A 144,179-nucleotide genomic window follows, 5' to 3' on the forward strand; every position below is an offset into this window, starting at 1 on the left:
GCAATGTTTCTGTAGCACTCAAGTGATTGCAGAGTTTGCAAAACAAATGGCCACTTGATGGAAATAATCATGACGCAGTATGATTCTGCCAGGTAGGCACAGGCTAATTTGTAGTTAACATTTAATTGAGAAGGTTTTTTGGAACCTACATTAGCATTATCGCTAACAGCTACTTAAAGTGGTAGACAAACACGCACACAAAGATGGGCATTCCTGTGTTGTTGCCTCCAGATGCGTCATGCCCATAGGGGGCACAGGGCCATTTGCCCCCCTCAGATTTGTCCTGTAAGTTATAATTTTTTTAAGTTCTTGTTTCTCTATAATACTACTTACTAGACACATAGTAATTTTATGAAGTAGACTTTAGATAGCCAAGATAGGTAGTCGATCTCCCATCCTCATAACTAGCTACCAAGAAGCCATTTCAGGCTATTAATCAAGTTAGTGTAGTTAGCTCGTCTAACCATTTTAGCTGGCATGCCTGCTTGCTAGGTTGGTAGACTTTAAAAAGCAAGCCATTACTAAATGTACTGAAGAAGACTCACATTCCTTTCAGTTGTTTACCCAGATTAGCAGAGATGCAGAGAAGCATATTTAGTTTAAACATAATGATTATGGCTCTAGATGGCAGGAAAAAGCCTTTTCAGGTGTTTGAAAAATGTTAAATTCTCCAACTTCTGGACAGAGAGCCTAGCCCACCTCCAGACCACCACCAAACATCCTCACGTACTTTTTGTCCCGTTAGATTTTTGGGTGTTTGAGTGTCTCTTCCGAATGTTTAAGGACAATACGATTCACTGATGCATTTTGTCTTTTGATAATCTTGGGCAAATTAATGCATTTTCTAGTAAATTCAATATATTTAGTTGATTTCCTGTTCAATACATTTTTGAATATTGTTGAATTCTAGCTGGATTCTGTGATTCTGTCCACTTTTTCCACAACACAGATTTTCTAGAGCCCTAGAAATAGGGGCAGAGAGAGAGCGTGATATAGCGAATCAAGTAAATTCAGGAGATCTTAATGTAAAGATCTGGAGAACATTGAATTTAATATTTTGTTTTGCAAGCCTATTAGCTAGTCTGCCGCCAATAACAGTGTAACATATTCCCCAATGGTTGTTTGTTTACATCTGGCTGTGATAATTGTATTGTTTCAACAGTGATTTGTAGCTCTGGATTGACAGATCGAAATTAATTAATGGACCTCTGTTATTCTAGTAGTAACAACAAGATATATTTTTTCCTTTTAATTGTTAGATTTTTTTTACCCCTTTTTAGGGGGGTGGATCAGCTTTAATATTGCAGATAGATAGTAGCTTCCATCAATGTAACTGTCTGCATCACTTCCAATCCCCCATATATTTTTTTTGCATATAAACTCAGCAAAAAAAGAAACGTCCTCTCACTGTCAACTGTGTTTATTTTCAGAAAACTTAACATGTGTAAATATTTGTATGAACATAACAAGATTCAACAACTGAGACATAAACTGAACAAGTTCCACAGACATGTGACTAACAGAAATTGAATAATATGTCCCTGAACAAAGGGGGGGTGTGTCAAAATCAAAAGTAACAGTCAGTATCTGGTGTGGCCACCAGCTGCATTAAGTACTGCAGTGCATCTCCTCCTCATGGACTGTACCAGATTTGCCAGGTCTTGGTGTGAGATGTTACCCCACTCTTCCACCAAGGCACCTGCAAGTTCCCGGACATTTCTGGGGGGAATGGCCCTAGCCTTCACCCTCCGATCCAACAGGTCCCAGACGTGCTCAATGGGTTTGAGATCCGGGCTCTTCGCTGGCCATGGCAGAACACTGACATTCCTGTCTTGCAGGAAATCACGCACAGAACGAGCAGTATGGCTGGAGGCATTGTCATGCTGCAGGGTCATGTCAGGATGAGCCTGCAGCAAGGGTACCACATGAGGGAGGAGGATGTCCTCCTTGTAACGTACAGCGTTGAGATTGCCTGCAACAGTCCGATGATGCTGTGACACACTGCCCCAGACCATCAGCTTATTGTCAACTACTGTACCGAGGCACTTATACTCCTCCACCTGTTCTATGCTCTGGTCACCGATGGGGATTTCTTTCTGAGCTGATGATTGCTTCCTATAGTCTCTGATAAGGTCTTTGGTGACATTCAGATCCAGGATGTTATCCTTGCACCATAGGTCAAACTTGTTGAATCATGTCATCAGAATTGGATGTCAAGAACAACAGTACAAATTTGATATATGTTATCTCAGGGCAGGTGCTCCTACAGTCATCTGTATGGAGTGTAAATAAGACAGGAGAGATGACTGAGCCCTGTGGTCAGAGAAGATTGTCATGAAGCACAGTCCTAAAGGGGACAATGCTGTACACTCTCAGAAAAAAGGGTTTCCAAAAGGGTTCTGGGGCTGTCCCCATAGTAGTAACCTTTTTGGTTCCAGGTAGGACTATTGGGTGTCATGTAGAACCCTCTGGGGAAAGGGTTCTACATGGAACCCAATAGGGTTCTACCTGGAACCAAAATGGGTTCTTCAAAGGGTTATCCTATGGGGTCAGCCAAAGAACCCTTTTAGGTTCTACATAGCACCTTTTTTTTCTAAGTGTATACGCATCATGCCCACCTTCAAGGTTGAGAGGGGTACAACATTCACATGGCCAATGGCCTTACCTAAAGTTGCACCGAAGTATCACTGACAGATTGTTTTTTTCGTTGGGCTCAGAGGAGAGAAAGTGAGAGAGAGAGAGAGTGGGTGTTGGGCATGCCTCTAGGGGTGTGTCGTGTCTTTGGCTATGCCGGATTAAGTGATATGACAAGCTATTCTATAAAATTATTTCTCTGTAATTAATTTTACCTGATTAAGCTTAATCAGGTAAATAGTTAACTAGAAAGTCAGAGCACCATGAAATAATGTTTATAGAGCTGTTATCTTCCGAATAAACTCTTAAAGACCTGATAATCTTTTACCTCAATAGCAGTCAATATTTAATTGTCACCTTATTTAGTCTCATCTGAAAGTTGTAAATTCTTGGTCTTCACGAACCCTGGCTAACAAGTTGAATCAGCAATACAAAATGTTGTTTAATTATTTATTTAATAAATACCTAAGTAATTACACAGAATTACATATACACAGAATGTATCATACATTGATTACAAATGATGTCATAAAGGAAAACGTTCTTAGCGGACGGAACAGATATGACAGCTGGTTACATAAAGAAAGAGGGTGGGGTTTTGAATGAAAGAGCGGGAAGATTGAGGAACAAAGTGAGAAGCTATGTCTCTATCAGGCCGAAGGCAGCTATGCTATCGTAAATAAAGTATCTTATGCATTCTAAATTACCGCCCATTTGAAAAAGGAAAATTCAATATATATTTACTCTGAGCTGCGCTACGATCGGTTGGTCGTAGATGGGAGAACAAATACTCTGTCCGTCCTCTCCTAGCACACGTCTACAGTTGCTGCGGTAACACGACGGCTAGGAGGTATCACTTCTTTAGTGAATAAGAGTTCAAAGTTCATACCAAGTTGCCATGCTATATGCTCATGCTATATTCTGGCTGGTATAGTTGAAATTCATCCTTCCGGCGTTGGTCGTCACCTTCACATTGAAATTCGATGCTAATTTCGTTAGGTTCTCTAAGGTTGGCTTAGTTCTGTAGGTGGTCTTTGTCCTTTCAACATGGGGACCTCCAGTCCAGGTTATTAGAACAGGTTATTATCTGAGCCCTTTTAACGTAGGACCGTCGCCCTAACGTCCTCGGAACAGAAAGTTACATTTTCGTCAAGGGGCTAATATAGGATTGGGAGAGAGGGCCGTGTTTCATAGTTTACAACCACTATCTGTTCACATGGGCGGGGCCACTGAGTTGGCAGAGTTTACTCTATGACAAACCGTTCTCTCGTTAAGAAGCTAAATTACATTTAATCTTTTCACAAATAGTTTCATATTTAGTGATGGGGACTGGAGTGGGATAATCAGGAGTGGTGGAGTGGAGGGGGACTGGAGTGGGATAATCAGGAGTGGTGGAGTGGAGGGGGACTGGAGTGGGATAATCAGGAGTGGTGGAGTGGAGGGGGACTGGTGTGGCATAATCAGGAGTGGTGGAGTGGAGGGGGACTGGTGTGGGATAATCAGGAGTGGTGGAGTGGAGGGGGACTGGTGTGGGATAATCAGGAGCAGATGTTTGTTCTGGCCACTATCCTGAAAGGACCTATTTCTTCAGTGCGTGTATTGCGTGCGTGCGTGCATGTTTTTTTTGCCATGCAGCAGTCCTCCGCAACATCATACTCTCCCTGTCATTTTCCCCTGGCTGAGGAAATGTTGCCCTTGGCTAGCCCCGAGCAGCTTAGGTTAACATTTGGCACGGGTTCCCTGACCCGCTGGTCAATTCCTGGGTCATGATCAGTAGGCCAAAAAAATGAAGAAACGTTTTAAAGCAGAGTGGAACGGAAGAGGTATAATCAGATCATGTCCAATAAGAATGATTGTTTGTGTTGTGCATTTTTTTAAATTCTCCATGTTATGTCCTAGCCTAGTGAACATTACCCATGTAGCCTACTATATGAAGGGTCAGGGCACCAGTGTGACATGTGGGTCAATGACCTCACTGGGACAGAGGTACTGTCCTTGTCTGTCATGGTTTCACATCTCATGTAATATCATATTTATTGCACTTGCATTTTACAGTCATTTCATTTCACGCTGTTACCTGTCTTGTTGTTGTATGAAGTATTGTATGAAGTGTATGTTATATGAATGTGGTGCACTAACTGAGATCAACATTGTTGTACTGTGTTATAATAACCCAGTCAGCACCACCTCTCAATTTCCTCGTACATGCCCTCACTTAATTCTATCACACTTGCCTCTCCCATTCTCTTTTTTGATGTAAAGTCTCTTTCAAGTCCTCTAAGTGTTATACAGTTGTCTACTCTGCTCATGTTGTCAATGTTGCTCTAACTGAAATCAAATTATGTGCCAACTCCTTTATGGTTAGGGATTCAACTGGAGTTAGCGTTTCAACTGGAGTTAGGGTTAGGGTTTCAACTGGAGTTAGGGTTTCAACTGGAGTCAGGGTTAGGGTTTCAACTGGAGTTAGGGTTTCTACTGGAGTTAGGGTTAGGGTTTCAACTGGAGTTAGGGTTTCTACTGGAGTTAGGGTTTCTACTGGAGTTAGGGTTTCAACTGGAGTTAGGGTTTCAACTGGAGTTAGGGTTAGGGTTTCAACTGGAGTTAGGGTTTCAACTGGAGTTAGGGTTTCAACTGGAGTTAGGGTTTCAACTGGAGTTAGGGTTAGGGTTTCAACTGGAGTTAGGGTTTCAACTGGAGTTAGGGTTTCTACTGGAGTTAGGGTTTCTACTGGAGTTAGGGTTTCTACTGGAGTTAGGGTTTCAACTGGAGTTAGGGTTTCAACTGGAGTTAGGGTTTCAACTGGAGTTAGGGTTTCTACTGGAGTTAGGGTTTCTACTGGAGTTAGGGTTTCTACTGGAGTTAGGGTTTCAACTGGAGTTAGGGTTTCAACTGGAGTTAGGGTTAGGGTTTCAACTGGAGTTAGGGTTAGAGTTTCAACTGGAGTTAGGGTTTCAACTGGAGTTAGGGTTAGGGTTTCAACTGGAGTTAGGGTTTCAACTGGAGTCAGGGTTAGGGTTTCAACTGGAGTTAGGGTTTCTACTGGAGTTAGGGTTTCTACTGGAGTTAGGGTTTCAACTGGAGTTAGGGTTAGGGTTTCAACTGGAGTTAGGGTTAGAGTTTCAACTGGAGTTAGGGTTTCAACTGGAGTTAGGGTTAGGGTTTCAACTGGAGTTAGGGTTTCAACTGGAGTTAGGGTTAGGGTTTCAACTGGAGTTAGGGTTTCAACTGGAGTTAGGGTTAGGGTTTCAACTGGAGTTAGGGTTTCAACTGGAGTTAGGGTTTCAACTGGAGTTAGGGTTAGGGTTTCAACTGGAGTTAGGGTTTCAACTGGAGTTAGGGTTTCTACTGGAGTTAGGGTTTCAACTGGAGTTACGGTTTCAACTGGAGTTAGGGTTAGGGTTTCAACTGGAGTTAGGGTTAGGGTTTCAACTGGAGTTAGGGTTTCAACTGGAGTTACGGTTTCAACTGGAGTTAGGGTTAGGGTTTCAACTGGAGTTAGGGTTTCAACTGGAGTTACGGTTTCAACTGGAGTTAGGGTTAGGGTTTCAACTGGAGTTAGGGTTTCAACTGGAGTTAGGGTTTCTACTGGAGTTAGGGTTTCAACTGGAGTTAGGGTTAGGGTTTCAACTGGAGTTAGGGTTAGAGTTTCAACTGGAGTTAGGGTTTCAACTGGAGTTAGGGTTAGGGTTTCAACTGGAGTTAGGGTTTCAACTGGAGTTAGGGTTAGGGTTTCAACTGGAGTTAGGGTTTCAACTGGAGTTAGGGTTAGAGTTTCAACGAGTTAGGGTTTCAACTGGAGTTAGGGTTAGGGTTTCAACTGGAGTTAGGGTTTCAACTGGAGTTAGGGTTAGGGTTTCAACTAGAGTTAGGGTTTCAACTGGAGTTAGGCTTAGGGTTTCAACTGGAGTTAGGGTTAGGGTTTCAACTGGAGTTAGGGTTTCAACTGGAGTTAGGGTTTCAACTGGAGTTAGGGTTAGGGTTTCAACTGGAGTTAGGGTTAGGGTTTCAACTGGAGTTAGGGTTAGGGTTTCAACTGGAGTTAGGGTTTCAACTGGAGTTACGGTTTCAACTGGAGTTAGGGTTAGGGTTTCAACTGGAGTTAGGGTTAGGGTTTCAACTGGAGTTAGGGTTTCAACTGGAGTTACGGTTTCAACTGGAGTTAGGGTTAGGGTTTCAACTGGAGTTAGGGTTTCAACTGGAGTTACGGTTTCAACTGGAGTTAGGGTTAGGGTTAGGGTTTCAACTGGAGTTAGGGTTTCAACTGGAGTTAGGGTTTCAACTGGAGTTAAGGTTTCAACAGGAGTTAGGGTTAGGGTTTCAACTGGAGTTAGGGTTTCAACTGGAGTTACGGTTTCAACTGGAGTTAGGGTTTCAACTGGAGTTAGGGTTTCAACCGGAGTTAGGGTTTCAACCGGAGTTAGGGTTTCAACTGGAGTTAGGGTTTCAACCGGAGTTAGGGTTAAGTAAGGGGACTGAGGTCTCTTACCCACAAGTGGGACAGGGTGCACGGGCACATAGGTTTGATAAACTTCTAGTTAAGAAATAACACTTCTACAGGCTGTTAAGACTGTATGTGCGGGGTCCCACAGCAAAGTCCAAACTACCGGAATCAACAAAAAGTGCTCTGTAGTGTTTGTAAAGGGTCACAGGTGGGTCCAAATGTTCAGGAGCTGTGGCTATAAAGGCAAATATAAGGCCTTGTTATTGGGAGAAGAGACCACCACAGGATCGAAACCTCTAAATATGTATACCCTTAAATAAATATAAAATGATACTAAGTCAATATTGTAAATCACTAAGTTATAATTGCTTACATTGGCAAATCAAGAGTTATGGTTAGGGTTGCAGCTGGAGTTATGGTTGGGTTGTGTGTGTGTGTGTGTCTGTGTGTCTGTGTGTCTGTGTGTGTGTTTCAGTTGACCTATTACCAAGCTAAACAAGGTTCCCTCACCACCTACCTCTCACTTCTCTCTCTTGCCTACACAGGTTATGCCACCCCACAGGCTTCCTGGAACCCCCACTGTGAAAGAGAAGGGCTGATCCCCAGTCCCCAAGCTCCAGCTACTGTCGCCCCCCCCCCCCCCCCCCAACCACACCTAGCCCCCCCACTCCCAGACCCCAGCCCCATGGCTGCAGGAGGCCATGGCCCTGCCAAGGATGTGTTGATCAACCTGCATCAGGTAAGATTGATTTGATTATGTTGATTTTCCTTCAAGAGGAAATTCCTTCCGCAGCTCTCAATAGAAGGAGTAAACATCCCTAATACGTGAAATATAGATACGAGTCAACTGGGAACTCAACAGGGAAACAGGCAGATGAGCTCACAGGTCAGATTTCCAACACAAACATAGCACATACACCAAGCAGGGATGCAAACTAGTTGCTTTTTTGGCAACATGACATATCCCTCTAAACACAGCACTAGTTTGTGTACTGAACAAGTTCTTACTTATCAGTCACGATTTCAATTGTTGCTTTTTTGTCTGAAGTCCAGCTTACCATTAAAAAAAAGGCAACAGAATTCAGGTTGTGAAGTAGAATGACTTGAATATTCCTGATTAGACTGGGTTGCTACGGCGTCTCCTAAGCAACCACCAGTAGCGCAGTTTCATGCCAAGCCATGTGAGATGCACTATGACATTTGCGACTACTCACTGAGGAGAAAGTGTGTGTGTGTGTGTAAGGATAGATATACTGTAGGTATGCTGGCACTGCTGAATGTCTCTGTGGGATTTTGTCCTGAAAGGCCAGTGGTAAATAGACATCAATGCCATGCATACAGTGAGCTACTGTATCAAGGATTTCCTTTAGCTTGCAAGTTCTTTCATCTCCCAACGTTTGTGACATTTCTACATGAAAGGAAAGCAGAACAAAATGACCTGTCAATGATTGACCTGATGTTTCCATTTCCTTTGAATGGAATGTAAACAAGATAATGAAGGCTGTATTTCGGCTTTGAGTATGAGGAACATTCAGTAGAATATAGGCTAGTCAGTCAACTGTAGTTGCTCCCAAGCTATTTCTAAATTAATCTTTTGTGACTGCAGCAAAATGTCAAAGTGAAGAAAAAAAACTGGCTAATGACTGGTTTGTAATACGTAGCGGGGGTTTACAACTATGTCATACTGCTGAGAGAGAGAGAGAGAGACAGACACACAGGACAGAGAGAGAGAGAGGACAGAGAGGCTGAGAGAGAGTGATAGAGAGAGAGAGAGAGAGAGTGATTGTCACGGCTGACGAAAGGATCGGACCAAAGTGCAGCGTGGTTGTAGTTCCACATTTTTTTAAATCCGTGAAACTTTGCAAAACATAAATAACTGAATTTACAAAACAACAAACCGTGACGCTGAGAGAAACAAACACTACTCAAAATATAATCACCCACAAAACCCAGGAAGAAAAAACCCTACTTAAATATGATCTCCAATCAGAGGTAATGAGGACCAGCTGCCTCCAATTGGAGATCAACTCCAAAAAACCCAACATAGAAATAGAAAAACTAGAACTTAAACATAGAAATAGAAAAAATAGAAAAACACAAAACACCCCCTGTCACGCCCTGACCTACTCTACCATAGAAAATCACATCTTACTATGGTCAGGACGTGACAGTGATAGATAGAGAGAGTGATAGATATAGAGAGTGATAGAGAGAGGGCAGGACAGTGATCCAGCTTTTAAAGAAAGGGTAAAGAGGGAAAAAAACTTTCAACTTCTCTGCCTGAAGTTTCCCCCTCTTTATCTCCCAACACTCCAGCACCCTGGTAGGGTCCTTAGCTTCGTGATGAGCTTTGAGGGAACTATGGTGTTGAACGCTGAGCTGTAACCAATGAATAGTGTTCTCACATAGGTGTTCCTTTTGTCCAGGTGTGAAAGGGCAGTGTGGAGTGCAATAGAGATTGCATCATCTGTGAATCTGTTGGTGAGGTATGCAAATTGGAGTGGGTCTAGGGTTTCTGGGATAATGATGTTGATGTGAGCCATGACCAGCCTTTCAAAGGTTTTTATGGCCACAGATGTGAGTGCTACAGGTCAGTAGTCATTTAGGCAGGTTACCTTAGTGTTCTTGGGCACAGGGACTATGGTGGTCTGCTTGAAACATGTTGGTATTACAGACTCAGACTGGGAGAGGTTGGAAATGACAGTGAAGACACTTGCCAGTTGGTCAGCGCATGTTCGGAGTACACATCCTGGTAATCCATCTGGCCCTGCTGCCTTGTGAATGTTGACCTGTTTAAAGGTCTTACTCATATTGGCTACGTGATCACACAGTCGTCCGGAACTATTTAGCTCATCTGGTAGGCTCGTGTCATTGGGCAGCTCTCGGCTGTGCTTTCCTTTGTAGTCTGTAGTAGTTTGCAGGCCCTGCTACATCCAACGAGCATCGGAGCCGGCGTAGTACGATTCGGTCTTAGTTCTGTATTGACGCTTTGCCTGTTTGATGGTTCATCGGAGGGCATAGCAGGATTTCTTATAAGCTTCCAGGTTAGAGTCCCGCTCCTTGAACGCGTCAGCTCTACCCTTTAGCTCAGTGCGAATGTTGCTTGTAATCCATGGCTTCTGGTTGGGGTATGTACGTACAGTCACTGTGGGGACGACGTCCTCGATGCACTTATTGATAAAGCCCGTGACTGATGTGGTGTACTCCTCAATGCCATTGGGAGAATCCCAGAACATGTTCCAGTCTGTGCTAGCAAAACAGTCCTGTAGTTTAGCATCTGCTTTATCTGACCACTTTTTTATAGACCGAGTCACTGGTGCTTCCTGGTTACATTTTTGCGTGTAAGCAGGAATCAGGAGGATAGAATTATGGTCAGATTTGCCAAATGGAGGGCGAGGGAGAGCTTTGTAGACGTCTCAGTGTGTGGAGTAAAGGTGGTCTAGAGTTTTTTTTACTCTGGTTGCACATATGACATGCTGATCGGAATTAGGTCAAACTGATTTAAGTTTCCCTGCATTAAAGTCCCCAGCCACTAGGAGCGCTGCCTCTGGATGAGCATTTCCCTGTTTGCTTATGGTTGTATACAGCTCATTGAGTGCAGTTTTAATGCCAGCATCGGTCTGTGGTGGTATGTAGACAGCTACGAAAAATACAGATAAAAACTCTCTAGGTAGATAGTGTGGAACACAGCTTATCATGAGATACTCTACCTCAGGCGAGCAACACCTTGAGACTTCCTTAGATATTGTGCACCAGCTGTTGTGCACATAAATGCATAGGCCCCCGCCCTGTGTCTTACCAGAGGCTGCTGTTATGTCCTGCCGATAGTGTATAACCCGCCAGCTGTGTGTTCTTAATGTCGTCGTTCAGCCATGATTCTGTGGAACATAAGATATTACAGTTTTAAATGTCCTGTTGGTAGGATAAACGTGCTTTCAGTTCCTCCCATTTATTTTCCAGCGATTGAACGTTAGCTAGCAGGACGGAAAGCAAGGGCAGATTAGCCACTCTTGGCCTGATCCTCACAAGGCACCCTGATCTCTTTCTGCGAAATCTCAGTTTTCTTCTCCAGCGAACAACGTGGATCTGGGCCTGTCTGTATTATATCCCTCCCGTCCAACTCATTGAAGAAGAACTCTTTGTTCAGTTTGAGGTGAGCAATCGCGGTTCTGATTGCCAGAAGCTCTTTTCGGTCACAAGTGATGGTAGCAGCAACATTATGTAGAAAACAAGTTACGAACAATGCGAAAACATTTTTTGCGTGGTTGTTTAAGAGCCAATAAGATGTCTGCCTTCCCCTCCGGCGCCATCACTTGTGGTACCCCAATGGAGCGTGTGACAATTGTGACGTTGAGCATCGCAGAACATCATTGTCACAGATAAAATACAATCTTAAAGGTGCTGCATGGTCAATCCGACGTCTCCATTTGCAGTGCAGCATTTACGGTGATACGGCCTCTGCAGATGTCAGGGTTGCATTCATAGTTGCATTCAGAGTTGTTGAACTGAGTTGTTTGTCAAGGAAGTGAGTTTGTGTTTATACAGGACCTCCCGCCATCAAACAATCATGTCAATGCGGAGCTGTACGGAGCCCTCCACATTGTTACCATATTTCGGAGGTGCACGATGATCAGGTACGGAGTTCAATTTGGCCTCCGCGTGCCTCCAGAGGCTCCGCAATTGCGCCACAGAGCCTCTGACAACATTTCCGGATCAAATATGAATTGGCTTTTAAACAGTACATAATTGTACGCAAAGAAACATGATTCAAACATGTAAAAACATTTATAATTTATGCATTAAATTGTCCACCAGCACTCATTTTCAATGTCTCCAATTGCTCTCTCTCAAGTCTTGGCACCTTTGGGTTTTCAGGCTGATGGGGGGCAGGCTTAAAGCTTTTCTAAGCCTAACAGAATAAATGTATTTTTTCACTCTTTATGTGATGCGCAATGCAGAGACCGCCAGAAGAAGAATTAGAATTTAATTACCACAGTGAATTATTGTAATGATTGTTTGTGTCAGTTAATCCCCATAAGGGATGGATTGCCTATTGGCAATTAGACACGAAAATAAAATGTCATTCATTTCTCATTCATTCATTCATCGTATCAACATAAGTTTCCACCTAAAACAATGACATCAGCTCTGTCCCAATTAATCTCTGCTCAACTCTTCACTTCCCCTAAACCCATCCTCCTTAAAATCCATTGGAGGAGGTCTGAGGCGAGGAATCTTGTGTCGTCTCCTCCAATGGGGTTTTAGAAGGAGGCACGATGGTCAGTCCTTCCATCCATAGCTCTGTCTATGAATTTGAAAGTGGTTACATTTCTCCAGCACATCACTTATCTTTTTACCGAAACGGGCGGGGATGTCTTGACCACCCTCTGTCTATTCTCCAGACAGTGGTAGAGTGAATATCTCCAGATTCTTGCAGTGGGGCATCAGCATGGTCTATAGAGAGGGCAGAACAATACAAGAGATGGAATTAGATTTAGTATGGCGACAAAGTCCCAATTTAAAATCCTTGTACAATCCATAGACATTGGTAAAAAGGTAAACAAAAGTAGAGCACTGGCGTTTGAGGAAGGTGGAGCGATACACGTGCTGAGTTGTGTAAGGCAGTGGTTCCCAAACTTTTTATAGTCCCGTACCCCTTCAAACATTTCACCTCCAGTTGCGTACCCCCTCTAGCACCAGGGTCAGCGCACTTTCAAATGTTGTTTTTTCCCAACATTGTTGGCACACTACACAATACATTTATTAAACATAAGAATGAGTGTGAGTTTTTGTCACAACCCGGCTCGTGGGAAGTGACAAAGAGCTCTTATAGAACCAGTGCACAAATAATAATATAATAATAATCAATCATTTTGCTCTTTATTTAGCCATCTTACATATGAAACCTTATTTGTTAATCAAAAATTGTGAATAACTCACCACAGGTTAATGAGAAGGGTGTGCTTGAAAGGATGCACATATCTGCAATGCTGGGTTGTATTCTAGAGAGTCTCAGTCTTAAATCATTTTCCACACACAGTCTGTGCCTGTATTTAGTTTTCATGCTCGTGAGGGCAGAGAATCCACTCTCATATAGGTACGTGGTTGCAAAGGGCATCAGTGTTTTAACAGCGTGAAATGCCAAGACAGGAAATCTGGCAGTGGCTTCTGATTAAATTACATTTTCACAGAACCACTTGTTGCAATTTCGATGAGGCTCTCTTGTTCAGATATCGGTAAGTGGACTGGAGGCAGGGCATGAAAGGGATAACGAATCCAGTTGTTTGTGTCGTCCGTGTTGGGAAAACCTGCGTAATTGTGCACCCTGCTCACTCAGGTGTTTCACTATATCACATTTGACATTGTCCATAAACTTGAGTTCATTTGCACAAAAAATCATACAATGATGGAAAGACCTATGTGTCATCCTTGTTGATGCAGACAGAGAAGAGCTCCAACTTCTTAATCATAGCCTAATTTTGTCCCGCACATTGGATATAGTTGCAGAGGGTCTCTGTAATCCTAGATTCAGATCATTCAGGCGAGAAAAAACATCACCCAGATAGGCCAGTCGTGTGAGAAACTCGTCATCATGCAAGCGGTCAGACAAGTGAAAATTATGGTCAGTAAAGAAAGCTTGTCTCTCAATTAAAAAAATAAGTGTCAACACTTTTCCCCTTGATAACCAGCGCACTTCTGTATGTTGTAAAAGCTTTACATGGTCGCTGCCCATATCATTGCATAATGCAGAAAATACACGAGAGTTCAGGGCCCTTGCTTCAACAAAGTTAACCATTTTCACTGTAGTGTCCAAATGTCTTTCAAGCTGTCAGGCATTCCCTTGGCAGTAAGAGCCTCTCGGTGGATGCTGCAGGGTACCCAATTGGCGTCGGGAGCAACTGCTTGCACTCGCGTTACCACTCCACTATGTCTCCCTGTCATGGCTTTTGCTTGTTATTTTGCTGAACACTACATGGTTTAATTTTATTTTTGGCAGTGAAACGAGGCTACTCAGGCGAGAAAAAAACTTCATCCAAATGTATAGCCCCGTTGGAAAATCAAAATGGACTGTTTGAAAATGTGAATCACATTTTTATTTGGTGTACCCTGACGGCATTGCGCGTACCCCTGGTTGAGTATAGCCAGTGTTAGGCATAAGATTGCTGACTCACTAAACCTGCCGTCCTCTGCCTCGTTGGTGTAGTGGTCCAGGGCGATGAAGTAGAAGCCTGACTCCACCTGGTCAAACTGGTTCTCTACACACACTGACCTGCCTTCTGAGAACAACTGGAGTGAGAGAGGGAGGAAAACAAGATGTCACAGACAGAGTTCAATTGGAGTTGAAATGTTTTAACATCTTAACGTTGCATTCAATTTATCAGTCAATTTTAAGACTGCTGTGGCTGTATCTAAAGAGGAACCAATTGAGATAATAATTTAGCCAAATAATCAATAACATGCAATGTGGGACTGGACTGAGCCCAGCTGTACAATTCAACGGTACAGAATGACGCTGATGCTCAGATTTTTCACTTTAAAATGTACTGTATGTCAAACAAAAACCAATGATTTCCAAGTGGAAAAACCATACAACTCTATGCACAAGGACTACTTTCAACAATTTGCAATCATTGGTTTGTTTGACATACATACAGTCTCAAGATCACTCACTCTGTTATCGTGGAATTACCCGGAATTACCAATCCACACAATTTGTCAGTCAGCATGGCTCAGTATTGTTTTTTTTTTGTTGGTCTGCTGTCATTTCATGTCCAACCCACCCGGGGAGAGCTATCCTCCTATAGGTTCACTTCATCCCTTGTCTACACTACTCATATTGTTTAGCAATGACAATCACATACGTTCAGTATAGAACCATCCTCTGAATAGAATCATATTTTCTAACCAAGCAGCTGGTCATCATCCTCTCTACGTGACAAATGTCCTATGGCACAATGCCTTCATACAGCGTCCAAGAAATTAGAGGAACTCTTGGTACCACTAATGATTAAGTTAGGGGGATGATTGGTGGATGTCATGGTTACATGCAGGAAGTCCCCAGAGTGCTGTGCATAGAGAAGAGCCAAGGTAACCTACTTGGACTGTATCTCCTGTCTCTGTCAGCTGAGCAGAGAACAACTACACTACCACATATTAGTGCCTGTGGACCTGCATGGAAAGAGGGATGGAGAGAGAGAAATGGTTTGAAGTCATTCTTATTTATTGGAACTATACAAAAACTATGTAAAAGTTATCAAACGTTAGCTAGTTAGCTTCCTAGATAGCTGATGTTAACTTAGCTTGCCTCATCAATAGCCTTCTTTAATAACAGAATACCAAACAACTACTTGAATTTTAATATTGCAATCATAGTTGATTAGCTTGCTAGTTTGTTCGTTTTTCAGTAGAGAAACTAGCTAACCATCGAACTTACCTCTTCATTGTCAGCCATCTTTCACACTCTCCTTTCACCTCTATGGTTAAAAGTCTGGTTAGAGAGCAGTCAAGCCGGGATTGGTCCAAAAACCTGATCAATTGCGTTTCAGTAGTCTGCTACAGGCTATGTTCATTGGCTAGAATTTGCCCCTATTATAAAATTATAGTAAGCATTTGTGAGAGGAAAATTGATTTTTGAAAATTGGTGTGAGAGGGAGAGGAAACATCCATGTGGCGATGCGGCGTATTTGTGAGAGTGCAGTCATTTCTGAGTCAGGCGAACAAAAATGTCTGTTCTCAAAATAATTTACTGTGTGCGGAAATGCAGTTGTGCTTGCTCAAAGTCACTCTGGCAAGCTCTGAAGTTTAATTTGTGCCCACCACTCAGCTAGGTTTCCATCCAATGTATATATATGTATATATATGTATATGTGTATATATATATATATATATATATATATATATATATATATATATGTATATGTGTATATATATATATATATATGTATATATATATGTATATATATATATATATATATATATATATATATAATATATATATATATATATATATATATATATACTGCTCAAAAAAATAAAGGGAACACTTAAACAACACAATGTAACTCCATGTCAACAGTCCACTTAGGAAGCAACACTGATTGACAATAAATTTCACATGCTGTTGTGCAAATGGAATAGACAACAGGTGGAAATTATAGGCAATTAGCAAGACACCCCCAATAAAGGAGTGGTTCTGCAGGTGGGGACCACTTCTCAGTTCCTATGCTTCCTGGCTGATGTTTTGGTCACTTTTGAATGCTGGCGGTGCTTTCACTCTAGTGGTAGCATGAGACGGAGTCTACAACCCACACAAGTGGCTCAGGTAGTGCAGCTCATCCAGGATGGCACATCAATGCGAGCTGTGGCAAGAAGGTTTGCTGTGTCTGTCAGCGTAGTGTCCAGAGCATGGAGGCGCTACCAGGAGACAGGCCAGTACATCAGGAGACGTGGAGGAGGCCGTAGGAGGGCAACAACCCAGCAGCAGGACCGCTACCTCCGCCTTTGTGCAAGGAGGAGCACTGCCAGAGCCCTGCAAAATGACCTCCAGCAGGCCACAAATGTGCATGTGTCTGCTCAAACGGTCAGAAACAGACTCCATGAGGGTGGTATGAGGGCCCGACGTACACAGGTGGGGGTTGTGCTTACAGCCCAACACCGTACAGGACGTTTGGCATTTGCCAGAGAACACCAAGATTGGCAAATTCGCCACTGACGCCCTGTGCTCTTCACAGATGAAAGCAGGTTCACACTGAGCACGTGACAGACGTGACAGAGTCTGGAGACACCGTGGAGAACGTTCTGCTGCCTGCAACATCCTCCAGCATGACCGGTTTGGCGGTGGGTCAGTCATGGTGTGGGGTGGCATTTCTTTGGGGGGCCGCACAGCCCTCCATGTGCTCGCCAGAGGTAGCCTGACTGCCATTAGGTACCGAGATGAGATCCTCAGACCCCTTGTGAGATGATATGCTGGTGCGGTTGGCCCTGGGTTCCTCAAAATGCAAGACAATGCTAGACCTCATGTGGCTGGAGTGTGTCAGCAGTTCCTGCAAGAGGAAGGCATTGATGCTATGGACTGGCCCGCCCGTTCCCCAGACCTGAATCCAATTGAGCACATCTGGTACATCATGTCTCGCTCCATCCACCAACGTCACGTTGCACCACAGACTGTCCAGGAGTTGGCGGATGCTTTAGTCCAGGTCTGGGAGGAGATCCCTCAGGAGACCATCTGCCACCTCATCAGGAGCATGCCCAGGCGTTGTAGGGAGGTCATACAGGCACGTGGAGGCCACACACACTACTGAGCCTCATTTTGACTTGTTTTAATGACATTACATCAAAGTTGGATCAGCCTGTAGTGTGTTTTTCCACTTTAATTTTGAGTGTGACTCCAAATCCAGACCTCCATGGGTTGATAAATTGGATTTCCATTGATTATTTTTGTGTGATTTTGTTGTCAGCACATTCAACTATGTAAAGAAAAAAGTGTTTAATAAGATTATTTCTTTCATTCAGATCTAGGATGTGTTGTTTAAGTGTTCCCTTTATTTTTTTGAGCAGTATATATATGGGGTCTCTGCAGTCTCAGATAATTCCTCAATATGTTTAGAACTGTAACTACTGAACCTCTCAGCTGCAAACTTCTGAGCAGTCCACACATGATCTATCTCTCTCCAGCACGCGCGTGCGAGCCACACACACACACACACACACACACACACACACACACACACACACACACACACACACACACACACACACACACACACTGCAGTGTCTTTGTTAACAGAGACACACCCATCACAATTCAGTGGAGCCCATATGCTGAAAGAGCTGTTGGACAGTATGTATGGAGGATTGTTCCCTTTCTGTTTCCTTTCCTTTCTGTCCCCACCTGTTTTAAGGAGACCACCATCATCCCAGTGCCCATGATAAACAAGGTGACATGCCCAAATGACTATCGTCCTGTCGTGATCACGGGTCCTCTCCAAATACTACTGCAGCACCATCGAGAGCATCTTGACCGATTCCATCACGGCCTGTTATGGTAATTGCTCCGTCCATGCCCGCAAGACAGCCCACTACATCACTGCTACCGTGCTCCCACCTATCCAGGACATTTACTCGAAACGGTGCCTGAGGAAGGCATGCTGCATCATCATCAAGAACGCCATACACACCAGTCATGAGCTGTTCTCTCCCTTACAGTCGAGCAGATGCTATCGGAGCATGAGGTCTGATACCAACAGGCTCAGAGACTGGCTTCTATCTACAAGCCATCAGAGGGCTGAACGCTTGAACTGGACTGACCACCTGCTCTGATTCTCCACACCTTAGCACACATGCATTCACTCATGCACACACCCACATCCACACAAACACACACACATACTGTACATTAATGCTACACACACATCACAACTGTTGCTACCAGACTTTTTGTAGTGCACAATTGAATCACTTAATCATCTGCTGAGCGCAAACTTGAATGTTGTGAAAATGATGTGCAACTTCCTGGATGGCTCGGTATCGTCTGCCACGAAGCGAGCATAGAATGTGTTAAGTTCGTCTGGGAGGGAGGCTTCGGTGGGCACCGCACAGCTGGATTTGCATTTGTAGTCTGTGATTGTCTGTAGTCCTTGGCACATGCGACGCAAGTCTGAGTTGTGGAACATCAATTCAAGTTTGAGTCTTTGATCACTTTGAGTCAAAATGCAAGGTGAGATCTACCACTCAGATTTTTTTAATACATTACTTAAAAAACGTAAGCCTATGCAACATTAACCAATTAAAAACAGTACTGTAGCAATGAGGTTTGTGCAGTAAGATTCAATATAGGCCCAATGCATTATCACCGCATATTGTCTTTGCTTGAATTGCTCTGGCAATGAATTGTTCAGGAAATGTTTTACATTTATATTTCAAATGATGAGGTAGGCTATATGATCACACTGGTAGATCCATTGTTGTATTACTTGCGAAGCACATCTGAGTGAGCTTACATTTTAAGTAATTTGCTATTTACTTGTATTTTATTGGGCTAATGGTGCCTGCATCTGATGGTCAGTCTCAGCAGAGGGAGAGAGCAGCAGACTGAGGGTCCACCTCTTAACGCCCCTCCGCTCTCCCTTTCCTCCACTGACACTGACCAATAAGGGACACAGTCTTCCAGACGATGGCGAGTCGCATCGCATTATTTCTGCCTCAACCACAAATTCATGTTGTTACTCCTATGAACAGCGAAAGTGAAATATTCCTCGATATTAAAAAAGAGCCACTAATAATAACAACAACAATGCATGCCTATATACACACTTTCCTATTCATTCATTACTGCTGCAGTGCTAGTTGTAGCGCTGAGTGGAAATAGGAAGAATGCGCATTTTATGTCTTATAAAAGTGTTGAATGCAAAGTGTTGACAGTGCTGACTTAAACATGAACTCACTCATAAAAACACCATCTCTTTGCTGTATTCGTTGACAGTCTCTCTATAGTCATGGTTTTAAACGTTTTGAAATCTCACAGTATCTCTTTGCTGTATTCGTTGACAGTCTCTCTCTAGTCATGGTTTTAAACGTTTTGAAATTTCACAGTATCAACTTTGCTGTAGCTTTTCTTTTATGCTTGCTATGTTACTGAAGACAGGGTCATCTCAGCCATCCGATTGGCCAGTGGTAGGCCTATAGTGCACTTGATTTGCTCTCTGGGCCCACTGGTTTGTACCTTCAGACACATGAAATGAAACAGTTTGCCTACCCGGCACGCAGGGCAGCTGAATTGTGTGTAATTACTGCCAACGGCCTGAAATATAAATTAAAATTAAAAATAGGAACTTTATTTTTGTTGTTTTTACAGAACTGTTTGGCGATCGACTAGGAATGCCTTGGAGGTCTAAGACCGATTTGGTAACCACTGCTCTAGAAAGTTGAGTGAAGTTCAATCTCATGCTTCTCTCTGTGGGCTGATATTTCTGCGTGGCTGCAGTCTCGGGCTACTGCACACCGTGGGCATGTGCACAGCTTAGAGGGAACACTTCCTGCTAGTAAATATTTTGTTGGACGATGTATGCCATGCGTATCCCATACATACGACTAATTCAACTTGAAACTATTGAAAAATGGGTGCCCCGAATTGTGGGCCGCAATCACACTATTGTTTCCACCATGTTTGGAAGCAATGGGCCCATGACAACAAAAACATCAACAACACAGTAGGCTAATATGTCCTTCATTTTTTTGTTTTGTTCCGGTACAATTTTTTTGTAATCTAGTTTTCCATATTTCCAAGTCATATTTTTTAAGATCAAGGGGAAATTAATTAATTGTAATGACTGGCAATCTTACTTAGTTTTTTAATGTAAAGATATAGCCTTGTATTATTATCTGTAATTCATGTCGTTCAGTTGGTGATATTTTTTGTCTACGCATCTTAAGGGGGAAAGTAATCTAAAAGTAAGTAGTTAATCCAAAAGCAGTGTTGGGGAAGATACTCTGAACAGATAGTTTACCAAGCTACCATTTACTTCACACTAAAAGAAGTTAGTGGTTTCTCCTTTAAAAGTTGCGAGCTTACACCGCGGGACTTCGAGGTACCCAGCGTCACAGCTTCATTGCTCCAGACCACCAAAAGGGGGAGTTAGAGCACTCATTATGCATTTGGGTCCCAAGGTTTTTATATGACCAATCATATCGAGTGGTTCCAATGAAGAATTTGACGTGAGCCACCCGTCCCTGGGTGAAGATGACTGACAAAATATTACGGTGGAACCAAATGTAAGTAGTTATGTCATAACGAGTCAAGCAAAAAAATATATATTCTGAGGAATATGTTAGTTAATGTAGAGACAAACGATTGTGTGTATTTTTTTGTCATAAATTTAATTTACCAAAATCCCTATTTAGCAAATTAGCTGACCAGCTAACATTAGCCAGCTAGCTAGCTAGTGTTTTGACATGAGAATGAATTTTGTAATTCGTGTTGTTTAATGTTTTAAGTACTCCTGATTAAACCAGGCTGTCGTCTTGTGAAACAGTGGATGGAAAGAATCTAGCTAGCTAAAGCATTTACTGCAAATTGAATGTACAATTGTGTAAGCTTGCCTTGCAATGCAGCTGAAGTAACATAGCTAGCTAACTATTTACTTGCTTATTGTGTAGTGGAGGATAAAAATACCTGTATGCCTATGGATGTGTAGCTAGCCACGGTATGTAGCCGATCTGTGTATGGACCCTAAAACGGTAGGTTCTGTACTGATATTCATACCAATCTATGAACCTCAGCTATCATAGTTGTTGTATCAACTTCAAGTCTGAATGGCATTAATGAAGCCTATGCACAGAGTAGAATATAATGACTTTGTGCCAAGGATGCAAGTCCTATATACATGAAGTTATTACCACGCATGAGATTCCCGCATTGTAGCCTGTACATTGAATATATTCGCTGATCATTTACTCTTCCTTGGCAAATAAAGTTGTGGTTCAGGTATGAATCTCTGAGACCTTCTTTTTCAGTCATGTCAAACTCCATTCTTTGAATGATGCTGTGTCTGCATGTATGTATTACAATTATACACTTCAACAGTGTTTACCACTCCTGCTCCTGGGACATCAATGATTACACATTGTAACTTTACATTAGACTAGAAACATGATTTAAGTAAAGGCTGATTTGTAATTCATATATACAGAAAAAAATATGCATATCTAACTCCCTTCATCTGCATTAATCTGAGGACACAGGATAGTATTTCAATGAGATACTTAATTTCAACCAGTGGAGAATGTAAAACACTTTATTGAAGGAAGTTCTTTATCCAGGTGTAATAAATACATAATACATGCATTATAATTAGGATAATTGTAATATTATATTATAATTACAAGTTCAATCTGTACTTCAATGCACATATGGTGTGCATTATAAAACGAGGAAGAAAGATGAGGTGGGGAGAGAGGTGTAGAAGACAGAAAGGGAAAGAGGTAAGAACAGAGGCAGACAGCATATGATTAATGAATTTCAGTGCTACCCTAATATTCTCTCAGTTCATCACAATTACATAGTGTCTCTAGCGGTGTCTCCTAACCAGCCTTGGGCTCCCAGTCGGCCCGAAGGTTATTTTAAGAGCTGGTGAAGTGGCGATAACGGGACTGGCTTCCTCTCTCACATCAAAACATACTTGCAGACGAGAGACAGATGGATAGAGAGTATGATTAAGCCTTGTTATTTTATTCTAACACAGTCAGTCATCATAATCATCAGGAGGTGAAATGCAAAACTGACCTTGGATCATTAACTCTGGGACTACTACATCACTATCTGTATTTCAATGTAAAGCATCTCTTTAATAATACTTACTGTTGACCTGACCAAGTGACCTCTCACCTATGATCATGCTGTGCCCTCTGTGTCAGCCAGTTCAGATGCGGGAGGGGTTCACCAACACAGCTGATATAACCTAGAGGATTTAGGGAGAAGGGGGAGGAAGTGAAGGAGAGAGACTGTTATTGTGTGTGTGTGTGTGTGTGTGTGTGTGTGTGTGTGTGTGGTCTCAGCAGGTGTCCACACTAATTGGCTATAGAGTACTTTATGCTGAAAAACAGACACGAGGACAAACAATAGAAGATCATGTCAATAGAAGATACTGTATGTGACGCAGACACCTATCGGAGTGTACCTGAAATATGTAAATATAGAGGGCTATGTGTCTCACCACTTGATTATTGCAAGGCTAACCAACAGGGAGATCATGACTTGGCAGCAACAGATAGTCCAGTGAAAATGGCTGTGTTTATGTGGTATAAATCTGAAAATTAGCAGCTGACATCTTAAGGGTTTTTTAATTACTGCATGCGAGACAGGTTCCATGTACAACAAGACGGGCAGAGAGGAAGAGAGAAAAATAACACGGAACAGTTTAATTACCTCTGGTTATGGACACTTTTACAAGCAATAAAGCTTCCACGGCCTGTTCCTCAGACAGTGAACATCTGGCAATATCTACATTTTCGACCCCTTGATCAGCTCACTTTCTGAAAGTAAAGAAAATAGCTTCTTTTTTGTAGATATGAAAACAATAACTGAGAAGATGACCGTTCAATCTAAAGCAACAGATGTCATTTTCAGGATACGTCAATACAGCACAAAAAGTTTAACACCAGACTGGTAGTGTGGTTGTTCATTAGGTGTCATTAAATATGATTATATATTGACTATGAAACAAATAGGACATGGCCTGCTTATGAGTTGCCATGAAAGAAAGTTAGATTAAGTCAACTGAAAATGGCGAGAACAGGCGTTCATAGATAAATGCTTTTGGTTAGCTTGAGAATAATAATTGCATGATTTATCATTCTATGGTATGTATGTAATATAGTATAATGTTATGAACTGACACTGTTTTGAACTGCCACTGAATCGTAGGAGCTAAATACTAGATATGTAAAAGTTGGACGGAAGAATGCCCAGTGCTGCTTACCTGAGATGCCATCATCACACAGTCCTTCTTTGTAGGTGTCCGCTATGACTTCCTTTGTGTCGGAAAAAGGTTGCTTTCAGAACAATTCATTTTGATTGAAAATAACAAGTTTTGCTCTCGACAAAAATACACAAATGTACCTCCATAACATAACAATTTGCCTGTGAATAACCACACCTTCATACAAACTTTCTACTGTATGCAGAATTCTTGATGCACAACCGAAAATGCTACCATATCCTGTCAGCATGACCACAAGCGAGCCATTCAGGCGCAGAATGATGACGCGTGGAAGAGGGAAAGGAACGAGATGGGAACAACAACAATTTGTTGCAAGTTGGGGAGGGGGGCTAATAGCTGAACAATAGACTATTCAACCTTTACTAAAGAATAGTCTAATAGCCGAGGTAGGAGTGAAAAAAAATAAAACTTTCACAGACCAGATTTGCCCTAACGACCAAGGGGTAGCTTGCTACTCAATGTAATAAAGTAATGACTTTTCAAATAAGTTACCTACATTATGTTGGCTGACAATTTGTTAGCTACGCTGTCCATACGAACCACATAGCATATCATTACAGCAGTATGTACCGGTATGTTAGCTAACTTACCAGCTCTGCTAGGGCGAGTAAAATGGTCAGAGTGGTCTCATTTGTGTCTGGTAGTTGCTAGCAAGCTAGCCAACGTTAGCTTGGGTGCTAGACTGCCATTGTAAGGCCAGAACGCTCAAATCAACCTGACTCCTCGTCCCGAACGTCCAGTGTGCGCTCCGAGCGCGAAACGGTCTGAATTTACAAACTGACAACGCTCTGAATTTTTCTGTTCCATCTTGGACACACCTATTCGTTGCAGGATTTGTCTTTATTTTTACTATTTTCTACATTGTAGAATAATAGTAAAGACATCACAACTATGAAATAACACCGGGCTCCCGCATTCTGTAGTACAGACATGGCCTGCTCCTGTTTATGTAAGGAATTAGGCACGTTCCCATGTTTACTACAGTATGTATTGTAGACTGCACAGTAGCCTAATAAACAAATAAAGACATTTTTGTTAATGAAATATTTTCTTTTTAACCTTTAATTTAACAAAGCAAGTCAGTTAAGAACAAATTCTTATTTACAATAACGGCCTAGGTACAGTGGGTTAACTGCCTTGTTCAGGGGCAGAACTACAGATTTTTACCTTGTCAGCTCGGGGATTCGATCTAGCAACCTTTCGGTTACTGGCCCAACACGCTAACCACAAGGCTACCTGCCGCCCCTTCACCCATATTTTATTTTTGCAAAAAAAGTAGTTTGGAGTTCCAGTAGTTAGCTACACCGCTACATGGTAAAACAGTGTGTAGTTCCAGTAGTTAGCTACACCGCTACATGGTAAAACAGTGTCTAGTTCCAGTAGTTAGCTACACCGCTACATGGTAAAACAGTGTGTAGTTCCAGTAGTTAGCTACACCGCTACATGGTAAAACAGTGTGTAGTGCCAGTAGTTAGCTACACCGCTACATGGTAAAACAGTGTGTAGTTCGAGTAGTTAGCTACATCGCTACATGGTAAAACAGTGTGTAGTTCCAGTTGTTAGCTACACCGCTGATATTTTGTGTGGACCCCAGGAAGAGTATCTGCTGCTTTTGCAACAGCTAATGGGGAGCCTAATAAAATACCACCTCAACTCATTCACCCCTGCTCACCCTATCCGACCTTTTAATAAAACAAATTTAGGTAACGATTTGCATCAGCCTTTTAAGTAAATCCAACAAGGAGGATCTTTTAAGTATAATATACTTCGCTTTTAGTGCATTACAAACTCAAATATATTAAGTGCAAACAACTAACAGGTTCTCAAATTCCTTTCATTCAACTTCATTTTATCTGGTTCAGAACAGTTTTTTTTTATTGACCTGCTTAAATCCTTCAAATCCCAGAACTAATGTTATAAGTTTGATATAAATCAAAGTTTTTTTGTTACCTGCGCCCGAATACAACAGGTGTAGACCTTACAGTGAAATGCTTACTGTAGTCAGTTACAGAACTAATATTGTAAGTTTAATTTGATGAATTTACTCAGTATCGTAATTGATATTCTATGGTTAATCTACAAATGTTTTTGCTCAGTTACCTATGGTACTCAGGTTAGTAAAATGTATTTAAATTGGGTTCCTACTAATTAAATATATACTCACAACTATACTTAAAAAACTGATGCAAATAGTTACCCCAGTATACTTGGGATAATTTACAAAAAAGTATTATTTTTATACAAGGGAATATTCAAAAATAAACAGTGTTCAACTTCAACACCTTTATTTTCAATAAAGGTTTTCTTCAAACTTCAATCTCAAATTTCCCCTTAAACCCTACTCCTTAGGCATTTGTGGAGAGTTCATTATTTTGTAATCTGTAACCATTCCGGGTATAACTACACCTTGCCTCCTTAGGTAAAGTTACATCCAGATAGCTTGCACCTGACTACAAATAATTTCAGATCTTCACAACTGCATGAAGTTTAGATGATCGTTTGGGATTAGCACTTTGACCTCACATCTTGTACAGTTTGGCAAGAATTCTCTGGTGGTCTGTGTGCCCCATCACAACAAAGCAATATTTTAACAGAAACGTAAATTAACCATTTATCTTAAATGACTTTACACAAAGCACAAAATGAACTTTAGCTCAAATACATCCTAATTCAAACTGTTTTAGATGAATCAAAACATGGGTTTTCAAAACATACATTGCACATATTGTTACAAAATATTTGCCAAATTGTCCCTTAAACCTGACTCCATATGCACTAGTGAAGCCCATATGGACATATTATTTTGACAGGTATAGGCATTCTGGGTATAACTCCACCTTTCTTCCTTAGGTAAAGTTACAGTTGAAATCAGAAGTTTACATACACTTCAGCCAAGTACATTTAAACTTCACAATCCCTGACATTTAATCCTAGTAAAAATCACCAATTTATTTTAAGAATGTGAAATGTCAGAATAATAGTAGAGAGTGATTTATTTCAGCTTATATTTCTATCATCACATTCCCAGTGGGTCATTAGTTTACACACACTCAATTAGTATTTGGTAGCATTGCCTTTAAATTGTTTAACTTGGGTCAAACATTTCGGGTAGCCTTCCACAAGCTTCCCACAATAAGTTGGGTGAATGTTGGCCCATTCCTCCTGACAGAGCTGGTGTAACTGAGTCAGGTATGTATGCCTCCTTCCTCGCATGTGCTTTTTCAGTTCTGCCCACACATTTTATATCGGATTGAGGTCAGGGCTTTGTGATGGCCACTCCAATACCTTGACTTTGTTGTCCTTAAAAGATTTTGCCACAACTTTGGAAGTATGCTTGGGGTCGTTGACCATTTGGAAGACCCATTTACAACCAAGCTTTAACTTCCTGACTGATGTCTTGAGATTTTGCTTCAATATATCCACATCATTTTCCTGCCTCATGATGCCATCGATTTTGTGAAGTGCACCAGTCCCTCCTGCAGCAAAGCACCCCCACAACATGATGCTGCCACCCCCATGCTTCACGGTTGGGATGGTGTTGTTCGGCTTGCAAGCCTCCCCCTTTTTCCTCCAAACATAACGATGGTCATTATGGCCAACATTTCTATTTTTGTTTCATCAGACCAGAGGACATTTCTCCAAAAAGTATGATCTTTGTCCCCATGTGCAGTTGTAAACCGTAGTCTGGCTTTTTTATGGTGATTTTGGAGCAGTGGCTTCTTCTTTGTGGAGCGGCCTTTCAGGTTTTGTCGATATTGGACTCGTTTTACTGTGGATATAGATACTTTTGTACCTGTTTCCTCCAGCATCTTCACAAGGTCCTTTGCTGTTGTTCTGGGATTGATTTGCACTTTTCGCACCAAAGAATGCATCTCCTTCCTGAGCGGTATGACGGCTACGTGGTCCCATGGTGTTTATACTTGCGTACTGTTGTTTTTACAGATGAACGTGGTACCTTCAGGCGTTTGGAAATTGCTCCCAAGGATGAATCAGACTTGTGGAGGTCTACAATTTTTTTCTGAGGTCTTGACTGATTTATTTTGATTTTCCCATGATGTCAAGCAAAGAGGCACTGAGTTTGAAGGTAGGCTTTGAAATACATCTACAGGTACACCTCCAATTCACTCAAATGATGTCAATTAGAATATCAGAAGCTTCTAAAGACATGACATCATTTTCTGGATATTTCCAAGCTGTTTAAAGGCACAGTCAACTTAGTGTATGTAAACTTCTGACCCACTAGAATTGTGATACAGTGAATTATAAGTAAAATAATCCGTCGGTAAACAATTGTTGGAAAAATTACTTGTGTCATGCAGAAAGTAGACGTCCTAACCGACTTGCCAAAACTATAGTTTGAGTGGTTGAAAATGAGTTTTAATGACTTCCAACTTCAACTGTACATCCAGATTGCTTGCACCTGACTACAAATAATCTCAGAAATCCACTAGTGCATATGAAGTAAGTTTTAAAACAAAGCTATTTTTTAAACAGGAATTGTCAATGTCTCGTGTGACTTCACCTGAAAAAGAGCATAATGTAAACTGTAGCTCCTGTACCACCTAGCAACTAGCTTTTCAGCTTTCTAAGTAGTGTTTAGACCACAGTTTGTGAGTGGCCATTTGAGAGTTCTCATAGATATCTCTGAAAACAAGTAACTTCATCTTTAGAGCTTGGACCCATGGGGAGGTCCTGAGATTATAAAGTTCCAAGAATACTTTTTGGAACACCTCAAAGGTATCTTTCAGTTCTTTGCGGTACCTTAGATTCAAGCCATAGATGAGGCCCAAAAGCAAGGTACATGACTGTGCAACACTGCGAATACCAGCCAAGACCTCTGCTCAATCGATGCAGATCCCATGCTCTATATTCTGGTGCAGATCTTTCACAGTGAACACCTTCATCACATCCTGAACAAGATCCTCTCGGGTAATGGTGTTGTCAGCATCCGGAGTGAAAAAAAATGAGAAATAACAGATTAGGCTATTACATTAACTGTGCAACTTGAGGAGGAGAGGGAAACAAAGGAAGGTACATCGTTTCTAAATAAATAAGGATACAAAAATATAAACCTTTACCTCATATTCTGTAATAAGGTCTTCAACCCTCTCACCGAGGTATATGATCAGGCCACGGATCACACTGTCTCTTCTTTCCTGGATGTTGTTGCACTGTAATATGTTATACAAATAATTGCATTTAATACCGGCAACTAAATACATACAGTATAACCCATATGTTATTTTGAAGGTGTTACTGTGCATACCCCGTACAGAACTTCAAATATTTAATATTTTCTGCATTCCCACCTTTACAGCACCTCCTTTTGACTTAAACAAGTCCAATAGTTTTGGTGTATATTCGTCCAGCTTCTGGATAAAGGTGGACTCAAGAGCAACAGTTGTAATTCTCCTGAACTCTTTCTTCATTCGAGAGAGCGAGAGAGGAGAAGGGGAAGGAAACATCTTCTGAACAGATAAGGACAAAAGGTGATCTGAGAGCCTGAATGCTATTGGGAAACCCCTCCCAAAGCATGTGCAGAGTGAGAATGTTCAGACTAATCTTTAATGCATATTTAATTGTAGATTAGAATATTAGTTTAAGACAACAGAAAATATTTAAATGAATATAATTTTTTTCGCCTACATTGACTATTTTCATTCAGCTGTGTTTTGTACCCGAGTGGGCTCAAACAGGGCTGGCCATCTTTCTTTGAAGTCCTTCACAGGAAGGGCCTGAACAACATCTTGTCTTCGATATGAGGTCTTTGCCATTTTGGCACTCACACGGTTGTGGTTGTCACGTATTTCTACTTGAATGCAGCAAAACTGCAGATCTTACATTGCATGTGCTGCCTGATCCCTGCGGAATTAAGATAAAATCAATTCATTTTTTTTTTATACATAAGCTTTAACATATTATAACTTGTGTAACCTTCATTTAACTAGGCAAGTCAGTTAAGGACACATTCTTATTTACAATGAAGACCTATGGGGGGAACAGTTACCTTGTTACTTTGTCAGCTCGGGGAGTCGATCCAGCAACCTTTCGGTTACTGGCCCAATGCACTAATCACTAGGCTATACCTGCTGCCCCCATATGCTATCTCATTGTAAAATAAGGAAGACACACATTGTCAATACCTGCCTGGGCGACAACGCATTGAATAAAACATAAATAGGGCCCTATGAAATAGTTATTTTTTCCCCAAATGCTGTTTTATTTTCCGGAATTCCGTGTTAACTTTTTGTTGCCTAACGTGTTCAATCCATTTCGTTAATTTAAAAATACCGTATATCTGTAATACCTATTATTCACACTAATGTTGGGTTACTGTAATAAAAATATCCTGTGTATTCTGTCACTGTGTATTCTGTTTACATTTTTGGATTCCGTCTGAGTTTTCCGCATTGCGGAAATCATGGGGCCCTACAAGCCCTAATGTGAGTTACATTGAAAACACACAGACATTTGAATATATTGACATACCTTGTCAATGTATTCTAGAAAATATGGTCTGTCCAGTACTCAAGAACATCTGAATAGCTATACCTAAAGAAGACGAGTTGTATTAAAATCTATGACAATGTCAGGAAAATAAAACTCGAATGACTTCAGCTTTAGATAGCTAGCTAGCTAAAAAAAACGGAAATATCGCAATCCAAGCTGACTTGGAAGAGCTGCTTGTTATCAAGAAGGTATCTGCAAGGACAGGTGTAGCTAGATAGATAGGTGTAGTTAGCTAGCTACGTATTGTTCCTACCTGTCTCTTCCTGGGTAGCTTGCCTAGCAGGCAAACATTACCTTGCAGGGCACATGTGTTCAGATCTACTGTAATGTTTTCTGACGATGCATTTTTCGGTAAGCTACATAGCTATTTCGGTTAATGACAAAAGTTAGAAACAGCGCTGAGGTGAGTAAATGCACTTCTAACTTACTAGCTAGTAGCATGACCACCACTAGCTAACTATACAGACATCACGGCCGTTAACTAGCTAGCTTATTAACGTGAAAATATATAAGGGGGGGGGGGGGGGGGGGGGGTAAATAAACCACATGCTCTAACCCCAGGTGCCAGCCGTGACTGGGTTTGCAATGGTGATGTACTAGGCAGGCTGACGCATATACACAAGGCAACAAATGCAGACATTAGGGCCGTGTAAACAAACGCAGGTTCACCCACGCTAGCATGTGTGGGGGGAGAGGGCACATTGTGACCACAAACTTGGATTAGGTAAATGTGTGCCCGAGAGGGATCATTGTTAACTGCTGGTGCTGGATGGAAGAACATGTTATATAGGTTTCAGAAGACCAGCTGTGGGAATGGAGAAGTCTGCTAGCTGCTGCCCATGCAGCGTTCTACCTCTTATCTGGCACAGCCTGCTGCCTGTGACTGCCTTCTGTCTGCAGTTTACTCAGAGCCCTATTGAAGAGAGTACAAACACATCTGTAGGCCTCTCCTGAATTCACAGCGCCATCCATTCTTTTTTGTCTCGCTTGTTTAACAAATGTAAATGCAATCCATAACCTTTTTACTGCGCTCAATTACCATTCATACAATGGATGGATAAAATGTCTGCCGAAAAGACGAGAGAGAGACAAAGTGTTCAGGCCCACATGTTTGTGTTGAACAGATATTTGTCAAAAGCAATATACTTCACAATTGTGCTTTTGCTTGTTTACAGGTGTCATTTTCTCAGTTGAAGCAGAGATGTAGAACCCATGCTTGTGTGCCTGTACAGTATGCTGTTTGAACATGTCAAACTGGACAAAACATTAATCAAACAGAAAAGTGAATCACACCAATCTGACTTTTTTTGTGCCATTTATATGTCGGTGTGCCAGCACCTTGAGTCCAAAACAGAGCAAGTAGAATATGTGTAGTTACAGTTGTGGACACCCAGGAGAACAGGGAATTGCTCTGTCACTGCTCATCCATATATTTTATACTTACAGTGGGGGAAAAAAGTATTTGATCCCCTGCTGATTTTGTACATTTGCCCACTGATAAAGAAATGATCAGTCTATAATTTTAATGGTAGGTTTATTTGAACAGTGAGAGACAGAATAACAACAAAAAAAAAAAGAAAAACGCATGTCAAAAATTTTATAAATTGATTTGCATTTTAATGAGAGAAATAATTATTTGACCCCTCAGCAAAACATGACTTAGTACTTGGTGGCAAAACCCTTGTTCCTATTTTGTTGCATTACAACCTGTAATTTTAAATACATTTTTAATTGGATTTCATGTAATGAACATACACAAAATAGTCGAAATTGGTGAAGTGAAATGAAAAAAATAACTTGTTCCAAAAGATTCCTGGATCCCAGGAGATTCTACTCAAATCTTGTAGAGTGGAGCATCTCTAGTAGTTTTTTGGACATTAGCATGTAGCGTAAAGACATCAGTACAGATTTGAGGGATGGCATCCAGTCATGTTCTATGTGTCAGGGTAACACAGAGAAAGAAGACGTCCAGAGTGTCGTACTGTTGTGACACTGTCATGATTAAAAATAACCAGACACTGACTGACTGACACACACACCAAATATTTTTTTTTTGTCACATGCGCCAAATACAACAGGTGAAATGCTTACTTACAAGCCCTTAACTTCTATGGGCTAGGTGGGATGTTAGCGTCCCAATCTATTCAACAGCCAGTGGAATCGCGTGGCGCGAAATACAAATACCTAAAAAATTCAATAATTTCAATATTTCAAACATCCGACTATTTTACACCATTTGAAAGATAAGACTCTCGTTAATCTAACCACATTGTCCGATTTCAAAAGGCTTTACAGCGAAAGCAAAACATTAGATTATGTTAGGAGAGTACATAGACACAAATAACCACACAGCCATTTTTCAAGCAAGCATATGTCACAAAAACCCAAAACACAGCTAAATGCAGCACTAACCTTTGATGATCTTCATCAGATGACACTCCTAGGACATTATGTTATACAATACATGCATGTTTTGTTCAATCAAGTTCATATTTATATTAAAAAACAGCTTTTTACATTGGCGTGTGATGTTCAGAAATTGTATTCCCACCGAAAACTTCCGGTGAATTTACTAAATTACTCATGATAAATGTTGACAAAATACATAACAATTATTTTAAGAATCATAGGCAACAAAATAGGAAAAATTCCAAGGGGGGGAATACTTTCGCAAGCCACTGTATATACTGTATTGAGACCCGATCACTGGATACTTTAATGAATGGATCACTAGTCACTTTAAACAATGCCACTTTAAATAATGGCACTTTAATAATGTTTACATATCTTACATTACTCATATCATGTGTATATACTGTATTTTATACCATCTACTGCACCTTGCCTATGCTGCTCGACCATCGCTCATCCATGTACGTACATGTACATATTCTCATTCACCCCTTTAGATTTGTGTGTAGCTGTTGGGGAATTGTTAGATTACTAGTTAGATTTGTGTGTATTACGTAGTTGTTGGGTAATTGTTAGATTACTTGTTAGATATTACTGCACTGTTGGAACGAGAAGCACAAGCATTTCGCTACACTCGCATTAACATCTGCTAACCATGTGTATGTGACCAATAAAATTTGATTTGATTTAATATAACTGTTTGTTATTTGACATGTCAAATGAAAAGCTTATTTAATAAAGATTAGCCACAATAGTGGACTTTGCCGTTAGCCTTCAAAATAAAAGTATGTCATTGACAGTGATGCAAATGAATACAAATAGTAGAATTATGCCCTAATTGAATACATCATGCTAAACAAGGTTGGAATTTTCTTAATTTGACATATCTGTTGAAATCAAACTGGATGTATTATACTTTAGAATTGCATTGGGGGTGTACTTATTTTGCTGTACAGCCTTACCTATGGATTGTGAATCAACGACATGGGGTATCAGTCTACTCAGTGACACACAGACAACATTAGCATCGTAGATCTTATTGCGGGACTCTGAAACAACTGTGATTTGAGACACATTTATTGTCAACCTATGTGTATTGAACACTATTCCCTATGTAAAACAATACTGCGTGGATGTTTTGGAGTCTGATAACTCTGAGGAGGACATTGGGAAAAAATATATTGTGTAGACTGTTACCCCATTTCATTGATCCCCAATCCTTAGGTAAAGCTGTACAGTGCAATATGAATATCAATGCACACAATAGGCTGACTGGGGAGGTGATTTCACACAGTCACAGTCCTGCGATAAGAGCTACAACGCGAATATTTGCGTAAACTCTTCACAGTTGTGTTCTGTGGGTGTCACCGAGTAGACTGATACCCCATTTCATTGCTTCACATTCAAACCTTGTTTAACATTATCTAGTCTAAATATGGCATGATTCCACCAATTGTAACCTTCTGCATCACTTTCAAAGAGGTACTTTTATTTTGAAGGCAAACCGCAAATTCCACTATTGTGCCTAATCCTTATTGTAGCTAGCTTAACAACACATAGCCCGGTCCGATCGAGCCTCATTAGCCAGAAGAAGCTAGCTGGCTGCTTATAACGTTAGCTTTGGGCAACAGGGTTAAGTAGCTGGCTAGCTATTTATTTTCATGTACTGAAGTTCAGTTTCAATAGACAAACAACACGTGGCTACCTAGCTAATACTTACTCACAAGGATTCCTAAATCATTGCTAAGAATCGTGAAAATGACTGCAGTTTCTACTGGTAATTGTTTTCAGACTGGTTGTATTGAGCTAGCTAGCTACCCCAGAAGTTGCGGTCGAACAAATAATGCTTTATTACCAACGCGGTATTGTAAACACATGTCATGTAACTACGTTATATAGGTATGCACGTCAGCTTTGACATCGGTTTTTCACATCGGCATTAAACTAGACATCGGGCCAATAACGATGTTGGCATTTGTAGCTAATATCGTCCGATTCCCGATATGTTCACCGATATATTGTGCATCCCTACTCTATACTGTAAGTCACTCTGCATAAGAGCATCTGCTAAATGAGTAAAATAAACAGGCCCCTGTTGGTCCTTCACCACCTTAACAAACACCACCCACTTCTTCTAGTCTGTGACCCTGACAACAGACCCCTTCTTGACTTCAAAGCCCAGATCAAAGCCTCTGGAGGCCAATGAGAGCTAAAGGGTTAGGCCACCTCAGCTCTAGAAACCCCCTGTGATTATGTACTTTGGTAGATGATTTGTATTTGTCTCATTATGGCGTCTGTGAGAGCACGGGCAGTCAATGGAGGCCAAATCTATCTTGAAGTCATCAATTTTCTTATTCAAATACTTCTATGAGTTGGTAAACAAACTGAAAGGGTGCATACTGCCACCTGGAGGGTGTTGTTTGAACAGGTATGAAGCAATGGAGGCTGCTGAGGAGAGGATGTCTTATAATAATGTTGGGAATGGAGAGAATGGAATGGCGTCAAACACATGGAAACTATTTAATACCATTCCGATGATTCTGCTCCAGCCATTACCACGAGCCTGTCCTCCCGACCGCCTGTGGTATAAAGCCAAGGTTGGCGATTTACTGCCTCCTGCATTTTTGGATTGTATAATTCATTGGAGGATCCCTCCTGATGACCTGAAAGGAATGATGTGACCCTTCCTTAACCCATAGGAAGCCCCACCCAGTTGACTACTTCAAAATGGTGAAAGTCCTCAATAGTCATGCCCATGCTAAAATGTGCTTTTGGGCACTAGAGTTGTCTATGTATGCATCTGAGATATGGCCACGTGACATTGATTTCCTTCCATTTCTCCCCACACAAACAGACTAATTGTTAAATGCAAACTTTCTTGCTAACCTTAGTTATGTAGTCCATCGAACATTGTGCTTTATAGTAGAACAAACGCCAGAGGAAGAAGAGAAAGAAGAAATGTTTATATTTATTTTGTCCTATCTAACGCTAACCTGATGTTCTGCTCACCTCTATGAACTGGTGAGCGTGTGTCAAATGTCCCTCCATTTCTCCCCTCACAAACTGATAAATTGTTTGTTACAAGCATTTTTGGAAACCTTTGCTATCAAAAGTCCCATCGAACATTATCATTTATTGTAACAGAACAAACAACAGAGTTGGTTATCATGTAGTTTAAAAATGTTCGTAGTACTTTGTGTTTCTTTTGATATAATGCCAAACATTCTGGTTTACTCACAGGTCACCTGTCTCCTACAGTGAGGGAAAAAAGTATTTGATCCCCTGCTGATTTTGTAAGTTTGCCCACTGACAAAGAAATGATCAGTCTATAATTTTAATGGTAGGTTTATTTGAACAGTGAGAGACAGAATAACAACAAAAAAATCCAGAAAAATGCATGTCAAAAATGTTATAAATTGATTTGCATTGGCCATTTGATTAATTGTTCAGCAGTCTTATGGTTTGGGGGTAGAAGCTGTTAAGGAGCCTTTTGGTCCTAGACTTGGCGCTCCAGTACCGCTTGCCGTGCGATAGCACAGAAAACTGGAGTCTGTGACAATTTTATGGGCTTTACTCTGACACCACCTATTATATAGGTCCTGGATGGCAGGAAGCTTGGCCCCAGTGATGTACTGGGCCGTACGCACTACTCTCTGTAGCGCCTTACGGTCAGATGTCGAGCAGTTGCCATACCAGGCGGTGATGCCTGAGAGGGAAAATGTTTTGTCGTACCCTCTTCACGACTGTCTTGGTGTGTTTGGACCATGGTAGTTTGTTGGTGATGTGGACACTAAGGAACTTGAAACTCTCGACCCGCTCCACTACAGCCTCATTGATGATAATGGGGACCTGTTCGGCCCGCCTTTTCCTGTAGTCTACAATCAGCTCCTTTGTCTTGCTCACATTGAGGGAGAGGTTGTTGTCCTGGCACCACACTGACAGTTCTCTAACCTCCTCTGTATAGGCTGTCTCATCGTTGTTGATCAGGCCTTCCACTGTTGTGTCATCAGTAAACTTAATGATGGTGTTGGAGTTGTGTTTGGCCATGCAGTCGTGGGTGAACAGGGAGTACAGGAGGGGACTAAGTACACACCCCTGAAGGGCCCAGTGTTGAGAATCAGCTTGGCAGACGTGTTGTTGCCTACCCTTACAATCTGGGGGCGGCCCCTTAGGAAGTCCAGGATCCAGTTGCAGAGAGAGGTGTTTAGTCCCAGGGTCCTTAGCTTAGTGATGAGCTTCGGAGGCACTATGGTGTTGAACGCTGAGCTGTAGTCAATGAACAGCATTCTCACATAGGTGTTCCTTTTGTCCAGCTGGGAAAGGGCAGTGTGGAGTGCGATTGAGATTGTGTCATCTGTGGATCTGTTGGGGCAGTATGCGAATTGGAGTGGGTCTAGGGTATCTGGGAGGATGCTGTTGATTTGAGCCATGACCAGCCTTTCAAAGCACTTCATGGCTACCAATGTGAATGCTACGGGGCGGTAATCATTTAGGCAGGTTACCTTCGCAATCCTTTGGCACAGAGACTATGGTGGTCTGCTTGAAACATGTAGGTATTACAGACTCAGTAAGGGAGAGGTTGTAAATGTCAGTGAAGACACTTACCAGTTGGTCTGTGCATGCTTTGACTGCACGTCCTGGTAATCCATCTGGCCCTGCGGCTTTGTGGATCATGACCTGTTTAAGGTTTTGCTCACATCAGCTACCGAGAGTGCTATCACACAGTTATCCAGAAAAGCTGGTGCTTCTCGTGCATTGTTCAGTGTTGCTTTCCTCGAAGCGAGCATAAACGGCATTTAGCTCGTCTGGTAGAGTTGTGTCACTGGGCAGCTCGCATGTGGGTTTCCCTTTGTAGTCCGTAATACACTGCTCAAAAAAATAAAGAGAACACTAAAATAACACATCCTAGATCTGAATGAATGAAATAATCTTATTAAATACTTTTTTCTTTACATAGTTGAATGTGCTGACAACAAAATCACACAAAAATAATCAATGGAAATCCAATTTATCAACCCATGGAGGTCTGGATTTGGAGTCACACTCAAAATTAAAGTGGAAAACCACACTACAGGCTGATCCAACTTTGATGTAATGTCCTTAAAACAAGTCAAAATGAGGCTCAGTAGTGTGTGTGGCCTCCACGTGCCTGTATGACCTCCCTACAACGCCTGGGCATGCTCCTGATGAGGTGGCGGATGGTCTCCTGAGGGATTTCCTCCCAGACCTGGACTAAAGCATCCGCCAACTCCTGGACAGTCTGTGGTGCAACGTGGCGTTGGTGGATGGAGCGAGACATGATGTCCCAGATGTGCTCAATTGGATTCAGGTCTGGGGAACGGGCGGGCCAGTCCATAGCATCAATGCCTTCCTCTTGCAGGAACTGCTGACACACTCCAGCCACATGAGGTCTAGCATTGTCTTGCATTAGGAGGAACCCAGGGCCAACCGCACCAGCATATGGTCTCACAAAGGGTCTGAGGATCTCATCTTGGTACCTAATGGCAGTCAGGCTACCTCTGGCGAGCACATGGAGGGCTGTGCGGCCCCCCAAAGAAATGCCACCCCACACCATGACTAACCCACCGCCAAACCGGTCATGCTGGAGGATGTTGCAGGCAGCAGAACGTTCTCCACGGCGTCTCCAGACTCTGTCACGTCTGTCACATGTGCACAGTGTGAACCTGCTTTCATCTGTGAAGAGCACAGGGCGCCAGTGGCGAATTTGCCAATCTTGGTGTTCTCTGGCAAATGCCAAACTTCCTGCACGGTGTTGGGCTGTAAGCACAACCCCCACCTGTGGACGTCGGGCCCTCATACCACCCTCATGGAGTCTGTTTCTGACCCTTTGAGCAGACACATGCACATTTGTGGCCTGCTGGAGGTCATTTTGCAGGGCTCTGGCAGTGCTCCTCCTGCTCCTCCTTGCACAAAGGCGGAGGTAGTGGTCCTGCTGCTGGGTTGTTGCCCTCCTACGGCCTCCTCCACATCTCCTGATGTACTGGCCTGTCTCCTGGTAGCGCCTCCATGCTCTGGACACTACGCTGACAGACACAGCAAACCTTCTTACCACAGCTCGCATTGATGTGCCATCCTGGATGAGCTGCACTACCTGAGCCACTTGTGTGGGTTGTAGACTCCGTCTCATGCTACCACTAGAGTGAAAGCACCGCCAGCATTCAAAAGTGACCAAAACATCAGCCTAGGAAGCATAGGAAGTGAGAAGTGGTCTGTGGTTACCACCTGCAGAACCACTCCTTTATTGGGGGTGTCTTGCTAATTGCCTATAATTTCCACCTGTTGTCTATTCCATTTGCACAACAGCATGTGAAATTTATTGTCAATCAGTGTTGCTTCCTAAGTGGACAGTTTGACTTCACAGAAGTGTGATTGACTTGGAGTTACATTGTGTTGTTTAAGTGTTCCCTTTATTTTTTTGAGCAGTATAGTTTTCAAGCCCTGCCACATTCGACGAGCGTCAGAGCCGGTTTAGTAGGATTCAATCTTAATCCTTTATTGATGCTTTGCTTATTTGATGGTTCGTCTGAGGGCATAGCAGGATTTCTTATAAACATCCGGATTAGTGTCCCGTTCCTTGAAAGCGGCAGTTTTGGCCTTTAGCACGATGTGGATGTTGCTTGTAATCCATGGCTTCTGGTTGGGATTTATACGTACGGTCACAGTGGGGACGACGTCGTCGGCGCACTTATTGATGAAGCCGATGACTGTGCTAGCAAAACAGTCCTGTAGCGTATCATCCGTGTCATTTGACCACTTTTGTATTGAGCGAGTCACTGGTACCTCCTGCTTAATTTTTGCTTGTAAGCAAGAATCAGGAGGATATAATTATGGTCAGATTTGCCAAATAGGGGGCGAGGGAGAGCTTTGTATGCATCTCTGTGTGTGGAGTAAAGGTGGTCTAGAATTCTTTTCCTTCTTCTGGTTGCACATGTGACATGCTGGTAAGAATTTGGTAAAACTGATTTGAGTTTCCCTGCATTAAAGTCCCCGGCCACTAGGAGCGCCAGTTCTGGATGAGCATTTTCTTGTTTGCTTATGGCCTTATAGTGTTGGTTGAGTGCGGTCTTAGTGCCTTGGTCAGGGAGGTGACCAAGATCCCGATGGTAACTCTGACAGAGCTCCAGAGTTCCTCTGTGGAAATGGGAGAGCCTTCCAGAAGGACAACCATCTCTGCAGCACTCCACCAATCAGGCCTTTATGGCAAAGTGTGTAGACGGAAGCCACTCCTCAGTAAAAGGCACATGAAAGGCCGCTTGGAGTTGCCAAAAAGCACCTAAAGACTCAGACCATACCATGAGAAACAAGATTCTCTGGTCTGATGAAACCAAGATGGAACTCTTTGGCCTGAATGCCAATGCGTCACATTTGGAGGAAACCTGGCACCATCCCTACGGTGAAGCATGGTGGTGGCAGCATCATGCTGTGGGTTTGTTTTTCAGCGGCAGGGACTGGGAGACTAGTCAGGATCAAGGGAAAGATGAACGGAGAAAAGTACAGAGAGATCCTTGATGAAAACCTGTGCCAGAACTCTCACCACCTCAGACTGGGACGAATGGTCACCTTCCAACAGGGCAATGACCCTAAGCACACAGCCAAGGCAATTCAGGAGTGGCTTCGGGACAAGTCTCTGAATGTCCTTGAGATGCCCAGCCAGAGCCCAGACTTGAAACCTATCGAACATCTTTGGAGAGACGTGAAAATAGTTGTGCAGTGACGCTCCCTCTCCAACCTGACAGAGCTTGAGAGGATCTGCAGAGATGAATGGGGAAAACTCCCCAAATACAGGTGTGCCAAGCTTGTATTGTCATACCCAAGAAGACTCCAGGCTATAATCGCTGCCAAAGGTGCTTCAACAAAGTACTGAGTTAAAGTTCTGAATACTTATGTAAATATGATATTTGATTTTTATTTTTTTATTTGCATTTTCAAAAAAACTGTTTTGCTTTGACATTATGGGGTATTGTGTGTAGATTGATGAGGGAACATATGTTTTTAATCCATTTTAGAATATGGCTGTAACGTAACAAGATGTGGAAATAGTCAAGGGGTCTGGATACTTTCCGAAGGCACTGTAGGCTGTCCTCTGTCCTAGCACCCATAATGAGACGTGGCCTAAACTGTAAAATTTGTATTCTTGGCAAGTCAGTTAAGAACAAATTCTTATTTACAGGCTATGCTGGGCCAATTGTGTGCAGCCCTACGGAACTCCCAGTTACGGCCAGTTGTGATACAGCCTGGAATCAAACCAGGGTCTGTAGTAACACTTCTAGCACTGAGATGCAGTGCCTTAGACCACTGCGCCACTCGGGAGCCCTGAAATGTATGTAGTGTAACTACAGCTACGTTTAGACATGCAGCCCAATTCTGCTATTGTTTTCCACTAATTGGTCTTTCGACCAATCAGATCAGCTCGTTTGCCGATAATTGGGCAAAATATCATAATTGGGCTGCCTGTGTAAACGCAGCCAGGCATTGGGACTGTCTTTCAGATGAAAGAAGGACAGAAGTGTGTTAGTAGAGGGCCCAGCAGTGCATTAGCCTCACTTCCTCTCTCAGCACTTTGCTGCATCGATACTGAGTTGGTTGCCGTAGTGATAGGTCCCCTTGTGTATAGATAGTATTAACTAGCACAGGGTTTCCCAAACTGATGCAACTTGTGTTATCGACTGTACGTTTGTTCATCCCATGTGTAACGCAGTGTTGTTTTTGTCGCACTGCTTTGCTTTATCTTGGCCAGGTCGCAGTTGTAAATGAGAACTTGTTCTTAACTGGCCTACCTGGTTAAATAAAGGTGAAATCAAAATAAAACTGTAACTGACCCTTCCTCTTTCTAACACTGGTGAATGGTCTGCACTGTGACAACTTGCTGACACGCTGAATGTTGGTTTATTTTGGTAAATATTGTAATACATTGGAGTAATTAGATACCTAGCAACTTGATATAAGTAGCTTGATTATGAACAGCTTGTAAGAGCTGAATCTGTGACATTGACAACATGTAATTACACAGTTCCCTCTTTCTCCCTCTGTCTTGCTCTCTCTCTCTCTCTCTCTCTCTCTCTCTCTCTCTCTGTCTCTCTCCCTCTGTCTTGCTCGCTCTCTCTCTCTCTCTCTCTCTCCTCTCTCTCTCTCTGTCTTGCTCTCGCTCTCTCTCTCTCTCTCTCTTTCTCTCTGTCTAGCTCTCTCACTTATACTCACAAAAGTTCCAAAAGAATAAAGACATTTCAAATGTCATATTATGTATATATTTAATGTTGTAATGATGTGCAAATAGTTCAAGTACTAAAGGGAACATTTACAACGGTGTTTGTTCTTCACTGGTTGCCCTTTTCTTGTGGTAACAGGTCACATATCTTGCTTCTGTGATGGCACAATGTGGTATTTCACCCAAGGGATATGGGAGTTTATCAAAAATGTTATTTGTTTAACAAAAATGTGTGGGTCAGTGTAATCTGAGGGAATAATGTGCCTCTAATATTGTCATACAGGTGTTTAGGAAGTTTAGCTCAGTTTTCACCTCATTTTGTAGGCAGTGTGCACATATCCTGTCTTCTCTTGAGAGCCAGGTCTGCCCATGACGGCCTTTCTCAATAGCAAGGCTATGCTCACTGAGTTTGTACATAGTCAAAGCTTTCCTTAAGTTTGAGTCAGTCACAGTGGTCAAGTATTCTGCCACTGTGTACTCTCTGTTAAGGGCCAAATAGCATTCTAGTTTGCTCAGTTTTTTTGTTAATTCTTTCCGATGTGTCAAGTAATTATCTTTTTGTTTTGTCATGATTTGGTTGGGTCTAATTGTGTTGCTGTCCTGGGGCTCTGTGGGGTGTGTTTGTGTTTGTGAACAGAGCCCCAGGATCAGCTTGCTTAGGGGACTCTTCTCGGGGTGCATTCCTATATAGGTGATGGCTTTGTTATGGAAGGCTTGGGAATCGTTTCCTTTTAGGAGGTTATAAAATTTAACGGCTCTTTTCTGGATTTTGATAATTAGCAGGTATCGGCCTAATTCTGCTCTGCATGAATTATTGGGTGTTTTACGTTGCACACAGAGGATATTCTTGCCGAATTCTACATCTAGAGTCTCAATTTGGTGTTTGTCCCGTTTTGTGAACTCTTGGTTCGTGAGCGGACCCCAGACCTCACAACCAACAATAGCAAACATAACCTTGTCCTTTTCCAATAACTGATAACTGATTCAAGTACTTTTAGCCAGATCCTAATTGGTATGTCAAAAATGTTTTCCTCTTGATGGCATAACTTCCACAGCTTTGTGGAATGTATCTGTGGTTCTGATGTTTAGGCTGAGGTATGTATAGTTTGTGTGCTCTAGGGCAACGGTGTCAAGATGGAATTTGTTTTCGTGGTCCTGGCAACTGGACCTTTTTTGGAACTCCATTATTTACTGAGATTTATTGTCAGGGCCCAGGTCTGACTGAATCTGTGCAGAAGATCTAGGTGCTGCTGTAGGACCTCCTTGGTTGGGGACAGAAGCACCAGGTCATCAGCAAACAGTAGACATTTGACTTCATATTCTAGTAGGGTGAGGCCAGGTGCTGCAGACTGTTCTAGTGCCCTCGCCAATTCGTTGATATATATGTTGAAGAGGGTGGCACTTAAGCTGCATCCCTATCTCACCCCCCGGCCCTGTGGAAAGAACTCTCTTTCTCTCTCTCTCTGTACAGAGTCATGTGAAAGAGGAGGAGGAGGATGAGGACTTTTCCACAGAGGAGCAGGAGGAGGAAGAGGATGAGGACTGGGAGAATGCATTATCAGTGGAGAGGTTCGGGAACATCATCACTGACTCCGCGTTCAGTGGTGGAGAAAAAATGGGCCGCAACTACAACGAGAAGGATTTTGAGTGTAAGCCATTCACCAATCTTTAGTCTTCTTTATCTTCTCTGCTTTTGTAGAACACAGAGTAAACATTCCGTGAATGTCTGCTTACTAGTGTGGTCAAGATACCAGAATGTTTACTTCGATACTGATACCAGGTATACTGTCACAATACTCGAGACCATTACGATACGCCATACGTAAACAATACCACAACAAGAAAGAAGCCTAATTAGTTAAAGTCACAGAATGCACTTGCTCCAGACAGATAACCTCAGCTCCTACTCTGTTCAATTGTTGGGCATCTTGTGAGTTCAATATAATTTCATCGGAAAATGTTATGTACTCGTTTGTAGTTGAGACAGCCATGTATGCATTAATTTGGTCAACTGTACAATCATCCAATCAATGTGACTTGGTTTTTACCAATCTAACTACATAACAACATAATGGTAATAATGTATTTGAATGGTAAATCTCTATTGATAAACTGAGTAAATCAAGATGTAGACTAGGTCTATTCACAACACACGTGAATGCATATCATTCAATAGGAGTGTGTGCGTGCATATCATTCAATAGGAGTGTGTGCATGCATATCATTCAATAGGTGTTTGTGCATGCATATCATTCAATAGGAGTGTGTGCATGCATATCATTCAATAGGTGTTTGTGCATGCATATCATTCAATAGGAGTGTGTGCATGCATATCATTCAATAGGTGTTTGTGCATGCATATCATTCAATAGGAGTTTGTGCATGCATATCATTCAATAGGTGTTTGTGCATGCATATCATTCAATAGGTGTTTGTGCATGCATATCATTCAATAGGAGTTTGTGCATGCATATCATTCAATAGGAGTTTGTGCATGCATGTCATTCAATAGGAGTTTGTGCGTGCATGTCATTCAATAGGAGTTTGTGCATGCATATCATTCAATAGGTGTTTGTGCATGCATATCATTCAATAGGAGTTTTTGCATGCATATCGTTCAATAGGAGTTTGTGCATGCATATCATTCAATAGGAGTTTTTGCTTGCATATTATTCAGTATGAGAGTGTATGCATTGAGTTATTCAGCTTGTTTTAGCTGACAGCATGGGGCTACAGATGACAAATGACAACTACTATGAGAACATATTATTTTATTGAAGTGATCAACAACATTTGCATAGAAGAAGCAATCGCTTCTTTTATAAATGTGTGCGCTGTCTCTTTAAGAAAGTAATGACTTCATTTTCTAGGCAGAAAGTGGCTGTGGAATCTGACTTTGTGGCTATGGAATCTAGTGGAAACAAGATGATAGGCAAGGGAGATGAAGAACTGAATTTGTTTTTTGTGGCTAGGGAGACAAAGTTAAATAATTACTTTTTTGGTGACGATCAGCTTTAAAATCAGTATATTTTGCTTAATAGTTAGCATATTATCACAAACACAAAAGTACTAAGGTAGGGAATTCAGCTGTAAGCTAGCAAGGAAAGTTCACCTACAAAGCTAGAAGCTACCGGTATCTTCTTGCATTGTAAAGTGTTCTAGCCTGTAGGGACATTGTTTTGAGAACAGCAATGAACAGGTTCCATATTTCTACATGCCGTGTTGCATTATTTAAGTGTGTTAACTTCTGTGCAGAATGAGTGGAGAGCTAATGCAGCCCAGACTGCTCTAGCGATGAATGAGGTAGTGGAGCTCTTTGCTCTTCACGGGTTAAATGGACTGTGCTCTGAGACAGACATAATCCTTGTCACGTTCTGACCAGTATGAGGGTTATTTTGTTAGTGTAGGCTGGTCAGGACGTGGCAGAGGGTATTTGGTTTATGTGGTTTGGGGTGTGTGTATTATGTAGAGGGTAGTTGATTTATGTATTCCGGTTTTTTTTTGGTCACTGCTCTATGTTAGTCTATTTCTATGTTCTTTCTAGTTAGTCTGTTTCTATGTTTAGTTAATTGGGGTGTGGACTCTCAATTGAAGGCAGGTGTTGTCTAGTTGCCTTTGATTGAGAGTCCTATATATTAGGGTGTGTTTGTATTTGTGGGAGGTTGTCACTTGAATTGCTGTCTTGTGCCTTCAAGTCTGTCTTCGTTGTCCATCGTTTTGTTTTGTTTATGTAAGTGTTTATATTAAAGTTAATTATGAGCACTCAACCCGCTGGGCCTTGGTCCATTCCCGTCGTTACAATCCTCTTGATCACATGAGACAACATTTGAACGTAACAAAAATTCTAGTACCGTTTTATGAATTTTTTTAATCAACAAAGTACCAAAGTTTCGGTATACCGTGCAACACTACTGCTTACCCAGTTTTTTGGGGGTGTTCTCCATACTTTTTGGAATATCCGTTTTTGCCAACAGGAATGTGTTTTGGCTTAAAAATTATATTTTGGTATCACTTAAAGGAAGATTTTATCTCTATCAAATAATTTCTGGGTAGAAATTAAGTACCTTACTTTGTTTTCAATTAAAATGGTCAAAAAGAAAGACAAATAGCTTCTTAACAAAGAGCAATTTCTCAAGCAAGAATTTGACTAGGACTGTCTGGGAGTGGTCTGAGTGGAGAGGGGAAAACAGGAAACTAACTGTTCTTGGCAGAGAGGTTTGAAACTTTCTTTCTTCTTGGTTTATTAACTAATTTACTGCCTGCTGAGGACAAAACTCCACCCCGCCAAAACAGGCTGAATTTTCAGGCGGTCTTTTCAAACAGCTCTAACACTAAAAGGGCATTATCATCATTTTCACAATTTAACAGTATTATTCCAACCTCATTGTGTGGAAATATACGCTGAGCAAAAATATAAACACAACATGCAACAATTTCAAAGATTTTACTGAGTTACAGTTCAGTTGAAATAAATAAATTAGGCCCTGTTAAACAAACAGAGGAAAAGCTCAAACCAAGTTTATTCCACCACAGCTGGAATAACAGCTGCAAAGACAAAGACATGTTTAAACAAGCACATGTATTTATACCCTCCTACTAGGCGGAGTCAACTCCTTGCACATCTAGACAGCCAATACATCTCTGTTGCTAAGTCAGGAACTTAATTTGTTCCTCTCACTGGTGTAGTCATGGCCCCGCCTTCTGCTAGAACCTTCATGGGGGTGGAAATATATGTGTGTGGGATAGGACTCTTCCTTCTCACTTCATCTGACCTGACCTCGGGCCGAATTCCTTGCTCCTCCCTAATCCACGACTGTCCTACCTTATCAGTAACTGAAACCAGACCTCCATAGGATACATGAGATTTAATGGTAACATTTTTTAACAGAATGTAAACTTTCTACCTCCCCTTTCTCACTCAGTAACTTTCCATAGACCTAGTTATTATCCACCCTCCACTGACTCCAACACATACATTCCTTGTACATGTAAAGTAATCAATAAGTTATAGTATTGTAACATGAATTAGTATACTGCTAAAAAAAAATAAAGGGAACACTAAAATAACACATCCTAGATCTGAATGAATGAAATAATCGTATTAAATACTTTTTTCTTTACATAGTTGAATGTGCTGACAACAAAATCACACAAAAATAATCAATGGAAATCCAATTTATCAACCCATGGAGGTCTGGATTTGGAGTCACACTCAAAATGAAAGTGGAAAACCACACTACAGGCTGATCCAACTTTGATGTAATGTCCTTAAAACTAGTCAAAATGAGGCTCAGTAGTGTGTGTGGCCTCCACGTGCCTGTATGACCTCCCTACAACGCCTGGGCATGCTCCTGATGAGGTGGCGGATGGTCTTCTGAGGGATCTCCTCCCATACCAGGACTAAAGCATCGGCCAACTCCTGGACAGTCTGTGGTGCAACGTGGCGTTGGTAGATGGAGCGAGACATGATGTCCCAGATGTGCTCAATTGGATTCAGGTCTGGGGAATGGGCAGGCCAGTCCATAGCATCAATGCCTTCCTCTTGCAGGAACTGCTGACACACTCCAGCCACATGAGGTCTAGCATTGTCTTGCATTAGGAGGAACCCAGGGCCAACCGCACCAGCATATGGTCTCACAAGGGGTCTGAGGATCTCATCTCGGTACCTAATGGCAGTCAGGCTACCTCTGGCGAGCACATGGAGGGCTGTGCAGCCCGCCAAAGAAATGCCACCCCACACCATGACTGACCCACCGCCAAACCGGTCATGCTGGAGGATGTTGCAGGCAGCAGAACATTCTCCACGGCGTCTCCAGACTCTGTCACGTCTGTCACGTGCACAGTGTGAACCTGCTTTCATCTGTGAAGAGCACAGGGCGCCAGTGGCGAATTTGCCAATCTTGGTGTTCTCTGGCAAATGCCAAACGTCCTGCACGGTGTTGGGCTGTAAGCACAACCCCCACCTGTGGACGTCGGGCCCTCATACCACCCTCATGGAGTCTGTTTCTGACCGTTTGAGCAGACACATGCACATTTGTGGCCTGCTGGAGGTAATTTTGCAGGGCTCTGGCAGTGTTCCTCCTGCTCCTCCTTGCACAAAGGCGGAGGTAGCGGTCCTGCTGCTGGGTTGTTGCCCTCCTACGGCCTCCTCCACGTCTCCTGATGTACTGGCCTGTTTCCTGGTAGCGCCTCCATGCTCTGGACACTACGCTGACAGACACAGCAAACCTTCTTGCCACAGCTCGCATTGATATGCCATCCTGGATGAGCTGCACTACCTGAGCCACTTGTGTGGGTTGTAGACTCCGTCTCATGCTACCACTAGAGTGAAAGCACCGCCAGCATTCAAAAGTGACCAAAACATCAGCCAGGAAGCATAGGAACTGAAAAGTGGTCTGGGGTCACCCCCTGCAGAACCACTCCTTTATTGGGGGTGTCTTGCTAATTGCCTATAATTTCCACCTGTTGTCTATTCCATTTGCACAACAGCATGTGAAATTTATTGTCAACCAGTGTTGCTTCCTAAGTGGACAGTTTGATTTCACAGAAGTGTGATTGACTTGGAGTTACATTATGTTGTTTAAGTGTTCCCTTTATTTTTTTGAGCAGTGTATATTTCAATCTGGAATCCAACAGCGCTAATCTATGGATTTCACATGACTGGGAATACAGATATGCATCTGTTGTTCATAGATCCCTTAAAAAAAAGGTAGGGGCTGTCACATATACTCCCTTTCTGGCGCTCGAAGTCGCCAGTCTGCTTACTTTACCGCACACCTGTCACCATCGTTACGCGCACCAGCGCCTCGTCAGACTTCCCTTCCTGATTACCTTCCCTATAACTGTCACTCCCTTTGGCTCTTTGGTTCTCTCCCCAGGTGTTATTGACTCTGTTTTGTGTTCCATGTCTGTATGCTACTCGTGTTTCTTGTTTTGGTCTATGTTCATTTATTTATTAAATCCACTCCCTGTACTTGCTTCCCGACTCCCAGTTTACACGTTACAGGGGCGTGGATCAGAAGACCAGTCAGTACCTGGTGTGACCACCATTTGCCTCATGCAGTGCGACACATCTCCTTCGCATAGAGTTGATCAGGCTGTTGTGACATGGGCCCGTGAGTTATCATGCTGAAACATGAGGTGATGGCGGCGGATGAATGTCATGACAATGGGCCTCAGGATCTCGTCATGGTATCTATGTGCATTAAAATTGCCATTGATAAAATGCAATTGTGTTCATTGTCCGTATTTTATGCCTACCCATACCATTACCCCACCGCCACCATGGGGCACTCTGTTCACATCGTTGACATCAGCAAACCGCTCGCCCACGCGGCGCCATACACATGGTCTGCGTTTGTGAGGCCGGTTGGATGCACTGCCAAATTCTTTAAAATGACGTTGGAGGCGTTTTTGACACGCCTGTCAGGTGGATGGATTATCTTGGCAAAGGAGAAATGCTCACTAACAGGGATGTAAACAAATTTGTGCTCAAAATTTTATAGAAATATGTTTTTTGTGAGTATGTAAAAATCTTGGGATCTTTTATTTCAGCTCATAAAATCTACACTTTACATGTTGCATTTATATTTTTGTTCAGTGTATATAAAATATAGGAAAATTACATTTTTGACTGACACTGGGCCTTTAATTTAAGCGTGCAGTATAATTCTTTATAACTTGTTATAAGCATATGAGCCTTTGTAATATCAGGGGCATTTCTGTCTGTTCATCAACATTTCAATTGCTTTAAAATGTCTGGTATTTTGTCAGGATCTGTATGAGTTTTTTTTTACTGTCAGATAGTTCAAAAACGTTATAAAAGGGTTGGAACTGCTTATGACAAGTCTTGCATTCATTATGCCGGCAGACTTGGACGGTATTTTCACTTAAACGCCTACCATTCCTTTCACAGATCACCGGCACACCTTTCACCACACCCACCACCCGCTGTCCACCCATCTACCCCCACCCCAGCGCCTACGCAAGCGGGTGCTCAGCATGGACCGCAAACGCCGGCGCAAGAAGAAGCGCCAGAACAAAAAGACCTCCATGGCGCCCTCGGAGGTCACACCCACCATCCATGAGGTAGACGAGGAGGAGGAGGAGTCTGAGACAGAGGGGAGGGACCTGGCAGCCACGCCCACCGAGCAGGCCGACGACCAACAGCAGGTAACATAACAGAGAAATGTGTGATCATGTCTGACAGCTTATCAGAATACCTCTTTTTGTTATTGGTCATTTATTGTTTATAGAGTCCAATACAATGTTTGGAATGTTGCAAGTAGAAGTTTAGTTTATTAATTTGTTATATATTCATTCAGTGTATTCATTTGAAAGACACTCCAGAGAGAAATGTCTGTGACACATGACATGTTTTGGTCTCCTGTGTAGTATGAGACCTTTGACAAAGAGCAGGCAGTAGCTGACCCAAGAAAGATGAAGATCTGTTAGTACTAGTCTAACAGGTGCATGGAGAGAAAGAGTGTGCTTATCTTCCCATACTATTCATACTACAACTATTTGCACATTGTTGAAAACACTTAAGTAGGAAAGTCAGTTAAGAACATGTACAATGACGGCTAACCCGGCCAAACCCTACCCCAAACCCTATCAATTGTGCGCCACTCTATGGGACTCCCTTAGATTGCGGCGCCACTCGGGAAACGTCTTTATCCTTTTTGTTCTTCTCACTTTTGTTTATTTCAGTTGCTGAGAGAGAGAGAGAGAGAGAGAGAGAGAGAGAGAGAGATGCGCTAAGACCAATGTAACCAACTCCCTCTCCTCTTAGTTTAGCCTGGGGAGTGAGGAGAATTTGGGGCCGGCTGTCCCATTAACTTCATTCCACATGGAGAGCGAACAACAACATCCGCTGCCGGAGAAGGCCACACTGGCCACGGCAGAGGTGGTGGAGGGGGAGTTGGAAGAGGCACAACAGGACATTCGGGAGCAACCAGAGGATGAGGAGGGTGATGAAGAGTCCACCAACAGGTGTGCCCAGAATCAGATGTTTGGATGCATAAAGCAATGTGACGGTAGCTAGCAGGAGATTAGGTACAGTAACTTGGCTGTGTGGTGAAACAATGTTTTTTCAAATCAGCCAATTGTATGGATCACTTCAATATGCAGCAACCAGCAACCATCACTTATTTTGTTAGCAAAGCTCGCCGTAAGACACAAGGTGATACTAGGATGTAACTAGAAAGATGATAGGCTTCATGAATAGTGAACTAAGAAAACACAGAGCTAGAGTGCACTAAAAATAGTACAGTGCCTCCAATATTTATTTCGTATGACAGAGGTCGGTACTCAATATTTGAAGATATTTAAGGGCTCATCAAATAAATAGCCCAGCTCTTCCTACAATGCTCTTCATTTAAAAACTTCAAAAATTCAATGCTCATTTCTCCCGATTCTGGTAGATTTGTCTGTTTTTAAGTGAACATCTAAAAACAATCAAAACATTTATATGGCTTAAAAGGACACCTTGTGCCTGTCACCATCATGTCTCGTGTCCTAGATAGGATCTTTATGAGCAAACCTATCTGACTCATCAACACAGAGCTATGAGAATATGAATTATTTGGTAATGGATTGAATAATATATGCATTCATCCTGGGATGTCAGAGACTGTGTGGAGTCGAGGGTCATATTCATTAGGGCTCAACATAGAAAAATATTTTGCAACGGAAACAAAAAATGTAAATTTCTTATTGGACAACTCCAGGTAGTCCCTCCCTTTTTCATTCTATTTTCTTCCGCTTGGAGCCTAATGAATACAACCCAGGTACTTGTTTCCCTCTCTGCAGGGCGGTTAATCTCGCTGATTTATTATTATTGCAGCAGAAAAAAAGGAACGTAGTCACAATGTCATGTAATGTTATGCTATTGTAGCCTGAGTTAAAGCAGCCAACGATTCACCGGGTGAGGAAGCCGGTGTTGCAGTGCTGTGCTGTGTTCTGGTGCCCTCTGTTGCATGATGGACCACACTACACCCAACAATCTGACCCCTCCCAGATTATCCATACTGTGTTTGTGTTTGTGTGTGTGTGCCAGTCAAGATGTTTGTTTGTATAGACTGAGTTGACGTTTGATACCATGTTCATTTTAAAAAAGGATTTAGTAGATTCTGGAGTTTTAACACTTTGGGACAAAAAACTCATATTCACAACTGGTTTATGGCTGATGGTCCTTCATGATTTTTATTTATTTATTTTATGTAACCTTTATTTAACTAGGCAAGTCAGTTAAGAACAAATTCTTATTTACAATGAATGCCTGGCAAATGCCTGGGATTAAAAAGAAAAATAAATTAAATAAAAATATAGGACAAAACACACATCATGACAAGAGAGACAACACTACATAAAGAGAGACCTAAGACAACAGAGCATGGCGGTAACACATGACAACACAGCATGGTAGCAACACAGCATGGTAGCAACACAACATGGTAGCAACACAGCATGGTAGCAACACAACATGGTAGCAACACAACATGGTAGCAACACAGCATGGTAGCAACACAACATGGTAGCAGCACAACATGGTAGCAACACAACATGGTAGCAACACAACATGGTAGCAGCACAACATGGTAGCAACACAACATGGTAGCAACACAGCATGGTAGCAGCACAAAACAGGGTACAAACATTATTGGGCAAAGACAACAGCACAAAGGGCAAGAAGGTAGAGACAACAATACATCACACACAGCAGCCACAACTGTCAGTAAGAGTGTCCATGATTGAGTCTGAATGAAGAGATGGAGATAAAACTGGTAGTTGATAGTTGACACAATGGATAACCGATAGTTGACATACTTCAAAAGCAAACGTTTGAAGAATCAAATACAATATGATCTCTATGATGGGTTCTCACACATACTCAAGTGATCCCGCTGCACTCTCTGTGATCCCCCCCTGTGTTCCCCTCCCCAGGTGCCCCCCCTCTGCGGACCCCCCTAGCATGACCACCCGAGGCTGGTTCAGGAGGAATCCTCTCCACACTGCACCGCGGACCAGTTACGACCTGCGGGAGCGCGTCTGTATCGGCAGCATGACTGCCATGGAAACAGCCGTGTACCGAAAGGTGCCCACCGACGAGGCTGAGGCTCAGATGTTGGCTAGCGCCGACCTGGACGACATGAAGAGTAAGACACACACATACACACTAGAGAGAACGGACCGTTCCCAAATCAACCCCTTTAGCCCACCCTCCTGCTGGTGAGCAACCCTCCTGCGGCCCTAATCTACCACACCTGATTCTACTAATCAGTTGCTTATCGGGACTTTGGTTGAATCGGGTGTATTTATGTAGGGCTGGAGCAAAAGCCTGCATACCCAGCTGCTAGAGGAGGGTTGACCACCCCTGCCTGGTGTAGACCCTTTTTCCTGAACAAGGGCATACCATTTTTAATGAAAGTAGAGGGTAAAGGTAGTGTCATTTAATACAAAGTAACGTTGGTGGCAGGTTTAAATAAAAATGCATACCTTGAGACTTGGAACTTAGTAAATATATTTTAACCAAACCCTTGGGTTCCTCATTTGGTGCCTCTTGATGGACAGACCCAGTTAGCATCCTTTACGCCTGACAAAGGCAGGTTGCTCCAATTGGATGCCATGCTCCAGTTGCCTTCCCAGCTGTTCTGCTGTGGGAGATTGAGGGTGACAGTTTGAAGCAGGTCTGAGTACAGGGATGAAATATCAAATATCAATCACTTACCCCGCAGGATTGATGTACTGTAATAATGCCTCAGTAGATAAGTCTGGCAATATGTTTAATGATACTGTACTGTATTACCATAGTTCATATTCTTGAACGTAAGAAGTGGAGGGAAAATCTGCTAGTTTAGGGCACCCTCTATTGACGTAACAATATAGGACATATCTGTCTAATATATCATCTGTGTGATATTCTATTTAAGGTATATGTCCTTATGTGAGAGTGTAATACATGGTGTTGCTATGTTTTAGTACTAGGATATACTGTGATTTGATAGGGTGGATATGTGAATACTGGGATTTGATACGGTGGATATGTGAATCAAAAGGGACAGAAATAAGACAGCAAAATCGATCTGTGAATGTTGAGAACATTTGCTATGTGTGAATGACTACAGACCCGTGAACGCTACAGACCCGGGTTCGATCCCAGGCTGTGTCACAACTGGCCGTGACCGGGATTCCCACAGGGCGGCACACAATTGGCCCAGTGTCGTCTTATAGCGCTATGGCGACTCCTTGTGGCGGGCTGGCTGACTTCGGTCGTCAGTTGAACGGTTTTTCCTCCGACACATTGGTGCGGCTGACTTCTGGGTTAAGGGTGCGGGTGTTAAAAAGTGAGGTTATGGCGGGTCAACTTTCGGAGGAGGCATGACCGACCTTCACCTTTCTCGAGCCCGTTGGGGAGTTGCAGCGATGAGACAAGATCGTATTTGGATATCACAAAATTGGGGAGAAAAGGGGGGTACATTTTTTTTCAAGAATGTGTGCTTGTGTCTGTTCACTAGCCAGTGCAAGCGTGGGCATTTGGGAGGTGGGATGCTTGTCTACTGGCCTGTAGGAGTGGTGGTATGTATGATGTTAGGCCCTTGGGAAGGGAATGCTACAGTATATGAGTGTGGAAATCAGGAAGCTGATACGCTTGTTGTTGTTTACTGTCCCTCACACAGATGAATGTCAGGGGGCTTGTGCTTGTTTGCCAGACTGTGCAAGTGTCATTGTTTGGGGGTGAGAGTTTTGTTTAGGACCTGTTTGAGTGTTGGTCTGGGGAACACATGGCAGGAAACTGGCCTGTCTCAAGAGAGCAATCGAGAGAGAAATAAACCAAAGAGAGACACAAATAGAGCGAGAGATACAGACCAGAGAGAGAGAGAGAGAGAAAGACAGAGGCAGGAACCTGGACTGTCATCCTACAAGAAACATGGTATAGAGGAGATGGACCCACTGGTTGCCCTCTAGGTTACAGAGAGTTGGTAGTCCCATCCACCAAACTACCAGGTGTGAAACAGGGAAGAGACTCAGGGGGTATGCTAATTTGGTATAGAGCAGACCTAACTCACTCTATTAAATTAATCAAAATAGGAACATTTTACATTTGGATAGAAACTCAAAAGGAAATTATCGCAACATAGAAATATGTTCTCATGTGTGCTACCTATATCCCCCCACTAGAATCCCCATATTTTAATGAAGACAGCTTCTCCATCCTAGAGGGGGAAATCAATCATTTCCAGGACCAGGGACATGTACTAGTCTACGGTGACCAAAATGCCAGAAATGGACAAGAACCTGACACCCTGAGCACACAGGGTGACAAACACCTGCCTGGAGGTGACAGCATTCCCTCCCCCATATGCCCCCCCCCCCCCCCCCAGACACAAAACGGGTCACAACTCCTGCAGCTCTGTCACACGCTGGGTATGTACATAGTCAATGGTAGGCTTCGAGGGGACTCCTACGGTTGGTACACCTATAGCTCATCTCTTGGCAGTAGTACTGTAGACTACTTTATCACTAACCTCAACCCAGAGTCTCTCAGAGCGTTCACGGTCAGCCCACTGACACCCTTATCAGATCACAGCAAAATCACAGTCTACTTGAATAGAGCAATACTCAGTCATGACGCATCAAAGCCAAAGGAACTGCATCATGTAGATGGATGGAAAATAGTGTAAAAGCCAATTAGGCAACAACAAATTCAATCCCTTTTAGACAACGTAATAAATCATTTCAATGTAATTGAAGATTCCATACAATCTAACCACTTCTGGGAAAATTGGAACAAACTAAACAAACAACAACACGAAGAGTTATCTATCCAAAATGGAGATTAAACCACTTCTCCAATCTTTTTGTACCTATAACAAAGAACAAACAGCAAAAACATATACATGATCAAATACAAATCTTAGAATCAACTATTAAAGACTACCAAAACCCTCTGGATTCTCCAATTACATTGAATAAACTACATGACAAAATACCAACCCTCCAAACCAAAAAGGTTTGAATATCCTCAATAAAATTATAAAATATACAGACTACAAATTCCAATTGTCTATACTTAAACTCTGTAACATCATCCTCAGCTCTGGCATCTTCCCCAATATTTGGAACCAAGGACAGATCATCCCAATCCACAAAAGTGTGAGACAAATTTTACTCTAATAACTACCGGGGGATATGCGTCAACAAAAACCTTGGGAAAATCCTCTGCATTATCAATCGTACATTTCCTCAGTGAAAATAATATACTGAGCAAATGTCAAATTGGCTTTTTACCAAATTACCATATGACAGACCATGTATTCACCCTGCACACCCTAACTGACAAACAAACAAACCAAAACAAAGGCAAAGTCTTCTGATGCTTTGTTGATTTAAAAAAGCTTTTGACTCAATTTGGCATAAGAGTCTGTTATACAAATTGATGGAAAGTGGTTTTGGGGGAAAAACATACAACATTATAAAATCCATGTACACAAACAACAAGTGTGCAGTTAAAACAGGGCTGTAGAGTGCAGCTTGAGCCCCACCCTCTTCAACATACTGTATATCAACAAATTGGCAAGGGCACTAGAACAGTCTGCGCGCCCGGCCTCACCCTACTAGAATGTAAAGTCAAATATCTACTGTTTGCTGATGATCTAGTGCTTCTGTCCCCAACCAAGAAGGGCTTACAGCAGCACTTAGATCTTCTGCACAGACTCTGTCAAACCTGGGCCCTGACACTAAATCTCAGTAAGTCAAAAATGTTCCAAAAATGTTCCAAAAAATATCCAGTTGCCAGGACCACAAATACAAATTCCATCTAGACACCATTGTCCTAGATGGAACTCGGCCTAAACATCAGCGCCACAGGTAACTTCCACAAAGCTGTGAATGATCTGAAAGACAAGGAAAGAAGGGCTTTCTACGCCATCTAAAGGAACATAAAATTCAACATACCAATTAGGATTTGGCTAAAAATACTTGAATCAGTTATAGAACCCATTGCCCTTGATGGTTGTGAGGTCTGGATTCCGCTGACCTATCAAGAATTCACAAAATGGGACAAACACCAAATTGAGACGCTGCATGCAGAATTCCGCAAAAATATCCTCTGTGTCCAACGTAAAACACCAAATAATGCATGCAGAGCAGAATTAGGCCGATACCCGCTAATTATCAAAATCCAGAAAAGAGCCGTTAAATTCTACAACCACCTAAAAGGAAGTGATTCCCAAACCTTCCACTTACAGAGATATTAACCTGGAGAAGAGTCCCCTAAACAAGCTGGTCCTGGGGCTCTGTTCACAAACACAAACAGACCCCACAGAGCCCCAGGATAACAACACAATTAGCCCCAACCAAATCTTGAGAAAACAAAAAGATAATTACTTGACACATTGGAAAGAATTAACAATTTTTTTTGCAAACTAGAATATTTGACCCTTAACAGAGAGTACCCAGTGGCAGAATACCTGTCCACTTTGACTGACCCAAAATTAAGGAAAGCTTTAACTATGTACAGACTCAGTGAGCATAGCCTTGCTATTTGAGAGGCCGCAATAGGCCGACCTGGCTCTCAAGAGAAGACAGGCTATGTGCACACTGCCCACAAAATGAGGTGGAAACTGAGCTGCACTTTCTAACCTGCCAAATGTATGACCATATTAGATACACGTATTTCCCTCAGATTACACAGACCCACAAAGAATTGTAAAACAAATCCGTTCTTGATAAGCTCCCATATAAATGAGGTGAAATACTACAGTGTGCAACCACAGCAGAAAGATGTGTGACCTGTTGCCAAAAGAAAATGGCTACCAGTGGAGCTAAAACACCATTTTATATTTATCTGTTTATTTATCTTTACTTTCATACTTCAACGATTTTCGCATTGTTACAACACTGTACATATCCAATAATATAGCATTTGAAATGTCTATATTATTTTACAAATGTTGTAAGTGTAATGTATACTGTTAATTTCTGATTGTTTATTTCCATTTTGTTTATTGTCTATTCCACTTGCTTTGGCAATGTAAACATACAGTATGTTTCCCATGCCAAAAAAGCCCTTCGAATTTAATATAGATAGACCGGAGAGAGAGAGAGAGAGCGAGTGAGAGAAACAGACCAGAGAGGGAGACATAAAGATCAGAGAGCGAGAGAGAGACATACAGATCAGAGAGAGAGAGAGAGAGAGAGAGAGAGAGAGAGAGAGAGAGAGAGAGAGAGAGAGAGAGAGAGAGAGAGAGAGAGAGAGAGAGAGAGAGAGAGAGAGAGAGATGGACCCACTGGTTGCCCTCTAGGTTACACAGAGAGAGAGAGAGAGAGATGCAGAGATAGAGGGATGCAGAGAGAGAGGGATGCATAGCAGAGAGAGAAAATACTTGAATCAGTATCATGTTTATTGTACATTTTTTATTGTTTATTTCACTTTTATTTATTATCTATTTCACTTGCTTTGGCAATGTAAACGTTCCCATGCCAATAAAGCCTTTTGAATTGAAATTGAAATTGAATTGAGTGAGAGAAAGGGAGAAAGAAAGAGAAAGACGGAGAATATATTTGATTGCATTCTCAATGCCATCAACACCTTTTGAATGTAATTTAATTGGGAGAAAGCGAGGGAGAGTAGATGGACCATTTTGGCAAATAGATGGGCAGCACTCTCTGGTCTATCCCATGATCCTGCGGCAATAATTAACACAAGAGATCAGTGGTCGATTCTCCTTGACAGCGACCCTGCCCCAGGCTCTTCCTGCTTTTACCCACCCAGCATGGGAAGCATTGACCGGCCACTCAGACTAGATTAAATAGAAACAGAAACAGACAAGCTATCAGATGTAGGGGACGGACAGATTTCAGGCTATACCGCATATATCCATTAGCTCATGTATTTTCCACCTCTTCCACTTCGATGAGTCCATATTGTTATTCAGTCACAGCACACAGTAGTGTATTTATCATGCAGGATGATAGTTTAATGTGGTACTGGTTGATGGTTTGATGTTTCGTGATGGTTAACTGACATTATGTAAGCCATAGAATAGATTTTTGTAACAGGACATAACTTTCATTAATTACTATTCCAAACAAATGAAACTTCTCCGCGTGACCATTGACTGGTTTGACTTGTTCAGCAGTCTCGTCGCAGTAAAACATCCACTATAGTACTGCAGTTTAATCTAGTACTGCAGCAGTCATGACAACCGTTTCAAATGTTGACAGAGGTTTGCCCTGTTTTGCCCAAGGCACTGTGAGTTCCATTGCCCCACTGAGAGTGTACTTGTTCGTTCACTGTAAGTAACATGGCTGATGTGGGCTACCAATGGCTGATGTTGGCTAACAGGGCTCATGCTTGACACAGTGTTATGGAACAAGCTTGCTTTGAAGCATAACCAACTTGTGCTTATGTTCAGAATGCCTCTAAGCAAGTGAAACACACATACACATACGCACACACACACACACACACACTGTAAACACAGGTTTGAAGAAAGGTCAGTGTTCAACTCAGGTACCCGTTGTGGGCGAAGGATGACAGGACATTAGAAGTAATCACTGTTTCCATGGAGACAGTGCTGGAGACAGGCTCTTGCTCCTAACCAGAGTTCCATTCTGTACAAAGGCAGTATGACTACTGTTTTTCTGTCTGTGTCTGTGATAGGGTATAATGCATTTCTCAGTTGTTTGGATGTTTTCTGAGAGAAGAAGAGAGCTTTCACTTCCCTGTTTTTATTGAGCCTCTGATTTAGCCTTGACTGTGCTCCTGCTGCCTGCCCTGGCTGTGACGGGGTGCCATGGAAACCAAAACGGGGGTGCGTCACCCCACCCGCATGCCCCGCCTCATCCCAGCATCTATCCCAGGATCAATGGACGGCCGGCATCACGGAAACTGTTGAATTAGCCCAATAGATTAGAGGAAGGTCTGAAAACAAGTGCAGCAGTTTGTATCAATATTTATTTTTGGAGTGACAGCTTGAGCCAGTCTGCTGCTGAATCGTGCCCAGCCTAAATCTACTAGAGAAACCACTACTACCTCTGTCTACGCCACTGAGAGGACAGCAGCAGTGTGACATTTCTCTTCCGCTTTTGAGTTTGATTGGGATGCTAAGAAGATAAATGTCTGTTTTTAGTCTTTTTTTGTCAGCTTTTTTATCCCAAACCGTTATCTAGAGTGGATTTCCAGTGACAGCAGATACTTCATAAGAGGACCTATTTATAGTAGTCTGCAGAGTGGACATAGCCTTTTGGTGACCAGCAGCCACTACTTCAGCTTGGCTTGTGCTGCAGCTTCTGTTCCTGACGAATATCAACCCCATCAAAACACAGAACCGCTCTCTGGTTCCGTGAGGCTCAGGCTTGGATAACAGCTAACACCAACCAACGGTGAGAAGCTGCAGGTGAGAGAACGCCAGAACCCTGGATGAGCAGGGCGCCCACCCGGAGTGGGGTGGGGAAGAGGCACCACAGACACCGTCAAAGACCCAGGAGATGACAGACCCCATGGGGCAGGAGAACCAGGGACCACCAGCCCCCTGTCCAGAGGTGATGGTGGGGGAAAAACACCCAAAAACCAAGACGACCACCAACATTCTCACACCAGGGACCTTGGGCACCCCACACCAGCGCCTCTCTGTGAACCACCGGCACAACGAGGGAGCAGAGGTGGTGCACCGCGCCTCTCAGTTCAACATGGAGGGCTTGGAGGACTTTGAGGAGTTTGTGTTGAATTTTGACGATTATGACCTGCTTGAATCCATCCATGACCACCTGGGGTCCCCTGAGGACGCAGCCCCCCTGGAGCCCGACCATGACCAGCTGGGGTCCCCTGAGAACCCAGAACCCTTGGGACCCATCAGTAAGTACCAGAGCTCCCACCCCCCCAGAGGGAAGCAATGTGTGGCCATGGAAGAATGGGAAACACTTACCATTACGTTGATCTTCATTTAGGCTAGGGTAACTGTATAAGGAAATGACAATCATACATAGATTATGTTGCTGCTAGTTACTCTGGCAGAGTTCTATGAAATGTGATTGTATGATTTAATCACGAATGAGGAGTCAGTGTGTGATAACCTTTTTTGTTTGGTATACTGTTTCCAGATAAGCATGTCTGATGTAAAGTATAACTGTTGATATATCTAGTTACTATTTGCTTAATTGTTTTTTTTTTCATTGATATACACTGGATTTTTGAAACACATTATTGCAGCGTTTCTCAAACTCTGTCCTCGGTGCACCAAGGGTTACATGTCTTTTTAATCAGCTGTGTAGTGCTAGGCCAAAATGTGCAGCCCTTGGGATCCCGAGAACCAAGTTTGGGAAACCCTGCATTATTGGTACACTTAATTGTTTCCCTTGGCAATAAACACTGTATCTCTGTTTACAGACATGCATCATAATTCCCATTCACTAATGTACTTCAGAGCAACTCCAGCATTCCAGTAATATTACATAGCTGTTTCCATACTAACATTTTTTTTACATTTTTTTTTTAGTCATTTAGCAGACGCTCTTATCCAGAGCGACTTACAGTAGTGAATGCATACATTTCATTTCATGCATTTATTTTTTCATTTTTTTTTGTACTGGCCCCCCGTGGGAATCGAACCCACAACCCTGGCGTTGCACACACCATGCTGGCGTTGCAAACACCATGCTCTACCAACTGAGCCACAGGGAAGGCGAGTGTGAGTCTGACGTGATGGAATAGCACTCTGCCCTTTTGGTGGAAAGCCCTGACATTGGCGATTGATTGGGGAGAATTCAGAGTTGTTTTCATTGATTTGTATGTAGAAACAAACAGAAGCTAATTAATGCCAATGCTTGGTTGGCCTTGCAATGGTGGTGTGGAAATCAAAGCTCTCTCAAGTCCTGGGTCATGGGTGAATTGGCACCCTCTCTACCTCTCGTCGTTCCCTGCTAACCTATTGATCACGTGGCCCATGTTTGGCCCTGGGGGGCCTCTCCACTTACTGAACTGGAAAGATATCCCATTGACAAACTGTACTGCTGTTTTTCTGACTACCATTGGATTGGGACACACTGGTATTCTGCAGAAGTGCTGTGAGGGTTAGCTAGGTGCTGGTCACTATGACATTGTAGCAAAGAGGAGACTGGTGGGAGGAGCTATACGAGGATCGGCTCATTGTAATGGCTGGAATGTAATTAATGGAACGGTATCAAGCACATCAAACATATGGAAACCACGGTTGACTCCGTTCCAATGAGCCCTTCCTCATATAGCTCCTCACACCAGCTTCCTCTGATGTAGCGCTGCTGTACAACGATGGATAGAATGGACATGAAGCACAAGCTCCTAAAGATCTCCTCAGCGAGAGAGAGAGAGAGAGAGAGAGACAGAGACAGAAAGAGAGAGAGGGGGAGGGGAAACAGGAGAGGGAGAGAGACAGAAAGAGAGAGAGAGGGGGAGGGGAAACAGGAGAGAGAGAGAGAGACAGAAAGAGAGAGAGAGAGGGAGGGGAAACAGGGAGAGAGAGAGAGAGAGAGAGAGAGAGAAAACCAAGGCCTGATCATCCAAATTGACAAAAAGAAAAAGCAAAGTCTTCTCATTTGTTGATTTTTAAAAAAATTATTTGACTCAATTTGGTTTGAGGGTCTGCTATACAAATTCATGGCAAGCGTTGTTGGGGGGAGGGAAGCATATGACATTATAAAATCAATGTACTCAAACAACAAGTGTGCAGTTAAAATTGGCAATAAACACACAGATGTCTTTCCTCAGGGCCATGAGATGAAACAGGGATGCAGCTTGAGCCCCACCCTCTTCAACATATATATCAATGAATTGGCAAGGGCTAATTAACTAGAACAGTCTGCAGCCCCCAGCCTCACCCTACTGGAAAGGCCGGGTGTCTAGTGTTTGCAGATTATCAGACTTGAGCCATGACACTGAATCTCAGTAAGACAAAAATAATGCTATTCCAAAAAAGGTTCAGTAGCCAAGACAACAAATACACATTCTATCTAGACACCGTTGCTCTACAACACACAAAGAATTACACCTACCTCAGCCAAAACATCAAAACCACAGGTAACTTTCTCAAGGCCGTGATCGATCTAAGAAACAAGGCAAGATGGGCCTTCTGTACCATCAAAAGGAACATAAAGCTCAACATCCCAATTAAATCCTTGGCAATGTACAGACTCAGTCAGAATAGTATTGCTATTGAGAAAGGCTGCTATAGGCATGCCTGGCTCTAGAGATGACAGGCTATGTGCCCACTGCCCACAAAATGAGGTGGAAACTGAGCTACATTTATTTTTATTATTATTCCCCCCCCCCCCCCAATTTCGTGGTATCCAATTGGTAGTTTGCCTCTCCCGTACGGACTCGGGAGAGGCAAAGCTCGAGAGCCGTGCGTCCTCCGAAACACAATCCAGCCAAGCCGCACTGCTTCTTGACACAATGCCTGCATAACCCGGAAGCCAGCCGCACCAATGTGTCAGAGGAAACACCGTACACCTGGCGACCATGTCAGCGTGCATTGCGCCCGGCCCTCCACAGGAGTCGCTAGAGCGCGTGGGAAAAGAACATTTTACATTTACATTTAAGTCATTTAGCAGACGCTCTTATCCAGAGCGACTTACAAATTGGTTCATTCACCTTATGATATCCAGTGGAACAACCACTTTACAATAGTGCATCTAAATCTTTTAGGGGGGGGGGGGGTTAGAAGGATTACTTTATCCTATCCTAGGTATTCCTTAAAGAGGTGGGGTTTCAGGTGTCTCCGGAAGGTGGTGATTGACTCCGCTGTCCTGGCGTCGTGAGGGAGCTTGTTCCACCATTGGGGTGCCAGAGCAGCGAACAGTTTTGACTGGGCTGAGCGGGAACTGTGCTTCCTCAGAGGTAGGGAGGCGAGCAGGCCAGAGGTGGATGAACGCAGTGCCCTTGTTTGGGTGTAGGGCCTGATCAGAGCCTGAAGGTACGGAGGTGCCGTTCCCCTCACAGCTCCGTAGGCAAGCACCATGGTCTTGTAGCGGGTGCGAGCTTCAACTGGAAGCCAGTGGAGAGAGCGGAGGAGCGGGGTGACGTGAGAGAACTTGGGAAGGTTGAACACCAGACGGGCTGCGGCGTTCTGGATGAGTTGTAGGGGTTTAATGGCACAGGCAGGGAGCCCAGCCAACAGCGAGTTGCAGTAATCCAGACGGGAGATGAAAAGTGCCTGGATTAGGACCTGCGCCGCTTCCTGTGTGAGGCAGGTTCATACTCTGCGAATGTTGTAGAGCATGAACCTACAGGATCGGGTCACCGCCTTGATGTTAGTGGAGAACGACAGGGTGTTGTCCAGGGTCACGCCAAGGTTCTTAGCACTCTGGGAGGAGGACACAATGGAGTTGTCAACCGTGATGGCGAGATCATGGAACGGGCAGTCCTTCCCCGGGAGGAAGAGCAGCTCCGTCTTGCCGAGGTTCAGCTTGAGGTGGTGATCCGTCATCCACACTGATATGTCTGCCAGACATGCAGAGATGCGATTCGCCACCTGGTTATCAGAAGGGGGAAAGGAGAAGATTAATTGTGTGTCGTCTGCATAGCAATGATAGGAGAGACCATGTGAGGATATGACAGAGCCAAGTGACTTGGTGTATAGCGAGAATAGGAGAGGGCCTAGAACAGAGCCCTGGGGGACATCAGGGCTCTGCCGGCCAAACCCTCCCCTAACCCAGACGACGCTGGGCCAATTGTGCGCCGCTCCATGGGTCTCCCGGTCACCGCCGGCTGTGACAGAGCCTGGACTCAAACCCAGAATCTCTAGTGGCACAGTTAACACTGGGATTGAGCTACATTTCTTAACCTCTTGCCAAATGTATGACCATATTAGAGACACAGATCACACAGACCCACAAATAATTTTAAACAAATCAAACATTCATAAACTCCCATATCTGTTAGTGTAAATACCGCAGTGTGCCATCACAGCAGCACGATGTGTGGATGGATCGTTACCATGACAAAAGAGCAACCAGAGGAGCAGAAACAACATTGTAAATAAAACCTATATTTATCTGTTTCTTTCTTGTCCATTTCGTACTTAAACTACTTGCACATTGTTACTTTTTTCCCTCACTGTACAGTGTTGTATTTGATCCCCTGCTGATTTTGTACGTTTGCCCACAAACAAACAAATGATCAGTCTATAATTTTAATGGTAGGTATTTTTGAACAGTGAGAGACAGAATAACAACAAAAAAATCCAGAAAAACGCATGTCATAAATGTTATAAATTGATTTGCATTCTAATGAGGGAAATAAGTATTTGACCCCCTCTCAATCAGAAAGATTTCTGGCTCCCAGGTGTCTTTTATACAGGTAACGAGCTGAGATTAGCTTGTTACCTGTATAAAAGACACCTGTCCAAAAAAGCAATCAATCAATCAGATCGGCGATATTACGAGGCACTATACCAACCACGAGGCAAGTGCGAGAGGCAGCCCCAAAAATGTTTTTTTTGGGGGGGGCACACGGGGAGATTGGTAGAGTCAGGGTGGAGACCTGAGCCAACTCCTCGTGCTTACCGTGGGGAGCGAGTGACGAAGCAAGCACCGTGTTATGCGGTGATGCGCACTGTGTCGCCAGTGCACATTCACAGCCCGGTGCAATCTGTGCCCGTGCCCCGCATTTGTCGAGCTAGGTTGAGCATTCAGCCAGGAAGTGTGGTGCCAGCTCAGCGCTCCTGGTCTCCAGTTCGCCTTCTCGATCCAGGATATCCTGCGCCGGCTCTGCGCACTGTGTTGCCAGTGCGTATTCACAGCCCAGTGCGTCCTGTGCCAGCGCCCCACATTTGCCGGGCGAAAGTAAGCATCCAGCCAGGACGGGTTGTGCCAGCTCTACGCTCGAGACCTCCAGTGCGCCTCCACAGCCCAGTATATCCTGTGCCTGCCCCACGTACCCGGCCTCCAGTGAGTCTATCCAGCCTGGTATGCCCTGTGCCTGCTCCTCGCTCTTGCCCTGACGTGTGTGTCACCAGTCTGGCACCACCTGTGCCAGCTCCACGCATCAGGCCTCCAGTGCGCCTGCCAAATCCGGCGTGTCCTGTTCCTGCTTCCCACACTCGCCCTGAGGTTCGTGTTACCAGTCTGGCGCCACCTGTGGCAGCCCCACGCATCAGGCCTCCAGTGCGCATTCCCAGTCCAGAGCTTCCGGCGACAGTTCCCAGTCCAGAGCTTCCAGCGACGTTTTACAGTCCAGAACCTCCTGAGACGGCCCGCAGTCCGGAACCTCCTGAGACGGCCCGCAGTCCGGAACCTCCTGAGACGGCCCGCAGTCCGGAACCTCCTGAGACGGCCCGCAGTCCGGAACCTCCTGAGACGGCCCGCAGTCCGGAACCTCCTGAGACGGCCCGCAGTCCGGAACCTCCTGAGACGGCCCGCAGTCCGGAACCTCCTGAGACGGCCCGCAGTCCGGAACCTCCTGAGACGGCCCGCAGTCCGGAGTCTTCAGCGACGGTCCGCAGTCCGGAGTCTCCAGCGGGGGTCCTCAGTCTGGAGTCTGCAGCGGCGGTCCGCAGTCCAGAACCTCCAGCGGCGGGATGCAGTCCAGAACCTCCGGTGATAATCCACGGTCCGGGTCCTTTGGCGATGATCCAGGGTCCGGTGACACAAAAGCGGAGAGATCAGCGGGCGGAGCGGGGGTTACGCCCCGAACTGGAGCCGCCTCCTCTGCTGGAGGATCCGCGGGATGAGAAGGTTCTGTGTACTGCCATAGACATTAGTCACCCTCCCTAAACCTCCTTTTTTTTTCGTGTTTGTTTAGGTGTGTTCGGAGTCCGCACCTTTGGGGGGGGGGGGGGGGTACTGTCACATCCTGACCATAGAAAGCTGTTATTTTCTATGGTAGACTAGGTCAGGGCTTGACAGGTTTTTTTTCTAGTTTAGATTTTCTATGTTGTTATGTTCTAGTTTTTGTATTTCTATTTTGGGTTTTGTTTGGGATGATCTCCAATTAGAGGCAGCTGGTCATCATTGTCTCGAATTGGAGATCACACTTAAGTAGGTGTTTTTCCCACCTGGGTTTGTGGGAGATTGTTTTTGAGTACGTGTATGTTAACTCTTCGTCACGGTTTGTTGTTTTTGTTTATTCCGTTTATTTTGTATGTATTGCATAGTTTAACAGTTCAATAAAATATGTGGAACGATAATCACGCTGCACTTTGGTCCGCTTCATCCTACAACAACCGTGACAGATCATTTCTTTGTCAGTGGGCAAATGTACAAAATCAGCAGGGGATCAAATACTTTTTTCCCTCACTGTACATAGACAATTATATAACATTTGAAATGTCTAAATTATTTACAAACTTTTGTGAGTGTGATGTTTACTGATCATTTTTATTGTTTATTTCCCTTTTTGTTTGTCTATTCCATTTGATTTGGTATTGTAAACATATGTTTCCCATGCCAATAAACCCTTTGATTTGAATTATGCAAGAGGGAGTGAGACAAGTAGAGAGACAGAGGATGTATAATCTAGTTGATGGCTCTGTATAGATGAGCCATACAGGTTATACGTTACACCTTCAATAGGGTACGAATAGGGGTTACCTTAGGGACACAACCAGCCCCAGGGATTTTTATTTATTTAACCTTTATTTAACTAGGCAAGTCAGTTACGAACAAATTCTTATTTATTAGGACAGGCTACTCCTTCCTCTCTGTCAGGGAATTGAACCCCTGGTCTCCCACGTGACACGTAGGGACACACACCACTATACTAAAGCGGAGAAGGTGATGATGATGAGTTGATGATCGATCAATATCTCAATTTTCCCAATTGGAAAAGTCACAAAGTCACTCTGTCGTCAGGAATTGACGATATATTACTGTATAAACCACATAATACGCATTTGTGCAATACTTCTACACTGTTGATGAAAGGCAATAGAGGGGCTACAAAGAGACCTGTGGTAGAATACAGAATGAATGAACATGACTTCCTCACTAAGGGGCGATAGAAGATTCACAGAAGGAGAAGAGACCAGCTATATGGGGTGCTACGTTGGAGAGACTATGGCAAGGAAGTGGGGTGTCCATTTCCACTACTGTGTTAATCTGAATCAAAGCTTTTCCATACAGACTGGTAATTGTAGAATCGAATGGGCAGACGGGGAAAAGTGGCGTTCTCAAGGGAATATTCAGTGGCACATAGAAGGTATGGGAAGGACCGAGCTAGAGAAGTGCGGTTATAGAGCGTTTAGAAGGGACACAGAGACCAGATTGAGCCTACAGACAGGACAATAGGGACTACTGAAGTACACAGAGACCAGATTGAGCCTACAGACAGGACAATAGGGACTACTGAAGGACACAGAGACCAGATTGAGCCTACAGACAGGACAACGGGGACTACTGAAGGACAGAGACCAGATTGAGCCTACAGACAGGACAATAGGGACTACTGAAGGACACAGAGACCAGATAGAGCCTACAGACAGGACAATAGAAACTCCTGAAGGACACAGGCGATACTTTGAGAAGTTATGACGATGACTTGAATTTACATTGACATGCATATTGGAGCAACGTTAACCCAACAGCTATCGGCCTCGTCAAGGATTTCTTATCGTTCGCTGCTTAGGTGCGGTCCCGTGTGGCTCAGTTGGTAGAGCATGGTGTTTGCAATGCCAGGGTTGTGGGTTCGATTCCCACGGGGGACCAGTACGAAAAAAATAAAAAAATGTATGAAATGTACGAAATGTATGCATTCACTACTGTAAGTCGCTCTGGATAAGAGTGTCTGCTAAATGACTAAAATGTCATGTAAAATGTGTTGGATTGACAAGCTATATGGAGCTCCCCTGAAGGAAGTGGGTAGTGTAGCGACCTTAACCCAACACATAGTGTCCTTGTCAAGAGGTTTGGATAAGGTATTAGGTTGACAGTCACTGGCCCTGGGTTCAAGTCCCAGTTTGGGTGACACCCTGAAATAGCTACAATATATTATCTCATTATGAAGTCACAACAATGGCTTCTTATTATGATTAACTAGTGAGACAAAGGGACTGTGAAATGGCATCTGTCAAAAGAATGTGGGTTGTTGTCAAGCAAATGCATTTTACGAGCAGCAGAAGAACTTGTACTTAGCTAGCAAAGCTCAGGGCGAGTCCAGCCAAAGGGCGTCTCTTCCAGTTCAATACCGACTTATCCCTGGGAGCACTCCCAGACCTGTTAGCATAGAGCCTTTTTTATTATGAATATATTGTCTGAACAGAACCACACAAAGAAGAATGGAAGGATGGAGGGATGAACTTTGGGTCAGAGGGATGGAGGATGAGAAAGGGAACATTGTTTCTGGCCCTCTCTGTGGTGGGTGTGTCTAGAACACAACACAAGGCAGCTGAGGCCTTGAGGTGGTCTGGTCTTCTCCCCAGACTGTCTGCAAAACCAGCCCTCTGATTGGCATCGACACAAAGCTGTGAGTGAGCTCCCACCCCCATTCCCCAGGGAGATGACACAGCCCACGGTCGAGCATCTGAATACACACCAGAGTATTCACACACATACACACACTCACACACCTGGCTAGCCTTTTCCCCCAAACTTTGTCTTTAGAGGGCCCTCTCCCTCGTTCTACCCCCTTATAGCCTCACTAGGCCCTCTTCCTTGTTCCACCCCCTATAGCCTCTCCAGGCCCTCTCCTCTGATTGCCTCACCAGGCATTCACCCTCTATCATCTCACCAAGCCATCTCCTTCATTCCACCCCCTATAGCCTCGCCCTCTCCCTCGTTCCACCCCCTATAGCCTCTCCAGGCCTTCTCCCCCCTATAGCCTCACCAGGCCCTCTCCCTCGTTCCACCCCCTATAGCCTCTCCAGGCCTTCTCCCCCCTATAGCCTCACCAGGCCCTCTCCCTCGTTCCACCCCCTATAGCCTCTCCAGTCCCTCTCGCCCTATTGCCTCTCCAGTCCCTCTCCCCCTATTGCCTCTCCAGGCCCTCTCCCTATATAGCCTTTCCAGTCCCTCTCCCTATATAGCCTCTCCAGGCCCTCTCCCCCTATAGCCTCTCCAGGCCCTCTCCCTCGTTCCACTCCTATAGCCTCTCCAGGCCCTCTCCCCCTATAGCGTCACCAGGCCTTCTCCCTTGTTCCACCCCTATAGCCTCTCCAGGCCCTCTCCCTCGTTCCACTCCTATAGCCTCTCCAGGCCCTCTCCCTCGTTCCACTCCTATAGCCTCTCCAGGCCCTCTCCCCCTATAGCCTCACCAGGCCTTCTCCCTTGTTCCACCCCCTATAGCCTCACCAGGCCTTCTCCCTTGTTCCACCCCCTATAGCCTCACCAGGCCTTCTCCCTTGTTCACCCCCCTATAGCCTCACCAGGCCTTCTCCCTTGTTCCACCCCCTATAGCCTCACCAGGCCTTCTCCCTTGTTCCACCCCCTATAGCCTCACCAGGCCTTCTCCCTTGTTCCACCCCCTATAGCCTCACCAGGCCTTCTCCCTTGTTCCACCCCCTATAGCCTCACCAGGCCTTCTCCCTTGTTCCACCCCCTATAGCCTCACCAGGCCTTCTCCCTTGTTCCACCCCCTATAGCCTCAATAGGCCTTCTCCCTTGTTCAACCCCCTATAGCCTCACCAGGCCTTCTCCCTTGTTCCACCCCCTATAGCCTCACCAGGCCTTCTCCCTTGTTCAACCCCCTATAGCCTCACCAGGCCTTCTCCCTTGTTCCACCCTCTATAGCCTCACCAGGCCTTCTCCCTTGTTCCACCCCCTATAGCCTCACCAGGCCTTCTCCCTTGTTCAACCCCCTATAGCCTCACCAGGCCTTCTCCCTTGTTCCACCCTCTATAGCCTCACCAGGCCTTCTCCCTTGTTCCACCCCCTATAGCCTCACCAGGCCTTCTCCCTTGTTCCACCCTCTATAGCCTCACCAGGCCTTCTCCCTTGTTCAACCCCCTATAGCCTCACCAGGCCTTCTCCCTTGTTCCACCCTCTATAGCCTCACCAGGCCTTCTCCCTTGTTCCACCCCCTATAGCCTCACCAGGCCTTCTCCCTTGTTCCACCCCCTATAGCCTCAATAGGCCTTCTCCCTTGTTCCACCCCCTATAGCCTCAATAGGCCTTCTCCCTTGTTCCACCCCCTATAGCCTCACCAGGCCTTCTCCCTTGTTCCATCCCCTATAGCCTCACCAGGCCTTCTCCCTTGTTCCACCCCCTATAGCCTCAATAGGCCCTCTCCCCCTACAGGCTTGCTTGGTCCCTCTCCTGATGAGTAGATACTGTCAATTACGCAAAATTCAATAAAATATGGTTTGTGGCCTGAAGAGCTTTAAAATTGAATAAGGATTTTTTAGCTTCTACAGGTCTGTTGTGGACGAACAACCACCCAAAATAAGCACCCCTGTGCGTTACTCTAGCTGTGCACAGAACCTCAGTTACCACATGTACCTGCTGCTTACCCTTCTTTCTATGTTCTCTTTATTTCCAATGGAAACTTTAATCAACTGAAATCAGATTTTTTTATTGTCACAAGACATAGCACCGCCATAGAGAAAGTGCTCAGCCAGTCTTTGGCCCCAGTACACACAGGTTGTATAATGCATTTGACACAATGATTGTAATAAAAAAAAGATGGAGACGGTTCTGTTGTGCAGACAAATAAAAACAAATGGCAAATGTGTCATACATCAGTTGGATAATCTGAGTGTGTGTACTATCGTAGGCCTTTGAGTGAACACAGTTGACCTTTTCTGCAGCTGACCTCTGTGTCATTAACAATAACTCCTGTTGTGGTGCTTTAAGGTCACCGATTCGAGGACAACCCTGGGGTGAGGCGTCATCTGGTGAAGAAGTCGTCTCGATGCCATCTCACTCAGAACAGCAACAGCTCTCCACCCCAGTCCAGCCTGAAGAGGAAGAAGAGAGCGGCCGACAAGAAGACCCATGAGGTGAGACATCGACTACACAGCGCCAGTTGATTGGTTAATTGATTGATTGGATGTATTACATAATTAATAACACACGATCTTCCAAGTATTTTTTTACTAAAGATTAAGCAGCTCTAAAGCCAGGGGACTTCACTTTACAGTAAGGACTTCACTTTACAGTAAGGACGTGTGTTGCCAGAATCTCCTGTTGGAGTCATGACATAGGCCTAAGCCCTCAGTCATGAGCTTAGGATATATATTTTTTGACTGTATGATTTAATCAGTGACCATGGGAACATATGTTCTAAATTTGTTTACTATTTCTATCAGTGTTATCTGAGTAGATCACATTCTGTCCCATTTGCAATGAAATGACTATTTGGTCCCCTGAATGTTCCTGGAAGGTTAGAGCTAACATCTACTTTCTTTTTCTCGGTTCTTGGACTAGAAAAGAAGACCCATGACCATAGGTGAAGTAATGGATAACTAGTTGTCTGTTTGGTACCTGTAGGTGAAGTAATGGATAACTAGTTGTCTGTTTGGTACCTGTAGGTGAAGTAATGGATAACTAGTTGTCTGTTTGGTACCTGTAGGTGAAGTAATGGATAACTAGTTGTCTGTTTGGTACCTGTAGGTGAAGTAATGGATAACTAGTTGTCTGTTTGGTACCTGTAGGTGAAGTTATGGATAACTAGTTGTCTGTTTGGTACCTGTAGGTGAAGTAATGGATAACTAGTTATCTGTTTGGTACCTGTAGGTGAAGTTATGGATAACTAGTTGTCTGTTTGGTACCTGTAGGTGAAGTTATGGATAACTAGTTGTCTGTTTGGTACCTGTAGGTGAAGTAATGGATAACTAGTTGTCTGTTTGGTACCTGTAGGTGAAGTAATGGATAACTAGTTATCTGTTTGGTACCTGTAGGTGAAGTAATGGATAACTAGTTGTCTGTTTGGTACCTGTAGGTGAAGTAATGGATAACTAGTTGTCTGTTTGGTACCTGTAGGTGAAGTAATGGATAACTAGTTATCTGTTTGGTACCTGTAGGTGAAGTTATGGATAACTAGTTGTCTGTTTGGTACCTGTAGGTGAAGTAATGGATAACTAGTTATCTGTTTGGTACCTGTAGGTGAAGTTATGGATAACTAGTTGTCTGTTTGGTACCTGTAGGTGAAGTTATGGATAACTAGTTGTCTGTTTGGTACCTGTAGGTGAAGTAATGGATAACTAGTTGTCTGTTTGGTACCTGTAGGTGAAGTTATGGATAACTAGTTGTCTGTTTGGTACCTGTAGGTGAAGTTATGGATAACTAGTTGTCTGTTTGGTACCTGTAGGTGAAGTAATGGATAACTAGTTGTCTGTTTGGTACCTGTAGGTGAAGTAATGGATAACTAGTTATCTGTTTGGTACCTGTAGGTGAAGTAATGGATAACTAGTTGTCTGTTTGGTACCTGTAGGTGAAGTAATGGATAACTAGTTGTCTGTTTGGTACCTGTAGGTGAAGTAATGGATAACTAGTTATCTGTTTGGTACCTGTAGGTGAAGTTATGGATAACTAGTTGTCTGTTTGGTACCTGTAGGTGAAGTAATGGATAACTAGTTATCTGTTTGGTACCTGTAGGTGAAGTTATGGATAACTAGTTGTCTGTTTGGTACCTGTAGGTGAAGTTATGGATAACTAGTTGTCTGTTTGGTACCTGTAGGTGAAGTAATGGATAACTAGTTGTCTGTTTGGTACCTGTAGGTGAAGTTATGGATAACTAGTTGTCTGTTTGGTACCTGTAGGTGAAGTTATGGATAACTAGTTGTCTGTTTGGTACCTGTAGGTGAAGTTATGGATAACTAGTTGTCTGTTTGGTACCTGTAGGTGTTTGTGGAGCTCAACGAGCTGATAGTGGATAAGAACCTGAAGATGCGCTGGAAGGAGACGGCTCGTTGGATCAAGTTTGAGGAGGACGTGGAGGAGGAGACAGACCGCTGGGGAAAACCCCATGTGGCTTCGCTCTCCTTCCGCAGCCTGCTGGAGCTCCGCAGGACCATCACACATGGTGACACACACACACACACACACACACACAGATACACACACACACACACAGATACACACACACACACACACACAGGTACACACACAGATACACACACACACACAGATACACACACAAACACAGATACACACACAAACACAGATACACACACACACACACACACACACACACACACACACACACACACACACACACACACACACCACACACACACACACACACACACACAGATACACACACACACAGGTACACACACAGATACAGATACACACACAGATACACACACACACAGATACACACACAAACACAGATACACACACACACACACACACACACACACACACACACACACACACACACACACACACACACACACACACACACAGAGATACACACACACACAGATACACACCCAGTCACAAACTTACCACTAATAAAACCTTGTCTCCCCCCTCCATGCCACCCTAAGGTGTCGTCCTGTTGGACCTGGAGCAGACCACTCTGCCTGGCATCGCCAACCTGGTGGTGGAGACCATGATCATCTCAGACCAGATCAGAGCGGAGGACCGGGCCAACGTGCTCCGTGCCCTGCTGCTCAAACACCAGTGAGTGGTCATCTATCCAGGCTTCAGCTCAGAGGACGTTAAGATTCCACACCTGTTAATATACATGGTGTCAAGAACGTGTATCATCACCCCTAAGTCTTAATCACATGTCAATCAGAGAGAGGAAGTCCAGGGCTGTTTCTCTAACGGCACCCTGTTCCCTATGTAGTGTCTTACTTTTTCAAATCAAATCAAACTTTATTTGTCACATGCGCCGAATACAACAGGTGTAGTAGACCTTAACGTGAAATGCTTACTGATGAGCCCTTAATCAACAATGCAGTTGAAGATATAGAGTTAAGAAAATATTTACTAAAAAACTAAAGTAAAAAAAGAAACCTTTTTTTTTTTACTGCCCTACTGTTTTCCAAAGCCCATTGGATCTGTGGTTCTGGTCAACAGTAGTGGACATTTTAAGGAATAGAGTGCCATAGAGAGGCCACATCTACTGGGGTTGCAGTAAGTGATGTTTGACCTCAAACCAGGATTACAAGTGGGAGGTCAACAGTAGAGAGCAGAGATTGTTGCATAAAACAGATAAAACATTTGTAAAAAAAAAAAAAATAATAATTTCAGTCCTACATGAAAATACTAAAGAGTATCACCCCGATGCCAACCCTCCCTCCCAACCTCCATTGTCTTATCTTTCTATTGATCTACAGTTCATTACCATTTGCCCTAACAGAGCTGCTGCATTGGCGGCACATGATAGATTTCAACCAGAATTATACATATCATGGAGGAAAAAGGCTTGAAGAATATCAGCAGTCAAATGTAATTAGGTTGAGGGCAGAGCAGGATGAACACATGAATGAAGGATAAAGGAAGACTTTCTCTATGTATGTTTTGTTGTCTTCAATGTGGTGGTTTGCCACAGTTCAGTACAACCCCAAAAGTTGCCTTACGTTTGTGCACAGGCCTATGTGGCATCAATGCATCTCAAACTATACACATGCATACACACCTTTTCAATATGTGTGAACCCTCCCTTCTATCTGTCTCTGACCTCAGATTCAGTTTTTGCTAAGCCCAGATTGGTCCCTAGTCCCAGTTTGGTCCCTAGGCCCAGCTTGGTCCCAGCGCCGTCCCCAAGCCCTCCAGTGAAGAAGAGGACATAATGGTACCATGTTTGTCCATCAACTGTATTAACTTACCATGGTGTTTACAGTTATTCTGTGGTGACACATAAATGTTTTACGGAGACTCAACAGTCATGGTTTTCTGACTGGTGTTGTGGTGTGTTCCTGGGGTTTGCTTGAAGCAATCATCCATTTTTCTTTTAATGGTATGCCTTTTGGATGATCGGATGGATAGGTCTAGGCCTTTTGGATGATCGGATGGATAGGTCTAGGCCTTTTGAATGATCGGATGGATAGGTCTAGGCCTTTTGGATGATCGGATGGATAGGTCTAGGCCTTTTGGATGATCGGATGGATAGGTCTAGGCCTTTTGAATGATCGGATGGATAGGTCTAGGCCTTTTGGATGATCGGATGGATAGGTCTAGGCCTTTTGGATGATCGGATGGATAGGTCTAGGCCTTTTGGATGATCGGATGGATAGGTCTAGGCCTTTTGAATGATCGGATGGATAGGTCTAGGCCTTTTGGATGATCGGATGGATAGGTCTAGGCCTTTTGGATGATCGGATGGATAGGTCTAGGCCTTTTGGATGATCGGATGGATAGGTCTAGGCCTTTTGGGGTCAGTGTCTGAGGTCGATCGTTGTGTTGCTACAGAGCATTTGGATTGGTACAGGTTACAATCACCTCATTTCATAGTCTGTCAGAAGGGACAATAGGGAAATAGCATCAATAATGTCTCTCATGGAAATCAAAGTCCTTTTTATAGTTGTGATAGTGAAGCTTGAGGACAAATATGGTTTCAGTTGTATTAAGTCCATACATTGTCAAGGTATTCTGGCTTCATCCCAGAAGTAGCACCTGCCTAGTCTCTGTCTTATGATGCCAACTTCCCTGTACGCCATGTCACACCAAGGGTCAGTGACAAGTCACCTGACAGTCTGTCACCAACCATAGAGCAAACTGGGCCAGGTGGCACCTCTGTTAACCGTTCAGAGAGATTCACTGTATGTGCAGCATAAACACACACACACACACACACACACCACACACACACACACACACACACACACACACACACATAACAGACGGTGATCAACACCCCCGCCACCAGGCCTCGTCACACACACTCCATCAGTTGAAACCTTTCGGCAACGTTTCCCATCATGTCACCAGCTGCTTTCCATGGGAAAAAGCTGTCTAATTGGCTGAGCCAGTTCAACATAGGAATTGATGATGTGGAAAGAAAGACATCAAGGTGGCTGTAGAATTTAGCTCATGGCTTACTCAGTCTGGGCGCTGCCTGAGCACAATCCGGTGTGGTGTCACACCTTGTTCCTTTGTTTTGTTGAGCTTTTGTGTCCAACTCGGGAGGCGGGTAACGAGAGCAAACGGACCTAATGATGGTGGTGATGTCACCTTTGGGTTGGAGCGGGAGTGTGATCAAACTGTCTGTGTGTTGTGTGGGGCCTGCTCTCTCTCTCACACACACACACACACACACACACACACACACACACAGACACACACACACACACACACACACACACACACACACACACACACACACTGCAGTGTCTTTGTTAACAGAGACACACCCATCACAATTCAGTGGAGCCCATATGCTGAAAGAGCTGTTGGACAGTATGTATGGAGGATTGTTCCCTTTCTGTTTCCTTTCCTTTCTGTCTGCATAAACTATCAGCCACTCACCAACGTATTGAAGGAACACATTATATAGTTTAACAACCTTCATGAAGTTCCAATTCTATTGCATTGTGTCCCTCTCCCAGCCCCATGCTCTTAATGTAATACAACCTCCTGTATCTCCTGCTTCCAGCCACCCCAACGACGAAAAGGAGGGCCTTTTCCATCGCAACCACTCTACTAAAAGCCTTCACGGCAGCTTCCAACGCAACCACAACCACGTTCCCGACACCAAGGCGGCCCTAGTGGCTGAAGATCCTACAGAGGACCTCCACCATGAAAAGAAGCAGCAGAGCAGAGATGCATTTGTGAGCTTGTCTGTTTAGTTTAGTGCACATCTATAGGCTGGAGTGGAGATGGATGCTGCTTGAAGCTGCTTGGATGCTGCTTGAAGCTGCTTGGATGCTGCTTGGGTGCTGCTTGGGTGCTGCTTGGAGGCTGCTTGGGTGCTGCTTGGTGGCTGCTTGAGTGCTGCTTGGCACTGCTTGCGTGCTGCTTGGAGGCTGCTTGGCGGCTGCTTAGGAAGAATGTTGCTCTTTGTTTCAATTTGTGCAGCAGGCCGCCTAGTGGTTAGACAGGCAGCCTAGTGGTTAGACAGACAGCCTAGTGGTTAGACAGGCAGCCTAGTGGTTAGACAGGCAGCCTAGTGGTTAGACAGGCAGCCTAGTGGTTAAACAGACAGCCTAGTGGTTAGACAGGCAGCCTAGTGGTTAGACAGGCAGCCTAGTGGTTAGACAGGCAGCCTAGTGGTTAGACAGGCAGCCTAGTGGTTAGACAGGCAGCCTAGTGGTTAGACAGGCAGCCTAGTGGTTAGACAGGCAGCCTAGTGGTTAGACAGGCAGCCTAGTGTTTAGACAGGCAGCCTAGTGGTTAGACAGGCAGCCTAGTGGTTAGACAGGCAGCCTAGTGGTTAGACAGGCAGCCTAGTGGTTAGACAGGCAGCCTAGTGGTTAGACAGGCAGCCTAGTGTTTAGACAGGCAGCCTAGTGGTTAGACAGGCAGCCTAGTGGTTAAACAGGTAGCCTAGTGGTTAAACAGGCAGCCTAGTGGTTAGTGTGCCCAGTGTGGCAGCCCCACGCACCTCTCCAAAACCTGTATATCAAATCAAATTGTATTGGTCACATACACATGGTTAGCAGATGTTAATGCGAGTGTAGCGAAATGCTTGTGCTTCTAGTTCCGACCATGCAGTATGTAGGTGTGTCTTTCGGAAGGGTTGGTTTAAAAGCGGAAGTCAAATTTCAATTAGACCTTGTGTGCAATTTACCAATAAAGTGATCTAAGGGCTCTAATTCAACTGGATCACTGAAGCGTTACAGATTGTGCGATAGAAATGTAAAGGTAATTTCAGAATGAGCCAACATAGGCAGCATTTACCTTGAATGCAGTCTGTGCTAATGCAGGAACATTGCCAATCACGGCTGTAATGCTGAACTTTCATTACATTACATTTAAGTCATTTAGCAGACGCTCTTATCCAGAGCACTTCCATTATATGGATTGAATAGAGCCCAGTAGCTCTTCATCTTAATCAGTAGGCTGGAGTGGAGATGGATGTGTAAAGATTAAAGTTTTGGTCCAGTACAGTTAGAGTTGCGAAGACAATTAGCATTTTATATTGTGTCTGCATCTGAGTCACACGCCTGAATCGTCCTTCAGATGGACAGACTACACTGCTTCTTGGCTCAATAGCCTTGTCCAATTCCTCTGAAAACAGTAGAGGAGTCATTTGAGTAGATGATTACAAGTTCTGAGACATGGAGGATATTACAAAAATTCCACCTTGAAATGTCATATTGTTTTTTATTTTGACCCCATTATATACACCTGTCTATAACATACATTAGGCCAGGGGTATTCAGTTCTGACCCTACGAGGTCCGCAGCCTGCTGCTTTTATCTTCTACCTGATCATTAAGTACACCCACATGGTGTCCTAAGTCTAAATATGTCCCTGATTAGAGGGAAACAATTTAAAAAAGCAGTGGAACTGGCTTTGAGGTCCAGAGTTGAGTTTGAGGGCATTATTGAGTATACTAAAACATCAGATATATGCGGCTAGTACAGTAATGCAGCCACGGTGGGAAACAGAGAGACACAGATAGTTCTTGGAATTGGAAACAGAAAGAAAGCTCCTATTAGCCACTCCACATGTGGTCAATTAGGTTCTTAGTCAGCTTACAGAGGTTCTCCTTGTTAACACTTCTTGACTGTGAAACTGTAATGTTCCCCGTGGCTTGAAACGTTGGAAAATTTCAAACAACTCATCAAAAATCAATAACTCCAGTTGTATTCAAAACATTTAAAAGGGATTTTACCATTTCATACCTGTCACTTTGTCGATTTCTGTATGTCAGGGGTAGACAACTAGATTCAGCCAATCTTTGTCAGAGTGGATGGTCAGGGGGCAGGAACATAATTATAATATTTTGTACTGCAAATTGATCACAACTAAGCCCAAAAAGAGATTGTATTTGAAAATAACAATAAATTCATAACTTGATTACATTGAGACATGATCACATATGTTTCTTTGTTTATTGTGGGAATACTTGGGATGACATTTCCGAAATATATGTATTTTTTGCTGAATTCTTGGTGATTTTACAGTGATTTTACAGTCTTGTTTATGACAAAAATATTTGGGGGGGGGACAAAAACAAAATCCCTCACGGGCATTTAGCCGACCCCTGTTCGACTGTTCGTGGTTCATAACAATCTGTAAAATTGACAAATGTAGCCTTTTTTTTTAAATACACTTGTGAGCTTTGGACAAACTGAGGCCAAGGAAAGAGCCTGTTGCTGTGAATGTCTGGTAAAAGCTTTGTGTTAGCACATGCCACAGGCTTAACATGAAATACATTCTGAAGTTTATCTTACACCCACCTGTTAACGTTTGTCTGGTTTATCACATCAGAAATCATTCCATCCCCCCCTTCCGATGGCTCTCCAACAACAGGTTACCAAACACACAAAACTCCTAGCCAAGATTCCCAAGGACGCAGAAGCAACCGTGGTCTTAGTGGGTAAGCTTAAGGAGTGTGTGCGTGATGGTGCGGGTATCTATGTGCAAGCATGTGTGCAGGAGTGTGTGACGTGTGTGTGTTTGTGTGTTTGTATGTGTGTGTCTGAATGTATGTTGTGTGTGCGTGTGTTTTGGATGTACATGTATTTCCAGGCTACATAAATATTGACTTTTTCCATTCACGTGATAGGCCTAAGGTGTTGTGTACCAGGGTTCTCCCCAAAGAATGCAAGGGTGGCGCTGCGTCAGCTTGTGGACAGGCTGTGCCACTATGTCAAATATATATATATATATATATATATATATATATATATATTTTATATATATATATCTTTTTACTTTATTTGTTATCTTTTAAGGCCATGCACCATACCTTAAGATAGTATTTTATTTTTTGCTCTAGATTGCAGGAAATGGCAGTTACAGGTGTTAAACCCCCCCAAAATCTCTGAATCACTCCCCCTCTCCAGTCACCGCCCCCACCCCATGCTCCACCCCCTGCCGTACTCAGCAGTACAACATTGTTTGAAAATCCTGGGGTGAACCCTGTATGCCAATTCATTTAATTTCTAGCTGGCACAACTCACCTCTCCCCTGACAGTGATAGCAAATGCGATTTCTCAAACAAAATAGCTGCCCTGGAATGACCCTTGGATATATCCAGTCCATGCATGGTTAGCCTAACTTGCCTTTGTTAGCCATCACCCATCAGCACAAGCATTGGTCCCGGAGATCCTCCACTGTGTGTCATTCCTCAGGTTGCGTGGAGTTCCTGGAGCAGCCAGCCATGGCCTTCATCAGGCTGAGTGAGGCGGTCCTGCTGGAGTCAGTCCTGGAGGTGCCGGTGCCGGTCCGTTTCCTCTTTGCACTGCTTGGACCCGCTCAGTCCAACATGGACTACCATGAGATTGGACGCTCCTTCTCCACCCTCATGTCTGACAAGAACTTCCACGAGGTGGCCTACTTTGCGGATGACCGGCAGGACCTGCTGAACGGCATTAATGAGTTCTTGGACTGCAGCATCGTCATCCCCCCATCGGACGTGGAAGGCAAGGACCTGCTGAAGACAGTAGCCTCCTTCCAGAAACAGATGCTGCGCAAGAGGAAGGAGAGAGAGAACATCAAGACCCACCCCACCCCCTGGACAGACCAGGAAACCAAAGGTGATTATAATGTCTTTGATTGATTTAATTACTTTTTATTTTAGAATTTTTTTGTATTCCTACAGTCCTTATATAATTACGAGTATATTTTCGAAGACCATTCATTTATTTAGCCGATACCTCATGTGTGAAGCACATATGTACCCGTTTAGGGTCCCAGGACTAGATTGAGAATCCCAGGCATACTGTATATGTAAGTTTCTGTCTGTCTGTCTGCCTGCCTGTCTTTCTTTTTTTTTTCACCTTTATTTAACCAGGTAGGCCAGTTGAGAACAAGTTCTCATTTTCAACTGCGACCTGGCCAAGATAAAGCAAAGCAGTGCGACACAAACAACACTGAGTTACACATGGGATAAACAAACGTACAGTCAATAACACAATAGAAAAATCTATATACAGTGTGTGCAAATGTAGTAAGATTAGGGAGGTAAGGCAATAAATAGGCCATAGATGTGCAAGTAGAATGAATGAATGTGCAAGTCTGTCTGTCTGTCCAAACCGCTCTACAGAGGTGAGCCAGGATGAGCAGGAAGAGGAGGAGGACCAGGAGGTGGACCCCATGAAGAGGTCGGGCATCCCCTTCGGAGGCCTCATCCATGACATCAGGCGGCGCTACCCGCGCTACGCCAGCGACATCAAGGACGCCTTGGACTCACAGTGCATCGCCGCCGTCATCTTCATCTACTTCGCCGCCCTCTCACCCACAATCACCTTTGGAGGGCTCCTGGGTAAGAGAGCATGGGGGCTCATGCCCACAATAATTGTTTTTCTTCTACCTCAAGAATGTGATTGACTGACTTGTCAGAACAAACAATGACATGTTTGCTATCCATCCTAAGAGGATGTGTACTCCATAAAGAGCCAGCTAGCTAAATAACCAGCTAGCTTGATAGATCCTCAAATTGGAAAAAAAATGTTGTGACGACCTAGCTAGCTGGGCATCACCATTTCCTTGTATCTCTACTGTACATGTCACTGTAGGTTTTAGATACTGATTTGTTCATTGATACTGTACAGTGTTCTCATTAACTAGAAAGTAGCTGTTACTGAATGAGAGGACGTTTAAAACTGTCTGTCAATATCCTTCTGCCTTTCCATTTAAACAGGAGAGAAAACGGAGGGCATGATGGGAGTGTCTGAGCTCATCATCTCCACGGCAACCCTGGGGGTACTTTTCTCTCTGATGGCCGGACAGCCCCTCCTCATCATCGGCTTCTCAGGACCCCTGCTGGTGTTTGAGGAGGCCTTCTACAAGGTGCCTGAACAGAAACATATTTACAGCATGGCGATGGTAGATTTATAATCCATCCAAAAATCACAGTCATTTTATGCATTCAAAAAATTGTCATGACAACGTTAGGAAAGTTCATGTTCCATTTGAAAGCCTATTTTCTCCTATTCTGAGCCCAATAGCCCTCTCCTGCAGTCAAATCACCTAGTGGCCTCATGGGTGGAATGTTGTACATTTTTTCAGAAATAATAAACATTATTTTAAAAACCCACTGAAAAGTGTTTCTATGTCAAACTGTTTTGTTATATTTCAGTCTTCTATGATGTATGTAAAGTGTAATTTTGGGATGCAAATTTAAAATGTAAAACATTTCAACTCTATATCTGACGTGGTACAGGTGTCTTCTTTATTCTAAGGCAAAAACCATGTGTGTGAGGTGTATACATTTGTTTCAAAGTATATTTATTTAATAAGACTACCAAGGAACACTCTGTGTAACCCTGATTTAGCCCTCGGCAGTAAAAGGTTAAACATCTATTTAACCCTCCCTCCCTCCCTTTTCCACCCTCAGTTCTGCCAGGCCCAGGGCTTTGAGTACCTGACGGGCCGGGTGTGGGTCGGCTTCTGGCTCGTCTTCATAGTGCTGTTGATAGTGGCGGCCGAGGGAAGCTTCTTGGTTAAATACATCTCACCCTTCACCCAGGAAATATTTGCGTTCCTCATCTCACTCATCTTCATCTACGAGACCTTCTCCAAGCTCATCAAGGTACAACCAGTAGACAGTGTTTTACATGACGACAGTCTAAAGGGCTGTAACTTTGTTGTTCTTTGGAAAATAATAGAATAGATAAAATTGACCAGATGTGGTATTTGGCATATAATAATCACTGAAATTAAAATAAATCATTTTATGGTAAGTCCCAGCTGGTTGCATGGGATCCGTCCATTTGACTGTGACATGGGTATTTTTCCTTTTTACAGGTATTCCAGGAGCATCCTCTGATGAGAAGCTACCCGCCTGCCTTCGGCCTTCCTGGCATGGAGTTCACCAACCCCACAGACCCCCACGGCCCCATCCTAAACCAACCTAACACGGCCCTGCTGTCTTTCATCCTCATGCTTGGTACCTTCTTTGTGGCCTACTTCCTTAGGAAATTGCGCAACAGTCGATTCCTGGGCGGGAAGGTAACCTATCGCAGCCATTTTCTCAGAAACCCCTCATGTGTTTTCTATGGGCTCATGTCAAGTTTTTTATCATGTGATCCCCCAAGGCCAGAAGAATCATCGGAGACTTTGGCATCCCCATCTCCATCCTGTTCTCTGTACTGTTGAGTTACTCCGTCCCCGACACATATACCCAGGTAACCATGACAACTAACAACTAACTCCTCCATCTATCCGTACAGATATCAAAAGGCTCCACTCCATCCCTGATAACTACGCGCCCTAACTCACACACCACTAACACATTGAATATTTAAATAACGTCTCTCACAACCAACTCTCCTGTACTTCCTCGTCATAATCTACTGCAGAGATAGCCTGCAGAGTTCTGTCCTGCTATCCAGGTCTGTACCCAAACAATTTGAACTTCTACTTTTAAAAATCCACCTCTCCAAAAACAAGTCTCTCACCGTTGCCGCCTGCTATAGACCCCCCTCGGCCCCTAGTTGTGCTCTGGACACCATATGTGAACTGATTGCCCCCCATCTATCTTCAGAGCTCGTGCTACTAGGTGACCTAAACTGGGACATGCTTAACACCCCAGCCATCCTACAATCCAAGCTTGATGCCCTCAATCTCACACAAATTATTAATGAACCCACCAGGTACAACCCCAAAGCCGCAAACACTGGCACCCTCATAGATATCATCCTAACCAACGTGCCCTCTAAATACACCTCTGCTGTTTTCAACCAAGATCTCAGCGATCACTGCCTCATTGCCTGCACCCGTAATGGGTCAGCGGTCAAACGACCTCCACTCATCACTGTCAAACGCTCCCTGAAACATTTCAACGAGCAAGCCTTTCTAATCGACCTGGCCCTGGTATCCTGGAAGGATATTGACCTCATCCCGTCAGTAGAGGATGCCTGGTTATTTTTAAAAAATGCCTTCCTCTCCATCTTAAATAAGCATGCCCCTTTCAAGAAATTTAGAACCAGGAACAGATATAGCCCTTGGTTCTCCCCAGACCTGACTGCCCTTAACCAACACAAAAATATCCTGTGGCGTTCTGCATTAGCATCGAACTGCCCCCGCGATATGCAACTTTTTAGGGAAGTTAGAAACCAATACACACAGGCAGTTAGAAACGCCAAGGCTAGCTTTTTCAAACAGAAATTCGCTTCGTGCAACTCCAACTCTAAAAAGTTCTGGGACATTGTAAAGTCCATGGAGAATAAGAACACCTCCTCCCAACTGCCCACTGCACTGAGGATAGGAAACTCTGTCACCACCGATAAGCCCACTATAATTGAGAATTTCAACAAGCATTTTTCTACGGCTGGCCATGCTTTCCACCTAACTTCCCCTACTGCATTCAACAGCACTGCACCCCCCCACAGCTACTCGCCCAAGCCTCCCCCATTTCTCCTTCTCCCAAATCCATTCAGCTGATGTTCTGAAAGAGCTGCAAAATCTGGACCCCTACAAATCAGCTGGGCTTGACAATCTGGACCCTTTCTTTCTAAAATTATCTGCCGAAATTATTGCAACCCCTATTACTAGCCTGTTCAACCTCTCTTTCGTGTCGTCTGAGATTCCCATAGATTGGAAAGCAGCTGCTGTCATCCCCCTCTTCAAAGGAGGTGACACTCTTGACCCTAATTGCTACAGACCTATATCCATCCTACCCTGCCTTTCTAAGGTCTTCGAAAGCCAAGTCAACAAACAGATTACCGACCATTTCGAATCCCACCGCACCCTCTCCGCTATGCAATCTGGTTTCAGAGCTGGTCATGGGTGCACCTCAGCCACGCTCAAGGTCCTAAACGACATCGTAACCGCCATCGATAAGAAACAATACTGTGCTGCCGTATTCATTGACCTGGCCAAAGCTTTTGACTCTGTTAATCACCACATCCTCATCGGCAGACTCAGTAGCCTTGGTTTCTCAAACGATTGCGTCACCTGGTTCACCAACTACTTCTCTGACAGAGTTCAGTGTGTCAAATCGGAGGGCCTACTGTCTGGACCTCTGGCAGTCTCTATGGGGGTACCACAGGGTTCAATTCTTGGGCCAACTCTTTTCTCTGTATACATAAATGATGTCGCTCTTGCTGCTGGTGAATCTCTGATCCACCTCTACGCAGACGACACCATTCTGTACACTTCTGGCCCTTCTTTGGACACTGTGTTAACAACCCTCCAGACGAGCTTCAATGCCATTCAACTCTCCTTCCGTGGTCTCCAACTGCTCCTAAACACAAGTAAAACTAAATGCATGCTCTTCAACCGATTGCTGCCTGCACCTGCCCGCCTGTCCAGCATCACTTCTCTGGACGGTTCTAACTTAGAATTTGTGGACAACTACAAATACCTAGGTGTCTGGTTAGACTGTAAACTCTCCTTCCAGACTCACATCAATCATCTCCAATCCAAAGTGAAATCTCGAATTGGCTTCCTATTTCGCAACAAAGCATCCTTCACTCATGCTGCCAAACATACCCTCGTAAAACTGACCATCCTACCAATCCTCGACTTCGGCGATGTCATTTACAAAATAGCTTCCAATACCCTACTCAATAAGCTGGATGCAGTCTATCACAGTGCCATCCGTTTTGTCACCAAAGCCCCATTTACTACCCACCACTGCGACCTGTACGCTCTCGTTGGCTGGCCTTCGCTTCATAATCGTCGCCAAACACATTGGCTCCAGGTCATCTACAAGACCCTGCTAGGTAAAGTCCCCCCTTATCTCCGCTCACTGGTCACCATAGCAGCACCCACCTGTAGCACGCGCTCCAGCAGGTATATCTCTCTGGTCACCCCTAAAGCCAACTCCTCCTTTGGTCGTCTCTCCTTCCAGTTCTCTGCTGCCAATGACTGGAACGAACTACAAAAATCTCTGAAACTGGAAACACTTATCTCCCTCACTAGCTTTAAGCACCAGCTGTCAGAGCAGCTCACAGATCACTGCACCTGTACATAGCCCATCTATAATTTAGCCCAAACTACTACCTCTTCCCCTACTGTATTTATTTATTTTATTTATTTTGCTCCTTTGCACCATATTATTTATATTTTATCTTTGAACTTTCTTCAAACTACAAATCTACCATTCCAGTGTTTTTCTTGCTATACTTTATTTACTTTGCCACCATGGCATTTTTTTTTGCCTTTACCTCCCTTATCTCAAATCATTTGCTCACATTGTATATAGTCTTATTTTTTTTCTTCTACTGCATCATTGATTGTATGTTGTTTTACTCCATGTGTAACTCTGTGTTTTTGTATGTTGTCGAACTGCTTTGCTTTATCTTGGCCAGGTCGCAATTGTAAATGAGAACTTGTTCTCAACTTGCCTACCTGGTTAAATAAAGGTGAAATAAAATAAATAAAAAATAACAACTTTGCACTGACTGGTCCTGTTTCTGTTGCTTGGGGTTTTACAGAAGCTGAATGTACCGTCTGGTTTCTCGGTCACGTCTCCTGACAAGCGGGGCTGGTTCATCAGTCCGTTTGGCGACCTCAAGCCCTTCCCCGCGTGGATGATGGGGGCATCGGTGGTGCCCGCCCTCCTCGTCTTCATCCTCATCTTCATGGAGACACAGATCACCTCGTAAGTGTTGCAGGTTGCTATGGTAACACAGTTCACTTTTGTTCAGTGAGAGAGTGTCAGTCCCTATAGTGGTGCCTGTCAGATGTGTTAGACTAGATCAGCTTGTGATCAGGATACAGGTTGGCTCATGCATACAGTTGAAGTCGAAAGTTTACATACACCTTAGTCAAATACATTTAAACTCAGTTTTTCACAATTCCTGACATTTAATCCCAGTAAAAAATCCCTGTTTTAGGTCAGATAGGATCACCACTTTATTTTAAGAATGTGTAATGTCAGAATAATAGTAGAGAGAATGATTTATTTCAGCTTTTATTTCTTTCATCCAGTGGGTCAGAAGTTTACATACATTCAATTAGTATTTGGTAGCATTGCCTTTAAATTGTTTAACTTGGGTCAAACGTTTCGGGTAGCCTTCCACAAGCTTCCCACAATAAGTTGGGTGAATTTTGGCCCATTCCTCCTGACAGAGCTGGTGTGACTGTGTCAGGATTGTAGGCCTCCTTGCTTGCACACACTTTTTCAGTTCTACCCACATATTTTCTATGGGATTGAGGTCAGGGCTTTGTGATGGCCACTCCAATACCTTGACTTTGTTGTCCCTAAGCCATTTTGCCACAACTTTAAGTATGCTTGGGGTCATTGTCCATTTGGAAGACCCATTTGCGACCAAGCTTTAACTTCCTGACTGATGTCTTGAGATGTTGCTTCAATATATCCACATAATTTTCCTTCCTCATGTTGCCATCGATTTTGTGAAGTGTGCCAGTCCCTCCTGCAGCAAAGCTGCTGCCACCCCTGTGCTTCACTGTTGGGATGGTGTTCTTCGGCTTGCAAACATAACGATGATCATTATGGCCAAACAGTTCTATTTTTGTTTCATCAGACCAGAGGACATTTCTCCAAAAAGTATGATCTTTGTCCCCATGTGCAGTTGCAAACCGAAGTCTGGCTTTTATATGGTGGTTTTGGAGCAGTGGCTTCTTCCTTGCTGAGCGGCCTTTCAGGTTATGTCGATATAGGACTTGTTTTACTGTGGATATAGATATTTTTGTACCTGTTTCCTCCAGCAACTTCACAAGGTCCTTTGCTGTTGTACTGGGATTGATTTGCACTTTTCGCACCAAAGTACGTTTATCGCTAGGAAACAGAATGGGTCTCCTTCCTGAGCAGTATGACGGCTGCGTGGTCCCATGGTCTTTATACTTACGTACTATTGTTTGTACAGTTGAACGTGGTACCTTCAGGCGTTTTGAAGTTGCTCCCAAGGATGAACCAGACTTGTGGAGGTCTACAATTGTTTTTCTGAGGTCTTGGCTGAGGTCTTCTTTTGATTTTCCCATGATGTCAAGCACAGAGGCACTGCATTTGAAGGTAGGCCTTGAAATACATCCACAGGTACACCTCCAATTGACTCAAATGATGTCAATTAGCCTATCAGAAGCTTCTAAAGCAATGACATAATTTTCTGGAAATTTCCAAGCTCTTTAAAGGCACAGTCAACTTAGTGTATGTAAACTTCTGACCAACTGGAATTCTAATACAGTGAATTATAAGTGAAATAATCTGTCTGTAAAGAATTGTTGGAAAATTTACCTGTGTCATGCACAACGTAGATGCCCCAACCGACTTGCCAAAACTATAGTTTGTTAACAAGAAATTTGTGGAGTGGTTGAAAAATGAGTTTTAATGACTCCAACCTAAGTGTATGTAAACTTCCGACTTCAACTGTACCTCGCCAGGCTCCAAGACAATGTGCTGTAGGACGTTGGTATTGAGCTAAAGGCTAGAGCTGCTGCTTTCAAGGAGCGGGAGACTAATCCGGACGCTTATAAGAAATCCCACTATGTCCTCAGACGAACCATCGAACAAGTAAAGCGTCAAGACAGGATTAAGATTGAATCCTACTACACCGGCTCTATCGCTAGTTGAATGTGGCAGGGCTTGAAAACTATTACGGACTACAAAGGGAAACCCAGTCGCGAGCTGCCCAGTGACGCGAGCCTACCAGACGAGCTAAATGCCGTTTATGCTCACTTCGAGGCAAGCAACACTGAAGCATGCATGAGAGCACCAGCTGTTCTGGATGACTGTGTGATAACGCTCTCGGTAGCTGATGTGAACAAAACCTTTAAACAGGTCAAGATTCACAAAGCAGCTGGGCCAGACAGATTACCAGGACGTGTTCTCAAAGCATGCGCGGACCAACTGTCAAGTGTCTTCACTGACATTTTCAACCTCTCCCTGACCGAGTCTGTAGTACCTACATATTTCAAGCAGACCACCATAGTCCCTGTGCCCAAGGAAGCGAAGGTAACCTGTCTAAATGATTATCGCCCGTGGCACTCACGTCGGTAGCCATGAAGTGCTTTGAAAGGCTGGTCATGGTTCACATCAACAGCATCCTCCCGCACACTCTAGACCCACTCCAATTCGCATACCGCCCCAACAGATCCACAGATGACGCAATCTCAATTGCACTCCACACTGCCCTTTCTCACCTGGACAAAAGGAACATATATGTGAGAGTGTTGTTCATTGACTACAGCTCAGCGTTCAACACCGTAGTGCCCACGAAGCTCATCACTAAGCTAAGGATTCTGGGACTAAACACCTCCCTCTGCAACTGGATCCTGGACTTCCTGAAGGGGCGCCCCCAGGTGGTAAGGGTAGGCAAAAAACACATCTGCCACCCTGAACCTTAACACTGGGGCCCCTCAGGGGTGCGTGCTTTGTCCCCTCCTGTACTCCCTGTTCACCCACGACTGCGTGGCCAAACACGACTCCAACACCATCATTAAGTTTGCTAATGACACAACAGTGGTAGGCCTGGTCACCGACAACGATGAGACGGCCTATAAGGAAGTCAGAGGACTGTCAGTGTGGTGCCAGGACAACAACCTCTCCCTCAATGTGAGCAAGACGAAGGAGCTGATCGTGGACTACAGGAAAAGGTGCGCCGACCAGGCCCCCATTAACATTGAGAGGGCAGTAGTGGGTCGAGAGTTTCAAGTTCCTTGGTGTCCACATCACATCCAAACTATCATGCTCCAAACACACCAAGACAGTCATGAAGAGGGCAACACAAAATCTTTTCCCCCTCAGGAGACTGAAAAGATTTGGCATGGGTCCCCAGATCCTCAAAACGTTCTACAGCTGCACCATCGAGAGCATCCTGACCGGTTGCATGACCACCTGTTATAGCAACTGCGTGTAAGGCGCTACAGAGGGTTGTGCAAACGACCCAGTACATAACTGGGGCCAAGCTCCCTGCCATCCAGGACCTATATAATAGGCGGTGTCAGAGGAAAGCCCATGAAATTGTCAGAGCCTCTGGTCACCAAAGTTATAGACTGTTTTCTCTGCTACCACACGGCAAGTGGTACCGGAGCGCCAAGTCTAAGACCAAAAGGCTCCTCAACAGCTTCTACCCCCAAGCCATAAGACTGCTGAACAATTAATAAAATCGCCACCGGACAATTTACATTGACCCCCCCTTTTGTACACTGCTGCTACTCGCTGTTTGTTATCTGTGCATAGTCACTTCACCCCTACCTGCATGTACAAATTACCTCAGCTAACCTGTACCCCCGCACACTGACTCGGTACCGGTGCCCCCTGTATATAGCCTCGTTATTATTATTCTTTTTCTCTTACTTTTTATGATTATTTTTTACTTTAGTTTATTTGGTCAATATTTTCTTAACTCTTCTTGAACTGCACTGTTGTTTAAGGGCTTGTAAGTAAGAATTTCACGGTAAGGTCTACACTTGTTGTATTCGGCGCATGGGACAAATTCAGTTTGATTTGATTTGGTACCCAGCCAGGCTCCAAGACAATGCGCTGTAGAACGTTGGTACCCTGCCAGGCTCCAAGACAATGTGCTGTAGGACGTTGGTACCCTGCCAGGCTCCAAGACAATGTGCTGTAGGACGTTGGTACCCAGCCAGGCTCCAAGACAATGTGCTGTAGGACGTTGGTACCCTGCCAGGCTCCAAGACAATGTGCTGTAGGACGTTGGTACCCAGCCAGGCTCCAAGACAATGTGCTGTAGGACGTTGGTACCCTGCCAGGCTCCAAGACAATGTGCTGTAGGACGTTGGTACCCTGCCAGGCTCCAAGACAATGTGCTGTAGGACGTTGGTACCCTGCCAGGCTCCAAGACAATGTGCTGTAGGACGTTGGTACCCAGCCAGGCTCCAAGACAATGTGCTATAGGACGTTGGTACCCTGCCAGGCTCCACGACAATGTGCTGTGGGACGTTGATACCCAGCCAGGCTCCAAGACAATGTGCTGTAGGACGTTGGTACCCAGCCAGGCTCCAAGACAATGTGCTGTGGGACGTTGATACCCTGCCAGGCTCCAAGACAATGTGCTGTAAGACGTTAAAACTCAGCCAGGCGCTAATGAGTCTCTCTCTCCTCACTGAATGAAGGACAAATGGATGAATGGGTGATAATTGTGCATCTTACTTCACAATTAAATTTAAATTAGGCCTAACTGAATGATAACTGAATGGCACGGAGGGTAAAGAGGTTGATTTAATTTAGAAAGACTCTATTACTAATCAAATGTATTGTAAGTGAAATGAAAACATGTTATGCTAACACATGCTATGCTATGTGTTGCAATAAGCCTTTAGAATAATGCAAAACATATCCTTGACTCTATCCAAGTTGATGAGCAGGAAACAAACGATGCCGGTCAACCTGCACAGCTGGCAAATCAAAACTAATTTCACACATAATAAGAGTTAGCCTGTATTCTGTTAGCATATTCTGCAGTTTCTATTACACTTACCTTTGTCAAATAACTCTCAGAATTCAGGAGGTGCAGCACTATTTCCAAGAATACCAAGAATATCCGTGCTGTCCATGCATTCAGCACATGACCACTCGCACGGCAGCATTGCTCTGCCTACTAAGCAAAAACTAGTAACATAATAAACTTTAAATTAAAATATGCTTTTCTGGATGAATGGGCAATATAAACGTATAATGGTGCATGTGACTTCAATGAACTGAATGATGAGGAAGGGGAAGAGGGTGATTGAATTTAAAAGTTTATTGATGATGAAGAATAGTGGATGTTGTGGGCGGGCTAATTATTTTATTCTAAAAGGCTGGAAATAGTGTCTAATTTCCCCTCAAAGAGTCAAATCAGACACTAAGAACAACACTAGGTGTGTAGTTCACAATGGCAAGCCCAACCAAACGAATGAACCCACTGACAGCATTGCAAATGGTGCAGAATTTAGTTGAGTTGGAGTTGGAGTCGGATGAAGGATCAGATATTGAGCTTAATCGACATTGCTGATGAAGTCTTCATCTGATTCTGATGTTGACTTCGAGACTCTGCCTCCGAAGCCTGAGCCTCGCCGCAGAAAAACCAGAACAGAGCCAACTGAGACGGTGATCCCAACTGCCACGGTGAGACAGGAGTCTGGGAGGCATGGCACGGTGAGACAGGAGTCTGGGAGGGATGGCACGGTGAGACAGGAGTCTGGGAGGCATGGCACGGTGAGACAGGAGTCTGGGAGGCATGGCACGGTGAGACAGGAGTCTGGGAGGCATGGCACGGTGAGACAGGAGTCTGGGAGAGATGGCACGGTAAGACAGGAGTCTGGGAGGCATGGCACGGTGAGACAAGAGTCTGGGAGGGATGGCACGGTGAAACAGGAGTCTGGGAGGGATGGCACGGTGAGACAGGAGTCTGGGAGGCATGGCACGGTGAGACAGGAGTCTGGGAGGGATGGCACGGTGAGACAGGAGTCTGGGAGGGATGGCACGGTGAAACAGGAGTCTGGGGGGTGGTACGGTTTGGGTAGAAAAGAGTGGCGAGTTTATGTTACATGCAGATGTTGCAGCACATCAGAGATTGTACTGTTGCTCATGCACACAGAAAAGGAAACAGTACATGGGACATGTCTATGGATGAACTCAAAGCATTTATTGCACTCTTGTTTGTCCGAGCATGATGTGGAGTCATTGTGGTCTGATAGGTATGGGGTGGACTTTTTCAGAGAGACCCTGCCTTGCAACCACTTCAGAGAGACCCTGCCTCGCAACCTCTTCAGAAAGACCCTGCCACGCAACCTCTTCAGAGAGACCCTGCCACGCAACCTCTTCAGAGAGACCCTGCCTCACAACCTCTTCAGAGAGACCCTGCCTCGCAACCTCTTCAGAGAGACCCTGCCACGCAACCGCTTCAGAGAGACCCTGCCACGCAGCCGCTTCAGAGAGACCCTGCCACGCAGCCGCTTCAGAGAGACCCTGCCACGCAACCTCTTCAGAGAGACCATGCCACGCAACCGCTTCAGAGAGACCCTGCCACGCAACCGCTTCGGCGACACCATGCCACGCAGCCGCTTCGGCTACACCATGCCACGCATCCGCTTCGGCGACACCATGCCACGCAGCCGCTTCAGCGACACCATGCCACGCAGCCGCTTCGGCGACACCATGCTACGCAGCCGCTTCGGCGACACCATGCCACGCAGCCGCTTCGGCGACACCATGCCACGCAGCCGCTTCAGAGACCCTGCCACGCAGCCGCTTCAGAGACCCTGCCACGCAGCTGCTTCAGAGAGACCTTGCCACGCAGCCGCTTCAGAGAGACCATGCCACGCAGCCGCTTCAGAGACCCTGCCACGCAACCGCTTCAGAGAGACCCTGCCACGCAACCGCTTCAGAGAGACCCTGCCACGCAGCCGCTTCAGAGAGACCCTGCCACGCAGCCGCTTCAGAGAGACCCTGCCACGCAGCCGCTTCAGAGAGACCATGCCACGCAACCGCTTCAGAGAGACCCTGCCTCGCAACCGCTTCAGAATATTTATTTATGCAATTCATCCTTTACAATTGTTCACGCACTGGTGCTTTTGTTTAGGAATACAGCAAATCATTTCACCTGTGACCTGGCTGGTTAAGTTATTATCTTTTTATTTTCTCCTTTTTCAAAGATTCTGTAACTGGACTTTATTCATTTCTATAACTATTACTAATCAAATATACAAATAAAGTTGATCAAATGGATTACGCTGTAATGTTTTTATTGTAACGGAAACTAAAATAGGCTATAGGCCGACGTTTATATCAAGGACTTTGTAGAATTGTACAAAACATATCCTTGACTTCTAGTGTTAACCAACAGACATCTAATCTATCTCTGGAATTAACCAATCAGATTGTAGTAAAGTGAAGAGGAAAGACGTTACACAATTACGATCTTCATATCACAGGCACAGAACCAGATACTCTGTGTAACGATAACCAACAAATAAGAACATGAAAATAGGGCTTCTTTCCACTTGTGGTGTCCTGGACCACATAAAGGATATGTGCTGTGCATTTTCTTGTGTGTGTGTGTGAACATGCTCACGTTTGTGTGTGTGATTTTGCACTTATAGTCTGTGTTTATGCGCGTGTGTGTGTGTGTGTGCTTTTGCACATATAGTCTGTGTTTATGCAAATGTGTGTGTGTGTGATTTTGCACAAATGTGTTTCTGCATGTATGCGTGTGTGTACAGGAGTGTTTATTTACACCTCCCTTACACTTTCCTTACCCCCCTCTCCCCCCATCCCAGACTCATCGTCAGCAAGAAGGAGCGTCGCCTGGTCAAGGGCTCTGGCTTCCACCTGGACTTGCTGCTCATCGTCACGCTGGGCGCCATGTGCCCTCTGTTAGGCCTGCCCTGGCTCACCGCCGCCACTGTGCGCTCTGTCACGCATGTCAACGCCCTTACTGTCATGAGCAAGGCCACAGCGCCCGGCGAGAAGCCCGTGATCCAGGAGGTGAAGGAGCAGAGGTTGACGGGCCTTGTAGTCGCCGTACTCGTGGGTGAGGAGGATGCTGTGGTTCTGGAAAGGGTTGGATTGGATATCTAGGTCCTGGGGTGCTTGTTGTGATGTGAAGGAAGGTGTTCCTCATAGTAGATATTGGTCCATTCTGAGGTGTCTTTGAATATGGTACCTTGTGAGGTGTACTGTACCATTGGGACAGTGTACTGTACCAAAGCAAACCAAGAAATAGGAAAATAAACAGACAATGAGTTGGCAGTGACTTGTAGAGGTGTTATTTATCTGTGTATAACAAGGCTTCCTCTGTGATTAAAACTAACAAACCTTGTATTTACATTCCTGTTTGGTGTTCCACTTGAACAAAAAGCTTGTCAATGTTTTGTTCTGGATTAACATTTAGTTCTGGGTTAACATTTAGTTCTGGTTAATATTTAGCTCTGGTTAACATTTCATTTTGGTTAACATTTAGTTCTGGTTAATATTTAGCTCTGGTTAACATTTCATTCTGGTTAACATTTAGTTCTGGTTAACATTTAGTTCTGGTTAACATTTAGTCCTGGCTTAACATTTAGTCCTGTCTTAACATTTAGTCCTGGGTTAACATTTAGTTGTGGGTTAACATTTAGTCGTGGGTTAACATTTAGTTCTGGTTAATATTTAGTTATGTTCTAACATCTAATTCTGGATTAACATTTAGTTGTGGCTTAACATTTAGTTCTGGATTAACATTTAGTTCTGGATTAATATTTAGTTGTGGTTTAACATTTAGTCCTGGCTTAACATTTAGTTCTGGGTTAACATTTAGTTCTGGATTAACATTTAGTTGTGGCTTAACATTTAGTTCTGGTTAACATTTAGTTCTGGGTTAACATTTACTTGTGGATTTACATTTAGTTTTGGTTAACATTTACTTCTGGTTTAATATTTACTTCTGGATTAACATTTACTTCTGGATTAATATTTGGTCTAACCGAGATTGACTACCCTACAGATCCCTAGGCAACCTAGATGTCACACATTTTACCTTTCACCTTTGACTTTCCCTAGGCATGTCCCTCGTGATGACAGATGTGCTTCGTCACATTCCGCTGGCCGTGTTGTTCGGGATCTTCCTCTACATGGGCGTCACGTCAATCACCGGCATCCAGCTCTACGAACGCATCACTCTCATGTTCACGCCAGCCAAGCACCACCCCGATCACATATACGTGACCAAGGTGAGCCCTTTACCAGAATATGATGGAGAGTCTAGCCACATATACTGTACGTGACCAAGGTGTTCCCTTTATCAGAATATGATGATCAGTTTCTGTTATAGATATCTGGTTTCTATTCCTGGTCTGTTTGTCAGTTTATTGAGATGAAGTTGCCCCAAGACATTGATCTAATGTCATTTTGTGATCAATGTTATAAAAGACTAGAGGAGATCCACCCAGTAGATGGAGCTCAATCCATCTAATTCTATATAATAAATTCCATATGCAGGGAAACATTCCATATGCACGGTAAAAACATTTTTTTTGCCTGTCTGTCTGTCCGTATGTCTAGCATGTCAATTGTCCTGCCCAAAACATTATCCCTAAACAAATTATTTCCTAACACTGTTAATTGGCAATAAAGTATGAATACAATTCAATTGTGGGGTAACACTTTACTTAAAGCATGCAGGAATAATACATTAGGATGCAGTTGTAATGGATTGTAAGGCTTGTCATAAGCATGTATAACCCCATAATAATGTGTGTGTGCCTTTGTGCTGCAGGTGAAGACGTGGCGTATGAACATGTTCACCATCATACAGCTGGCTTGCATCATGTTGCTGTGGGTGGTCAAGTCCACCGTGGTCTCGCTCGCCTTCCCCTTCATCCTCATCATGACCGTGCCGCTCCGCCGCCTCATCCTCTCCCGGATCTTTGAGGAGCGTGAACTCCAGGCGGTAGGTGGACATTCCTGGACTTATCCGAATTCTGGCCCAATCATCTGGTCTGGGCAACGTTGGGTCACACATTAGAAGTAGTAGCATGGCCCTGCCGACACCTAACGACTTGCTTTTTAAATTAGATAAGCAAAAAATATTCCACTTTATTTGGAACAGCAAGCCAGACAAAATTAAACAGCCTTATTGATATAATGAATATGAATTTGGAAGGCAGAAATTATGAAATATTAAAGCATTGGACTTCTCAATAAAGGCTTCAGTCATTCAAAAGCTATACTTAAATCCGAACTGGTTCTCAATCCTGGTCCTGGGGACCTAGAAGGGTGTACATTTTTATTTTTGCCCTAGCACCACACAGCTGACTCAAATTATCAACTCATCAAAAGGCTTTGATGATTTGAGTCAGGTGTGTAGTGCTTGGGCAAAACAAAAATATGCTCCCCAAAAATGTGCTCCCCTTCAGGACCAGGATTGAGATCCACTGCTAGCAGATTAGTAAGAATGGCTCACCCCGTGTTCAAGAATGGCCTTTTTCCCTTTATTCAGATTACAATCTCTCACTTTTGGTTGTTTGACAATGAAATAATCTCCAAAAGATCGCTATTTTTAAAACAAGCAATAGAAAGCTGGGTGAAATTTCAGTTTAATCCACCAGAAAAGACAGAACAAATATTTGATAAAATATTATGGTTAAACTCAAATAAACAAATTGGTAAAAATATATTTAAAAAAATGGAGGAAAAAAAATTCAAACAGCATAATCTTTGTAAATGATGTCATAAATAGGACTGGTGGAGATATGTGAGACATGCAGCTAGCAAAAGTATATGGAAATGTCTGTCTGCTCTACTCAAAATTACATCCAACTGATTGCAGCATTACCTCAAAAATGGAGGAGAAGTGGAAAGGGAAGAAGGTAAGGAATTTATATGTCGGCCCTGCATTAAAGACCAAAATTGTTTTAAGTAAAAAAGTATTCCAGTTTAATTTAAGGACCCAAAAGTTGACAGCTTGCAAAATAGTTGGAGGAGGTTTTCAATGTACCGATTCCATGACACATGGTTTATGAACTGATACACAAAACGACACCGGATTAAGAAATTCTTGCAGCCAATAGAATGTCGTATTCATGAACAAAAATATAAGCTCAAGCAACAATTTCAACGATTTTACTGCGTTACAGTTCATATAAGGAAATCAGTCAATTGAAATAAATGAATTAGGCCTTGATCCATGGATTTCACATGATTGGGCAGGGGCACAGCCCTGGCTGTGCTTGGGAGGGCTTAGGCCCACCCACTCACCCACTGGGGAGCCAGGCCCAGCCAATCAGAAGATTTTTTTCCCACAAAAGGTCTTTATTACAGACAGAAATATTCCTAATTTTCATCAGCTGTCTGGCTGTTCTCAGACGATCCTGCAGGTGAAGAAGCCAGATGTGGAGGTCCTGAGATGGCGTAGTTACACATGGTCTGCGGTTGTGAGGCCGTTTGGACGGACTGCCAAAATCTCTAAAATGTCGTTGGAGGTTGCTTATGGTAGAGAAATGAACATTCAATTCTCTGGCAACTGCTATGGTGGACATAGCTGTAGTCAGCATGCCAATTGTACGCTCCCTCAAAACTTGAGTGGCCACTTTAAAACGGCACATTTTAGAGTGGCCTTTTATTGTCCCCAGCACAAGCTGCACCTGTGTACTAATCATGCTGTTTAATCAGCTTTTTGATATGTCACACCTGTCACATGGATGGATTTTCTTGGCAAAGGAGAAATGCTCACTAACATGGACATAAACAAATTTGTGGACAAATTTGTGCACATTTGAGAGAAATAAGCTTTTTGTGCGTATGGAAAATTTCTGTGATCTTTTATTTCAGCTCACGAAACATTGGACCAACACTTTACATGTAGCGTTTATATTTTTGTTCAGTACATATGGGGGAAACAACCATCCCAGCTCTGCAGATATTGCTGCGAAGAGACACAATCATTAGATCCCTTGTTTTGGTACTGCCCATATGTAGCTTGTTTTTGGTCGCAGGTTCTGGAATGGCAGAAAAATTGCAACATTTAGTTGGAGCTAACTCTGCAAATAACGCTGCTGGATGATTTGATCAATAACAGTCAATAATATTTAATAATACTCTTAGGAAAAATGTTTATCTTTAATTTACAGTCTGTAGCTTCCCTGTAGCTCAGTTGGTAGAGCATGGTGTTTGCAACACATGGTGTTTGCAATGCCAGGGTTGTGGGTTCGATTCCCACGGGGGGCCAGCACAGAAAAAAAAAAATGTATGCATTCACTACTGTAAGTCGCTCTGGATAAGAGTGTCTGCTAAATGACTAAAATGTAAATGTATAAACTATGAAAATGTTAAGGTTCAAAACTTTTGTGAAACTTCACAGCACATTGGAAAAATATATGGCAGCTTGAAATCAAAACTGGATGGTCTTCAGAGATCGATGGGAGGGGTTGAGTGTAGCTGAAGGCTGGGACTGGATGGTCTTCAGAGATAGATGGGAGGGGTTGAGGGTAGCTGAAGGCTGGGACTGGATGGTCTTCAGAGATAGATGGGAGGGGTTGAGGGTAGCTGAAGGCTGGGACTGGATAGTGTTCAGTGATAGATGGGAGGGGTTGAGGGTAGCTGAAGGCTGGGACTGGATGGTCTTCAGAGATAGATGGGAGGGGTTGAGGGTAGCTGAAGACTGGGACTGGATAGTGTTCAGAGATAGATGGGAGGGGTTGAGGGTAGCTGAAGGCTGGGACTGGATAGTGTTCAGTGATAGATGGGAGGGGTTGAGGGTAGCTGAAGGCTGGGACTGGATGGTCTTCATAGATAGATGGGAGGGGTTGAGGGTAGCTGAAGGCTGTGACTGGATGGTCTTCAGAGATAGATGGGAGGGGTTGAGGGTAGCTGAAGGCTGTGACTGGATGGTCTTCAGAGATAGATGGGAGGGGTTGAGGGTAGCTGAAGACTGGGACTGGATAGTGTTCCGTGATAGATGGGAGGGGTTGAGGGTAGCTGAAGGCTGGGACTGGATAGTGTTCAGAGATAGATGGGAGGGGTTGAGGGTAGCTGAAGGCTGGGACTGGATAGTGTTCAGAGATAGATGGGAGGGGTTGAGGGTAGCTGAAGGCTGGGACTGGATGGTGTTCAGAGATAGATGGGAGGGGTTGAGGGTAGCTGAAGGCTGGGACTGGATGATCTTCAGAGAGATTGGAGGGGTTGAGGGTAGCTGAAGGCTGGGACTAAAAACAAACAAAAGATAACTAATGTAAAATATACTGTCCATAAAATGTATATAATGTAGCATGTATAAAATGGAAGTAGAAGCCTAAATATTGTTGTCCATTAGTTAACTCCAATTAGGGAGGGGTGGTAGGGATTTATTTAAAATAATATATATATATTTACAACAACAGCAAAAAAATATATGGGGGGATTGGAAGTGATGCAGACAATTACATTGATGGAAGCTACAATCTGTCTGCATTAAAGCTGATCTACCCCCCTAATTTAACAAAAAATAACTATAAAAAAAAGTTGTTGCATGGATACCCTGTATTCTCAGTGAATTTTTGTTTGTTTGTGAAAGGTACACAACTACACTACACACTTACTATATTACTGTAGTATTTCATTTGACTATTCAAACATAATCAGCTTTTTTTCTGTTGAAATATTTCTGTCCTTCAAGGCTCCACACCTCATGATCTAAATGACAACAACTTGAGAACGAACTTTGTCAAAATACAGAGGATAATGGTGTGTGTGTGGTGTGTGTGTGTGTGGTGTGTGTGGTGTGTGTGTGGTGTGTTTCACTACATTGGCCCAACGCATCAAGACACTAATCTAATGAATCAAGATGATGATGACATCCCAACCTCCCTCTCCCTCCCCCTCTCCCTCACTCTTACCCTCTCCCTTACCCTCTCCCTTCCCCTCTCCCTTACTCTCACCCTCACCCTCCCTTACCCTCACCCTCTCCCTCACTCTCACCCTCTCCCTTACCCTCTCCCTTACCCTCACCCTCACCCTCCCTTACCCTCACCCTCTCCCTCACTCTCACCCTCTCCCTCCCCCTCTCCCTTACCCTCACCCTCTCCCTCACTCTTACCCTCTCCCTTACCCTCTCCATTACCCTCTCCCTCACCCTCTCCCTTACCCTCACCCTCTCCCTTCCCCTCACCCTTACCCTCACCCTCTCCCTTACCCTCACCCTCTCCCTTACCCTCACCCTCTCCCTTACCCTCACCCTCTCCCTTCCCCTCACCCTTACCCTCACCCTCTCCCTTACCCTCACCCTCTCCCTCATCCTCTCCCTCACTCTCATCCTCTCCCTCTACAGCTCGACGGGGAAGACGAGTCATCCCCCAACTTTGACGAGGATGGTCAGGACGAGTATAACGAGATTCACATGCTTGTGTAGACACGTGACACGGGGAGGCCCAATAGGCTCACTCTGTCTTCCAACACTAACCAATTACGAACAAGCTTCTTTGGAAGGCAAACCTTATTATGTCTGGGTAGCTGTGTTTCCCCCCCAGATGTGCTGTGGGTAGAATATTTGTCCAACAGAGAAACATTATTATGTATACATATATATTATATGTGTATATTACTGTGTGTATATATAAATTCAAATCTTGCTCCTCTTTGATCTTAAAATTCTGTAAAGGAATAACCCCACTGTTATGATTTGTTTCAGTTTGTCCTGCTCCAACTATATATTTTTTCTCTCAGAAGGTCAGTAACAACTCTACTGCCCTACTGTGACAGAGTGGGTGGGGAATCCTAAAGTGTGTGTGACATGGACAATGCACCCTTTCAACACAGACCAATCATTTAAAAACCCTCCTCCCTACACAAACTGGACATGGGTTCCTCCCATTTCCTTTAAGGGTCAAGCTCACTACAGATTCCAGGCATACGTGTAATGTCGACAACCCCAAGGATTCCAGTAGGTTGGTTTCCTCTCCCAGTGTTGGAGTCCCATATTTTTGGGGCACCGGTGGGATGAACACTGGTTGTACGACAGCCTCACAGGTTTCACCTGGAGCCAATACTCCACTGCCTCCTCAGCGTAACTGCCTTCCCCCTCTTCTTCATACTGTTGGCATTATCAGTGCAGTTTGATGACGTCGCTAACCAAACAGTATGACGTTCCCTTTTATTTGTTTTTAGTTGTTTGCTACTCGCAGGACACGTTCACCTTTGACCTTTGTGATTCACCTGCACTGCCATACCAGTTCCCTGGTCCAAGAACAGAAGAATCATTGGATGAGACCTCTCAATGCATTTCCTCTGAAACGAAGATGCACTGAGGACTGCTTGTGTGTTGGAGCAGTTTTTCTTTATGTGGTATATTCTGCATTACATGCCAGTCCAATGATGTCACTGTGGATGTATATGTGAACACATTGTGATCTGCTGACCTTGAATACGTTTAAATTGTTTCTTTAGTACTTGTGACCAAAGGAATGAAATGTTATCCTACCTATTTATTTAAATTTTGTTTTAGTTGCCAAAATTCTATGAAGCCATATTGACATATGGGATTCTTTCTAAATGTGTGTTTGTTCAATTAATAACTTTATTTGAAACCTTTGTCACAGTCACTGTAATTATGCCACAGTTATCAAAATCACTTTATAGCACCACTGTCATTGTGTACTTACATGTTTTGAGGGCAACTGTTGGATATGAAGGGTACTGAAGCTTCATATGAACCTAACCCTTGAACTGCAAATAGATCATTGACCATTAGTTTGTTGTTCCTGTTGTGAACACAAATCAGTCATGACATTTTAAAATGTTTTTCAAGTTATACACAGTTGGTTCAGAAGGGATTCTATACAACTTAGCATTTGTTTAAAATGTACAGTCTCTGGAATGGACTCTTTACCTCAAGGTTCAGAGTTATACCCCACACAGAATGTACGTTTTCATGAGCTGTTGCAGAACCATTTTTGACTCTGGTTGTAAAACGCTAAATGCTAGGATTGGAGACTTATTGAATGCATTTTGTGTATGGACAACCTACTTTGCCCCACACCATGTGAGACTTATTGAATGTATAGGCCTACCCAATGGGCACACACTGGTTGAGACAACGTTGTTTGACGTTGAACCAACGTGGAATAGACGTTGTATTACGATCAGGGGACAGAGAAAGACCAACACTCCAAAAAAATCCTCAGTCAAGAATTGGAATTGTGGTTATTCTTCAAGAGAATAATAAGTGTTGTTCTGTCAGTATTCTCTGAGTGTTGGAACAGAGACATGAAAATCGAATTGTTATGGGGCCGGGGAAAAGGCCTGGCATGTTAGATGTTGGGAATCCACAACTTTTCGTCACCTGATACCTCCATGCTAGCACTGACCAGACCACCCACCCAAAATCTAGGAATATAGCCTTGTTATTTTTGAACCGACGTTACCTAGACCTCTCGCTTGATTGAAAGTCTCCGGGCCCTTTTTTTCCTCATTTGATTGGATGTCTAGGACAAGGAATGTTTTTGTTGTCTGTACATTATGCACACTTGTGAAGGCTATTAATAAGTAGACAATCAGAAATGTACTCCTGTATATCTTTATCTATCTGTCATAAGGAATATGATAGAACTGCTAACCCTGTGGCGACATCCTATTGTATAGTGAGCTCGTTTTTCTCCAGTCCTTTTTTTGTACTGCATATTCATTTGAATTAATGAGCCATTCCCAACTTGTTTGCGCCATGTAATAAATATGACGTTATAAAGGTGAAGATCCCCTTTAAATAGTTATTATTCTCTTTAGAATTATCTAAGCGTCAGGTCAGTGATTATTTAAAGGGGAATTTTACTTTAATTGAGGGTCTTGAGGCATTGAAAAGATGTCCTGCAGGCCACTTGTAATGAAGCACTTATGACATACTATTTATGCCTCAGTACAGGACAATGACTTTAGTTTCATGTAGAAATTTGAATGGTTTATACATGCAATACTTGTGTGTTAAAATCAGCATGAAGTCATGTCACACACAAATATAGTGACACACACATAAACATATTGCCACACTCCAACAGAGATATAACTCTTTCTGCTCTGAAAACGATACCTGACTATAATGACGAAGTGTGGTTTGTCAGTCTGAGAATTTTTTTTTTATGTGACTTTATTTTATGGTAAATTATTAATTACTTTAGCATTAGCAATACTGAAATATAGTTATGTTATGTGGATACTTGAATAGCAATTCAGCCTGCTGTTATTGTGAAGGGGTTTTCAAACTACTGTAAAACAAATTATTTTTTTGTCTGAAAATAAATATTTATTATGTGTTTCAAATAAATCTATCAACTCTTTATTCAATACTCATTTAAGTACATATCAATATAATACAAAACTATTAGCACCATAGTTTAATATATGGGTGTGCAGTGCCGATATGTCACGTGTGGTAGGTGGGGTCGAGCCCTACCAATATCCAGGAGATTTGCATGCAATTCTGTAATTGCATGTCACAACAATATAGGATAACAGTTAGCAACCATAACCTTTTATTATAAAAAAAATTGCTTGATTTTTATTAAGCATAGGTGGTCACTTTCCCATTGTATTGTTGTTTTGGTCAGTTTTCGTTGAGTAAGTCAGCTCCAAATTGCAGCTGTTTCAGCGAGGGCTCTGTGCTTTCTGTGTTGGAGGGGCAGACAGAAAAAGTACAGAGTGTAGGCGTCGTTGATCTTCTCTGTTTGCGCGTGATTGGCTCAGGGTGCTGTCACTCATGGGGACACTACATCACCGCAGCACCTGCTAGGAGAGCTAGCCTGGAAAAACGCCTCTTCGGTGCTCCATTGGTTTACAGTAGAAGTGCCTGCCTAAGAAAGCTCATTGTCCACTGATAAATCAATATCTTGTGCCTGGTAACTTTGATTGCACTGTCAACTTCATAGCTAGTTAGTTTTTTACTATGTACTTTTACCACGTCTTCAAGCTAGGTAGCTTAGCTAGCTGAAACATGTTGACTAGCTTAGCTATCTCCTAGCAAATCATTTTCAAACAGCCTTATGAAAGAAATGTAGAGATAAAACGTCTTGGTGCTCATTAGCCACGTAAACTTTAAAATGTGTCCATCCGTTAAAATAAAGCAAAAAAAATAAAATAAAAGGAAAAGAAGATTCAAGTCAAGTGGTTGGTGGTGGACCATGGAGCAGTGGCTAATATCTGTTTTGAGGTAGGCTAGCTATAATATCCTATATGTCTTATTGTTGATGTTTGGTGGCAGACTGTAATACCCATGGAACCACATGTTGAAGAAGGGTTAGTTATAAATATGTTTGATGTAACTGAAACTGTGCAATAGATGAAGCGAGGGAATAACGTTATGAACTATGCATATTGTTAACAGGCAGGCAGACACACGAAGTGTCGCAATATTGCAGACCGATTACTAGCTAGTTTACTCTATAAAGTACAGTCATCTTCTAATATGAGTTAAAGATATGGGAAGTAATAAACTGATCATAACCCAAATGTTACTATGTTTGTATGTCTGACTCAAGACTCATTTCTTGGAATAGTTATTAGTCCATTCAACATGTAGCCAGTGTGGTGTACTGGTTTCTATTCATATGACTTTGTTGATTGAGTTTGCCCCACCAATATGTTCAAGTTAATATTGCCACAGTGCATGTGCACATTTTTTTTTATGTATGTCATACAGATATCCAGCTTACTGTTTGCTAACTCGAGTGTGTCTCACATGATAGTGTATTTGTATGTCTGCAGTTTGCGTGTGTGATTTGTTCCCACACGAGAGGGTTGGCTCTCAGAGTCCCATGGATGCATTGCAGAGGGGTGATGTGGACACATCAGAGGGGGAGGAGCAGAGTGGGGATGTGGACACATCAGAGGGGGAGGCGCAGAGTGGTGATGTGGACACATCAGAGGGGGAGGAGCAGAGTGGGGATGTGGACACATCAGAGGGGGAAGCGCAGAGTGGTGATGTGGACACATCAGAGGGGGAGGAGCAGAGTGGTGATGTGGACACAGCAGGGGGAGGAGCAGAGTGGTGATGTGGACACATCTGAGGGGGAGGAGCAGAGTGGGGATGTGGACACATCAGAGGGGGAGGAGCAGAGTGGTGATGTGGACACAGCAGGGGGAGGAGCAGAGTGGGGATGTGGACACATCAGAGGGGGAGGAGCGGAGTGGTGATGTGGACACAGCAGGGGGAGGAGCAGAGTGGGGATGTGGACACAGCAGGGGGAGGAGCAGAGTGGTGATGTGGACACATCAGAGGGGGAGGAGCAGAGTGGTGATGTGGACACAGCAGGGGGAGGAGCAGAGTGGGGATGTGGACACAGCAGGGGGAGGAGCAGAGTGAGAAGAACATCTGGTGCACCTGTAGGATAATGTCATCCTTCAGTGAGGGCCCCACACAACTGGTAACGTTGGTCCCTTGGTCCACACAGTTCTTTAACACTACCTATGAGCTGAAGGAGTGTTCCATTTTCCACTACTTCTCTCACTCAATCCATTCCTTTTAGTGGGGACTGAGTAGTGGAAAAGTGCACAGTTCAGGTAGAAATGGTAAAGAATTTGTCTGGGATTCACTGACAAAAGTGACTAATAAATGTAGCATGTACTAAACAGCCTGGACTACTGTGTACCAATCGCTCAAATGTCAGGGTGTGACCGGTCATGCTGTTCATCGTGTTAATACACCGTCCTAACGCATCATGTAGATCTCCAGGGCCTGGGCCCCGCAGGCGATGTCAACAGTTGATTTAATGGACTAGCACTACAGCTTCGCTCTGAACAAACATGTGATGCCGGAGAAATATGATCCGGAACAGTGTGGCTACCCATGTATTATCTCAACACCAAAACATGTATTATCTCAACACCAAAAACACGTATTATCTCAACACCAAAAACATGTATTATCTCAACACCAAAAACATGTATTATCTCAACACCAAAAACATGTATTATCTCAACACCAAAACATGTATTATCTCAACACCAAAACATGTATTATCTCAACACCAAAAACACATATTATCTCAACACCAAAAACATGCAATATCTCAACACCAAAACATGTGTTGAGATATTTATGTCTATAATTGGCTGTGTCTACAAACAAATGATGTTTAAAATAAATCACAGACCATTTGGGAGTGAGGGAAGAGGACGTGAAATATTCCACTGTCCCGCATGACTCTTCCAGTCAACACTAGTTAGAATGTGTTTTCCATAATTTTTGGGTAATTTAAAAACTGAAAGCGACTGTTGAATCACATAGCTCTTCTATTTGAAATAGGATACCTCAGAGATATACTGCTTTCTCCCCCACTTTCAACGGCCTGATATCCATTACTGATGAATAGGATTGCCAAATTCAGCTAACCTTCCCAAAATTCCCTGATCTTCCAAGAAATCCTGGTTGGAAGATGTATGGAATTACAAGGAAATAAGCAGGAAATCTGGGAATCCGCCAACCGAGATCTCTAGAAAACCACAGAATTTGAGAAAAGTAACTGGAATTTTTGCTGTATGTTTTTGCTGTAACATTTAGTGGACTATACTGCTCTAGACTGCTGTAGCTTGAAAGTGTCATAGTTGCTCACCTGTTAAGGCCATGAGGATCACACTAAGGCAGGTGAAACGCCTGGAGGTTTCGTAAATCCAGCCCTGCCTGAAACTACCTTTCAGGTGTGCATATAGTATGTCTAGAGTCTTAGTGAGTATCATCAACATCTACCATCTATTTTTTTGGTCAATAAAGAGTTCAGGCCTCAGGCTGGCATCATTATTACCTCAATTACTATTACCTCAATTACCTCGACATCGGTGCCCTCACACATTGACTCTGTACAGGTACCCCCTGCATATAGCCCCGCTATTGTTATTTACTGCTGCTCTTAATTATTTGTTATTCTTATCTCTTACTTTTAAATGATTTATATTTTTGGGGGTATTTTCTTAAAACTGCATTGTTGGTTAAGGGCTTGTAAGTAAGCATTTCACTGTAAGGTCTACACCTTGTAACATCCAGATCTCAATCACCTGAATTCTGATCACCTGCTCACACACCTGTATGTTATTTACACACAATATTTAGTTCAGTTCTTTGCACCCCATCATTGTTAGGTATTGTTTTTTTTGATGCACATTCTATTCGGAGCTCTGTTTACTTCCCGTATTAGTCCTCCTGTGTATCATAGTTTTGGCCCTCCTCACTAACGATGCCTTTTTGCCTATTCCTGTCACGACTTCCGCCGAAGTCGGCTCCTCTCCTTGTTCGGGCGGCGTTCGGCGGTTGATGTCACTGGCTTTCTAGCCAACACCGATCCATTTCTCATTATTCCATTTGTTTTGTCTGGTTTCATACACACCTGGTTTTCATTCCATAATCAACTGCATGTATTTAGTCCTCTGTTCCTCTCCATGTCTTTGTGTGAAAGTGTTTATTGTTGAGGGTGGTATTTGTTACGTGTATTATTCCAGGCGTTGCACTTTTGGTTTTTGACCGTGTTTTGGAGCTTGTTTTGTTATGTGCTGTATCATATTATTACCGGTATTAAAGTGTGCCTGTTATTTATACTCCGCTCTCCTGCATTTGACTTCGCCTCCATACACCTCTCCTAACAATTCCCTGCCTGTACTTTTGCCTATCGGATTTCCTGTCTCCCGGACTACATTACTAGCCTTTTCCCTGCCTGTACTGTTGGCTTTGGAACCCCTGTGTATGACCTTCTGCCTGCCCCTGGACCCAGCTACCTGCCTCCTCCTGTGTATGACCTTCTGCCTGCCCCTGGACCCAGCTACCTGCCTCCTCCTGTGTATGACCTTCTGCCTGCCCCTGGACCCAGCTACCTGCCTCCTCCTGTGGTCCTTTACAATAAACACCTGCTGCGCCCTGTGCTTGAAACCAGCTCTCTGTCTCTCATCGTATTCATTACACACCTGTTGTATTTGGCGCATGTGACAAATAAAATTTGATTTGATTAAAGGGAAATTCCACCCAAAAACTATATTTGATGCAAAAACACACACATATAAGGCAAAACGCAGCATCATTATGCAAAATGCATCATACTGGGATGTTTTCTGTATTTTGAAAGTTACATGTTACAAACTTGGGCTACATTTTATATGACCTTAATAGACCCAACAACTATCTGCAGTAGTTGTTGGGCCTACAGAGGTTGTGTCTATATACACACACACACACACACACACACACACACACACACACCACACACACACACACAGCTTCCAATATAATAGTTTTCTAAAGCCGTAAATTGACGACCCAGTTCCACACCCTTACCTCATGTCCATATTGTCTTGTTTCAAGCATCGCATTACAGTTCTCTATTACCTAAATATATTGGACTGTGGCATCATATTACAGTTCTCTATTACCTAAATATATTGGACTGTGGCATCATATTACAGTTCTCTATTACCTAAATATATTGGACTGTGGCATCATATTACAGTTCTCTATTACCTAAATATATTGGACTGTGGCATCATATTACAGTTCTCTATTACCTAAATATATTGGACTGTGGCATCATATTACAGTTCTCTGTTACCTAAATATATTGGACTGTGGCATCATATTACAGTTCTCTATTACCTAAATATATTGGACTGTGGCATCATATTACAGTTCTCTATTACCTAAATATATTGGACTGTGGCATCATATTACAGTTCTCTATTACCTAAATATATTGGACTGTGGCATCATATTACCGTTCTCTATTACCTAAATATATTGGACTGTGGCATCATATTACAGTCCTCTATTACCTAAATATATTGGACTGTGGCATCATATTACAGTTCTCTATTACCTAAATATATTGGACTGTAGGGAGAGGCAATAGATTTATCTGAGAGTAGCACTCTCTCTGTGAGGGGCTGTGTCCAGTGTTTTCTCCCCCCTACTGCTATCTCCTGAGTAAATGTATGCCGTAAATCTGCTCTTAGCCCTGCTCTTGACCCCACTGGGTCTCCAGAAGCTTAGCAAGCCAGAAGGCAATGGGGAGTATGGTGTGCTGTTCTGTTTACATTTACATTTACATTTAAGACATTTAGCAGACGCTCTTATCCAGAGCGACTTACAAATTGGTGCATTCACCTTATAATATCCAGTGGAACAACCACTTTACAATAGTGCATCTAAATCTTTTAAGGGGGGGGGGGGGGGGGGGGGGGGGGGGTTAGAAGGATTACTTTATCCTATCCCAGGTATTCCTTAAAGAGGTGGGGTTTCAGGTGTCTCCGGAAGGTGGTGATTGACTCCGCTGTCCTGTCGTTTCATGAGTAAAACTGTGTGAATTGTGATGTGAGTAAAACTGTGTAAATTGTGAATTGTGAGTAAAACTTGGGCTACATTTGATATGACCTAAATAGGCCCAACAACTATCTGCAGTAGTTGTTGGGCCTACAGATGTTGTCTACAGTTTGATTCAGTTTAACACTATGACCGACAGTATCATTGCATTACAAATCTATTACTGAACGTTAATAACTCTACCTACATGTACATATTACCTCAATTACCTCGACACTGGTGCGCCCGCACATTGACTCTGTACCTGTACCGCCTGTATATAGCCCCGCCATTGTTATTTACTGCTGCTCTTTAATTATTTGTTATTCTTATCTCTTACTTTTTTTAGGTATCTTCTTAAAACTGCATTGTTGGTTAAGGGCTTGTAAGTAAGGTCTACTACATCTGTTGTATTCGGCGCATGTGACAAAGAACATTTGATTTGATTTGATTTACTGGATTTTATCAACTGGGTGGTTCGAACCCTGAATGCTGATTGGCTGAAAGCCGTGGTATATCAGACCATATACCAAGTGTATGACATAACATATATTTTTACTGCACTAATTACGTTGGTAACCAGTTTGTAACAGCAATAAGGCACCTCGGGGGTTTGTGGTATATGGCCAATTTAACACGGCTAAACGCTGTATCCAGGCACATAACAGCCCTTAGCCGTGTTATATTGGCCGTATACCACACCCCCTTGGGCCTTATTGCTTAAGTGTACTGTGAGAGATGTTTTTCATGCACGCACAGTATTAGGCAAGCTGTTTTTCAACACACATACCACACTGACTGAGATGGACAACTTCATATTACTCACCCAAAAGTTTCTCAATCCTAATGCTGGAAGGTAGGTAACCTAGAGGTTAAAGAATGTTGAGCCAGTAACTGAAAGGTCACTGGTTCAAATCCTGAGCCGACTAGGTGAATAATCTGCCAATGTGCCCTTGAGCAAGGCACGTAGCCATAATTGCTCCCGTAAGTCGCTCTGGATAATAGCATCTGTTAAGTCACGTAAATGTACAATGTACCAAACACAACTCAGTCACTGCCTAAACTGCTCAAGCAAAAGGTTTACTTGTTTACTTTTGGTCATCTCTTTGTATTGTCAATATGCTCCACAGAAGTATTTAAAAAAAACTTTAATCACTTAACCATCTCACTTATTTTTAAACTGTCTGAATTATTCATTCGTTTTTTTTCTCCTTCTGTTCCTTTTTATCTAATAGTAAAAAGGATCATGCCCTAAGTGCTTGAAGACAACACTCAGTCTTTGCTTTTGATCGACTACTACACTGTACTTTACTATATTATACTGTACTATGCTATACTATATTATACAGTACTATGCAATACAATACTGTACTATATTATACTGTACTATGCAATACTATATTATACAGTACTATGCAATACAATACTGTACTATATTATACTGTACTATGCTTTACTGTATTATACAGTACTATACAATACAATACTGTACTATATTATACTGTACTATGCTATACTATAGTATACAGTACTATGCAATACAATACTGTACTATATTATACTGTGCTATGCAATACAATACTGTACTATATTATACTATATTATACTGTACTATGCTATACTATATTATACAGTACTATGCAATACAATACTGTACTATATTGTACTGTACTATATTATACTGTACTATGCTATACTATATTATACAGTACTATACAATACAATACTGTACTATATTATACTATACTAAACCCAAAGGAGCAGTAGACTACTGCAATGTCTGAATAAGCCTCATTCACTCATAAGCCCATGGTTAAGTCCATGCCTGTCCGCCTCTTTCTTTGCTATCTAAAACACAGCTAACCGACATAGAGCTGTGTAAACAGAAAAGCTTTTAGAAGTCCTGCAGACTGTGACACTCACCTCTCAACACATTGACAGGGCCCAGACAGCCAGTGCAACAGGAGTGATATCACGCCCCTGTCATTGCTTAGAGACCGCATGTTTGAGCCTATGGTTGCCACTGTGAAGGAGACATGTTTATTACCTTGGCAACCACTTGCACAACAATACAGTCCCCTCCCCTCTGTATACCTGACAGTGTTATTCTTGAATCCCAAAAGTTCATGCAATCTGTTTTCTAAACTATGAAGAATATTAATTCAATTACAATTTCAAGTGTCTTGTTTAGGGTTGTGTGGCTATAGAAGTTTCCTAGGAGAGAATGGTTGAACTTTTCAAGAAGTCTGTCTTGTTCTAATAACATCTCGGATCTCAGAACAATTCTTCTGGAATGCAGCACTCTGGGAATGTTCCCGAGATGGATTGAAGAATGACAAGAGGCCTGGATTGCACATCACAACTGTCAGAAGGATCTGACCAGCCCCCAGCCCTACCACGGTAAGTCATGGACACACACACACACACACACACACACACACACACACACACACACACACACACACACACACACACACACACACACACACACACACACACACACACACACATTGTTACTTATACTGTGCTGCTTGTCTAAATATTTTTAAGTCTCAGTGTTCTTCTTAAAGCCTTCAGACTTGAAGGTCCCCACTGTTTCTTTACAATGCAACGAGAAATTAAAGCAAAGCTGGAACATTTTCCCCTCAAACTTTTCATCTCGTCAGTCTAATGTTCTGTCTTGGGTGTTAGCTTTGGTCCAAACAGCACCCGTCCATTCACTCTGCTCCTTTCAATTAAACTCAAGAATGAGCAATGGAAAATTTGAACACCATTGTGTAGTGTTTCATTTGCCTCGACTACACGACCACTTAAAAGATGGACCTTTCAGGAGTCCTGTGAAAACACTTTTCATCACCCCTGTCAGGTCTTTTTTCCCTAAGTGCAAAATTGAATGATTTGACGATTTCACTAATGCATCTTGAGTTGCTAGGCAACATACACATGATATAATAACAACGCATTTGCAACTGGAGAAATGTGCAGGAGGGGGTCATAAGAAAATGTTTCCATTTCACTTAGTTGTCAGCATAATACCATTAGTGTCAGAGCAAACATACAGTATAGACAGGACAGGGTCCGAACTAAAAACGCTTTTTTTGTGAAAGTGAATTAATGTGATGTTTGGACAGTGTGTCTCATTGGTGTAATGGAAAATATTGTCTCAGATAGGTGCTGCTCGGTGGAAAAGCACGAGCCATGGATAACCTGTACACGTGCCTCAAGAGAGAGATAGCCTCCTTCCAGGACCATGTCCAGCAATGCAAACACTCCTTCAACATGGACGCTCTTCACCCAATCTTGAGTGCCCTGACCATGAAACAGCAGGATGAAATCAACACCTTGGAGCAGCTGCGGGTTCTCCTCTCCAAGGTTCAAGAGGAGCCTGCAGTGGCAGACTCAGGCTGTCCTAATATGGACGAGTTGGAGTCAGACTCAGACTGTCCTAATATGGACGAGTTGGCGTCAGACTCAGGCTGTCCTAATATGGACGAGTTGGCGTCAGACTCGGGCTGTCCTAATATGGACGAGTTGGCATCAGACTCAGGCTGTCCTAATATGGACGATTTGTCGTCAGACTCAGGCTGTCCTAATATGGACGAGTTGGCGTCATAATCAGGCTGTCCTAATATGGACGAGTTGGAGTCAGATGCAGGCTGTCCTAATATGGACGAGTTGGCGTCAGACTTAGGCTGTCCTAATATGGCCGAGTTAGAGTCAGAATCAGGCTGTCCTAATATGGACGAGTTGTCGTCAGACTCAGGCTGTCCTAATATGGACGAGTTGGCGTCAGACTCGGGCTGTCCTAATATGGACGAGTTGGAGTCAGACTCAGGCTGTCCTAATATGGATGAGTTGGCGTCAGACTCAAGCTGTCCTAATATGGACGTGTTGCAGTCAGACTCGGGTTGTCCTACTATGGATACTGTACGTTTAAGCTTCTGACATAAATACTTATACAAAATTGCCTAGTGTAATTTCCTATTTCCATCAGCCTGGTTTAATCTTGAATAATCTGAGCTGGAATCTAAACATGTGATATACTGTAGCGTCAATCTAAACCACAGTAGTCGGTTGTCACGCCCTGACCTTAGAGATCCTTTTATGTCTCTATTTTGGTTGGTCAGGGCGTGAGTTGGGGTGGGCATTCTATGTCCTTTTTTCTATGCTTTGTATTTCTTTGTTTTGGCCTAGTATGGCTCTCAATCAGGGACAGCTGTACATCGTTGTCGCTGATTGGGAGTCATACTTAGGCAGCCTGTTTTCCTTTGGGGTTTGAGGGTAGTTTATTCCTGTTTAGTGTTTTGCACCTGACAGAACTGTTTGGCAGTCGGTTTCTTGTTTTTTTTTGTTTAAAGTGTTCTATCTTTAATAAATTCATGATGAGCACTAACCACGCTGCGCCTTGGTCTACTCTCTTCAACAACGGCCGTTACATCAGTGTTCTAATCTATTGTGTTCCCTAATTTCTAGGTGAGGGATCGATGCAGACAGCAGGAGGAGACACTACTGGCCATGGAGGGCAGTATGGGTAGCAGGTTCCCTTCAAAGCCTGAGAGCCTCAACCTCTCCAAACAGTGAATCCATCTTCTCTAGCCTGTTGTCCCACACATAGACACCCAGCGAGAGACACTCATCCTGGGGTACAAGTCTAGGCTGCCTCCTGCTCATACACCCAAGGTTGAAGGAGTCCTTCATCCCTGGGCCTCCAGATGGTCACTCAACCCAGCAAATGAATTGTTGTCTTGTGGATGCATCCTAATGAATCCTGGACAATGCTCCAGCCTCACATTAGGCCCCGCAGAAGTGATACCACCCATATTTGATTACGTTTCTTATCTTTCTTCTCATTCCACCTAATTTAGTCAACGATGAACACACACACACACACACACACACACACACACACACACACACACACACACACACACACACACACACACACACAGTCATGTATGGCTGCAAGTTGTGTTTATTACTAGTACCAACCAAATTAAGACTGATTCATTCTTTATTAATGGTTAACTACAGTAGTGACTGTTCTTAACCCAGTCTGTAAATACAGTAGTGACTCTCCTTAACCCAGTCTGTAACTACAGCAGTGACTGTCCTTAACCCAATCTGTATCTACAGTAGTGACTGTCCTTAACCCAGTCTGTAACTACAGTACTGACTGTCCTTAACCCAGTCTGTAACTACAGCAGTGACTGTCCTTAACCCAGTCTGTAACTACAGCAGTGACTGTCCTTAACCCAGTCTGTAACTGCAGTAGTGACTGTCCTTAACCCAGTCTGTAACTACATTAGTGACTGTCCTTAACACAGTCTGTAACTACAATCGTGACTGTCTGTAATCCAGTCTGTAACTACAGTAGTGACTGTCCTTAACACAGTCTGTAACTACAATCGTGACTGTCCGTAATCCAGTCTGTAACTACAGTAGTGACTGTCCGTAATCCAGTCTGTAACTACAGTAGTGACTGTCCGAAACACAGTCTGTAACTACAGTAGTGACTGTCCTTAACTCAGTCTGTAACTACATTAGTGACTGTCCATAATCCAGACTGTAACTACAGTAGTGACTGTCCTTAACCCAGTCTGTAATGTCAGTAGTGACTGTCCTTAACACAGTCTGTAACTACACTAGTGACTGTCCTTAACTCTCCCTACACAAGCCAATACAAGAAGACAATGAATGTCCCAAGAGGACACAACACACTTTTGTGTCCTCATCATTAAGAAAAAGAAGATTCATCACCATGACACGGCTTGCTACGTGTTGTGTGATGACACATAGTACAGTACACTTGTACATAGCATTGATGATGATTCATCCACACAGATGGCATTTGGATGACCTGAGAGACTGCTAGTTCCATCCTCCTTACTCAGCAACGTTATTTATATCCCTGCACAATAAGCTGCCTGTGTATTTTGGCATCAGACGCAGGGTCGCCATGGGTCAGCTCGTAGTTCAAAGGCCCCGTAAAGGCCAAATCAAGCAAATTGGCTGTGTTGTTTGGGTAAAAGTTAATTTTAGGGCTGAGAAATGTGTACACTGTGAGAAGGTTCACACGCTCCAGATATTATCATTCCTCTGACCTTGTGGGTCTGAGGCCTGACATTCCATACAGCATGAGAATCAGTAACAAATGAATACTTGGTAAACTGTCTGGACTCTGGTGAGCTAATTGAGGGGGTAAAATCAGTGCTGTATCTTCAGCTCACCACTGTACTCAAACTTCAGGGAGAAAGTAATTGATTGGTTATTGGCAGTTGTTTATTACATAAAAAGCTAAATCTCTACCCATCTGTCATTGAACTTGCCTGTGCACAATGGGGCTTGTCATGCTTAATATTTTTATTTTAAAATGTTTTATTTAACCAGGCAAGTCAGTTAAGAACACATTCTTATTTACAATGACGGCCTACACCAGCCAAAACTCGGACAACGCTGGGCCAATTGTACTCCTCCCTACTCCCAATCACGGCCAGTTGTGATACAGCCTGGAATCAAACCAGGGTGTCTGTAGTAACGCCTCTAGCACTGAGATGCAGTGCCTTAGACCGCTGCGCCAGTCGGGAGCCACTTAGAAGACTCAGGGGTGGAAAGAATGTGGTAATGACAGACAGTTGTTGGATATCCCCAGAGGGCTCCATACCCAGTACCCGGGGCTACTGTACCGGGGCTACTAGAGCACTTTGAGGATATGAAGTTACCCCTAGTTTTGTGTTTGCCTTTCTAGTGGTTAGGGTAAGATATTGGGGAAGGTATAAGCTCATTCTATACCTGTGCCTAAGGATAATTTCAGCACTAAGGATATTACTGTAGAACAGTGGCAGTCGGTGCCATGAGGGAGGACGCACATTTTTTTAATGAGCATAGCCTTATTTCTATTAGAGCATATTGGATGACTGTCATTCATATTCCATTCACCCAGTTCAGTGTAACATCGATAGGTTTAAGATACTACGTGATGCTAGAATGTTCCCAGTACCCATCATGAGGTTGCTACAACCTAGTCTATGAATGAAAGTTTACAACTAGTTTGAGAGAAAATGTTGAGGTGACAGTTGGTGATACATTCAATACCGCCTTGCACACTCTTGCCTGCATCTAGGTGATCTAGGGAGTAATCATTAGTTGAACAGTTGCAAACGAGAATTTCTATTTGGTAAATGTATGTTTCTGTCATGCCCAGATCTGTTTCACCTGTCCCTGTGATTGTCTCCACCCCCTCCAGGTGTCGCTTTTTTCCCCCAGTGTATTTATCCCTGTGTTTCCTGACTCTCTGTGCCAGTTCGTCTTGTATGATAGTCAAGTCAACCAGCGTGTTTTCCCGTGCTCCTTTTGCTATTCTTTTTTTGATAGTCTTCCTGGTTTTGACCCCTGCCTGACTCTAGACTTCTTTCCCGCCTGCCTGATCATCCTGCCTGCCCTGACCTTGATTCTGCCTGCCCTTCGGTACCTTTTGGACTCTGATCTGATTTTGACCTTTAGCCTGTCCACGACCATTCTCTTGCCTTACCCTATTGGATTAATACATATTGTAAGACGTCTGTGTCTGCATCTGGGTCTCGCCTTGTGTCATGATAGTTTCGTTCTGTTTGCTTCTGTTTAAGAAATGTTTTTCAACGGAATCGTCGGAATGAATAAGCCCCTGATCACACATAAACACAGTTCTCTTTCATAGCAACTCATTGCATTCCTTCTGGCATCTACGCGCTGTCCTCCACTCACCTTTTCTCTTCACTTGTGGACTTGTGGACAATGCACAACAAATCAGCTGTCTGTGACCAGGTGAAAAAACCTTTCCAAGCTAAACCTTCACATTATAATGCTATCCACTACACACATTGTCACCATATTAGCTAAAGTAACGTCATAGTCAACATAGCTAATTAAACTAACGGGTTAGTAAACCCGCTACAATCATGAAGTACAGTGTACTGTCAGTAAGCAGTTTATCAGTAACACTGTCAGTCCCTGGTGGCAATAAATTAGTAAAACCAAACGCTTACCTTGACTTGGAAGAGTTCCAGTGTTGGATAGTCATAGCCAGTTAGCTAACATAGCATCCCCCTCTGTTTGAGCCAGATGTTTGAGTAGGCTGCATTAGCTAGCTAAATAAGTGAAAAACATGAAATCTCTCTCTCTCTATTCAATTCAATAGACTTTATTGACATGGCAAGTTAAATTACTTACATTGTCAAAGTATACATATAGCAAAAATGGTGGGACCAACAGCAATAATAATAGTAGTCGTGGAAATGGGATTACCATTAACAGCAACTACAACAACAATATTAATGAGAATAATAATACATTAAAGCAATAGTAGTAGACCAGTCTCAACCTGAGAAGCCACATGACATGGTATGAAAGCCAAAACAAAACTAAATGGGTGTAACGCCCTGGCCATAGAGAGGGGTTTTTTGTTCTTTATTTTGGTTAGGCCAGGGTGTTACATTGGGTGGGCGTTCTATGTTCCTTTTTCTATGTTTTGGTATGTCTTTGTTTTGGGCCATGTGTGTGGCTCCCAATCAGGCACAGCTGAAGCTCGTTGCTGCTGATTGGGAGTCACACATAAGGAGCATGTTTTTCCTTTGGGTTTTGTGGGTAATTGTTTCTGTGTAGAGTATTTTCCTAACAGGACTGTTTGCTGTCGTTTTAGTTCATTTTGTAGTGTTCTCTTGCTTTTTTGAATTAAAATTCTAATGATGAACACATCCTCTGCTGCACCTTGGTTCCCTCTTACAGACAGCCGTTACAGAATTACCCACCAAAAACGGACCAAGCAGCAGAGGAAGGAGAGGCACCAGGAGAAGGACTCATGGACTTTGGAGAAGATGGAGAGGATCGTTCAGGATTCCTGGAGATGGGAGGAATTACTGGACGAAGGTGAACCATGGGCTCAAGCTGGGGAGTATCGCCGCCCGCAGTGGGAGATCGAGGCGGCGAGAGCTGAGAGGCGCTGGTATGAGGAGTGGGAGCGCAACGGACACGGGAGGCAGCCCCACAAATTTTTTTTGGGGGGGCACACGGGGAGATTGGCGGAGTCAGGTGGTAGACCTAAGCCAACTCCCCGTGCTTACCGGAAGCAGCGTGGTACTGGTAAGACACCGTGTTATGCTGTGGAGCGCACGGTGTCCCCAGTGCGCGTTCAAAGCCCGGTGCGCTACATACCAGCCCCCTGCAAGTGCCATGCGAGTGCAGGCATCGAGCCAGGGTGGATGGTGCCAGCTCAGCGCGTCTGGTCTCCAGTGCGCCTCCTTGGTCCAGGTTATCCTGCGCCGGCGTTGCGCACTGTGTCTCCAGAGCGCTGGGAGGGTCCAGTTCGCCCAATGCCTGCTTTCCGCCCGTGCCGGGCCAAAGTGGGCATTCAGCCTGGAGTGTGGGTAAAGAGTGTCCGTACCAGAACTCCAGTGCTCCCCCACAGCCCGGTTTATCCTGTGCCTCCTCCTCGGACCAGGCCTCCAGTGGGTCTCCCCATCCTGGTCCGTCCTGTGCCACCTCCCAGGACTAGGCCTCCAGTGGGTCTCACCTGTCCAGAGCAGTCAGAGCTGCCCGCCAGTCAACAGTCGTCAGAGCTGCCCGCCAGTCAACAGTCGTCAGAGCTGCCCGCCAGTCAACAGTCGTCAGAGCTGCCCGCCAGTCAACAGTCGTCAGAGCTGCCCGCCAGTCAACAGTCGTCAGAGCTGCCCGCCAGTCAACAGTCGTCAGAGCTGCCCGCCAGTCAACAGTCGTCAGAGCTGCCCGCCAGTCAACAGTCGCCAGAGCTGCCCGCCAGTCAACAGTCGCCAGAGCGGCCAGACTGCGCTGAACTGCCGGAGTGGCCAGACTGCCCTGAACTGCCAGAGTGGCCAGACTGCCCTGAACTGCCAGAGTGGCCAGACTGCCCTGAACTGCCAGAGTGGCCAGACTGCCCTGAACTGCCAGAGTGGCCAGGGACGCCCGCCAGCCCTGTGAGTCCTGTGCCTACGCCTAGGGCCAGGCCTCTGTCATGTCTCCCCAGCCTGGTGAGTCCTGTGCCTGTGCCCAGGGCCAGGCATCCATCATGTCTCCCCAGCCTGGTGAATCCTGGGTCAGTGCCGTCGGAGCCGCCAGGGTCGCCCGCCAGCCGGGCGCAACCAGGGTCGCCCGCCAGCCGGGCGCAACCATCGCCGGCCGCCAGCCGGGCGCAACCAGGGTCGCCCGCCAGCCGGGCGCAACCATCGCCGGCCGCCAGCCGGGCGCAACCAGGGTCGCCCGCCAGCCGGGCGCAGCCATCGCCGGCCGCCAGCCGGGTGCAACCAGGGTCGCCCGCCAGCCGGGCGCAGCCATCGCCGCCCGCCAGCCGGGCGCAGTCAGCGTCGCCCACCAGACCTTTGGCGCGGCCAGGTGCGCCACCTAAGAGGGCGACGCCAAGGGTGGAGCAGAGGCCACGTCCCGCACCTGAGCCGCCGCCGTAAGAAGGCCCACCCGGACCCTCCCCTTCAGAGTCAGGTTTTGCGGCCGGAGTCCGCACCTTTGGGGGGGGGGGTACTGTAACGCCCTGGCCATAGAGAGGGGTTTTTTGTTCTTTATTTTGGTTAGGCCAGGGTGTTACATTGGGTGGGCGTTCTATGTTCCTTTTTCTATGTTTTGGTATGTCTTTGTTTTGGGCCATGTGTGTGGCTCCCAATCAGGCACAGCTGAAGCTCGTTGCTGCTGATTGGGAGTCACACATAAGGAGCATGTTTTTCCTTTGGGTTTTGTGGGTAATTGTTTCTGTGTAGAGTATTTTCCTAACAGGACTGTTTGCTGTCGTTTTTGTTCATTTTGTAGTGTTCTCTTGCTTTTTTGAATTAAAATTCTAATGATGAACACATCCTTTGCTGCACCTTGGTTCCCTCTTACTGACAGCCGTTACAATGGGAAATACTATTGACGTTACATTGCACTTTTCACTGGCTGTCCCTCAGGTTGTGGCAGGAGGACACATATTTGGCTTTTCACACAATAAATATTAGATTTTTTCTTCATCTTTTATAGTCTCAAATTCTTTGTACTGAATGATCATTTTGGGAAATAAATATTATCTTAGGTCTGAGTATTTGTCACAGTGTAACAGGAAATGTAGCTCTGTCTCTACCTCTCCCCTGGAGCAGAGTGAGCACAGTCTGTCTCTATAGACAGACTATGCTCACTGAGTCTGTACCTAGTCAATGTTTTCCTCGGGTTTCTATTAGGCACAGTGGTCAGATAGTCAGCCACCATGTACTGTCTGTTTAGAGCCAAATAGCATTGAAGTTTACTTATATTTTTTGTGGTGTCTTTCCAATAGGTGATATATTTAAATCTTTGCTTTGTGATTTTTGCTTGAGACTCTATGGGGTTGGCTTGGGTTAGTGCTCTGAGCCTCAGAACCAGCTGGCTGAGGGGACTCTTCTCTTGTTTCATCTTTTGACATTGTAGAGCTGTGTGATGGAATGTTTTGGGGTCACTTGTTTTTAGATGGCTGTAAAATGTGATGGCTCTTTTTTTCTATTCGAATAAGGAGGGGGTATTGGCCCAATTCTGTTCTACATGCATTATTTGGAGGTTTTACTTGCACTTGCAATACAGTCTTGCAAAACTCTGCATGCAGTATTTCAATTGATGTTTGTCCCATTTGGTAAATGTATTATTAGACAGCGGACCCCATACTTCGCTGCCATATAGAGCAATTGGTTCTGTAACTGATTGAAACATTTTGAGCCAGATTTTACATTTTAATGTTCCTTTTAATGGCGTAGAATGCTCTTCTTGCTTTGTCTCTCAGCTCATTCACAGCCATGTGAAAGCTACCTGTGTTGCTCATATTTAGTCCTAGATACGTCTAGTTTCTGGGTGTTCTAATAGAACTGTGTCCAATTAAAATGTATATTTGTCATCCTGAATTCCGGACCTTTTTTGAATATCATTATATTCATTTTTTTGTATCATTATATTTGTATTTTTATATTCGTGGTCTGTTGTACGATAACTTTTTAGACATCCAATGCTCAGCAGGCTAATTCGTAAAAAAAAATAAAAGTTTATGTTCCAAACGGCTGTGGAGAATGTTAAGGCTAAAAAGTTGTACAGGAGAGATTGTATTTTTTAGCTACTAATTGCTTTTTGGTAGATTTCTTTACTGTTTGCACTCCATCTTTAGGCCTGTTTAGTACCATGTCATTTATTGGGTCATGATGCTTCATGGTTGGGTTCCGCTCTTCTCAGATACATTGTGATTTTACTGTGGTCTGAGAGAGGTGTTAGTGGGCTGACTGTGACCCAGTGTTCGACAGAGCTTCAGGAGCTGTACTCCATTTTTGCTTTTCATTTTGTCATAGTTGTTTCTGGGGTGGGGTATGTGGGGAGGGAAAGGTTGTTGCTTCCTGGTAGGTGTTTGTCTCCATGACTGTTAATAGTTCTAGCCCACAGACCAGTACGTTGCCTTGCGTCTCTCTAACCCTTTAATATATTTAGTATAGTTTTATCTAAAAAGGATAACTTTTTAAATGCTTCAGTTTTTACATTTTTTGTAAAATTCACTGAGGAGTATGGTCCTCCTCTGAGGAGCCTCCACTGCTGTAGATTATCTTGTAAGTCTCTGCTGGGGAATGGTATCAAACACAGCAAACACATTGTTTACTCGTGTTTGATGACATACTATTGGCTTCATTCCAGCCATTATTATGAGCCATCCTCCTCCCAGCAGCCTCCTGTGGTCCATATGCATACTAAATATAATAACCCATTACACAATGCACATTTAGTGAGTATTCACTGTTCCCTTAAAGGGTGACCACTGCCAAGACAGCATATCCATGGCAGACCTGGGTCCATGGTTTCTTTTGAAAGACTAGTTGATTGAGCTTGCCTGGCACAATGGAACCAATTTATGGAATAGTCCCAAAAGTGTAAAGCTGCGCTCAGTGGCGACTCAATCATACGCAGGTATGTAAAAATTCCTTGGTTTTTGCTCTGACATGCACTGTCAACTGTGATACCTTATATAGACCTTATATAGACTTTTTTTTACCCAGGTCTGATCCACAGTTGCTGAAGGGTATTAGGGTAGTTATGGAGAGACATGGTGATGAGAGAATGGACGGACAGAGAGACATTACCTCACATGCTGGGCACAGTGGAGGCCTCCCAGGCTGGTCCCAGGTAGCGGCACACAGAGACCAGCTTTGACATGACAGGCAAGGCTACGCTGTAGGCTGGAAATCCCAGTGCTCACTCCAGGGTTAGACACAGGAAGTATGGGAAAGTATGTCAACTGGAAAAGGTACACCGGTGTTCTCCCTCTCACCTGATTGCCCAGTGTGGCATTCTGCAAGTATTATGTGGCTAGCCTGAGTCGTGATTACACGAAATGTGAGAATTGTCCTGCAGGAAATGCAGATAAGCTTTGTGATTTACAGTGCATTTGGAAAGTTTTCAAACCCATTGACTTTTTACACGTTTTGTTACGTTGCAGCCTTAACCTAAAATGGATTACATTTTTAAAAAATCCTCAGCAATCTACACACGATACCCCATAATGACAAAGTGAAAACAGGTTTTTAGAAACTTTTGAACATTTATTAAAAATACTAAATATAAATACCTTATTTACATAAGTATTCAGACCCTATGCTATGGGACTCGAAATTGAGCGCAGGTGCATCCTGTTTCTCCAACATGATTGGAATCCACCTGTGGTAAATTCAATTGATTTGACATGATTTGGAAAGACACACACTGGTCTATTTAAGGTCCCACAGCTGACAGTGCATTTCAGAGCAAAAACCAAGCCGTGAGGTCGAAGGAATTGTCCGTAGAGCTCTGTGAAAGGATTGTGTCGAGGCACAGATCTGGGGAAGGGTACCAAAACATTTCTGCAGCATTGAAGGTCCCCAAGAACACAGTGGCCTCCATCATTCTCAAATGGAAGAAGTTTGGAACCACCAAGACTCTTCCTAGAGCTGGCCGCCCGGCCAAATTGAGCAATTGGGGGAGAAGGGCCTTGGTCAGGGAGGTGACCAAGAACCCGATGGTCACTCTGAAAGAGCTCCAGAGTGCCTCTGTGGAGATGGGAGAACCTTCCAGAAGGACAACCATCTCTGCAGCAGTCCACCAATCAGGCCTTTATGGTAAAGTGACCAGACGGAAGACACTCCTCAGTAAAAGGCACATGACAGCCTGTTCGGAGTTTGCCAATAGGCAATATTCTCTGGTCTGATAAAACCAAGAATAGACACTTTGGCATGAATGCCTTGCATCACGTCTGTTGGAAACTTTGCACCATCCCTACGATGAAGCATGGTGGTGGAAGCATCATGCTGTGGGGATGTTTTTCAGTGGCAGCGACTGGGAGACTAGTCAGGATCGAGGCAAAGATGAACAAAGCAAAGTACAGAGAGATCCTTGATGAAAACCTGCTCCAGAGCGCTCAGGACCTCAGACTGGGTCGAAGATTTACCTTCCAACAGGACAATGACCCTAAGCACACAGCCAAGACAACGCAGGAGTTGCTTCATGACAAGTCTCTGAATGTCCTTGAGATGCCCGGACTTGAATCCAATCGAACATCTCTGGAGAGACCTGAAAATAGCTGTGCAGTAACGCTCCCCATCCAACCTGACAGAACTTGAGAGAATCTGCAGAGAAGAATGGGAGAAACTCCTGAAATACAGTTGTGCCAAGCTTGTAGCATCATACACAAGAAGACTCAAGGCTATAATCGCTGCCAAAAGTGCTTCAACAAAGTACTGAGTAAAGGGTCTGAATACTTATGTAAATGTGGTATTTAAGTTTTTATATTTTTTATAAATTAGCAACATTTTCTAAAAACCTGTTTTTGATTTGTCATTATGGGGTATTGTGTGTGTGGATTGGTGAGGAAAAAAAATATTTAATACATTTTAGAATAAGGCTGCAACGTAACAAAATGTGGAAAGAATCAAGGGGTCTGAATACTTTCCGAAGGCACTGTAGATAATTTCACAAAAAAAACACACTAACACACAGCTATAGTACTGCACTTTTCATGTAGCCTAATTTTGGCCAGATAATAGCCTAACCACAGTTCACGAAACATTATGGACTTAACATAAAAATCATATTGATGCAGGATTATTTTTCTGCACCAAAACTTGTCAAATTAATATTCTTAATTAACTCTTAATATTAACATATGGTGTAACTAAGCCCCCAAAGCATTATTTGACCCCTCAAATGCTGATGTATCATTGGCTCCCAGCTACAGAATTGCTTTGCTTGTCATGTGAAAGTTTATGTTTTCATGGGTCAAATACATTTAGTTTCATACTGTAGATGTTTGAGAGATCTGTATAGCATATTGTGAATTCTCAAATTAATGGACTGTGTGTTGATAAATTGCTTTTTAATAAGTGGTATAAGGTTCTACATAAATAGACATCTCCGTCCAAACTAGCTTCTCAGTTTCCTCCTCCTTCACTTCACAATTCATTCCAGATAGGTAACCCGCTGCCCACACATATGTATATACACAAACGTGCTATCTTTGCCCCCCTTGAGTCAACAACCATTGCTATTGACGGTGGCCAAGAGATACAGACACCCTGTATGGGTTTACAGAAGCCTGTTTGGTGGGTTAGCACAACAACCGCTACTCGCTACCAAGATATCAATGGGGCGTACAGGGGAAGGAGACATTTTATTTTGTCCAAAAGGCACAGCTTTAATTAAGTGCCAATGAACATGCGAGAAATGGAGTGGTCATGTCAGAGACACTCAGCACACTCTGTAATATTATTTTATGCTTGTCGTTTAAACATACTCTTATGAAGAGCAAAAATGATCTTGACATAATGGCTGAATCGTATGAACGCTTAGGATAATTCTTCACTAGGGACAGCAGGGCAACCTAAGATAAAATATAACATTTTCTTATTAGAGATAATATCATTAGAAAGCACACAGCAGGATCTTGCTATTATAGAAGCATGGATATTAACACACAAGCACATAATTATTCAAATATTGACATTGTACAATTTTGTTCCTTCAATAATTTGTTATCCATTGCACACAAACGTTATGTAAGAGACAACCCACTACTAGATACATGTTGTCACCTTCAATTTTGACATACACTATCAGAAACATGACAGTTGATAGGACCCTGAGGTTTGCACCACTGGGTCTCTCTCCTGTTTGCTATGCTAACACAGATGGCAGTTGTACTTTTGGACACAAAGTTTACATCCTTATCTTTTGATGTTACTCTTTAATAAACAGTACAGCTAGAGGCAGAATGGTGCTATATTTTGGCTGCGGTTTGCTTCTGCTTATGTTACTTGGTCTGCCGGGCCTATCGCTCGGGGACTTGGTATTCCATTGTCCGAAGTGCACTGCGGAGCGCCAAACTGCATGTCCTGAGCTCACCATCAACTGTACTGAGATAGTCAGGGAGCCCGCCTGTGGCTGCTGTCCGGTGTGTGCCCGGTTAGAAGGTGAATTCTGTGGCGTCTACACACCGAGGTGTTCCACAGGGCTGCGTTGTTATCCCACTGCAGATTCAAAATTGCCCTTGGAGCAGCTGGTTCAGGGGTTAGGGCGATGCTCACAAAAAGTGGACCCAGTGCCCAACCGCACTCAAGAGCATCAGGGCACGAGTGGTAAGTAACTAGACTGTCACTAAGAGAAGGTTATCATTAATTTAGGGTAAGTAATCTGTGTTATACATAGGGCCCTGTGTATTTTAACCTTTATTTTAAGCCTTTTCCAGAAATGAGAATTAGACAACAAATTACAGCATTTGTCTGAGGCTGGTGCTGAACCATCTGATATAAAAACAAAAGAGGACAGTTTAATGAAAATGATTTAAATAAAGAGTAAAATCCAGGTCATGTGACATGATAAACCAAAACATAGGGTGTGAGTTATTTAATTGGCCACAAAGGTCTCCACACAATGAAAGTGCATGGCATCTGCTGAATGTCATGTCACATAACCTGGTATCATACGGAATATATATTGCTTCTCTGGGTGTTTCTATCATAATTAGATCAGCAATATATCAATATATCTATTGTCTTTTTTAATGGCTTCTATTATTAATCAGCATGCAACAATTCCTTCATTAGGTGTAAATGGCACCAGGCCAGCGGCAAAACATGTATTTTGTTTCTCCAAATCAAAATATGTGTTCAAATGGGCCACTATTGATTTTTGGGAAAGAATGTTGACATGGTATGTTTGGACTAACTGGTAGAACCAAATGCTATTGATCTTTGAGGCAAAACAAGCTAACCTCTTTTTGTCAAACTGCTTTTTTTTCATATAATTTTTTTTCTTAGAGAGTAGATCAGCTTTAATATTGCAGATATTGTACCTTCCATCAATGTAATTGTCTGCATCATTTCCAATCCCCCATAAAAAAACTATACTGTGTCCGTAAAATGTATATACTGTGGTATGTATAAGCTGGAAGTAGAAGCCTAAGAGTTCTTGTCCATTCGTTTACTCCAATAAGGGGAAAATAAGTACCAAAATATATATCTCTGAACACCATCACGTTTTAATTTATTTTTGCCATATATTTTTCAACTGTGCTGTGATGTTTCACAAAAGTTCTGAACCTTTCTACTCTCGTAGATTCTACAGATTGTAAATTAATGACAACATCTTTTTCTAAGAGTATTATTACATTATTCATCGACTGACTATGACTTTTTAATCACCCAGCAGTGCTATTTGCAGAGTTATCTCCAGGTAAATGTTGCAATTATTCAGCTATTCCTGAACTTCCGATCAAAAACAAGCTACATATGGACAGTACCAAAACAAATAATTGAATAATTCTGTCTCAACGCAGCAAAATCTGCAGAGCTGAGATTGTTGTATCCCCCATAAATATAACATTCTATTGGTTGCAACAATTTTGTATAGTAATTTAACAAGAATTGAAATAGATTTTTTTTTAAAGTTTTGAATCCAGCGTTGCTTTGTGTATCAGTTCATAAACCACGTGCCATGGAATCTGTACATTGAAAATCTCTTCCCAATTATTTTACAATCTATATGGCACAACTGTACATTTTTTGGTCCTTAAATGAAACTGGTCTATATGTTTTATTTACCACAATTTTCTTTAGCCAATGATGGTCTTTAATGCAGGGTGGTCAGACAAGTTCCCTACTTTCTCCCCTTTCCACTTGCCTCTTCCTTTTTTGCAGTAATGCTGCAATTAGTTGGTTGTAATTTTGAGAAGAGCAGACATTTCCATATATTTTTGTTTGCTTCATGTGACAGAACTCTACCAGTCCTATTATGATATCATTTACAAAGATATTACTTTTTTTTCTTCAAAAATATTGTTTTTTTTATCCATTAGTATATATATTTTGTCGAACTGCTAATCATGTTTGGCTGACCCCATTTCTCAGATTTTTTTAAACGGAAAGTAAATGTTTAACAATTTCCCCCCATTTTTATTTCCCAGAGCACAGGTCAAACATGAATACTGCTGGCAGTAACTCTGTGCCATCTGACAGACAGCATACCCTTCACATCAGATTTCCATTTCATGAGCCAGTCAAGTGTACAGAGGTGCTATCATGTGCCAAGTTGTCTTGTTATTGAGGGGAAATGTCCCAGATCTACCACCTTGGGAATCTCTACATTCTCATTAATTAGGTAGCACGTCATACACCCACACAGAGTTTTCCCCCTTTCACCCTCCATCATGTGTTTGTTATCTGTTTGATAACAGTTGCTGTTATTGGCATGACATCACATCTTGGAGCAAATTGAAGAGCTGCATGAACTCATGCACCATGTTCTTTCGTTCCCCAATACACACACCAAAAACTTGAGAGTACATACAGTACACCCTTAACTCAATGGTTTCACTCATCACTTTAAAGGGATTATGTGCTTGGATGGATATTTGAACCTTTGTCCTCATCTGCCTGAGTGCACATTGCACAGGCTGGAGCTGCATTCAGTCTCTCAAAGACACTGTTCTGACACAAAAACATTCCCAGATGGGGAAGAGTTAATAGTGGCAGTTTGGTAGCAATCAAATCCATGTTCCTGTTGTTGCTACATGACTGATGTTTGACCATAAGTCTGTTTAGCTGTGTTTACCTGTATTTTACCAAAGTTACCAGAAACTTCAGTACCTTTGGTAATGAACAGAAAATCTATGGCAATCGATCCTAACTTTGATCATTTATAATTAAATAACTGCACATATAGTATTAATGTATTATATTTGTGTCCATGTTGTCCATGAGTTTCAAGTAGATTGACCATATGGTTGAAGAGGAAATGGCCTAATTAATGTTTTTAAAGCATGTCATCAACAATGATTATTATTTTTAAATAACAATGCAACTCTTCCTTATATTGCATTTTTTTCACAACTGCCACCAGTTTGATGACAAAATATTGACAAAAACACATATTGACATAGTAAAATACAAACATTTGTAAAAAGAAATGCATAAAATATATTTTATGCTGAAACCCTCCCATTAAACACCAATGGTATTCACAAAGTCTATGGTTTGTATTTAGGATAATGTTTTACAGCTTTGGCATTCTCTTGTTTATTTTAAAATCATCTTATTTAATTATTTCATGTATATTTCCCACGGGGGACCAGTACGGGGAAAAAATGTATGAAATGTATGCATTCACTACTGTAAGTCGCTCTGGATAAGAGCGTCTGCTAAATGACTCAAATGTAAATGTAAATGTAAATATTTTACATGTGATAAAGACACACAGAAGAACAGAAAATTCTTACAGACACCTGTGATAATCTGTAGTACCTAACAGGGCCACTAGATGTCTTGTGATAAATTACATCCAATTCTTGAAAGATACCAAAATTCTGATAGTTTCCTGGTAAACTGAGAATGTTTCCAATAATACACCCTCTCTTGCGACCCTAAATCTGTTACATATTTTTGTATCTCTATTTTCTGTCTTTCTCCTCTCAGTGTGTTGTCTTTGGGCTGGCATTGCCCTTGTAGCCCTGCAGGTAATGGTGTGCTCAGACTTGGTGTGCTCACACCCCTACAGGTGTTTAATTACTGTGTGTGTGTGTGTGTGTATGTGTGTGTGTGTGTGTGTGTGTGTGTGTGTGTGTGTGTGTGTGTGTGTGTGTGTGTGTGTGTGTGTGTGTGTGTGTGTGTGTGTGTGTGTGTGTGTGTGTGTGTGTGTGTGCGAGTGTGTGCGAGTGACAGAGCGAGAGATAAAGATAGAGAGGGAGGGAGTGCTCTGGGTGGAAGCTGCATGTTAGTACATGTGACCCTGAAGACACTCCCTTCAGGAGGATAAACAACTCCCTTTTCCAGGAAGGCGATCAGCTGATGTTCTCCTTAATTGAATACCATTAGCTTTACATTGAACCTGTTCTGAAAGGAGAAGCTATGGACCTGGAGAATTATTTAGAGGTCAAAAGAGCCATTTAGAGGTCAAGACAGGATGGAGACCAATTGAAAAAGGTGGTTTTCTAAACTAATCAAATACTGTATGTTTTAAAGACAGAGCTCACAATAGTCAAAAACAGCAACTTGTTAGCATAAGTTAGCCTATTTAAGCACATCCTAATCTCCCAATGCTCAGAAGGTCTGGTAGGCCAAAGCTTCAAACATGGCCTTCGTTGGGCCAATGGAAAGTTCTGGAAAAAGTCCATAACCTAATAAAAAGTCAGGGAGAAAGTCCAGATGCATAACCATTGGCTTAACACTCATCAATCATCTCCCACAACACCTCCCCTGTCTTGTGTATGTCTGTGTATGTTCGCCTTTTCTGCGCTCGTCTGATGCAACGTGGAGATTTCATGAAATGTAGCTTGCTGTTTGAGTCCATTCTGTCGTTTTTATTAGGGTTGTTAGTTTTCCCAACAAGCGCGGCACATATTGATCACAGATTTGGATAATGTATAACCAGCAAGGCTGCTATATTAAGTTAGCTAGCTAGTTGGTAGCTAGCTAGAGTTCAGCCTCTCAAGCAATGTTGAATTCATGTTTTTGCTAGCACACCACATGTTTCTGATTCACAGTCGTGTGATTCGCTATGTTCAAATAATGACAAATACTTAAGTACACTCCCATAAAGGACACCTTTTTATTTATTGGTGTTCCAGGCTCATAGGCACAATTAGCCCAGGGACAAGGTCAGACACATCATGACTATTCCCTCAGTATAACTTTGTGTGACTTTTTGTGAACTTCCTGTGATTTATTGCAATTTTTTTTTTTGCATAAGTAAGCCACGTTGCAATTGACACATACGACAGCCATGCCTCTCCTTCCCTTTGGAATAATTGCTAAGTCATCAAATACAAGACTTCTGGACTTTTGACTTTGAAGAGTTGGAAGAAGAAGCAACTCATCTAATGTTCAGGGTTTTTGGCTCGACAAAACCTACTCAATTATTTAACTTGTTTGAAGTGGTTTAGCCTCGAGTGTAGCCTAATACTGTTTTAAGTATGCACATTTCCTTGGCAGACAAGAAAGGTTTTATTTGGAACATACTGTAGTTACCACATTTTGAGAGCACAGTTCTACTGTAAATGACAACCACTATCGAGAAAAGAAAACTAACATCGTAAGTGACATTGTTATCACTGTATATTACTCACTCTTAGTATATTGCTGATTTGAACAGTGAATGTGTACCCAATAGCATTCACAAAGTCCCCCGTTCAGATGACTTTCCACAGGTAAGATGCAGTTTCTATGGCCAAGATTGGATCACCACTAGTGTTGCAAAGGGACTCTAACAAGCTGAAACGTGAATATTTCTTGTGAAAAGTGTATTTTCAACAGCTTCTGCCACAGTGCATGTTGGCATTGAATCTGGGTCACCTTTATTTGGACTGCCGCCCTCTCTACTGCTGAGGACATTCCTGACATTTTGAGGAGAAGCATACTGAGTAAAGTCATGCCAAACTAGATATGAATACCCCCTCTCTCATTCCCTTGTTCACTTTCACGCTCTCTCTCTCTCGCTCGCTCTCTCCGACTCTCCCCCTCTTTCTCTCTCTCTTTCCAACTCTCCCCCTCTCTCTCTCTCGCTCTCTCTCAGACACTCAGGCATGGTCACTGTACTCTGTATGAATACCTTTGTCGAGTCATCGGGTTGCTTTCCCTCCCGGGAGTGATTTAATGTCTCAAAGCCATACTCCTCAGTTTGTGCCTCCCTAATTACAGATAAGAGTTAGTGGAGTGAGACACACACATACACACGCTCACACAGTGCCCCCGGCAGGTAGTTCACCTCCCCTGAGAAGGCAGGCAGAGAGTCCTTACTCAGCAAGAAAACCAGACTAAAAGTGCTTCCATACTATTCTGTGCTCACTTCCCGTGACGTTCCGCTCCTTAGTCAACAATTTAGTCACCAGTGTTCTCTATTAGAATAGCAACATTCAGCTAAGTCTCTTTCTGGGTTTCAAAAAGTGAATGGGAAATGAGTGTAAGAACATCAGAATGGAGACATTGTGTAATATTGAGCTTCCTAAACTGCATTGTTGGGCCAATTCAGCCTGCTTTTAGTAAGCCGAGCGATGATGCAAAAGGCCAGTGTGAAATACAGTGTAACTGGGCCAGCATGACACATTGTAATGGGGACACCATGACACAGCTTGACCATGTGGTAATACAGATTAGGCATGTTATCAACAATACATAAGATCTTGCTACGGTAAATACCTGTCTATTTGTGGAAAAATCACCCTGATTAACTCTTCAGTCATATCCCTGTTTACCTTTTTTCTTATGGTCTTGCCTACACCTAGTGAAAAGTGATTTAAATAATTTGAGAAAATAATATTCAATTTTATTTGGAACGGCAGGCCAGGCAAAATTAAATGGGCCTATTTATATAATGAATATGATTTCAGAGGGCAGAAATGATTAAATATTAAAGCATTAGAACTCTCACTAAAGGCTTCAAAAATACAAAAGTTATAATTAAATCCAAACTGGTTTTCTAGCAAATTAGTAAGAATGTCTCACCCCATGTTCAAGAATGGCCTTTTTCCCTTTATTCAGATTACAACCTCTCACTTTCAGTTATTTGAAAAGGAAAACATCTCCCAAATATCGCTATTTTTAAAACAAGGCAAAGAAAGTTGGTTGCAATTTCAATTTAATCCCCAGAGTGTCATGGGCGTCGTAAGGATTGGACCAAGGCGCGGGTAAAGTGCTCATCTTCTTAATTTATTTAAAAAAAACACTTAATACAAAATAAACAAATGACGAAAAACAGTTCCATAAGGCTCCCAGGTTATACAGAAAATAACCACGCACCAAAACACAAGTGAAACAAACACAACTAAATATGGCCTCCAATTAGAGACAACGACAACCAGCTGCCTCTAATTGGAGGTCATTACCAAAAACCCAACATAGAAATAGAAAACTAGATATAAACATAGAAATAGAGAACATAGAACCTAAACCCAAAAACACCGAAACACACAAAACAAACACCCCCTGCCACGCCCTGACCAAACTACAATGACAAATAACCCCTTTTACTGGTCAGGATGTGACACAGAGAAGACAGTATAAATAACACAACAATAATACAACAAATATACTAACTGATAAAAAAAAACACTTTTTAAAAATTTGATTAAAAAAATAATCTTCATCAATGATATCATAAATAGAACTAGTGGAGTTATGCCACAAATGCAGCTATCAAAATATATGGAAATGTCGGCTCTACCCAAAATTATAACCAAATAATTGCAGCATTACCGCAAAAATGGAAGAGGAAAGTGGAAGGGGGAAAACGTAAGGAACTTGTCTGTCGGCCCTGCATTGAAGACCTGTCAGAAGGTGGGTGTAGCTGGTGCATGACGTCAGGCGCAGGAGAGCAGAATGAGTGAGCAACGTACTTTACTCAAAATAAAGGCACAAGGTAACAAATACACTTGACCAACAATAAACGGTAATCAATTACGCATGGGTGGAAACAGCACCCGTCGAAAACCAGCCATAACGTACCGAATGAACATAGAAACAATCACACACAAAAACATGGGGGAAACAGAGGGTTAAATACATGAACATGTAATTGGGGAATGAAACCAGGTGTGTAGAAAACAAAGACAAAACAAATGGAAAATGAAAGGTGGATCAGCGATGGCTAGAAGACCGGTGACGTCGACCACCGAACACCGCCTGAACAAGGAGAGGGACCGACTTCAGCGGAAGTCGTGACAAGACCATATTTGGTGAAAGAAAATTGTGATAAATAAAAAAGTCTACCAGTTTCATCTAAGGACCAAAACATTGACAGCCATGCCATATAGATTGCAGAAGAGTTGGGAAGAGGTTTTTGGCGTCCCGATTCCATGGCACATGGTTAATGAACTGATACCAAAACGGATTCAAAACATTGCATTTTTTTATTTAAATTATTATACAAAATTCTTGCAACCAATAGATTGTTATTTATATGGGGGATACAACCTTCCCAGTTCTGCAGATTTTGCTGGGAAGAGACAGAATCATTAGATCATTTGTTTTGGTACTGTCCATATGTAGCTTATTTTTGGTCACAGGTTCAGGAATGGCTGTAGAACTGCAATATTTACCTGGAGCTAACCCTGCAGATAGCACTACTGGGTGATCTCAAAAATGTCAATCAATCAATTCTTTAATAATACTTATAGCAAAAATGTTTACTGTGTCCGTAAAACGTATGTGGGTTAAGAACTTTTGTGAAAGAGCACAGTTTGAAAGATATGGCAAATAGAAATCAAACCAGATGGACATCAGAAATAGATGGGAGAGTGTAGAGGAAGGACAGGAGTAAAAACAAAGCTGGAAGTAGAGGCCTAAACATTGTTGTTCACTAGTTTAGTGGTAGGGTTAGAAAGTAAAAAGTTAAATATATTTTTACAAAATATATGTCTATACACTACAGGTCAAACGTTTTAGAACACCTACTCATTCCAGGGTATTTCTTTATTTTTATTATTTTCTACATAGAATAATAGTGAAGACATCAAAACTATGAAATAACACATATGGAATCATGTGGTAACCAAAAAAGTGTTAAACAAATCAAAATATATTTTATATTTGAGATTCTTCAAATAGCCACCCTTTACCTTGATGACAGCTTTGCATCAAGGTGACCAAAGATGGTTATACTTCAAGTGGAGCAAACATAGATTGGCAGTTCATCATTTATTTATGTATTGTATAGATGGAGGGGAGGTAGAAGACAGGCGGGACCTCGGATATCACGCAGGCAGAGGCTTGTACACAGTATGTGCAGAGGTGCAGAGGGCTGTGACTTTAACAGCACAACCAATCTCAGGCTATTTAAAACCTGTAGTATACAGTATATACAGTTGCGCACAGCGTCGCCAATGAGACTATAGTCCCGACCTATTCTGCCACTCACTGCCCAGCAGGAGAAGTGACGTCAGGGTGTGAGACACATACCAGCAGGACGGTGCCTTGAGGCAGCCCATGGGAATCTTTGTCTTCTAAACGTGACAACACATTGTTTACAGTAATGTGTCATTAGAAACACAGTGCTTTAATAGCGAACTTGTGATTAAAGGAGAGCATACGACTGTGAGTGTGTGTGTGTGTGTGTGTGTGTGTGTGTGTGTGTGTGTGTGTGTGTGTGTGTGTGTGTGTGTGTGTGTGTGTGTGTGTGTGTGTGTGTGTGTGTGTGTGTGTGTGTGTGTGTGTGTGTGTGTGTTTATGAACTCATACACATCATCCCCTGTTTCAGGGCACAGATTCAGTTTTGCTTGACTGAAGGGCATGTATAGGAGCTAAGAAAACAGATTTCATGTGTTCTGCAAACCTGAGAGCCAATACAGGAAAAATTATCTTCAGCACTCACCTTCCTTGTTTGGAACGAGTTTCCTGTGCATATAAACTTGTTATGTGCATATGTCCTTGTTTTGTATTCTTTGCAAATACAGTGCCTTCTGCCACTAGAGTGGAACTCAGTAATGTGTTGTATTGGATTTGCCCCAAACATAACACTTTGTATTCAGAACAAAAAGTTAATTGCTTTGCCATGTCTTTTGCAGTATTACTTGTGCCTTGTTGCAAACAGGATGAATGTTTTGGATTTTTTAAAATTCTGTACAGGTTTCCTTCCGTTCACTGTCTATTAGGTTAGTTCTGTGGAGTAACTACAATGTTGTTGATCCATCCTCAGTTTTCTCCTATCACAGTCATTCAACTCTGTAACTGTTTTAAAGTCACCATTGGCCTCATGGTGAAATCCCTGAGCGGTTTCCTTTCTCTCCAGCAACTGAGTTAGGAAGGACGCCTGTATCTTTGTAGTGACTGGGTGTATTGATACACCATCCAAATTGTAATTAATAATTTCACCATGCTCAAAGGGATATTCAATGTCTGCTTGTTTTACCCATCTACCAATATGTGCCCTTCTTTGCAAAGCATTGGAAAACCTCCCTGGGCATCTGTGTTTGAAATTCACTGCCCAATTGAGGGATCTTACAGATAAATGTATGTGTGAGCTACAGAGATGAGGCATTCATTTAAAAATCATGTTAAACCCTATTATTGCACACAGAGTCCATGCAACTTATTATGTGACCTGTTAAGCAAATGTTTACTCCTGAACTAATTTAGGCTTGCCATAACAAAGGGGTTGAATATTTATTGACTCATGACATTTAAGCTTTTCATTTTTTATTAAAAGTTAAAAATGTCACACTTTTGACATTATGGGGTATTGTGTATAGGACAGTGACAAGAAAAATCGCCATTTTAAAATCAGGATGTAACACAACAAAATGTGGAAAAAGTCAAGGGGTGTGAATACGTTCTGAAGGCACTGAACTAAGCCTTTTTTTGTGTGTGTGTGTGTGTGTGTGCGTGTGCATGTGCGTGTGCGTGTGCGTGTGTGCGTGTGCATGTGCGTGTGCTGTGTGTGTGTGTGTGTGTGTGTGTGTGTGTGTGTGTGTGTGTGTGTGTGTGTGTGTGTGTGTGTGTGTGCGTGTGTGCGTGTGTGCATGTGTGTGAGGACCTACAGAGGAGCTGCAGGGTACTGAGGGCCCCACTCAGAAGAAGCTGACCAAAGATGTCAGGATCTGGATATTGTCCAAAGATCAGGCCATAAGGCAGGCCCAGAACGAGCTCAAAACCAAGATGAAGAACAACAACTGTGCCGAGGAACCTAAGACCCAAGAGCCCATGAAGGTCAGGAAAAACCATTACAAAAAAAAAAGAAAAATCCGTCTTTGTTCACATCTGCTATTCGAGAGATACAGTTCAGAAACTTAATGAGCATTAGTATTATGGAACTACATAGTTTAGCTTTAATGGTTGGATTTTGGTAGGGTTAACTAATTCTAGAACTGTGTTATAGGACCCTCCCTTCCTCCCTAAACGTGCTGCTGTGTAAATTGATTACAGTTCAGAAAGTGGTATTTGTAAATCAACTATCTGTAGTTTAATGAATACTGGCCTTAATGCAGAGGTCAGTGGTGACCCTGGTCGTCATAGTATTTGGTACGGCAGTGCCCTCGTCTGGACACACACGGGCACGCTCACACAGATTGTTATTTATTCAAATAAATTATTCCGATTAATTTGGCCCTATTTCTTTTAATACTGCAATTGGTATAACTGTTGCGAAATACCGTCAAAAATAGACAGCATTTTGACCATCAATACATTTCTATTCCAAAGTAGAAATACCAGAGCCGAGTTGTGGTTTTGCAGAGGGACAACTAATCTGAAGCTTCACTATTTTTACAGCCTGGGGTTTGCTGGAATGGTTAAAGATGGGTTTTCTGTTTCCGTGAGTTTTCAGAGTATGAGGTAGATAGTGAGATCATAATTTCCTCCAACTAGAGATTAGAAGACTTGTAAAGTTTAGAGGAGCCTGCTTTTTCTACCTTCTTCCCTCAACAGAATGTGTAAGAACTATGCATCCATATGATATTGCAAGATCCATATAAGATCCCTGGCAGGCCATGCCCCACTCCTCCCAGGCCAAGCCATCAGAGGACACACTTTGACCCACTATGATGCTTGTCAGATACACTATTGTACAATATATAGCAAACTTTCAGCCCTCAGCTCTGTTACGCTCCGGCACCTGTCATACAAACTCTCAGCCCTCAGCTCTGTTACGCTGGGCACCTGTCATACAAACCTTCAGCCCTCAGCTCTGTTACGCTGGGCACCTGTCATACAAACCTTCAGCCCTGAGCTCTGTTACACTGGGCACCTGTCATACAAACCTTCAGCCCTGAGCTCTGTTACGCTGGGCACCTGTCATACAAACCTTCAGCCCTCAGCTCTGTTACGCTGGGCACCTGTCATACAAACCTTCAGCCCTCAGCTCTGTTACGCTGGGCACCTGTCATACAAACCTTCAGCCCTCAGCTCTGTTACGTTGGGCACCTGTCATACAATGCAATCCTTTATTTACTGGATGGTGCTGACTTGAATGTCTAAGTTCAACAGTCATGGAGACAACTTGCTGCCATAACAGACAATAATATCTTACAGTAGGCCTGCCTGGTGCTGGTGATGGTCTATTTCTGAACTGTTGTATTTGGTCGGTGCTTTTCAGGGCCCTTGTAAACAGGAGCTGGAGAAGGTGCTGGAGGAGATCTCCAAGATGAGCTTCCATGATAACAGGGGACCAGTTGAGAATCTGTACCAACTCAAATTCCCCAACTGTGAAAAGATAGGCCAGTACAATCTCAAACAGGTAAGTCTCAAGTCGTTGATATGTTTAATGCAATTTATCCTTATTAGCTCAACTCATTCTGGTAAAGGGGTCAACTGAATATGGTTGCAGAAAAACAATGTTGTCGTGATTTTTTTTTATCCCACACACACACACACACACACACACACACACACACACACACACACACACACACACACACACACACACACACACACACACACACACACACACACACACACACACACACACACAGGGTAGAGGCCCAGTGTGTGTGTAAATGTATACCCCCTTACCCCCGCACTCACTCTCACCCACCCTATGCCCGAGAATGGGGTGATGTTTTTAACAGAGTTACAAGGTAATGTTTGCAGACAGACTGTAGCCAGGCATTGGGAAGATTTCCACACTACACCAGTCAAAACAATGGTTACCAATGAGAATGTTCTTAGTTTCCTCTGCAAGCTTGTCTTTGTTGCTGGAACGACCCACTTATTTTTAGAATGTGGTTAAAACAATGATATGACATATCTGTATTCTGAACATACAGCATCAAGGCATCTGTCTGAAGTTGTGAGACAGAGAGAATGAATGAGGGCATTGTTTTGATGACAAAACCCCTCGGTTCCCAGGGCTGAAAAAATACTGCACCTCCAACAACACTTAATCGTTCGGCAATCATCTTGTTCCTCTCGTTAATACTGTAACTGTCACTTTTTGTTCTTTCTCATTGAAGGAAAAAATGAAGTGTGTTTTTCGCTCTCTCTCTCCTCCCCTATGTCCCTATCCCCCAGATCCAGTCCCGCGCAGTAAAATTATGACCTCATTCTCGGGGTAAGAGGAGGGTCTCCACAGGGGGGATGGGGGGCGGGGGACACAGGGGGGATGGGGGGCATGACATGAGGATGGGCTGTTATTGGGGGGGCAGAGCCTCACCCCTCCATCTCACCTCATCTTGGCCAATCCAAACGCAAACGCCCTCCTGTTACGTCGCCCCCACCCGCCCCCACCCGCCCCCTGAAAACGCCACTTCTGACTGGATCCAGGGCTTCATTAACCCTCCACCTCTCCCCATCACCCCATCATCCTCCTACCCTTTTCTCTCTCATTTTTCCCTTGTGTGTTCCAGTGCCACATCTCCACCCACGGTCAGCGGGGCGAGTGCTGGTGCGTTAACCCCTTCACTGGTGTCCAGATCGCCCAGTCCACCAAGGTGCGGGGGGACCCCAACTGCAGCCAGTATGTGGAGGAGCAGGAGATGGAGACTGGAACACAGTCCACTACCATCCTGCAGATGGCAGAGATATAACAGCACTTCACTCACACCCAGATACACCCCCCCCCCCCCCCCCCCCCCTCCGCAGTTGAGCGGTCCAAATTGACAGACAGCTGACATTGTTGTCACATGTGCATGGGTTTCTTTCAATGTAGCTGTTATGTTCCCTGTCAAGAAAACCAAAAATGTCGCTCAAACAGAAGGCGGAGCTAGCAAAGAGTCACTAACAACCAAAACAAAACAGGTGTGGTTCTAGGTGGGGTTCTGGAAGACACTCATGGGAGTGTCCACTGAAAGTTGACTAGCAACAACAAATTTGCCCACTAAGATGCAAAAAAAAGAAAAACTCGCCAAAGGTGCTTTAACAAAGTACTGAGTAAAGGGTCTGAATGCTTATGTAAATGTGATATTTCAGTTTGTTATTTTTGATAGATTTCCAAAAAATTCGAAAAACCTGTTTTTGCTTTGTCGTTATGGTGTATTGTGTGTAGATTGAGGAGGGAAAAAAAACAATTTAATACATTTTAGAATAAGGCTGTAATGTAACAAAATGTGGAAAAAGTCAAGAGGTCTGAATCCTTTCCGAATGCACTGTAATTGCCTAAAACTCACAAGTTTTGAGAAATGGGGGTAAAATAATATATGTTTCTAAAACTCTCATCCCAATGAAACAAGTGCAACCAAAACAATACTCATCTCCAACACAGCAAAACGTTTAGTCAAAACAAATTGTGAGCCTGGGCTACACACCGACCAAACACAAAACACAACCTATTGACTGCTCACCACTGAAAGTCAATCAGCAATCAAATTGTCTTTACCATGGACATGTCTGATTTCAAGGGGAAACTCTTGCAATATCCGTAGTAACTTTCCGCTCGTGATTTTCCTCGGTGGAATGGCATCAGGGAAACGAGTGGCAGCGCACATAATGGTCAAGAGAAACTGTTTACCACTCTTTGCTTCGGGCAAAGGACCAACATAGTCCACCAGAACCCTGCTGAAAGGTTTGTGAAAAGCAGGAACAGACTGCAAAGGTGCAACTGGTAGAGCTTGGTTCGGTGTACCCATAATCTGACAAAGGCGACCTGATTTACAGTCAACCACAACATCCTGTTTCAGACCAGGACAGAAGAAGTTACGCAAAATACATTCATACGTCTTGTTGAGCACCAGATGGCCGTACTACCATTGTGAGCCAACCTCAGTATCTCTTGTCGAAGCGCAACTGGAACGACAACTTGAGACACACATCCTGCCCATTAGACCACCATCTCTGTCAAAGTAACCCACATGAACTTCATCCAACTCCTCCTCTGGATGTATCTCAGCAAAAAAGAGGGGGGAGAGGGAATCGTCTTTACTCTGTTCAGCAGTCAAATGCTTCCTAGACATCGAAGTATCGCATGTAGGTACCCTTTCTTCCTTCAGTGGTCCTACAAACTCGCTCACCTTTGGGGTTTTCAAAGGAGAGGTAAACTCAGGTGGTTTAGCAAAACCATAAACGTCTCGGACAGATCGACCGTGGTGGGATCACTGCCATTCTCCTCAACACTAGACTTGCTACTTGCAACTTTCTTAGACATAGTATGTGTAACGGCTCATGCTGGGAACAATCTAGGGTACTTTTCTGATAACCCATCAGGTTCTTCTACTCTGGGTTCCTTACAAATGACAGGATTTGGCACGAACTTCCCTCCAGTCAAATCATTTCCCAAAATGAATGAGACCCCCTTCACCGGTAGGCTAGGCCTCACTCCACCGACAACGGAACCAGAAATAAGATCAGACTCGAGTTCCACGTTATACAAAGGAACTTTCATGCAACCAATCTCTACGCCTTGTACTAACACATTGTAACCAGTTGGTGAAGTGTCAGACAAAGGCAAAACACCCTCCAAAATTAAGTACTGGGCTGCCCCAGTGTCTCGCAGTATCTTCACCAGCTGCTTAACAGCATTGCCACTCTGCAGAGACACAAACACGTCTGAAACAAAGGGTTCATACACACCTGATCCAAAATCTTGTTTAGGAGATACACCAGTCCCAACCAGAGACTTAATGTGCTGGTGTGCTCCCACAAGAAGAAATTGCTTTTTCTCTCTCTCATTTTTCTGTTTCACCTCAGGACACAGAGACAATCTGTCCTTTCTAACGGCAGTAATGACAAGCTGGTGGATACGAAAAAAACTGTTTTCTGCCGATCTTTATCTTTGTGCACTGTAGAAATTGACTAAAATCTTGCATTATTAGGTGATTTCTCTGGTTTGCTTTCTGCGCAGGGATTAGTACTGGGTGCTTTGTTTGTGAAGGTAGGTTTATGTGTCAACACAAACTCATCTGCAAGACATGCTTGTTGCCTTGCCAACTCAACATGGCTATGTGATTCTGTCTTCATAATTTACGGAACTGTTGTCTGTATACCTCTGGTACCCACTTGTAAGCCCGAAGGATAGCTGCTTAAACAGTGTCATAATCTGAACTCTGGTCAAGATAAAGCAGCGTACACTTTCTGAGCTTTTCCCACAAGAACACTTTGAAGGAGCAGTGACTAAATATCTCGTGGCCATTTTAGGGATGTGGCAATCCTCTCAAACAGAGTAAAATATACGTCCACCCCCTTTTCGTTGAAAGGCAGTACAAGTCGGCTGTCTTGACCAAGATCAAACTCTGTTGAGGGTGCAGGATGGCTTGACTGAATGGCCTCTCTTTTAATCGAATGGCATGCACAAGTCTTTCTTGTTTGTCTGCACCCTGTGCTGTAGTCTCTCCTCATGTTCTCTTTCCCTTTCCTTGTCTTCAAGCTCTGATTTCTGTTGGTCCATTATTGCCCTTAGTTCTACCTCTCGCAGTAGCACGTCTATGGGGCTTACCCCACTACCCGTAGTGCCAATTTCATCAGCCTCTCTCTGAGAGGATTTCCTCCTCCACCAAAACAGTACCGATCAACTCTTTGATTACTGCTTTTGGATCACCAGATGCCACTGATGTTATAACGCTTTGCAATAAAGAGCAGATTCACCTTAGTACTTTTATCTAGCATCTCCCATGTAGGGTTTTCCACAAATGCTTCCAACTTAAAGTCCATGGCTTTATTATTTATAAGCTTGTGTGTTTATGCAACTTTCAAAATGATTCCATCAATCTTATAACCCCTCAAGGTGGATGTCGGCGACAGAAACTCTAACACAAAGGAGTATTTCGAATACTCAGGTGTAACCCGTACTGACTAACGAGGTGATACCAATCGGTGTGCCCTACGTGCTAACGTGCTACACTTGCTAAAGTCCATCTTCCAAACATAAATAATAATAAAAAATATATATATATATAACGGTAGCTTACATGTTTAAGTGCATGCGTAGGTGGGGTGTTGTTGTCTGTATTCATGAGTTGCATGTTTCCTCACAAAATTGTTTTGAACATTCAGTTTGGACTGATGCCCAACTGAGCATTCTACTCAATGCATTGTCAATGAGTTCTGATGTAGATTTCATCAAACGTGTATTACAGTAGCTTGGAAATACAATGACATTTCACAAGAAGGCAAATAATTAATAGGAAAACCTTTTGTCACCATTTTGATGTTGCCAGATTATTACATTAGCTAGCTAGCTAAGATTAATGGGAGACCACTGGATTTTAGTTAGCTAACGTTAGCAATGATAGCTATTTTTGACAAAGCTTGCTAGCTAATGACAACATTGCCAACTGTCAAAAGTAAATTTGACTACATGCTAATGATGGCAAAGTTGTTTCCTACTAAATATTTGCCTACTTTAGCAATGTCATCGTATTTCCAGGCACTATAGTGTAATTTAGACTAAATGGTAGTTAGCCTCCATCCAGAATGACTGGGCTCATCATCACAATGTCGCTCATCAGACAT

At 43.4% G+C, this 144,179-nt stretch overlaps 2 protein-coding genes across 3 annotated transcripts; both read left to right on the forward strand.

Moving 5' to 3' along the window:
• The first annotated feature begins 7,715 nt into the window (after nt 1-7,715).
• Nucleotides 7,716-104,304, forward strand: LOC106586823 (anion exchange protein 3). 2 transcript variants are annotated; one of them, XM_082969177.1, is made up of 21 exons: nt 7,716-7,814; nt 43,191-43,368; nt 49,635-49,891; nt 50,511-50,710; nt 52,664-52,875; nt 71,480-71,625; nt 73,469-73,649; nt 74,119-74,254; nt 77,175-77,349; nt 79,958-80,066; nt 80,824-81,228; nt 81,738-81,956; nt 82,335-82,483; nt 83,031-83,225; nt 83,441-83,644; nt 83,731-83,820; nt 87,076-87,242; nt 94,826-95,079; nt 96,087-96,256; nt 96,802-96,975; nt 101,329-104,304. In XM_082969177.1, exons 1-21 carry the CDS (start codon nt 7,761-7,763, stop codon nt 101,407-101,409), a joined length of 3,756 nt encoding a protein of 1,251 aa, XP_082825303.1. In that variant the 5' UTR covers nt 7,716-7,760; the 3' UTR covers nt 101,410-104,304. The 2 variants fall into 2 exon arrangements, with proteins under 2 accessions (XP_082825303.1, XP_014029993.1); XM_014174518.3 differs by lacking the exons at nt 7,716-7,814; nt 43,191-43,368; nt 49,635-49,891; nt 50,511-50,710; nt 52,664-52,875 and adding an exon at nt 59,445-60,578.
• Nucleotides 104,305-126,592: 22,288 nt separating this feature from the next.
• Nucleotides 126,593-140,321, forward strand: igfbp-2b1 (IGF binding protein 3; the record flags this gene model as incomplete). Its single annotated transcript, NM_001123648.1, is given in 4 exon segments — nt 126,593-126,956; nt 137,344-137,510; nt 138,895-139,035; nt 140,144-140,321. Coding segments are annotated over 4 exon segments (850 nt in total), but the record flags the coding sequence as incomplete, so codon positions are not given.
• Between the last annotated feature and the right edge of the window lie 3,858 nt (nt 140,322-144,179).

This window comes from Salmo salar, chromosome 25, assembly GCF_965601325.2.
Source record: "Salmo salar chromosome 25, fSalSal1, whole genome shotgun sequence".
In the NCBI taxonomy this organism is placed as follows: Eukaryota; Metazoa; Chordata; class Actinopteri; order Salmoniformes; family Salmonidae; genus Salmo; species Salmo salar.

Excerpts from the sequence above, each read along its gene's own strand:
- LOC106586823 (XM_082969177.1), top strand. The coding sequence starts at position 7,761 with ATGGCTGCAGGAGGCCATGGCCCTGCCAAGGATGTGTTGATCAACCTG. Across the intron at positions 83,226-83,440 it reads CCTTCTCCAAGCTCATCAAG|GTATTCCAGGAGCATCCTCT; the intron begins GTACAACCAGTA and ends TCCTTTTTACAG. Across the intron at positions 83,821-87,075 it reads TCCCCGACACATATACCCAG|AAGCTGAATGTACCGTCTGG; the intron begins GTAACCATGACA and ends GGGGTTTTACAG.